Source organism: Lacerta agilis, chromosome 6, assembly GCF_009819535.1.
Source record: "Lacerta agilis isolate rLacAgi1 chromosome 6, rLacAgi1.pri, whole genome shotgun sequence".
Lineage (NCBI taxonomy): Eukaryota > Metazoa > Chordata > Lepidosauria > Squamata > Lacertidae > Lacerta > Lacerta agilis.
The window spans coordinates 62,394,074-62,527,624 of NC_046317.1; the positions used below are offsets into that span (position 1 = coordinate 62,394,074).

At 40.3% G+C, this 133,551-nt stretch overlaps 7 protein-coding genes across 13 annotated transcripts in view; 4 read left to right on the forward strand and 3 right to left on the reverse strand.

The window, feature by feature from the left end:
* The first annotated feature begins 15,249 nt into the window (after positions 1–15,249).
* LOC117048779 (bile acid receptor-like) lies at positions 15,250–31,971 on the forward strand. 2 transcript variants are annotated; one of them, XM_033153035.1, is made up of 11 exons: positions 15,250–15,546; positions 22,588–22,695; positions 24,171–24,533; positions 25,450–25,590; positions 26,843–26,970; positions 27,055–27,159; positions 27,907–28,006; positions 29,759–29,887; positions 30,139–30,240; positions 30,654–30,767; positions 31,652–31,971. In XM_033153035.1, exons 2-11 carry the CDS (start codon positions 22,605–22,607, stop codon positions 31,888–31,890), a joined length of 1,512 nt encoding a protein of 503 aa, XP_033008926.1. In that variant the 5' UTR covers positions 15,250–15,546; positions 22,588–22,604; the 3' UTR covers positions 31,891–31,971. The 2 variants fall into 2 exon arrangements, with proteins under 2 accessions (XP_033008926.1, XP_033008927.1); XM_033153036.1 differs by lacking the exon at positions 15,250–15,546 and having other exon boundaries at positions 22,104–22,695; positions 30,697–30,767; positions 31,652–31,663.
* Positions 31,972–44,024: 12,053 nt separating this feature from the next.
* LOC117049236 (synaptonemal complex protein 1-like) lies at positions 44,025–68,274 on the forward strand. Its single transcript, XM_033153976.1, has 15 exons — positions 44,025–44,189; positions 45,110–45,177; positions 46,075–46,148; positions 46,592–46,650; positions 48,343–48,412; positions 50,673–50,746; positions 52,520–52,628; positions 55,466–55,560; positions 55,670–55,854; positions 58,065–58,132; positions 59,638–59,699; positions 60,007–60,123; positions 60,906–61,009; positions 62,400–62,517; positions 68,167–68,274. The coding sequence occupies exons 1-15, from the start codon at positions 44,028–44,030 to the stop codon at positions 68,272–68,274; spliced, it is 1,473 nt and encodes a 490-aa protein (XP_033009867.1). The 5' UTR covers positions 44,025–44,027.
* Positions 68,275–70,409: 2,135 nt separating this feature from the next.
* Positions 70,410–82,896, forward strand: LOC117048780 (synaptonemal complex protein 1-like). Its single transcript, XM_033153037.1, has 13 exons — positions 70,410–70,479; positions 70,932–70,994; positions 71,591–71,653; positions 72,259–72,321; positions 73,524–73,640; positions 74,433–74,543; positions 77,787–77,879; positions 78,346–78,420; positions 79,077–79,136; positions 79,330–79,467; positions 80,807–80,950; positions 82,278–82,364; positions 82,453–82,896. The coding sequence occupies exons 1-13, from the start codon at positions 70,426–70,428 to the stop codon at positions 82,594–82,596; spliced, it is 1,212 nt and encodes a 403-aa protein (XP_033008928.1). The 5' UTR covers positions 70,410–70,425; the 3' UTR covers positions 82,597–82,896.
* A 223-nt stretch (positions 82,897–83,119) lies between these two features.
* On the reverse strand, positions 83,120–89,068 carry LOC117048781. Of its 2 annotated transcripts, XM_033153038.1 has the most exons (5): positions 88,716–89,068; positions 87,947–88,080; positions 85,103–85,600; positions 84,401–84,565; positions 83,120–83,570 (listed from the first exon to the last, which is right to left on the reverse strand). In XM_033153038.1, exons 3-5 carry the CDS (start codon positions 85,557–85,559, stop codon positions 83,335–83,337), a joined length of 858 nt encoding a protein of 285 aa, XP_033008929.1. In that variant the 5' UTR covers positions 85,560–85,600; positions 87,947–88,080; positions 88,716–89,068; the 3' UTR covers positions 83,120–83,334. The 2 variants fall into 2 exon arrangements, with proteins under 2 accessions (XP_033008929.1, XP_033008930.1); XM_033153039.1 differs by lacking the exon at positions 88,716–89,068 and having other exon boundaries at positions 87,947–88,560.
* Positions 89,069–92,410: 3,342 nt separating this feature from the next.
* TSHB (thyroid stimulating hormone subunit beta) lies at positions 92,411–99,455 on the forward strand. Of its 3 annotated transcripts, none has more exons than XM_033153044.1 (3): positions 92,411–92,779; positions 97,331–97,499; positions 99,151–99,447. In XM_033153044.1, the coding sequence occupies exons 1-3, from the start codon at positions 92,745–92,747 to the stop codon at positions 99,391–99,393; spliced, it is 447 nt and encodes a 148-aa protein (XP_033008935.1). In that variant the 5' UTR covers positions 92,411–92,744; the 3' UTR covers positions 99,394–99,447. The 3 variants fall into 3 exon arrangements, with proteins under 3 accessions (XP_033008935.1, XP_033008937.1, XP_033008936.1); XM_033153046.1 differs by lacking the exon at positions 92,411–92,779 and adding an exon at positions 95,312–95,915 and having other exon boundaries at positions 99,151–99,455; XM_033153045.1 differs by lacking the exon at positions 92,411–92,779 and adding an exon at positions 95,312–95,878 and having other exon boundaries at positions 99,151–99,455.
* Positions 99,456–100,440: 985 nt separating this feature from the next.
* On the reverse strand, positions 100,441–112,274 carry LOC117048782 (mitochondrial glutamate carrier 1-like). 3 transcript variants are annotated; one of them, XM_033153043.1, is made up of 10 exons: positions 112,196–112,274; positions 108,135–108,266; positions 106,994–107,119; positions 105,814–105,869; positions 105,211–105,301; positions 104,250–104,368; positions 102,805–103,006; positions 102,561–102,715; positions 102,191–102,266; positions 100,441–101,546 (listed from the first exon to the last, which is right to left on the reverse strand). In XM_033153043.1, the coding sequence occupies exons 2-10, from the start codon at positions 108,152–108,154 to the stop codon at positions 101,387–101,389; spliced, it is 1,005 nt and encodes a 334-aa protein (XP_033008934.1). In that variant the 5' UTR covers positions 108,155–108,266; positions 112,196–112,274; the 3' UTR covers positions 100,441–101,386. The 3 variants fall into 3 exon arrangements, with proteins under 3 accessions (XP_033008934.1, XP_033008932.1, XP_033008933.1); XM_033153041.1 differs by having other exon boundaries at positions 108,135–108,305; positions 112,196–112,270; XM_033153042.1 differs by lacking the exon at positions 112,196–112,274 and adding an exon at positions 112,012–112,157.
* Positions 112,275–120,947: 8,673 nt separating this feature from the next.
* Positions 120,948–133,551, reverse strand: part of TSPAN2 (tetraspanin 2) — a 62,269-nt gene continuing 49,665 nt past the window's right edge. The window contains exons 3-8 of the mRNA XM_033153047.1: positions 126,994–127,091; positions 126,350–126,424; positions 126,116–126,214; positions 124,845–124,919; positions 123,162–123,245; positions 120,948–121,732 (exon numbers count right to left, since the gene is read on the reverse strand). Coding sequence (XP_033008938.1) covers positions 121,667–121,732; positions 123,162–123,245; positions 124,845–124,919; positions 126,116–126,214; positions 126,350–126,424; positions 126,994–127,091 — 497 coding nt within the window. The 3' untranslated portion in view covers positions 120,948–121,666. The remainder of the gene's footprint in view (positions 121,733–123,161; positions 123,246–124,844; positions 124,920–126,115; positions 126,215–126,349; positions 126,425–126,993; positions 127,092–133,551) is intronic.

Consider the following 133,551-nt stretch of genomic DNA (forward strand, 5'->3'; position numbering starts at 1 on the left):
TTAGAGTAAAAACATATCCTATTAGCTGTGAGTTGTTTGCTTCTTATCCTCAAAACTTGTTTTGGAGCAGTTTTGTGTTAAGAAGGGGAGGTAACTCAAGGAAGGTTAGTTGTGATGTGAAAATCAGGAACTGGCTGAACAGTTGTGCATCCTGGAATTGCAACTAGGAAAGAGTTTTAGCTCAGTGGCAGAATGCTTGCTTTACACACAAAAAGGTCCAGGTTCAATCCCAGGTATATAGAGGGACCCCTGCATGGAACCCTGAAGAGCTGCTGCCAGTCAGTGTCAACTGTATTGCGCTAGATGGATATATAGTCTGCTTTCTTTAGTCATAGTTATGTTGACCATTGCAACAGCACCCAAGCTTGCTAAAAAAAAAAACACCTGAGTCTATTCATTCCTGCCCTAGTTCTCAAAGGATTGTGCCTCATTTTCTTGCTACACTGTAAATAGTTGGACTCGTATATTTGCATGGCACATGGATTCCTATCCTTGACCTGACAGGCCCTGGTTATCTATTTAAATACTGCCTTTAAAAGTGTTTAATGAATTCCAGGCTGAGATTTGTCAATATGTCGTCTTATCTAATATTCTTATTTGCTCCTTTTCACAGTAAACAGCCTCTATTCATGTTTTCTTTAAAAAAAAACAAAAACCAGACATTCTGTTACAGAAACTGGAGTCTTTGTTACTTATTTGCTAAGAGAAGGTACTCTTAGTGATAGCTGGTGTCCTTGATTCTTCATTTGACTTTGTTCAATGGAACATTTTTGTAATGACTCAGACCTACTGGCCTTTAAAAATAGTTTTACTGAAAAACATTTATTCAAAGCTTGCTCCAACTTTCTGCAATTAGGATCTTCAGGCTGTTTTTCCAAGAAAGTGTACAACACACCTTCATGATATTTAGTATTGCGATGTTTTTCTCTGATTTAAGGGGACTGAGTCTTAAGTGCTGCCCTTGCATTCAAGAAATGGCTTATGATGCAGAAAAGGCATCTGCTAATATAAGGGGAACCTGTGGCCTTCCAGGCCATGCAGCTATTCTTGGGCTCCAACTCCCATCATCCCTGACCACTTCTTATAGTGGCTGGGACTAATGGGAGTTGGGAGTCCAACATTTCGAGGGCCATAGGTTCCCTACCTCTGCACTAACAGCCCCATGCCAATCAGCTCCTGAGAGTTAGGGGGCCTTCCAGAACCAGTGGTGTCATGGGGAGCTACAAATGGAAGGATAAAAAGGCAAAAATCCCCTACTCCTCTGTGAGCAGATGCCTCCACTGGATCCCTTCTGTGAGTGTAAGAGTACCAGTTAAATCCCACCCACTAATGCTAAAAGTATGGTTTTTCACACCTTACTTTTAAAATCCACTATAGGTTATGAATTCCTGATGTGTAACACACACAGAGACAGAGAGAGCAAGAGAGCAAGCAGTAACTCACACACAATACTTTCGTTTCTCCCACTGCATAACATTGCTGCTTTGGTATTTTAAAAATATTCATGATATAATAGAGCAGCAAGTCTCTGATGCTTACTGGGAAGGTGAGGCAGCAGGCAGGGCAGTGTGGTGCAAAAGCACTATCAGGAGCACAGGATGGAAGTGAGAGCTGGACCATCAAGAAGACTGATCACCAAAGAATTGATGCTTTTGAATTATGGTGCTGGAGGAGACTCTTGAGAGTCCCATGGACTGCAAAAAGATCAAACTTATCCATCCTTAAAGAAATCAGCCCTGAGTTCTCACTGGAAGGACAGATCCTGAAGCTGAGGCTCCAGTACTTTGGCCACCTCATGAGAAGAGAAGACTCCCTAGAAAAGACCCTGATGTTGGGAAATTAATGATGGAGGGCACAAGGAGAAGGGGACGACAGAGGATGAGATAGTTGGACAGTGTTCTTGAAGCGACTAGCATGAGTTTGGCCAAACTGCGGGAGGCAGTGAAAGATAGGCGTGCCTGGTGTGCTCTAGTCCATGGGGTCACGAAGAGTCGGACACGACTGAACAACAAAAAAATGTCACCACCACCTCACCCTGGCAAGCAGCAGTGACTCACCTACTGGGAGGTTCACCCCACCATGTTGTCTGCTGCTGGTTCCCTGCTATGAAAAGTTTAATCTTCTGGTTTCTGCTAAAATCGTATGGAGACTCAATTTCTGCACAGGCAGGTCAGGATCCAGAGAGCTAGAGGTAGATGTGCCAATGGTTAAATTCCACAGCAAAAAGACAAAGCAGGATAAGTCTTTTCAGCAGCATTTCCCAATGGCAAGGTGTTTTTTTTTTTATAAGAATTTATTGGTTTTACAACAAACAACATACAAATATAACACCCACATTAACCCTCCCCCAACTAAAAATAAACAAATACACAAATACCAATAATTCTTCTTCTTATGCTGTAAAAAAAAAAAGTTCTTGGTCGAATCTTGGTACAGACTTCCCCTGCCTTTTCACCTACGGTTCCAATCCCAAATATTACTTTAATAACATCTTATACCATCTTAATCTTAAAAAATCCAAATATCTAAAAATTAAAATCAAAAGCTTCTTTTTAACAAATCTTGTTTCAAATAAACAATATTTTCCCATTCTCAACTTAACATAGGTCGGATCATGTTGTAACTTCATATTAATTCCACACAAGATTCTGGTTCTTATCCCCTTATTTTCAATATAAATCATAACAAATATCTTCATTCACTATAACTGCTGTTAATAACAAAAATTTAGAATACCTCTTTTCTTTCTCTAAAAACTTAAAGTCTTGACACACCGGTTTCAGGTTACTATAATACATTCTTTTCCTTTATACCTTAATATCGTTCACCCTATCCCCCTTCTGTCCATTTTCTTTGGTCGTCTTGCTCCAGAGCTGCTCGAAGTGTCCTTTTTCTTTACATGTCCACAGATCCAGACTAAGTCCACAGTGATCCTTGCATAGAACGTCAGGGTGCGCGCCTTTTCTCCCAGCCTCTCCGGTTCATCATCACATTCTTCTTTTATTTCTAAACATAAACATAAAGTTCTCACCTTCACTCCCAAGCTCTCACCTCGGGAGTTAGATATAACAATTTTCTCCGTCCTGGGTCTGCCACCCCCAAAAGACGATCCATTACTCCGGAGTAGCCATATCTTTTCATCCTGTTGTTCAATCAGCCCCTTCAGTTCTGTGCCAAGGCTCTCCTCCAATACAGCCATTTCCTGTACAGTCTCCTCTGTGGGATATAACTCTTTTAACATATGACAGTTCAGTATTTCCAATTTTCGATTGAGCAGTTCCAGTTTCAATAAAATAATCCTTTCTTCATGGGTCATTTCGCAGTTCATAACCAAGTCAAAAACAAAGCCGAGCATGGCAGAAGCGGGCATAGGTGTCAAATTGCAGTTTCGGTTCTCAGACTTCTCCATCTTGCCAGTAACTTTCCATTCAGTCAAAGTCTTTCACGGCCATTTTCCCTGAATCCAGGGCGCAAGAACCAAAAATTTTAAAAAGAGATACTGTCCACCAGTTTAATCCCCGAAGGGAAATCCATAAGTCTCACTTATCAGATTTTAAATACTTTGTAGCCATCGCTGTAACAGCAGTCTCTTAAGCTGGTTATTTTCTATCTCCCGAAGGGAAAGAGGCAGGCTCCCTTTCCAAATGTCCCCCAGGTCGTCAACAAGGCACAAAAACAGATCCAATCCAATACTCACGACACCGGGATTCTTAAACTCCAACTTTGACAGGTAGAACGTTAACGCACATCGCGGGGGCAACCGCCGCTTCGCGTCCCGGTTGGGGCTTGTCCCCTGAAGCCCGGCTCCGTTTTCCCTTCACCCCCACTCCCCCTTTACAGAGAGAAGGGTTCGGAGCCATAGTGGGCATAGCCGGGGAGCCCAGGGTGCGGGACGCTCTTCCCGCACCCCATCGGAGCCCCGCTTAGCGGTAGCGGGGCTCCAACCCCCGGGACGGGCTGGGTCGCCTCGCAGCCGAGGCAACCCACGACCGCTCCGCCATTGCGTCGCCGCCGGAAGTCCCCAATGGCAAGGTGTTGAATGGCAGGGATTTAGGGCATGGGGGGGGGGGGAGGTCCAGATGACAGTATTCAGTCCAGGACTGAAGCCTTAACTCATAATGCTGTTCCTGGTTTTTCAAGGAACCTTCTGGTGACAGAAGGCAACAAAGACTAGCTGCTGAAGGCCCTGGTTCAAATCAAAACACATCCTCACCCTCTTCCAGTGCATTACAGCCTTTCCCCTTGCATTTCTTTATTGTGTTTATACTACACCTTTTTGACAAGGAGCTCAAGGTGGTTCAACCCTGAGAGGTAGGTTAGGCTAAGAGGTATTGACTGGCTTGGGTTCAGTGTGTAGATTTTCTGTGCTTTTGACTTTCTTGCATGATGTCTGATGGGCCCCAGACTCAGTTACATTGAAGTACATCTCCACAATTGGAAGCTGATCTTTCCTTTTGCATTTTCACAAGACAAAATGTAAGCTGGGTGTCTGCACCAAACGTAGTACACATATTTGGATCTCCTGCGTGTATAAAGCTCACCTGGGAAGACAAGAAACCTTTATCTCAAGATTTGCAAATAAATGTGTTCACTTAAGATCAGGGATGTAGGTTGTATTCACCAAGCACAAAAGTCTTTGTTGTATTGGCATGGTAACATCTGTAAGAAAAGCAACAAGGTGGCAAAAGTAACTTTCACACAAACCAAGCCCTCTGCCTCCAATCCTGATACTGCTAAATTCACACTTGGCAAATATGCAGTGCATGATATTGTCCCCACATAAAGGAGTAGCCTTTCTGACAAAGGAATTGCCCAGCTGCAGAGGATCTGTTGTAGCTTAACACACACCCCATAGGGTTTTTATTTGTGGTTGCTCCAAAGTTTGCAGTGGGGAGGGGGGAATCAGCCTTGCCTGCTTTTCTAACAGCAGTTTGATGCACAGAAATTGGCCTTGACGTGGAAATAAACATTATTAGCTGCTAATGTCTCCATATCAAGCTACTGTTAAACACATACCTACAGTGATCAATTAAAATGTTGATACCCTAGGGCCCCAGTGTTGGAGAGGAGAAGCACATTGCCTTCAAAGGGTCAATAGAGATATTAAGAGGGAGAAAAATTATCAGTGTCAGGGAATTGCTGAGAGAAAGGAGCTTCCATTGCTTGTTTCTTTTAAAAGGCTCACCAGCATTCCTATGCTTAGGGCCCGTCCAGACTTCCCTTTCATTGTGCATTCATGGTGATTTGTGATCATGCTGCTGTCAGGGCAGGGTGGTCACTCACAATCCCACTTTCAATACTATTTGTTTCTGCAAAAGTTTTGGGATGGTCATACTGATTAATTTCCAACCACTGCATGTCCCAAAATGTCCTGCTGAAATTTATGCCCAATGGAAACTTGAGGAAAGACAGGTGGATCTTCTGCAAAAATGTAATGTGTGCATTTATTGAATGACACCATGCTAATCTTGAAGTGTAATTAAATACATATCAAGCAGCTATGCACTAAATTACAAGGGCAGGCGAGCCTAGTTATCACTGTGAAGGCAGCACATGAGGTGGGGGGTTGTTCATTCTTGCGGCTAGGAGCCAAAAGGAAAAAATGTCCCCATTTAACATCCCTAGTCCATTCTGATCTTGGTGGGGGAGTGAAGAGATAAGTCTTCTTTTGATGAATAATTGGGCTCCCCTACCCCTGTAATTATTTAAGGAAAAAACAAGATATGTAGTTGCATGCATAGTTTAGTGACATCTAGTTTGTCGCTTAGTATCTATTGAGAGACGTATCTTAATTTTTTCATCCAGAGCACGTTCTTTGTAAAAGCACCCACACTTTATCTGGCACCTTTGCAGGAAAAAACCAACACCTGTAATCTGTTATAAAAAGCAGCATAAACCCCTAAATTTGTCCATGCAGAATTACTTTATAATCCAAGCAGTCCTTCTAAAATTTGATCATAGTGGTAAAGGAGGCAAATGAAATGATGAGTGCCTTTCACATGGTGCTGTCTTCTTTCTAGTTCTTTTGGCTTCTTATCGTGCTGGCTTTGTGTAAACTGAAGGGAATGTATAAAGTTGACTTCTCCAAGTTTTCTGTGTTTAACTCCAGTTCAATTAAACACTTATGGATGTGTACAAAGTGAAAAATGGGGTTATGAGAGGTTAATGCTTTAATGCTTTTAATAGTTCTTTTAGCCACATGGCTGCATTTTGTCAAATAAAGCACAGAGCTGTCCCAACAGGAAAAGTACAGATAGGAACAAACTAACTGATGCTTCTCCCCCAAAGGGCAACTTGCTACATTTTGGGCAAAAATATGTTAGCTGGTAATGAGCTGAACATATTTAGGAAAGATTTGGTCTCCACATGATTTAAGCCAGGATGATGTTGGCCAGAGAATTTGTACCTTAGACTTCAGCAGGCAAACAGTGGTGCTTAGAAATATTCATGGAGAAAGCGCTATCCTTGGAAACAAATCCAGTCTGGCTTGTTCACACACAACAGTTAACTTCAATCGGGGTCAGGAACCTGTGGCTATTGTTGCAGCCAGACTACAACTCCCATCATCCCTGCCCATTGCCATGCTGTTTGGGGCTTATGGGGCGGTAGTGCAACAACAGGTCCTGAGGACCACAGGTCCCCCATCCCTGATCCAGATACGCCATTTTGCTCCAAAAGCATGCTTGCAAGAGCTTGTTGAGTTTGATGTTCGTTTTTTTAATGTTATCATGTGACTATGGACAGATATGAGATTAGGTATTGGCATTTTCATAGGGTGGTATCCAGCTAAGTTTTACTCTGAATAGACCCACTGAAATTAATAGCCATGTTCAACCATTTCAATAGGTCTGCTCTGAGTATAACTATGGGTGGTATGCAACTAAGTTTTACTCAGAATTGCACCTCCCCAGCATCTACTTTTACTACATCTTCTCTGTGATCCTGAAGGAATTTAATATCATCTAGAATTTTTTGTGTGAAAAGAAATATCCAGTGTTTAAACACAACTTTATATGCTCTCTTAAAAACAAATGAAAATGAAATTTGGCTGCATGTCTCAGCACAGTACCACTCAGGAGCTGGTTTACATCCCTCAGAAGACAGCTTGCATTCTCCTATTTTCCTGGTGTCCTTTGTCTACCCTTTACAACCCTTACAGGAAATCTTTTCTTTCTTAATTGGGGTGGGGAGGTGGGGTGGGAAAGCAGCATACTTATTCTGTAGTGTGAGTCCACCTCTGACCATCAAGACCTCCCACAAAGGGTGCCAGAACTAGAACTCAAATGTTTGTTGTTTTGAGATTTTCCCTACCGCTTTGCCAAGAGCCAAGTGCAATGTGTGGTTTATGGCTGCAGATGATAAATGTGTAAAGACAAAACCCCAGCCTAATTAAATTCTATTTGCTACAGCTAGCTCAGCTTAAGTACAAACACGCCAGCTAAAGTGGTTGCTGGATTAGAGTTGGAAGGCTTGGTTCTCTGCAGCAAAACAACCAAACCAAAGCAGGCCCCTGGATACTAATGTTGACTGAATGCTGCAAATATATAATTCCAGAGCAAACACATACTTAATAACCAGGGTTCCAGTAAGTCTTAAATAACACTCCTTCCCAAATGGCCAGTGAGCTGTATTAACTGTAGGAAGGTAGAGGGTCAAGCTGGTTGTTCTTTCAGCCTCAAGGTATTCTATCCACCTCCACATGGTGTTTCCAGGGGGTTCTTGGTTTGTAACTTGAATGTAAACACTATGCAGGCTAGAATGCTCTTTCGTGCCTCAAATGCTTCTGTTCTGCTACATTTTTCATTAGCAATGATAAGATGTTCCCATAAATAGCATGGCAGAGGAGCCAATGACATGTTATGCATGTTATGGAGCACAGATGCTATTTAAAAAAAAAGAAATGAGAAAAGAAAGTGAAATATACTTGGAGTCAAGTGTGAATTTCATGCTCTTTATTCAGCTCATAGTAGCAATGAATGGATCTTTCCTCAAAATGTCTGCTATATATACATTATTTACACAATGGGCCCCACGTGATTGGCTAATTCCAGGCTACTCCTGTAGGCCAATCAGGTTGCGGATTCACTTCCTCCAGGAGCCCGATTGGCTGCTCTTGCAGGCCAATCAGGTTGCTGATTCACTTCCACCTGGAGCTGGATTGGGTGGCTCCTGCGGACCAATCAGACTGCTGCATTCTGGATCCTATTGTTCTAGGATTCAGCTCAGTACATAACACTCCTCCCCTTTAAATTCCAGTCCTGCCCGGGAGGTTGCATTCATAGTCCACAAGGTACGCTGGCCGCCTACGTATGTGTTGCGGCCTGGGGTGTTCCTTGGTCAGGGGTTATGGTTCTGGCTCGTGTTCCGAGGCTGCTGGCTGTGATAGGGCTGTTTGGTCGGTGCAACCAGCTCACTCAGTCATGGCTCTGGTTCTGGTATCCTTTCGGCCTCAGGGGTCCCCTCTGTACTTACTGATTCTGCCTCCCCTGCCCACCCCTTCCTGCTCTACGGGCCTCACCGCCCCACTGTCCCCTTGAGACTCCTCTGTCCCATCCTCCTCCCAGTTTTCTCCTGGGAATCGTTGCCGTAGCTGGTTGCAGTGGTGGCGCCTGCATTGCCCCCCCCTCTGTTAGCACCTCATACGACACGGGGCCAGTCACCCTGGTGACTGTGGCGGGTACCCATGCCGGGCCTGCCCCAAAATTCTTTGTGTACACTGGGTCCTGGGCCATGAAGGTCCGGGGGTTCCTGCCTTCCCCCACCACTACCTCATTCTGAGCTCTGTCGGGGTGAAGGCGGTCCGATCTAGTTGTGAGGCGCCGGCCCATTATTAGTTCAGCTGGGCCTTGAGCCTGACAGGTCATATGGAGAGACTTTTGAGTGGAAAAGCAACAAGGGATAACACATACTCCTAGTCACCAAGGCAATTTGAGCCTCAAGGCAGGGGCATCAGCTCCTGGGGGCTGAGCCCTTTTGCCCCCCAAAAAATATTTTTTGGGTAGGGACCGGGCCCCCTCAATGTCTAAAAAGCATGGAGGCAAAGCACAGAGCAGCTCTAGTACCTGGCTCCTCCTGCTGCTGCTGCTGCCGCCGAAGGGAGGGGGGGGTTTGAAGCAGTCTCCCATTGGTGGCGGCCCCAGGAGAAGGTGGACGAGGAGCAACCATGTGGCTGCTGCATTTGGCTCCGCTCCCAGCTCCTTCTGACATTTTCCTGTTGTATACTGTATTATTATTTTCTTTAATTTTCCTCTTTTCTTTGTTAAATTTGCAAATAAAATAAGTAAATAAATAAATGGCAACACCACAAGCAATGAACACCATTGAATAGTGTACCAAACCAGTCAAACCACTCCTGGATTTTACTACCCAACGAGACAGTACTTCAAAGAAATAAAGTTAAACCAAGAATTTGGGTCTGTGGTTTAATTCTGATGCCACCTGCCTTTGACCGGGATACTTTTAAGCCTGCAACATTTGGGCAGCTGGCTTGGGTTTCCTTTTGGATGTCCACCAGGACAAAGTCCTTTCTCTAAGCAGCTTACTGTTTAAACAGAAAAACAGACTATCACATCTCTGGGAAATGACATTTCACAATAGCCAAATATTCCAACAGCTTCAGCCAACACTAGTGTACACATATTGCTCACCTAGTGAAAGTGCCAATTTTCTGAGCAGTCAGGATTTGAGTGTTGAAGAGAAGCACAGGTTTTGTGTGTAGGCAAATTAAAATAAATTCTGCAGTTCACAGTTCAGCAAAGATATCCTCAACAGCAGTAGTTATGCCTGGTAAGTGAGGAAAACCCACTGTGTGTGCAGGGTGAAGTGAAAATAAATGGAGAGTGGAGAGCAGTGGGATTTCCTGGCTCTTTATGCTCACCCCCACGCCCGTGTAAAGTTGTGATCACGTAAGCAAAGCAAGCACAAGTTGCAGGATTACTGTAATAGAAAACATAGTCTTTTGGTACTATGTGTGTGCTAATAAACCAAAGAGAGCAAGTAGGATGGGAGTAAGGTCTCTGCAGTACAGCAACTGTTGATTTACAAAGCTGAGTGTTTGAGGACTCTAGAATCAGCATCACTGCAACTATTTGTGCTTCAGCACTTGTTCTTATCTGCCATGTGCTTTGAAGAAATCCAGACATCAGTCCACAAAGAGCCAGGCAAGTTAACCTTGCAAGCCTGGGTCTCTGAATTTAGCGCAAGCCACTGAGTGGAAGAGAACAGTAACCAAGTGGCTCTGTATTCGCTACAGAATCGCAGCAGCAGCAGTTACAGTTCCAAAATACAAGTGTCAAGTGGTTAGGCGAGTCATCTTATTACTTGTACTGCTGCTCTGCAGAGATAATTCCATAACAGGACTGTTTAATATCAGAAGTCGTACCATCTTGAAGAAATAAAGTGGAACATAGGAAGCTCATCAGATAACTGGTCCAACATCTTCACTGATGTGACAGTGGCTCTGGGTGTTTCAGAAATTAATATTTCCCAGTCCTGCCTGAAGATCCTGGGAGTTTAACCTGGAAACTTTTGCAAGCAAATAACATGCTCTGCTACAAAGAGGTACAGCTGCTTCCCTAATGTTGAGATTGACATGCTCAGAGATGCTCCCTTTACATGTGTCACTGGAGAGAATGAGTAGGTTGGCTTTCTTGTGCACAAGGGTTGAATCCAAACTAGAAGTTCATCCTTCCCACTACAGAATTTAGGGATACTCTCTAGTAGCTCATTCAAGGAAGACTAATATGATTCATATCCACCACTGGCTTATTTCATTATTGATATTACTAGTCAAATTTCTCTAAAATACTTGACATAAAACAGAAGTCTCTTTAGGTTGTTACCTAACCAACTCTCTGAAGAAGAATGGCCAATCCTTAATGCTAGCCAGGAACTCCTGTCTAATTGCTGTTTGCTTGTGCTATAGAAACAAGCAACAGTTTTTCTGAAATCTGCAAACCCTATTTGAATGCTGCTGTTGAACAACATTTTTGTGGCAGAGGCCCAGCAGCAAGACTCCAGCATCCAGAGTTTGTCATTCTCATTCTGATTTAAGTGGATAGTATCAAAAGACAACATTCAAGTACCTATTAGGCTGTACTGCCTAAGGACCAGAAATCAGGCATTGCTAAATTAAGCATTAGTAGAAGAAGCTGGAGACTAAATGTGTCCATAGCAGTTACTGCTTAAGATGGAAGAGACAACCTATGTACAATGGCTACACAATCTCAGAACTTGCTACCCATTCAAGCTTTAAATTCTTAGGGGTTTGTTTTCTGATGCATGAATATAGCAGCCCCTTTACTGATATGGACTACCTATTTTATGGCTCCTGGAAAATCAGCCTGTGGGAGAGCTGCTTACTGCTTCTAAAGAAACAAGTGATGTGATTCTAAAGAAACAATGGATTGGAGACCCAGGTTCATTACAACCTCACTGTAAACGAAATTGCACTGGTTGGTGTTCTTTAGCCACATTACTTCCACCAAGTAAACAATGGAGCAGATATCCTGGGCCTCTAATGCACAGCATAGCCACCTCCACCACGCAGTTCACACGTGCCGAGAACTTGAACAAGTGTTCAATAGTGCTTTACATGTGCCTGTTCATCCACAGAAAAGCCGGGGTGATTGTAGGACAACCAACAATTTGTTTGACAGCAGTATTCAGCATATAAGAGAACCAGGGGTATTCAGGACTTTGGCAGTTTTCACAAAGGACACATTTGGGCCTCACTTGTTAAGAGTTTTGTTCATGCAGAATAAAAGGCTAAAGTGAATTTAGAATACATATAATGCTATGTTTGTTTTCCTTATAGACAAGTGTAAGCACAAACCAATTGAAGCCTGTATTCATTGGCTGATTGACTGCATTTATATTTAAATACCATATTTCTGCCAATGTAGTTCAGTTTAAAATACTACAACAAAACAGGGCATTACAAAAGATAAAACAGACTAGTTTCAGACTAAAGGTGGACTTTACACAAGCCAATGGCATAAGGTATCTAGCTTAGGCATCTCTTTTTATATACAAATGTTCTGTACCTTGACTGCTGAAACAAGTTTCAGCATGAGAGCTTGGTTCTGATAGGCAACAGTAAATTGCATGTCAACACATAGTGGTTGTTTCCTGCATAAGCATAACCAGCCCTCCCTCAAATCTGTAGTACTAGAATCAGAAAGAAAGGCCATCAGGGCAGACTTCAAGGAAACCTTAAGCCTCAGTTCCATTTTTTATTTGGAAATGAAACTGCAGGTTTCTTTAAGCAGCTAGCCCCACCCAATGAGTGAAGCCTCTACTCTTAAAAAGTTTTAGGAGTCATGGACTCTGACAACGCAAGGGAGGCTGTGATTCTACTGCAGCCTCCTAACCAGAGCCCAAAGATGGCAATGTGACCTTATAGGCTAGAGAGGCACCAGGACTGCAAGTTCCTCTGGTGCTGGATTTTTTGAGGAGGCAGGTATGTCACAGGCTGGGCCAGAGCACACATTCTTCTCCCAGTTGAACAAGAGGATGAGGAGTCAGAGGCCTGGGTCAGGACAATGTCTGGCCTAATGTTAAACTGTCAAACCGAGGCCCAGCTGGATCTAGGCAATTCACTTAGCTGCAGTTTCCTATCTGCAACGTAGGCATAATAATGACCTACTTTTCAGGATTGTTGTAAAGAGGAGTGAGGCAAGTGGCTATAATTAAACCCTAGTACTTACAGAATTACTCAGTTACACCAAATAAACAAATAAATCAAAACCAAAACACAACTCAAGTGGCAAACCCACAATATAGGTATGTAGCTGCAAGAAATGAGAGGTAGATGTCAGTGGAGGAACTTCTCCAGTGATCAAGATACAATGGGCTGAGTCCAATCTAATAGTGCAACCCTAGACATGCTTACTTAAAACCAAGCCTCCTTGTGTTTAATTGGATTTATTCCTAGATAAATATGTTTGGGTTACAATCTTAGTTGAACTTAAGTCCCATTGAAACCAATGGGACTTAAATTAAATTATGAATAACCTGTCCTATTAATTACAGCAGGACTCAAGTTCAACTGCCTTAGTCTGGATCCAACCCAATGTGTAATTTGTATATAAAACATTCATTGCTTTCAATAAGCAACCATTCCTTCTCAGCTGTAACGTATAAACCTAGATATACAATGGGGAAAATATACGTATGCTGTTTCAACCGCAACAGCCCCTATCAGTATCCTAGCTATCTAATTAGATCCCGCCCCACAACTCCAGCAGGGTGTCTTGCTAGGCCCCAACCGCAACACGTGCTCTCTAGGAAGGAGAACACGATTTTTGAGCGTAAAGCCAAAATCATATATAGTCAAAACATATTGGGTTCAATGGTGGGTGGGATTGCCAAAGTAATTTCCTCTGGAACCCCACCCCCCTTCTATTTATTTTTTTGCCAAGCGCATAAAGCTGAATGCACACAAGTTAGATGCACATAAATTGTGAGTTACCTGTACAGCACAGGAGTAGACAATGTGGTTACCTTGTGATGGCTGTTAGACTCCAGCTTCCATCATCCCAGCCAACATGGTCAATGATAAGGGATGATGGGAACTGTAGTCCAACAATGGGAGGGCACTATGTTGGTTATTCCTCAACATGAACTTTGTTCTCACTTCTATTATAGGAGGATGAGGAAGGGGATCTTCTAAGGAACTGTGCCTGCTTTGGGCTACATTCCTGCTTTTATAGTTAAATGATTTATAGTTAAGGAGTTAAAACATCAGTCTTCTACAGGGGGGGGGTAGTGGGAGGGAAGGGCGCAGCATAATTGCCCAAGCATTACTCTTCTAAATGTCAGATCACAGATGGATTTTTTGTGGGGCTAGCCAAGACCAATAGATTACTCCATAATTTAATTTTTTTAAAAATGAAAAACAACAACAAAGTGACCACCAGTAATCAGAGTCCCAGTAGCTATGAAAGAGCTGCTGCTTTGCTCAGATTTTGCCCTTGGTTTTCAATGTTTGACAAGAGCTTTATAAATGAATTGGAGAGGTGGTTTATGTTTCATTAATGAGGCCGATAGTGGTTAATTACCAAAGTGGTGTAAACAATCCACTACCAGATCAGGCAGACAGGGTCAGTTATGCGGAGATGATCCAGCTGGACTGACTGGATGCAGCTTTTTATTTAACTATTTGAATACCAAATTGAACAGACAATTCTCATATTGCTAAAAGCCCAGTGAATTTACTGGGTTTAAGGGATAGGGCCTGCTGTATGTGATACATAATATGTATATATGAGCAATTGAGAAACAGTCATCCTCTGCGCATCATATATGATGAGCAGCAGCAAGGAAATAAAATTTATGAAGATAGAAAATGTTGAGCGGAAATGGTCTGGGATCTGGCTGCCCCTGTGCAAATCTCCATAGTTAAATATTTCCTTATACAAGTGCAGTGATGAACAATTGCAGGAACATGGAGTACAGGTAAACACAATGAAGTTTGGGAGGTAGGGGGATTATCTTTATCAATGAGCTTTGAGCACCAGGTTCTTCTCTGGTTTCACTTAAGAACCTGAACTGAAATGTATCAGATCTCTGGGTGCTGGCAATCGGACTATAGTTGTTACACTCTGTGGGTCTAAGGTGGGCTTTTTGAGGCCTGCAAGCACCATTCCATCACAAGGATGTGTTTACCACAACTGTGAATCATTCAATCACCCCACTCTGGCTACCTTTAATAAGCCAGGATGGACAAGGATCTAATGAGCAGGTGGTTGGGGGTATCACTTCAAGTATCGTGTCCACTGCTTCAGGCTGTATCAATTGGAAACGATCCCACAACACTGGGCTCAACATTGCATTTGACACCTTGGCTGGTACTGTGCATCTAAATCAGGCTTCCTCAACCTCGGCCCTCCAGATGTTTTTGGCCTACAACTCCCATGATCCCTAGCTAGCAGGACCAGTGGGCAGGGATGCTGGGAACTGTAGTCTCAAAACATCAGGAGGGCCGAGATTGAGGAAGCCTGATCTAAATCACTGAGGAGCCAAGCAACAGTGTTTAACTATCTGGTTTCAGCTGGTTACCATGTGCTCAAGAAGTCCATCTCCCTGGTCCAGAGTTCAATACACTAACCACTTCACCATGTTTCACATTATAAAATGACTGCTGTTTTTCTTTCAATTAAGTGGTCCTTGCACTGTGAAGATTGTCAAATGTGAAGCAATCAAAATGAGGAAATGCCAGACTCTAACCAGGACAACAAAAAATATTTGCTAGAGAAGTGGGTAGAGAGGTTGCTGGGAAAATGTGACGTGTGGGTCCCAATGGCCTCTGTCCCTGATTATTCAGTTATTATTTGATTTATGTGGTCTTGCCGCTGCCCTTGCTTTGACCCTCAGAACGGCTGTGTGGGAAGTTTGTGTCTCTCAGATAGAGTGAAGCACTGCTCTGCAAAGTGTTTGGAGCCAATGTGAATGCAAAGAAACTGATAAATACAGAAAAGACTCTCTGTTCTCCAGATGCACCCCAAAGGGGAACTATAAGAAAACACCTCCTTGGAACTAGGCACTGTAAGTATTTTAATGTCTTTTGTCTTAGGATTGTCTGGTCTTGACATACTACTATACTTGAGAGATGTAATGATTATGTCAAGTTTGGTGTTGATTTTCTAAATGCAGTGCTAATTATAATGAAATATGCACATGAACAGTTAATTTTACTTTTTAACGCTTTATTTTCTATATGTTCTTTCCCCCTCCCACCACCGTAATGCTTTATTTTCTTGGTCTAAAATGCTGTGTCATTTACAGTATATATTATTCTACAAGCAGGACGTTTAACTGTCTGTAATGAGAGCAGAGCCTATTTTCTTTTAGCATGCACAGGTTGTTGGCACGTACTAGATTTATACCAACTAGAGGATATTACCTGCACAATGCATTTGAATCATTTTGATAGTTCAATAAAATTTTCATTTTACGTTAGAATTGGATTTTGCAACTTAGCTGATGTGTGATGAATTTTGAAATTATGAAGTTTTAGTATTAGTATTTTAAGAATGAGATATTTGGTAGTTAAATTTGTCATCTAAAATGGACAGGTGCTTATTGGGTTTTAACAAAATGAAATTAACATTATGGGGGGGGGGGAAGTGTTTGGCCAGTCCTGCAGTCTAGCCCCATTGGAAGTAGCTTGGTCTTTAATAAAGAGTACTGTATAGTCAGGGACTAAATTATTATGTATGCTAAGACTTCCCCCAAGGACTCTTCCCCCAAAGATCATCCTGTCAACAGGGAAATGTTATTACCTGCTAATTACTGCTGATCACAAAATTTACAGCGGCAATTTGAAAAGTTGCCCCCTAGGTTCATTTGCTCTGCAATATCCTGCCATGCACTAGTTTCTGAAGAAGTGAGTTACCACACCATAATAATTTCCTTTTTATTAAATACAGTGGAAGGAAAACTAGTGCATTTTAAGGAAAACTAACATTTTAAAAAGTATATATTGCACCTCAATAGCTCTTCCACCCATGAACCTAATAGTCCATTGGGCTAGGAGTAATCAACAGAGAATAAGTATAGTTGCCATGTGGATTGTGGGTGTCAGGCATGCTCAATCAGCATTATTGTCACAAGTAAAAAAGAACGGCAACCTGAAAGTACAATTAGATCATATAAAATGAGCGTATCAATGTATTCAGTATAGAACTAGTAGAGACACTGGCAGATATTCAGCTCTCTCATTCCATCAGCACAAGGATTTATGCTTATGCAACTGAAAATTCCGCCACCCTCTCCTTTCCCTGCACCTTCCTCAAGTCTACTCTGGAAAGTTGGCAAACCCCCAGAACAGATTTAAGGGTCCCACAAAGAAAGAAGTTCCTTTGTACAAATAGAAATCCTTGTGCTGTTGGAATGAGGGAGTTAGTGTTACACTGAATTGAAAAGGTAACTGGACAAAGTTTTACAAAATCCTTCTGTTACTGTGAATGCATCTCAGAATGCATTGTGGTTGTAGATGCCAATAATATAGAGCTTTGTTAAGAGTTGGGTCTCTGATCACAGGCACATTTACTTGGAAGTAAGGCCCAATGAGGATCATTTCAAACATGGCAAAATAGTACAATATTATCCATATGCAGCTAAGTGTTTTGTGTGATGCTAACACACAAATGTATTTTGATGTGTCTGTGTACCCACTAGTAGGCCACAATTGGCATTGTTTCCCACTACCCGTACACAAAAAAATGTGTATGTGATTGCCACACATGATGATCAATGCACAGGATTTATTCAATTTCCTAGAGGTATTTACTTGCATAAATTGAGTCTTGTTTGCAGGGAAAACCTAACAAAACAAAACAAAAACCCTTAACCGTTCCACTTGATATTTCTGTTGTGGCATTTTCTGTTAAGAAAGAACCAACCTTAGCTAGAAGCTTATTAAACTACAGGCACACTTCGAGTTATGGTTCCAGGCTTTTGAGAGTATGAATATTTCTCTGTACAATTAAGTATTTGAATTATAGCTTGATCTCTCTTCTGACAGCAGCAAAAAGTAACAAGAGTTAATGCATGCAAAAGCATGCATTATTTACTTAATATTGGCCCACCCATGATTTAGAGTTTCAGTATGTGGAGCTGAAGAAAAGGTTAGGACAGGATCCAAATCAAAGTTAAAATCTACTGCCTAAATCTAGTTGCCCTGCAACCTCATATTCTTTCCCAGGATATGAGTGCACTTCAGAAATGTGAGAAGACTTTCAGCTTGAATTCCTAAAATTCTCCCTGGTGAAGAAATTTCCCTTTTGACATAACTGTCAAAATATTTACGATAGATGTTAATATACTGTCGGTTCAAACATTCTGAGTACTCCCTGGAGGGTGTCGTGCAAGACCTATGCTCTATATGCTGTAATAGAGCAAGCACTGCATATTTTTTGCCATTAATAATACGCTAGCAGCTGAGCAGTGTCTTTGTTAGAACTGGTATTTTCTCCAAAGGGATTCCACTGAGATTTTGTGGCCATATGGTTAGATTTTACCTTTGAACACATATTAGTATTAACACTTGTATAGGATTTGATTTTACATTTTTTTGCACTATGGCTGTGAATTTGTTATTTCCCTGGAATTAGGGAAAGGTCAGGGATATGTCCTGTTGTACTCTGTAAAGTTCCTTAAACATTCCTGGTGTAGTAGTAGTAATTTGCACTGTGACAGACCAAGTCCTACTGACATATACTCAGATATAAGTTCTACTGGCCTGGGTCCAGAATAATCATTTCAGAAACAGAAAAATCAATCAGCATTCCATGACAGTTGAGCATACCCAGTCCTTACTGGGCTGTTTTTGGAGTTCCATGACAGGGAATGAAGGGGCCCTAATTTTCTTTTGTACTCTTGTACCAAATCTGTTTATACTTCCCTCTTGTGAATGGACAATGCCATTTTGACAATATATGCAATGGTACACTCCCTTGAAAATGGAAAAATACAAGGAATTATATCCATGGTACATTTGCCCACTCCACATTAAACATGCAACTAACCTGTGACACAGAATGCATGGGTTGTCAATTGGAACTTAGCTAATGCAGAACAAACTAACTATGCCAGTCTAGACACAGGTTTAGCTAATTTACTGACATTTTCAATCTAAATCAAAGGTGGGAAACCCTTTTTAGCCCAAAGGCTGAATCTCACAGAAGGGAATTTCCAGGGGCTGCATCCATCATTGTGTGACTGAATTAGTCCCTTGCTATCTCTTTTATTTTGTTCAGGAATTGGTTAAAGAAAGGGCAACATTTCCCTCAAAGTAAAATTAAGATGTAATTTAAATCACACAATGCTCCATTTAAAGTGCATATTTGCTGATTAAAACATGTAGACTTTGTACATGCTCAACTGATCCCACTGATAACAGCTGCACGATTCATCAAGGCACTTCTATTTTGAACAAACATTTACAAACAGAGATAGCAAGTGGCAGCATTCTTGCCATACTATACAGTTTCACCTTTTCCTGCTCTATGATGGAAGTGGGGTGGGATGTCTGGATGAGAAACATGTCAGAAAAATGTCTCTTTAGAAATCTGTAAATAAAATTGAACAGGCCATGAGACATTTTTTCTACCCTTCCAGCAATCCTCGCTGTACAAACCACATTAAAACTAGAGGTCTGGAGACAAAGTATTGGCTGATTAGAGAAACTCAACCCCCTCCCCCAATTTTCTTTTTGCTTCTGCCTTTTGCTACATCCTTAGAATTGCCAGAACACATAAAGTCTGCATTAAATAATGCCGCAATGAAGTCAAAATGGGCAGAATACATTCATCAGGATCTAACCCAGAGATGACTAAACTCCAGTTCAGGTGCCTGATCTATCCCCCATAATATTTTTCCTTCTCTGCTAAGACCCCATTAATTAGCACTGGCAAAACATAAAATAAAAAGGAAAGGAGATACAGTGATGGGCAGAGCAAAGCCCGATGCCCCCATGGAGAGGCATATTCCTGGTCATTAGACAGATCAAGTGGAGAAAGGCCAATAATGCCACTCCTCAGTTTATCTGCATGAATCAGCTGTGGAGGAGGGGCTGTGTGCCTGAGAGGTGTGGGGCATACTCACTGCATGCAGCCCCTGGAGCGCTGGCCAAGAGAGAAAGTGGCCTTTGGCTGTGTGTGTGTGTGTGTGTGAGAGAGAGAGAGAGAGAGAAAGAAAGAAAGAAAGAAAGAAAGAAAGAAAGAAAGAAAGCTGCCTGTTTTCCTCTTTGCCTTTTGTAGCTTATATTAGCACTGCCACGTTTCTCTGTCACTTCTCCCTTTTCCTCAGTTCCATCTCCTCTGATATTTTTCTTTAATAACCCTTTCTTCCTTCAGGTTCCTTTCTAAGTCCATTCTGAACTGCACCTTTCCTTTAGCCTCCATGCTTCTGAGCCTTCTGTCTCTAAGCTATCTCTTAGCTTCCACACACACCAGACCTCTCCCAACTCTTCAGTCTACTTTTTTATAAGGTTTAGTAGTTCCAAACTGACAACATTAGCTTCCCTCACAGGATCTTAACTGCAAACTCTTTCATGTCCAGAGCAACAGAACATTCTGAGCCTAAACATCAGTTCAATCAGTGTCAGAGGCTTCACTGTCAGAAGAGCAATAGACAAAGATGGTGAATTATAGTCTAGAAAGGGCCAATTGCAACCCAACTTTTTTATTCATTGAAGAATACTCATGAAGAATCCAAGTGACTCCCCACACTGGAATTAAAAATCCTTATAGATACTATCAAAAAGGATTGGAAAGATAGTCTCCTGTTCACAGTTTTTCTTGCAAAATTTTATTCTTGCAAAAAAACATTTCCCACATGATTTCACATCAGTAGTACCAGTCTCTCACTGAGGAAAAACAAATTTATATTATCAGCACTACCTCTCTAGTCTAGGTGACCCTGTGTTCTTATCTGTTTCCTTGGGATTTTATTGAACCGTTTTCATTGGCTTTTTACTTTGGAAAGTGCTTCTCCCCAGGAATATGCTTTGTGATTTTGCTTCAGGCACACATTGCACAAATCACTGTAAGGCATAACTTTCTTCCCTGTAAATGTATAAAAATGGCATTTAACCCATTTCCTAAAATGTATAAAATATGTATAGAAGTTATCCAGTTCAGTTCTTTAACAAGCACATTAACCCATGGAAACCTTTCATTCTGCCTCCTTAGCAAATGGGAAGATCTCACCTGTTTAATCTCAGATACTAATTTTGTTTTGTTTAAGTTTAATATTTATTTTTTATCTTTAATAACTAATCTAATAATATATACCAAAAACTCTTACTTGTGATCTTTTCAGGATATAGACACTATTTTGCACCATGTGCTATTTGAACTCTCTGACAAGTCACCCAGCTCAGCAGGAGAGGTCTCTGGTGGAGATTGTTGAGAAGTAGCTTTTTTTTTTTTTAATGGATCACTGTTGGAGCCAAGGGCAGCACTGGCAGGGAGGATGATCTTCCATTGCTCATTCCCATTCTAGACAATTGATTTCTTTATCTGTCTTCTCTTAGTTTTTTACATGTATGGCATATAAATTAGCCATTCTTACTACTTCTTTCTGGGCTTGCAGTAACTGGCATGTTCTCAGGGTACATATGAAAGGATGCAAATGTTAATGCTTCTTGGGCTTTGAAGGGATGATGGTGCTAGGGGTGAGCCTTTTTCAATTTACTAGTGGAAGCCACTTTGCTTGCTTTGATACCTAGATTCATAGAATCATAGAATCATAGAGTTGGAAGAGACCACAAGGGCCATCCAGCCCAACCCCCTGCCAAGCAGGAAACACCATCAAAGCATTCCTGCCAGATGGCTGTCAAGCCTCACAGATTCATTAGGCTAGGGATCATTTTAGACAGATCTTTCCACATACCGGTAGTTCTTAAGTTTTTAAAGGGGCTTCTACACATTTTTTTTTTTTTTGCAATTATCCCATTACTTTTCTTCATTTCACCTGTCCCACCCCCTCCTAATGCAGTAGATCCAAACAGCAGTGCTAAAAGCCCCAGGTGTGGATGTTTTTTTGCACAAATCTCATGAGATCTGCAATTTCAGGTTCTTGCAAGACTTTTCAGTGAGATTTGCAGAACCTTATCAATTGCTCCACCCACATGGTCCACCCTCAGTCAGGCCAGAGAGAGCTTTAAATATTGCACTCACAGTGTTCTTAGTAATGGCAGACAGAAACAAAATGGTTGAGGTATAATCAGCTGAGGAACAATTAGGAGAGAGAAGTAACATTGTAGAACAAACTTTCTACCTGATCTTTCAAGCAAGGTACACAAATACTGATAAAAAACCTTGCGTGGAAATTAAATAATTCTATACAGTACTAGGAAGATGTCAAAATAGGGAATAGATTTGCATAAAATGTGTATGTGCCATTTATAAACATAGATGCAAATTTAGACATAATTTATTTTTAAAAATGTATATCACCGTAATGGAGAAGATTGCACCCAGGTGATCCTAAAGTTAACTAAGATCAGTTAACTAAGTTGATGGGCAAGTTGAAGACTTCTGCTCTCCCACCTTATGAAACTGAATAGAGGGTATCTTCAAACACAGAGATGTCCTTAGGCTACCCTTCACATAGGGTGCTGTCCTCTTTTAGGTAGGACACATGGCTACCCTACTTACCTGACACTAAAAATACAGGTCTTGTAGATCTTCATTGATTGCAAAGGAAATAATAAAGGTAGAAAAATAATTTCCCAGCAACTGCATTCCTACTGAGAAATAATGACATTCTGAGGCCGTCAGGGTCCAGGCTAATAGCTGGAGTGAGAACTGAGAATATTTGAGGGTAAGTATTAATAGAAATGTGGATTCCCTTTAAAAGAAGTAAGATTAATGGAACAGTAGGTTCAACAGAATCAGATCCTTAGTAACTTTGTTATTTGTACTAGCACAACATAATATTTCTATTTCTATTGCACTCTGTAGAGTTTTTCTAACTATTTCTCCTTTTCCTCCAATAAATTGTTTCAGGAAATAATCTTACCTTTTGACAGCATCTTGGCTCTTCAGTTTAAAGTAACTAGCAGCTTTTTGAAAGCAGGTAACATCCCAAACTGAATGAAGCAGTGGGAGCTAGAGCAGACTATGGCAAATACCTTTGTGACAATACCTGATGGGTACTGCCTTAGTGATCCAATCCAGTATTATGGTGAGTTAAGCAAAAGGCAATTATCCACATGTCTCTCTGTGTATAAACGGAATTTCTACAGTTGTTAAATATATGTTTGATACATGAAGGACATTCAAAGCCATCCAGTGTGCCATTTCAGCGTTGAGGGGATCAAATAATTTCCTCAGGTGACATAAAGATATACAGTACAAGATCCAAAGACCTACTCCAGTGTGGATGCATTGAAGTTCACTTAAGCAGTGAATTTCATTCTCAGAAGATATATTCAAACAATTTAAGACCAGTTGTGGCCATTATATTATATCTTTAATAAAGTAAGATATATACCTGTACCTGATAAATTGCACAGAAATAGAACCTATATATATGCTGTATATAAAGGTTATATTTCTATATGCAAGGCTATATTTATAAAATACATGATGCATATTCCTTATGCATGTCTCTTCACCCCTTTAGCTTTCTTCCTTTCAGAATGTTGTTTCATAACCAGTCTAGTCTCTGATGTTGTGTCTCAAAATGCCACAGCACTTTGCAGAAATTATTTTAAAGTTTCTTTTGAAAACCTACAGCTCAATCTTATGTATGTTTATTCAGAAGTCTATCAGATTCAATAGGGCTTACTGCAAAATATACATTCATAGTATTGCAGCCTAAGGCTGCAGTGCTAAACGTACTCACCAGATAGTAGGCTGCTTTCAGATTGCTGCTATTTTATAGTGGGATTTAATCACAAACTGGCTAATTCAGATTGCACAATTAGATTTAGCACTCTTGTGCAACAAATGTGCTTCAAAGGAAAAAAAACTTTTGCAGTAAGGAAAGTGATGGTAAAATGCACTGGAAAGTGTGGAAAAATAACTCCTTGGTGCAATGTCATGAAACCTCACAAATCAGGATGAATGCTCAAAAAACATAGTCTGGAAGCAAATGTACTCCCATGGAATTTAGAGAGTTTTTTCTGAGTAAGTGTCTTTATGATTGGACTATAAATTTCACTGAGGTCCAGCACCAAGGGCCTTCTGGTGGATCCCTCACTGAGAGGAATGAGGTTACAGGGAATCAGGGCGCCCACCTTGTGAAACACCCTCCCATCAGATGTCAAGGAAATAAACAACTATCTGACCTTTAGAAGACATCTGAAGGCAGCCCTGTTTGGGGAAGTTTTTAATGTTTGAAGTTTTATTTTGTTTTTAGCATTCTGTTGGGAGCTGCCCAGAGTGGCTGGGGAAACCCAGCCAGATGGGTGGGGTATAAATAATTAAAGTATTATTATTATTATTATTATTATTATTATTATTATTATTATTATTACTACTACTACTATTACAGACATTTTTAAAACCCTCCAATCAAGGGTAATATTGTCAGCAGAACTGTATACACAGGGTACCCTTCTACAAACAATTCTGTTATACTATATTCTATAATTTAGAGATGTAAAATCCTAAACTAATCCACAGTTTTCTACGTGATTTTTCAAAACAATCTAGATGCCTTCCCAGAACACATCAGTTATCCACTGCAAGATCTTGACTTCCAAGCTGCTCCTTATTGCCAGTATTCAACCATTCAGTTCCCTGCAGCATTACAGACTCCATCTCCCCAAACACAGTACAGCACATACAACTTGGATTCTCAATACAGTGATGGGCAATACATCATCAGCAATTGTGAACTTAGTAAGCCCACCTGCATGGGTGCCCAGAATGATGGGGGAGGATATCTTGGACAGAAAAGACCCAGGCTTAGTCACTCTGCCTTGCGAATAAAGGGACAGGAAGAGCTCTGTGTGGTTTGTGGGGACAAGGCTTCAGGATATCATTACAATGCACTCACCTGTGAAGGCTGCAAAGGTAATGGGAAAATAATTTTGTGAATTAAATCAGAGAATGTCCACTGGTTAAAACTGGGGAGAAAAGTCTAGTGCAAAGTTAAAGTTGGGGAGAAAGGTTAAAGTTGGGGAGAAAGGTTAAAGTTGGGGAGAAAAGTCTAGTGCATAGGGCAGAGATAGAGAACCTATGGCCTTCCGTATGGTGTTGGACTCATTTCTGGTAGTAAGATAGACACCCAGCTTTGATACGGGCAGTAGCTCAGTAGCAGAGCATCTGCTTTGCATGCAGAAGGTCCCAAGTTCAATCTCCAGCATCTTGAAGTCAGCCTAGGAATTTCCTGTATTAGGCTTGCCATACATCAGGAAAATTCCTGTTATGTCCTGGTTATGGGGTGTAAAAATGGTGTCGGGGGGAATTTTTGCCAAATTGGCAAAATGTCAGGGAAAACCTGGATGTATGAAAATGTGATGGAAACATCAGTGGAAACAGCTCCAAAAGCGGGTGTCAATATGGCAACTCTATCCTGTATGAAATACTAGAGAATAGCTGCCACCCAACACAGGATATTGCGCTTGAGGGACTACTGATCTGACTCAGTATAAGGAAGCTGTCTATGTTCCTAAGGACAAGCAGCATGGGTTTTCATGGGGATAACCTGGACAGAAAAGTCCCAGGCTCTGGCTTACAAATGAAAGGCTAAGAGGAAGGATGTTTTGGTGGAATCTAGATGCTAATGGACTCCAACTCCCATCAGCCTCAGCCAGCATGGCCAATGGCCAGGGATGATGAGAGTGGTAGCCCATTTAACTGGCAGTTAAATCTTACTTCAACAATGGTGACAGGACAGCATCCTCTACTGCATGCAAGGGCAACAGACTGTGTTATCAGCTGTATCATTTCTCATTTTTATGCTCATTGTTCCAAATGTGTATGCTAGGATTTTTTCGACGTAGCATCACCAAAAACGCCATCTACAGATGCAAGAATGGTGGTCACTGTGAAATGGATATGTATATGAGGAGGAAGTGTCAGGAGTGTCGCCTAAAGAAATGTAAAGCTGTGGGAATGCTGGCTGAATGTGAGTGCCCAAATTACAACAAAAAAATCTGACATGCTGCTGAGTTAAGGAATTTTCCATTCCTGCCATGTTTAAAGGCAACTAATAGTATTCCTCCCTAAGTTGTGTGTGTGCATGTGGGGTGGGAGGAGTTCACTAAGAGAATAGTTTCCTAGTCTTTAGAGTACATCTGTATTTAATTCCACCTCTGATAGGTATCAGTACTTAGAAACATGTTTCTAAACTTGATCTCATGGTATAAAGGTATTCAACAACTCTGCTGAAGCTAATCAGGTCTGGGTTTATGCGCAGGGCTGGTTACAGTGGGAACTTCACAAAGTGTTCACTACCTCTGATAGCCTCCTTCCTATATGGGTGAACTCCAGAAGACTTACTTGGCGGCAGCCCTCTGTTTGATATGAGACAGCAGGCAGCTACTATTTATTCACATAGCTCCTGAGCCATGCTACACAGAGGGCTTTATTGAAAATTAAAAATTGTAGCTGCCAGACCTATTATTCTAGCACTGATTAGATTAAAACTAGGGCTGTCATCAGAAGTGGGGTCCTGTATAGGATCAGGCAGAAGTGGGTTGTTGGGGGTGCTATATGAGCCCCAACAGGGGTTTGCTGTTGGTTACCAGGAGAGAAAGAGGGATGAAGCAGTGGGCATGGAGCAAATGCACCAGTGGAGCCACTCCCGCTGGTGTGTTTGCACTTCACCAACCTCTCTGCAGCCTTACCCCTCAGAGTAAGCAATACTGACCCACTTACTCTGAAGCTCGCATTGTGGCTCCACCCCACCCATCAAGATGCTTCTGGAATCGGGCTGCATATTACTGAACAGTGACTTAAAATCAATTTACTTAAAAACTTGGCAAGTTATATGTTATTAGAAAGTGGAGCTGCTGTTCACCAAAGGGCCATAGCACAGTGGTAGAGCACATGCTTTGCATGCAAGCAGTCCCAGGTTCAATCCCTGGTATCTCTAAGTAAAACTGAAAAAGACTTGTCTGAAACCCTGGAGTTTTGGTATAAGGCAGCTTCCTATCATTTGAGGTGGTTTGCCTGCAACTGATAATCTCACAAGTAACAAATTTTAGGCTATAATCCTAACCCCTTCCCTGAGAGTAAACTCCACTGAATTCAGTAGGACTTACTTTGGAGTAGTCATGGCTAGGAATACACTGTTAAATGTTCTGCAAGGGAACATGCTTGAAATCAATGTCTTTCTGGAACTTGTTGTTTCCCCCTCTGGTTTACATTTCTTACAGGTCTACTAACAGAAGTCCAGTGTAAATCAAAGCGCCTCCGAAAGAAGAGTAGCTTCTTTTGTAGCATCAAAATGGAAGTTGAGGGAGTGGACAACAAGCATGTATCCTCTACAACAAAACCTTTAAAAGTAGGGTATTTTAAAAATAATTTTAACTGTTGTATTTTAACTGTTGTATTTTGCTTTAAAGACATGCACATCTTTCTTTCTAAGGTGCAGGAGCGAATGGAACTGACACCTGGAGAACACCAGCTCATTGACCATATTTTGACTGCCCATCAAAAATGCACAATTCCCTTGGAGGAAGCAAAGAAGTTTGTATGTGTTCATAAACAGCAATATAGCAAATGTGAATTTTGGACTGGGAATGCTTGGTTGCAGTAGTTCATGCCTTGGTTACTTCCAGATTGGATTACTGCAATATGCTCTATGTGGGGCCTCCATTGCACTTGATCCAGAAGATGCATTTAGTGCAGAAGGCTGCAGCACAATTGCTGACAGGAGTGAGGCCTTGTCAGCATACACTAGCAGCGCTCAAAGATCTGCACTGGTTACCAATTTGCTACTGGGTCAAGTTCAATGTGTTACTATTAATATATAAAGGCCGTAACAACTTGGGACCAGTTAACCTGTGGGATCACCTTATGCCATATATGCGCACTTGACTGCTTCTATCTGTAGAACTAGCACTCTTACAGGTGCCACATAAATACCTGTTCCGCATTTGTAAAAAAATCAATCTTTAAGTGTGGCAGCAGCTACACTTTGGAACTCCCTGCCTATTAACATTAGGCAGCAACCTTCCCTGTTCTCTTTTTGGTGCCTGCTAATGACATTTTTGTATACCTACCCAGATATGTAGAGTGTTGTGTGTTAATCTATTTTTAGTTTATTGCATTAAAAATGTTTTAAACATATTTAAACTGTTTTTACTGCTAATTTCATCATTTATTTTTGTAAACCACATTGAAATTTTTCACAATCAAGCAGTGTATAAATTTTATGATTTTTTTAAAAAAATCTAACTTTCTATTGGTTTATCTTGCAATACATGTTTTTAATTAGTTGCAGGAAACTGCCAACCCTGAAGAGAACTTCCTACATCTTTCAGAAACAGCTATGGTTCATGTCCAGGTACTAGTGGATTTTACAAAAAGACTTCCAGGTAATGCATTTTCTTGGGTTGCTTCCACACTATGCATTTAGCTGGAACTTCCATGCCACTCACATTTTATTGGGCAGGGTGTGTGAGCACATATCATCATCGTCCATTTGCAACCCTTTTGTTTTCCCAGTGCTTATTCCAGTTTTTTTCTTCTCAGAAAGTCCACTGCTGCTGCTGCTGTTGAAATAATTGAAGTGTAGTGCTATCTCCACAAATGTATATACCTTAGTGCGGGAGTTGCAATTAACAGCAATCAAGTGATATACAAATTTTATGAATAAATAAATATCATGGCACAGGTGACCCCACCAATACACCCTATGGTACCCACATAAGGTCTCTATATATCCCCTCAAGACTGTTTTTCCTGCTCTGCTCCTGTTTAATTGGTTCAGCCTCTCCTGCATTGAACATGCCCTTTCAGACATGCCCACATTGCACTGAATATCAACAACACCCACCCTCATTTCTGTTCTGAACAGAGAAGAGCTGCAAAGAGCTTTTATCTGTGACTGCAGAAATGGCTGATATAAGCACCTTTTCCCCATTTATGTGGAGAGGCTGATATCTGCAACCTTTTGTGGTCCTCTCTCTTTTTGTGTTCTTTTAGACATGGTAGCCATTTTGTGTTTTGCTATGCCTTCAAGGAAGCCATTTTGTGACTGGCACCCAAGGCATTTATCAACATTCCAAATATTTCCACTGGCCAAAATGGGTTGGTGTCTGGAGCCTTAGGGGATTTTTTCTGACTCTTTAAAGCTACATTGTTTTTATATACCCAGTGATGTATTGAGAAAGCAAACTTTATTACAGCTTGGCACACATTTACCATTGTAGTGGGCACCATTTTATAACCCCATTACAATGGTACCTCAGGTTACATACGCTTCAGGTTACAGACTCTGCTAACCCAGAAATAACGCTTCAGGTTAAGAACTTTGCTTCAGGATAAGAACAGAAATTGTGCTCTGGCGGCGCAGTGGCAGCGGGAGGCCCTGTTAGCTAAAGTGGTGCTTCAGGTTAAGAACAGTTTCAGGTTAAAAACGGACCTCCAGAATGAATTAAGTTCTTAACCCGAGGTACCACTGTATTACTTTTGTTAAACGGTATCTTTGAATTAATGCTAAAAAGCTTATAGATAGTACAGTGGTACCTCAGTTTACAGACGCTTCAGGTTAGACGCTTCAGGTTACAGACTCCGCTAACCCAGAAATAGTACCTCGGGTTAAGAACTTTGCTTCAGGATGAGAACAGAAATCGTGCAGCGGCAGTGGGAGGCTCCATTAGCTAAAGTGGTACTAGCGCCCCTCAGGTTAAGAACAGTTTCAGGTTAAGAACGGACCTCCAAAACAAATTAAGTTCTTAACCCGAGGTACCACTGTATTAGAAAAATACTGCTTAACTGAAAGAGTATGATATCACTGTGACATTAGAAGTCTAAGGACTTTTTTCCACAGTGAAGAGAAAAGCAGCATAAGATAGAGGATTTTTAGTGGGAAAATGGCCAGATCCAATAGAAGTTCCTACCTCACCTTTGCTAAAACTTGAAACATTTTGAATCAATGTATCATTATTAAAAGATATAATTGGGAGTGTCTGCAGCTGGACTTTTCAAACTTTAGATCTGATTATCAAAAAAGTGTTTTCTTTGCAAGATTAAAAAGCTTATTTAAGCGAAGAGCTGTCAAATTTCAGATATATGCCTACTATCAAAAATCAATGTAATTTGATTACCTATTCATTTCTCTATAGGATTCGAAAGTTTAGCCAGTGATGATCAGATTGCATTGCTGAAAGGCTCCACAATTGAAACAATGTTTTTACGTTCTGCCCAGATATACAATGAACAAGGGATTGAATGCCAGTCATCATTCCATGAAAGTAAGTTATGTTAGCATTAGATGAACTTAAAAATTCATGCATATCCATGCTTGCCATGATCACTTCACTATATGCATGTGATGGGGTAGCCTTTCCCAAATATGACCTTCCCTTGGGATAAATGGTTCTTTCTTCTCGCTTTATCAAATGATACAAATAACATTGTGACAAAAATTTAAAAATATGATAATCATAAGGTAACTTTAAAAGGGGAAATCTGCTCTTATAGACTTTCATTTCCCTTACTCTAGGTCAAGTAAAATTTTCTGCCAATGCTATATGCGCTCAAGATAAAAGTACTTACTTAGGACTGTCCCATACTGAAGAAAGCCCAACATCAACTACTACAACAGGTAACTGAGCTGTCCCACAAATATACTTTTAGTAAAATTTTAAATCATTGATTACTGGATTACTGAGTTTTTAATAGTGAGATACTTTTGATTTTCAGTCAGAATACCTCTTTGACTATCGATCTTGTTGATTAGTCACTTTAGACTGAATTTCTTGAATGTTCTAGATTCATCTCTCTGCACCCTGACCTCTGTGACTTCTTCCATGGATACATTTAAATGCCTGATAAAACTTAATTCTGCACCCTGGTATTTTCTTGCACATTAATATTTTATCTCCACACCCTTTCCTCTGAGTGGCTTGCATTGCTTAACCTAAGGTCTTATCTGTATTTTATATATGCTATCTAATCTTAAAAATAAGTCAATTATATGTTGTCTAGCTACCATTTGATATCTTCTGTTTTTTTCAGGTATCACTGAGGAGTTTATCACTGCACTATTTTATTTCTACAGGAGCATGGGAGAACTCAATGTGACAGAGAGAGAGTATGCATTGCTTGTTGCAACTACTGTGTTTTTTTCAGGTAAGGCAACTACATGCAGTGTTCTAAAACTGAATAGTGTCAAAGAAAATTTTATCAAAATATTTATAATTTCAAGGTTTAATATCTTGGTTGTAAGTCACATTGGTTGCAACTGAACTTAAAGGTAAAGGGACCCCTGACCATTAAATCCAGTCGCGGACGACTTTGGGGTTTCAGCGCTCATCTCACTTTACTGGCCGAGGGGCTGGCGTTTGTCCACAGACAGTCATGTGGTCAGCATGACTAAGCCACTTCTGGTGAATCAGAGCAGCGCATGGAAACGCCGTTTACCTTCCCACTGGAACGGTACCTATTTATCTACTTGCACTTTGATGTGCTTTTGAACTGCTAGGTTGGCAGGAGCAGGGACTGAGCAACGGGAGCTCACCCCGTCATGGGGCTTCAAACCGCTGACCTGATCGGCAAGCCCTAGGCTCTGTGGTTTAGACCACAGCACCACTTGTGTTAGTAAATCCGCACTGATCCGCTTAAGAGGATCCTGGGGGGGGGGCAGAGGGTTGCAGGTACAGAAGAAAGCACAATTTTGTTTCACAGGCAGTTGGATGGAGTTGGATACAACCTACTGAAATTAATGGAGTTTACCCCCAGGTAAATGGATATAGGATTGAAGCATTACCTAGAAATAAGCACTAATGAACTTGGAAGGACAATTCTGAATAGCGAAACAGAAGATTGTGCTAACAGATCCTGATTATTTTTAGTGCTAAAAATGAATTTTCACAGAAATATTTTACTAAGCGGAAGCTCATGGGGATCGGATATAACACAACACTCATTAATTTTATGGCATCATGATCACATTGGGAGAATATATATTTGAGTTCTGCATAGCATCCTGTAATTTTAATTTTCCTGTTTTTCAGATCGTCCACTCCTAAAAAACAAACAACATGTGGAGAATCTCCAGGAACCCTTTTTAGGAATTCTGTACAAGTATTCAAAGATATATCACCCTGAAGAACCACAACATTTTGCCCGTCTGATAGGGCGACTTACTGAACTCAGAACCCTCAATCACAACCACTCAGAGGTCCTAATAAGCTGGAGAACAAGGGATCCTAAGCGGATACCTGTACTTTGTGAAATATGGGACTTGCATTAAACAACCTGCCAATTACTTAAGTTGTTACACAGGACTGTTTTTTCCTCAAAATATGCTGTTTCCCAATTGTTGTGCTTGTATTAAAAAAAAAATCCCATTTATGTTAAATGGCTATAGATTCTTTTTTTAAAAAAAAATATACTGTGCTGCAAAGCTTTACATGTGCTGTTTCACACCTCTAGAAAGTATATCTTTCTTTGCCCAGGAAGGTTTTAAATGAGTGGGAGAACAGCTGACAGCAGAAAAATCCTTTATATAGGGCAGCACAGAGGAGACTATGGAAAGTTGAGCAGGGAACTGGATCTCTGCCCTGTCAAGCCTACACATGTGTATGCTCTGATGGTCCATAAGAAATCTATTATGGCTTAGATGGATACTGCAACTATTATGACCACATAACTTTCTCAGTGACTTGAAGTAGATCCTGGTGCTTCTGTTGTAAATATGTACCTGTACATGTCTCCAAACCACATTATTTACGTCACAACACTCACTGTCTTGTTTGTCAAAGTTGTAAGCAATTAAACATTAAAGTTAACTAATAACCATTAGAGAACAAAATAATGAAATGATCGGTTATGTAATTAGTATATCATACAATTTTGGAAAAGAGTAGTAAATTATAATCACCCAGGATAGTTGGTAACCCACAAACTGATTATAGTTAATTGATTATAGTTTAGACCAAAATTTTAATAATTTAGTAGTTATATATTTTTATTTACTTGCCAGTTCTAGTTGAGGAACAGCCAGAATAACCAGTACTAAGTCCATATGTCTGTCCTTGATTAAATTTTTCAGTAACAACAGTTACAGGATGCACTGGAAAGATAACTCACTATATCTGCTATTATTTTATGTATTTCCCCATTTAGATCAAGCAATGGTAATTTAGTTTGATGGATGTTCAATTAGTGAAACCCCATGCATGTTTGAATTCTTTGTTTACAATTTGCTACAATATATGGTTCAACATTATCATCTGTTTTTGTGGACATCTCTTCATAGCTTCAGTACTATTGCTAAATATAAACCATAATGGACCAGTTTTGCTTGAGTTTTCTTGAAATTTAAATAAGTTGCAGTATTTTTTTCTGAATGCTTCTGAACAAACCTTTAAAACTGTGAATTTGTTGGTGTACAGTGCCTTCGCTGCTATGGATCAAAATCAAAAGAACTGTGTGTAGATAAACCTTTATTGTGCAAGTAGAAATTTACTTACTTTCATACTAGAAGTGAGTTAATGCTACAAGCTGAAATGAAATGTTCACTGAATTTCCAAATGTAGTAGTAAACACTTGAAACAAATTTCAGCTATCAGTTTCAAAATATAAATTCCTGATATTAGAACAATATTTTAAAAAACATGGCTTAAAATCTCAGCATTTTTATATTATGTTATTTTTGCATTTTAAAATTATTTTTCATACCTAAAATATAATGTAAATAACTTATCTGAATATATAGTTAATATGTTAATACATGAAATATTTTGTATAGGTCTATATTTTTCAGATATATATTTAAGTGTAATAAATGCACTATTAATCTGGTCTTCTGCAGCAAGATAGTTGTTTTTTGTATGTATCATTAGTCATCCAACATGATGGTCCTTTGCTTTAAAGTCATATCATGCTTTGTTAAAAATACGAAGAGAAAGATACCAAAGAATTACAGAAATGAAACTGAAAAGAAAATTTAAGACCACAACCACGAACCAATTTTATCATATGACCTTTGCCATAAATAAATGTCTAATTAAGCCTGGATCTTATTCCAAGTACCCCATTTTCTCATTCATCCATCCAGATTCAAATATGCCATTTAAATGGGACCTATATGTTAGTCTACATGCAGCAAGCTTTAGGAATGTCAGTATTTTAGTCTGAAGGACAAATTGGACATGAAGGAGAGGCTTCAAGCCCTCTCTTTCAATTTTCTGCAAATAGTAGCCAAGCTAAGTCTGATCCAGATTACAACTCAATATAAAAAGGACTCAGCCACATTGGCAAATAAAAAGCACTTTATATACCGGTATGTTGTTTATGCATTCTAACACTGTGACACCATATGGCGGTGTGGAGTTCCATTTTTGCCAATCCGATTTCTCATACAAACTTTAAAAGGTGTTTAAATGAAACACTTCTTTAATGTGTCTAAATCCAGCCCAATAGTAATCCCCATGCCATTTTCTGCAAATAAAACACCTTTGTTGCTAACCCTGGTAAGAAACACATAAATGCACAAATCTTAATCCAGTTTGGCCCTTAACACAGATGATTGTGTTGCCTAGCATGGCTTGATTGAAATATGAGACTGTGGTCCTGTTTACTCTCCAGTTTAAGGATCAAATTATATGTGATATAGGAGAGCAGTAATTAGATTGCCTGGCTTTTTTAACGTTAAAACTATTTTTCTTAATTTCATGGGTGTCCCAATTTAAAATGGGGAAATGATGTGTTCCAATGAAATTAGAAGCTCCCTATCTCTGTTTTAAAGATGGGAGGGGTCGGGGAATAAACAGTCCAATTATGATCTTTTGTGCCTTTGTGCAGGCTGTGAAATCTGCTAATCTTACATTCCTCCTTGCATTAAGAAGCTGCTGTGTGGAAAAGTTTTAATAAAAGATGCAACGTGCATGTTTTTGGATGTCACAATTGGTTGATTCCTTGTCATGTCAACCCTCCTAAATCTTGATCCCCGGCCCCAAATGTTTTGGATTAAAAACCCCAGCAGCCCTAGCCACTGGTTGTGGCTGAGAAGAGTTGTGGTCCCTAACATTTGGAGGACACCAGTTTAAGAAAGGCTGAAATAAGGCCTTTGTCATTGACATATTAGTTCAGAGCAGACAAATCAGTATCCAACAATGTAGACATTCCACCGAGCATGGTATGTAAACATATCAATAGTTACAGTTGTTTATGATGAACACTAAAAAAATGAGAACAGTAAAGGGAAATAATTAATTTTCACCTTTTTGTCCACTACATTCTGGATGTGAAAGTGAGCTGAATCTTAAAGGTGTTTTAAAGTGACAGCCTTGCATATTAGGAACATGCCAAATGGGTGGGGTATTAAATAATAAAAACATTATTATTAATAACATAGGATGCTGCCTTTTTGTGAGCCAAGCTATTGGTCCATGTAGTTCACATTGCCAACAGCCAGGGATGAGGAATCTGTGGCTCTAGAGATGTTGCTGGACTCTCCATCTCCCATTACCACTGATCACTGGCCACGCTGACCAGTGTGAACTGAAAGTCCAGCAAGCTCTGGAAGGCACAGGTTCCCCATCCCTGGCCTAAACTGACTGACAGCAGCTTTCTAGGGTGGCTGCATGTGTAGTAACAAGAAAGAGTGCAAAAGGTGATGCAGATGTGCATTAAAATCTGCAGCTGCCTATTTATATTTTATAAAAAATAGTTATTAAATTTAAATAGAAATACAATGCATCTCACCATAATAGGGGTGATAGTTACCAGATGAAACCACTTTGAGGTTGTTTGTTGCTTCTTCTTTTTTTACAATCAATTGGTATATAAATTGTAACAACCAACCAACCAAACAAGCAAACAAAATAACTCAGTCTGCTGTCCAGGTGCTTAACTCTTCATGGAGAATTTCAAGGCCTTTGTTTTCCTTTATGGTTCTTTTACTTTAAACTTAACTTTGTGAGGACAACCCTTCAAACAGAGGGCTGTCCAATGTAAGGCAAGACACACGGCTACTCTAGGTTGTATTCAGCATTAGTCCTCCTACTCAGAGAATACAATGCAAATAATGGGTCTGTTAGTCATGCCCATTCATTTCAACAGGTCTTAATGTCAGTAGGACTAACACTAGGTGCAAGCAACCCTCCGTGCAAGCCCATATTCTGACACTCACTTTCCCCCCGCCATTCAATTTGCCATCGATTTCATTGTGCAAACAGGGTCTTTGGAGAAGTCCCTCTCTGACCTGGGATATGGCCTTGTTCACTGTGCTCAGCTGAAAGCCGACTCCTCCAGGCATGATGAATGCCGCGGTCCTCTATGCACTAGGGTAGGAACTTACTTCTGGGCATAGCTGTCTAGGATTGCGCTGAGAGCCTTATTCGAAGCAGTGCTGAAGGAAAAAAAAATAGTGCAGTCATTCGCTTCGGTGTGGTCAGTGCCGGATTTACATATAAGCTAAACAAGCTATAGTTTAGGGCCCCACTCTCTTGGGGGCCCCCCAAAAAAAATTAAAGGGGAAAAACCCTGGGTGTACATTTCCAAAACATAAGATAAAAAACAAATAAAATAAAACCTACTTTCAGCAACAGTGTTTTGTGTTGTATAGGCTCCTATGGTGTAAGTAATGGCCCCCCAATCATTTTAAGTTAGATCTTAATAATTATTTCACTATTAATATTTTTTCTTCTTCATTGTATTTCACTATTAACATACTTCTTCTTAATTGTATTTCAGTTCAACAATTACTTTGATAAAATACATATTTTGTTACCTGCAAATGGCTTTAGATACCTATTACAGTAGGTCCATAAGTTAACATATCATATAGCATATATTCAACACAAAAAAACAGCGACAATTTGTTGTTTGCAAAGGACAGCTGGACATATAAAGGGCTCCATTACCTTAAGTAGCTTAGGGCCTCATCAAACCTAAATCCGGCTCTGGATATGGTCAAATGAAAGCGGTGGCGGGCACGTGAAAGGGCAGCCCACGTGGTTCCCCTTCCCGAGGGGACGAAATCACCGCGGAGTTTATCCCGCTCCTCCTCCCCCCCCCCCCTCGCCCACTGAAGAGGACAGCTCCCGCCGTGGAATCCTGATGGAGACCCCTCGAGGGAGAGGAGAGGACACGTTAAAGTAAACCGCCGACCCGCGAGCTCGCTCCTTTGCACACGGCCTGCTACCGGTCTCTTTTCCCGCCTTTCCTTTTCCTTTGTACTGTATATTCCTACAGCCCTTTGAGGCGTTAAGGTATATACACACACCCATATACATGTAAGTATGTATATATATATATCTGTCCTTCACTTCGTTTTCTGAGCCTATAGCAGTCTCGCTCCTACAGGCTCGCTTACCCGCAGTCTTAGCAGCCACATTCGCGTCAGTTGGTGCGTCTGAAGTGAGAGGGTAACACCTCTTAGATCTGCGCGCCTGACTCGCATTTTCAGGCAGCAAAACGTGAGGCGGTCAGCACTGCTGTCGTTTTTACAAAATGCAAAAAAAAAAGGGGGGGGGGCCGAAGCGTCTGCACTATTTGTGTGCAAGCGTGAATGCTGGTAGCGGGGTGGTAGGAAGAATTGTGAAATGTATCTAATATTAGCCACTGTAGTTTACACATGTGAAATGCAAGAAAGTGCATTGTGTGGGAAAGTGCTGCTTCATATGACTGTGTTACATATTTGAATGTTTTTTCTTTCTTTTTTCGCATTTCTTGCAACAGTAATTGGAATATAAAACTTTAACATTGAGTCTGATTTCATCAGCAAGATTCACAAGTCACATATAATTGCTGTAGAAGCATCTCATGGCTTATCACTGTCCATGTACATGTTGCTTCACAAACTAGATAACAAAAGGGAGACCAAAGAATGGAGTGATGGAGACTGGTAAACTGAAAATATGGTAGGCTATGGAGTTCTTTAAGAGATATTTAGGCTACAACATTATGTGGGGACCAAGAGGTTATATGCAAAAAGTTTGATGGAAAAGATGAATGGGAGTTCATGGAAAAGGTGACTTTCACAGAGGTTTGAAGCACTTCCACCATAAAAGTTCAAAAGTTTCAGACTCACTATTTTCTGGTAGGATTCAATCACTTACTTGCAAATTCACATCACACAATTAGCGTTGATTGGGAGGTCTTGCACAGTAAACCTACTTCCCACAAATATTTGTTTTTTGTGCTAAGGAAAATCATAGGCAAATGTACTGAAAAGTGTGGGATGACACTTGATTTGACAATGTTCTAACCTAGTGGCACAAACTTAGGATGAATGCTCAACAAATAGGTTGTTTGGAAGCAGCCATATTTTTAACTTTTCAACTGTTTGGTTCAGATAGAGGTACTATGGCAAAATATTATTATGCCAAACTGTATTCATATTTCAGTTCATCATTAAAGTATTCACAAGGAATGCATTTTAAATGTTCATATATAGTGTAATAGTGCTGGATTATTTGTTGCATAGGGCTGTACATTGAATTCAGTAGATCTACAATATTCTAATAGAGAATGATGAACACTATCAATTGTTACCACTTGTCACAATAAAAAGTTTATAAGTATTACAAAAGGCTTGTTTTCCAAATACAAAGTATATAATTTTACAAAAAGTAAACGTAGTTATGTTGGCCTACAAGAAAATTTCCAAAATCCAAATTAGGGAAACACCTTGATTAGCCCAATCAAAATGTCACAAAATAGTGTGCATTACAAGCTTTTGAGTTCCCCAGAACTATTAATTATTTACACAATTAAACAAATCTATGGCATTTTAATCTGTATTGGTTTTGTTTATTACAGTATGTATTTTTGTGTTTTTATATTGTAAACTACCCTGTGATAGTTTTGGATCAGGGGTGCCAATTTGAACAAAATATTGGGGGTGGGGGAGGCAAGCCCCACCCTGCATAATCAGTCACATGAAGAGGTGAATGTACACCTTGTGAATGGCAATGCTGTTCAACTGGGGGCCCCCTCAAAAATGGGGGGGGGAGTAAAGTTGTATTGGCCCCTAGGAGTTGGCTCCTATGCCTCAGATGGTGGTATAAATTTTTTATAAATATTTACAACTATAAATAAACCAACATAGTAAAGCGGAGTGGGTGGGAGAAAAAAAGTTGGCTGTTGAAGTGATTGAGTTTGCATCTCCATCAGTCTTCAGATGGAATGTGTGGGAGGAGTTAGGAAACATTCAAGTGAGGCTCCTTAAGCACTATACGTGATGTGGGTGGCACTGTGCGTTAAACCACTGAGCCTAGGGCTTGCCGATCAGAAGGTCAGCGGTTCGAATCCCCGCAACAGGGTGAACTCCCGGTGCTCGGTCCCAGCTCCTGCCAACCTAGCAGTTTGAAAGCACGTCAAAGTGTAAGTGCAACTAGGTACTGTTCCAGCGGGAAGGTAAACGGCATTTCCGTGTGCTGCTCTGGTTTCGCCAGAAGCAGCTTAGTCATGCTGGCCACATGACCCGGAAGCTGTATGTCAGCTCCCTCGGCCAGTAAAGCGAGATGAGCGCTGCAACCCCAGAGTCGTCCGTGACTGGACCTAATGGTCAGGGGTCCCTTTACCTTTAAGCACTATACAGGTTTCAGGTTGCACCAAGGGCTACAGGAAAGAAGGAACATACAATAAATACTTCAGGAGAATTTGAAAACTTATACACTATTTTGTGACATTTTGTTTGGTGTTGGCCTAATAATGCACAAATGACAACATTGGAATTATTTTTCTGTTATTTTCTGTTTAACTTGGGAAATCCAATAAATCAATAATTCTCCATTTTCAATATTGCAATAATAGTCTACTTGACAGGGCTACTGTAAGGATTAATAGCATGATAAATTACATTGTTCTGCAGAACATAGAAAGGGATTGAAAATAACGGAATAATGGAATATACTGAGTACATTTTATCATGAATTTAGTATTGCTAGTGTTATTTTGAGAGTTTAATTCTTGTGTCTTTTAGACAGAAAATGGAACAGGAGAAATCTTTTAAATTGTTTGTACCACCAATACTGAATAATACCCAAGTATCTGCAGTCAAACCACAAACAAGCAAACGAGATGGACGATGTTTTCAGGTAAATAAAAACTGTTACTTTAAAATATATATAGTAAGTTTTCAAAAGCTGACCAATGTTTTAAAAATTAAATGGTATTTCCATTTATCTACACTTAAACACTGATAACTCAAAATGCAATATTACAAAGTTTTGAAATCTGAAACTACAAAACCAAAGGAAAATGCCATTCATATTAAAATTAAAAGTAGACACTCAACTCTTTCTAGACCAGTGTTTTTCAGCCACTGTTCCGCGGCACACTAGTGTGCCGCGAGATGTTGCCTGGTGTGCCGTGGGAAAAATGGAAATCAGCTTTGTGTTCAGCCAAACAGACCCAGGTTGCGCACTGAATAACGTATTTTATAATTTTTCATATTTCTGTTTACTTACTATTTCATAATAAAGTAATTATAAAATACTTTCTTTGTGTTTATTTGATTCCTATTCAAGAGAATTACTTTATATATAGTCAATATAGGCACAGAGTTAATTTTTTTAACATTTTCTAATGGTGGTGTGCCTCGTGATTTTTTTCATGAAACAAGTGTGCCTTTGCCCAAAAAAGGTTGAAAAACACTGTTCTAGACAATGTTGGGCTACATGGACAAATAATCTGACACTTATAATACGGCTTCCTGTGTTCATTCGTGTCTATAAAGACGTCTGCCTCTTGGGAGAAAAGCAATGACAAACCTAGACAGCATCTTAAAAAGCAGAGACATCACCTTGCTGACAAAGGTCTGTATAGTTAAAGCTATGGTTTTCACAGTAGTGATGTATGCAAGTGAGAGCTGGACCATAAAGAAGGCTGATCGCCGAAGAATTGATGCTTTTGAATTATGGTGCTGGAGGAGACTCTTGAGCAGGGGTCAGCAACCTTTTTCAGCCGTGGACCGGTCCACCATCCCTCAGACATATTTTTTTGGGGGGGGAATGAATGAATTCCTATGCCCCACAAATAACCCAGAGATGCATTTTAAATATAAAAGGACACATTCTACTAATGTAAAAACACGCTGATTCCCGGACTGTCCATGGGCCGGATTGAGAAGGCAAATGGGCCGCATCCGGCCCATGGTCCTTGGGTTGCCTACCCCTGCTCTTGAGAGTCCCATGGACTGCAAGAAGATCAAACCTATCCATTCTTAAGGAAATCAGCCATGAGTGCTCACTGGAAGGACAGATCTTGAAGTTGAGATGCCAATACTTTGGCCACCTCATGAGAAGAGAAGGCTCCCTGGAAAAGAACCTGATGTTGGGAAAGATTGAGGGCACAAGGAGAAGGGGACAACAGAGGACGAGATGGTTGGACAGTGTTCTCGAAGCTACCAACATGAGTCTGACCAAACTGTGGGAGGCAGTGGAAGACAGGAGTGCCTGGTGTGCTCTGGTCCATGGGGTCACGGAGAGTCGGACATGACTAAATGACTAAACAACAACAAACATGTGTTTATGATCCTATATCCTAGTATGTTCTGTTTGTACTTACAGTTTGCCCCAGAGTGACTGGGGCAACCCAGTCAGATGGGCGGGGTACAAATAATAAAATTATTATTTTTAATTCCTAGTTTCTTGTATGTTCTACTTCCTCATTAAAACATCTGAGTTGATCTTTGCCCACATCTACATAACCTACTCTTAGCCTTTTGGAATGGAGCTATTGAAGTTATGAAATTGCCCATTATGAATATATTTTCTAAGACCGTAATACCCCTAAATTAGAATTAGTTTTAATGACAGCTTAACCTGATTTCATAACTTGGTAGTAAGTCTTATTGATTTTATCATATTGCATTTCCAAGTAATCTGTTTATGATTGCAGATGAGCATGTCCATTAAAAGGTATTATTATTTCTATAATGTTTGATTTTTCCAGGATTTTAGCAAGGGAACTGAAGATGATTATAATTTGCCTTTTGGAATGAAACGTATGTCAAAACATATAGAAGTCATAGGTAAGATTAAAACATAAAAATAAATATTAAAAAGATGGAAAGGTAGACCTTGAAAAGTGAAGTTACCATTAGAACTAGAGCCAGTTTCTGCTGGAGTCATCTCTGAGAACTTCTGCAGTATTTAAAGTTGTGTTGCTTGTATTAAAATTGTACTTTGTTATATATGTCGTTCATTTGCTTTCTGGTTTTTTTTTTTTTTTTGGTAAGTCAGAATCCAATATATTATGTATTGCATTTGTAGCCTATGATGTTTGTATGGACATACACATATTAATAAGACTAACACATAGCAATTTAGGAATTAATACTGTTATTCAGTTGTATTGTTATTGTAATGTTTGTAACTTATAATTATGCATATTTATTGTTAAATAATCAGACGTTAAATGTTGTATTTCCAGAACCTATAAAACCTGTGCCTGAACTGGAGGTGAGTTAAATATACTGTAGCATGCCACCCATATCTCTGAGTGGTGCAAGATTCCAGGGGTTCCAGGTGCTCACCCAGGGTCAGAGTTTCCATTTTGAAATGAGACACAGCAGAGACTGTGGTGTCTTTAGGGTATATGGTTTATTTACACACATATACCACCTGAGCCTATGATGGAGGGGTTCACAGCATCAACACCCTAAGAGGCTCTTGTTTCTCCCATAGCTGCAGCCTTGGATTCAAACAGAAATCAAACATTGTGCTCTGACCCTCTCTACAACTTGTTGCCTTTACCAGCCTGCAACATTATTTCCTCTAGGTTACATCATAGCCAACTCTCAACTCTGGCCTTTTTTCTTCTATCTAACTCTGAGTTGAGGGTGGGCCTCACCCATTTGCTGTCTGGCACAGAGCCCCCTCTGCTTAGTTTTTAAAATGACCTTTCCTTTGTTCTCTTAATGGCCCATCTCTCAGGTGATTTCCTGACCACGGGAAGCTGGGTCCAGGGATTAAGAATCTGGCATTCAGTTTAACCCCCCAAAACTTGATTAAATTCTAACGCCTTCCTTTAGGGGAGCCTGGCACTCACAAACTAATAACACTAAATTTTGTGTAGTGTACAAGAAAAATAATCTATTATTAGCATTATCTGAATGTATTTGGATCCCATTAGTTTCATTTCTCAACTTTTCACCTATGTTCTTTCACCACGCTGACACCTAGTCTCTCAATTTAGGACAGGCACTGTCAAAAGAAACTGATTATATAGATCCATTTCATTTGGGGTTTAGGCCCAGTTCTGGCACAGAAACTGCCTTGGTTACCCTGTATGATGACTTCTGTTGGGTGAGAGAGACAGGGGAAATGTGTCCTTGTTAATTCTCCTTGAACTTTCAATGGCTTTTGATACCACTAAATATGGTATCCTTCTGGAGTGGCTGTCCAAGTTAGGGGTGGGTGTTACTGCTTTGCAGTGGTTCTGGTCCTACTTAGATGTACATTTCCAAAGGATTATGTTTGGGGTGTACTTTTCAGTCCCATGGAACCTCAGGGTTAAATTTTATCCTCTATGTTGTTTAACATCTAAACATGCTAAAAATATTCCTGTTCACAGAGGCCTTTGCTGGTTCTTAAAGGTAAAGGTAAAGGGACCCCTGACATTAGGTCCAGTCGCGGATGACTCCGGGGTTGCGACGCTCATCTCTCTCTATAGGCCAAGGGAGCTGGCGTTTGTCCGCAGACAGTTTCCGGGTCATGTGGCTAGCATGTCTAAACCACTTCTGGCGAACCAGAGCAGCGCATGGAAACACTGTTTACCTTCCCGCCGGAGTGGTACCTATTTATATACTTGCACTTTGACGTGCTTTCGAACTGCTAGGTGGGCAGGAGCAGGGACCAAACAATGGGAGCTCACCCCGTCATGGGGATTCGAAATTAGTTATTGATTAAGTTTAGAAATAAGATTAAAATAGTTAAATTGGTGTGTTCCTGTTGTAGGGGTATTGTCAGGTAATGTATTTGTCTTTCTTTGTTTGTATTTTGTATTTTTTATTGTAGTTTGTATGTATTCTTGTAGTATGTGTGTATTTGGTTTTGGTTGGTTATTTGTATAAATACCAATAAATTTTTCATAAAAAAAAAGAAATTAGTTATTGATACCAGCTAATTGTCATAACTTTTTAGTTCATTTTGTGCTGACTTGATTTATTTTTATCGTATTTTTAAGGGACTTTATTCTAAACTGACTTAAGATGTTTTCATAAAAGGCAATGTAGAAATGTTTTAAATAAATAAAATTTCAGTCACTGTCACATTACTAAATTGTGTATTTCATACTGTCCTTGGTATACACAAGGAAGAGTTTTAATTTAATGGCTATTGTGGGTATCAAAATTTAAATGAAAAGGCATTTCATTAAAAACCTTTTAATTAATCATTATTTAATAAATTATTAAACCTGCCTTTATAGAACATGGAGACAATGAATGAGCTTTATTCAAGGCTTTACAAAGAAGCTGAAAAGATCAAGAGATGGAAAGTCACTATAGAATATGAATTAAAGGAAAAGGAAAGAAAATTGCAAGAAAAAAGAAAGATAGTAGAAGCACAACGTAAAGCTATTCAAGAGTTACAGGCAAGTGTTTATAACATTTTGAAATATATAATTTTAAGTTAAGAATAAAATGCTTAAAAAAAATTTCGGGCACAGTCCATCCCAGCATGGGTGCAATGCCTGCACATGGAGGGATTGTCATAGCCTACTACACTCTCCAGCCTCGAGCTGGTGCAGGGATCAGACTCAATTGTCCTGCCCACCAGTCCGCTGTGGTTGATGTGAGTGGCCAGGCTGTAAATGTGATTGTGGCTCCACCATTCTGCAAAGCCCTGTGGGTGGGGGTTAGGATTGTAAATGTGTGCTGTGATTGTCCAGCCCTCCTCCCTCCTCCCCCACTGCCTGTCATGAGCTGAGGGAAAGGTGGTTGTACATTCTCTGGCATCGGGGTGGGGTGGGGTGGAGAGCAGGCGGGGGTGTGGCTGGCGTGCATCCTGGGTGTGTGGCATGCTGCCTGTGGGGGTGTGGCACCCACTGTGGGTGGGGAGACAGCCGCGATGGCACCCCACTGGGATCGTGCTGCTTGGGGTGGTGCGCTCCCCCGCCCCCTTCTTCCTCTGCCAGTGTGTACATGATTTTGCAGGAAGAAAAAGTGGAGTCCATTTGTACAGTATCCTATTGTATGTATTATTGAGGATGATCTACTTGCTGACAGATTACTTCTTGCTTGGGTATTAAAGACTGGTAAAATTAAAATATGTATTGTACAGATTACGTATGTAAATCATGGGAGGGATCTTGCCGGAATTTTGAGACTTTCCAGCTTACTTTCATTTCAAGCTTTTACAAATGCACATGTAATTTGTGATGTAATAAATGCAATAAAACCCAAGTCTGATAAATATGTAAGTTGGGAAACTGACATTTTTTCATTTGATAATAATAATTAGTTCATCCAGACAAGAGCATGCTTTTTATATCTTTATGTTTTATAAATTTAGTTTGAAAATGAAAAACTAAGCTTAAAACTGGAAGATGTAATACATGAAAATAAAGATCTTCTAAAAGAGTAAGTAATGTTAGGATAATAATTTTGTAATCATTGGTTTATGCTATAGTATGAGGCAGTTAATAACCCCTTCTAATTACACTCATTATAATGAGAGATCTGTAAGATAAACCTTTATCTTTTATAAAAGGAGAACTAGTCCTATTTAGGACTCACGAGTTTTTCACGTTCTTCTGTCCTTGGTACCACACTGGCGCATAAAGTCACAAAAGTAATCAAAACCTGCATGTTTTTGCCATACTTTGTTTGCTTTTTTTACTATTCTTCTGTATCTTCTTTAGTGTCCTGCTGTGGCGGAAGGTAAAAGGCGTTTATGTGCGCTCTGGCTTCCCTCACAGTGTTCCGTTGCACCAGAAGTGGTTTAGTCATGCTGGCCACATGACCTGGAAAGCTGTCTGGAGAAACGCCAGCTCCCTTGGCCTGAAGCGAGATGAACGCCACATTAAATTCTCCTTTCTATATATTTTATTTTTCCTTGCCAGCAACAAATATTGCTCCACTTTCCCTTGTTCTAGCAAACTGCTGGCTTTACTTATAAAGACAGTGCTGCATATGCATTGAACACAGTGTTACATAAATTACATGGAGGCAGTGTTTTGTAGCACAATTTGAACCCTTGTCCTACTTGCTAGGGCACCACTGGTTTCTCCAGGCAAGCAACCCATCTGCAGCCTCATGACAACTTGTGCATAAGGAAATGTTGTGGTTTCTTTGTAGCTGTTTGTCTGTTGGGTGTGTCTGCTGGGTGACATCTTGGGTTTTTCCCCCCCCCTCCCCCTATTAGCCTGGGTGATACAGATTTCACAGGATTTCAGATTTTCATTACTTTTTTTTCTGTAAAGCATAATGGACACAATGCTAGGGATATAATGCTGATGTAACTGTTTTTCTCCCCAGAAACAGTGCTACAAGACATTTGTGCAATTTGCTCAAAGAAAAGTGCATGCAATTGATGGAGACATATAACAAATGTAAATATCTCTTTAACAGTGTTTGCATTTCCCCCCTAAATATTCTCATAGACTGTTTATAACCTCCTTTCCCATGTTAGCCTTACACTGGAAACTGCTTTGCTAGTCAGTTCTGCAGGAAAAGCAACAGCTTATAGTCTTACAAACAAGAGTTCAAGGTGCTGATTTTTAAACTCCAGATGTTCCTTTGCATCCTTAAAAACAAGTAGGAGAGCATTATTTTGTTGGGATGAACTGAAGAGCAATTCCATATGATGGAAGTACTAGAAAGGCATTCTGAGTTGTGACTCCTTTGTTGCAAAACATCCTGTCTCTAAAGACTCACTAGAGTTCAGGAATTTTAGTAGAATAACAGGTCATTGCTATTCTTATTACTTTATCTCTGATTTTTTTTTTTTACATATTAAGATAAATAATCTTTTATATTGTTAATTTTGTTTTAGATGAACGTGAACAAGAGGAAACCAGACAGGAGTATGTGGATCATAATAATAACACGGAGGTAATAATGCGGGTGGCTTTGTGGTTTGGTCCCTGCTCCTGCCAACCTAGCAGTTTGAAAGCATGTCAAAGTGCAAGTAGATAAATAGGTACCGCTCCAGCGGGAAGGTAAACCGTGTTTCCGTGAGCAGCTCTGGTTCACCAGAAGCAGCTTAGTCATGCTGGCCACATGACCCGGAAACTGTACGCCAGTTCCCTCGGCCAATAAAGCAAGATGAGCGCCACAACCCCAGAGTCATCCGCGACTGGACCTAATGGTCAGGGGTCCCTTTACCTTTTAATGAAGACACATATTTTATACTAACATTATACACACACACAGAGCACCCTGGTGTCCTCTGTGATGGTGCACACCTGCTTTCAGTTCCTTTTTGCTCCAAACTCTTGCCTCTCATAGTTTAATTTTCCTTTGAAAAAATGAAATATAGAAAAAACACCTTTTAAAAAGGAGAGGTGTTAGCCCAGAATTCAACTGATAGCATCCTTCAAGGATTTGATCTTCGGTTTACAGATGTTATATTGCACTGTGTCAGGGAACTGGCCTCGGCAGGGCGGGAGGTCTTGTCGATGTACCGAGAGCCCCGACACCTCCTCAATAGTGAAACCTCTTCAAGCGGGAAAAGCAGCACCTCCTCCAGCGGGGAGGGGCAAGCTGCAAACAGCCAGGCGAGGCAAGAGCTTGGAGATGCTGCTGAGAGCCCCAGCATGCCTCATGAGTTTCGCTCTGAGGGGAGCATGCCACTTCCGTTGCCCCAGTTGCGCAGAGGGGTCAAAAGGAGACTGGGGAGGCGGCGCTTTGGGGTGCCTAAATTCTTATGTTGTGGTCACAGCTGGAAACCGGCACTGCTGGATTCTGCAAGTGACTAGGACGGTCAAGTTTTCACGTTCTCTGCACTGTAAATAGTCTGCACCAATAAACTGTTAAAAGACAGTTGAGACTCATGCCTGGTTACTCGTGAGCAACCACAACGCAGATCTGACAGCCTGTTTTTTAAGATCCATGTTTAGTTGCTGAGAGCAATTTTCCATAGGTTTGAATTACTTATTATCAATAAGATAATGATGTCCAACTGTTTATTTCATTAACTCAGGGCTGAATTAAATATTCATGTACTCTTTAATGTCTTAATAAAAAATATATCAAGGGGTTGTTCTAACCTTTGAGTAAATAACTATTGGTGTCAGGGGCTCCATTGGGGTGGGGGGCTTTGACCCCCACAAATTTTCAAAGAGGGGGCCAGGCTCCCTCAAAATTCTGTGGCATCTGGATGTGCAGTGGCTACCACTGCTAACAGAAGGCCCGCCAGGCTGCTGGTGCAAAGCCTCACAAGCCACTGCTAATGCCATAAGGACTGCTGGGCTACTAACAGACCTGCTAGGACACCAATACCAATGCAGAAGTGCAGCCGCAGTGGTCTGCGGTGGCTCCTCCTCCTGTTGCTGCAGAGGGGAAGCAGCCCCTGGGCCATGGTAGCAGCAGCAGGAGGAGGAGCTGCTAGCCCTGCTGGCCATGGAAAACAAGCTGCTGTGGAATGCCTGGACATGACATCATGATGTCACATGCAACATCACCCCCTCCCCCATTTCCTACCTGATTGGTGTGGATTTTAAATATTTTAAAAATAAATTCAGCATATATTCACTAGCATACTAGGAAGTTTGTTGTTACTAATTGTTTATTTACATCTGTTAGAGAATGATACATGCCTTTGAGGAACTCCGTGTACAAGCAGAAAACTCCAGATTGGAAATGGTTTTTAAATGTGAGAATCTTTTTTAAATTTATGGCATTTGTGTAATGATTTGAGAGAAGAAATGGTTACTGGTGGGAGAAGCCTGGGATAAGGGTAGAGCTTGGATGAAATCAGCAGTAGCTACCGGTAGTAAGGCAGCACGGGTGAGACACAGTTGCTGTCCTGGCTTCCCAACATGGAAGGTTGAGAGAGAGGGAGAGAGGGAGAGAGAGAGAGAAAGAGAGAGAGAGAGAGAGGGGAGATGTGTGGTACAGGGAGCTTGGCACACAACAACACTGCCACACACTGTACCAAGCTCCCTGCACCTCACCCCTCACCCTTCCCTCAGTAAACACCAGTGATCCACTGTTTTGGGAAGCCTGGAGAGCAGTGGTGCCCCATACGCAGCTCCTCACAGGCTGGTTGAAGCTCAGTGGTACAGTAACTTCTCTGCATACAGAAGATCCCTCTGCATACAGAAGATCCTTGGCATTTCCTGGTAGGGCTGGGAAATACTTCTGTATGAATCCCTGGAGAGCTGCTGCTGTCAAGCACTGTAGAGAAAATTGAACTAGATGAACCTAAAGTGGCGAATACCAGAGCCTTTTTGCAGGTCCAAAACCAGACCATGTCACGTTACATCGAAATCCATTGTTACACAGTAGAAAAAGGCTATTTAGGGATTGTGGAATTACACCAATATGTGGTGATGGCCACTGACTTAGCTTCAAAATGGAATTTGACATATTTATCACTGGTTAGTAGTCATGATTACTAGTTACTAGTTAAATGCTACCTCTAAGAGGCAGAGTGTCTCTGTACGCCCATTACCCAATACATTTTGCTTATGGACTTCTCATAGGCACCTAGTTGTGTACTGTGGGAAACAGGATGCTAAGCTAGACAGGGCTTTGATCTGGTGTTGCAGGAATTTTATGTTCAAAAGGGTTGAGAAAATGATATAAATGAAATTTTTACCTGTTTTCTTATTTCATCCTATACAACTGCCATGTTTGTAAGCCACCTTAAATAATTGAATGAGAGAGGTAAAAATGTATTAAATAAGTTTTAAAGAATCAGTTTAAGACTTCCAATTATGATACCCTGTTTGGTTTTCTATTTATTATGAAAACACAAGAAGCAAACTCAGTGGAAATGCTTGTGTTTCATACTTAGTTGCGGATAATAATAGCATTTTTTGTAACATGAAATTCATAGTGGGGAGCATTATGCATGCCAAAACAATGTGCTGTGTCAGGAATTATTCCTTCCTGCCATATTGTTTTGGAATGCAGGCACACCAGACACCCAAGTTTTCTTGTTCTTGTCAGCTCCAGTGTTCAAGTACTCTTCAGTCAAAGGAATTAGAAAAGAGTGGCTGTCAAGTTGCTCAACTTTTTGTGTTTTGAGTTTATTGAATGTGCCTTCTTCTATGTTTTTATTTCTGAACTGGACTGGTTTGTTTGTTATTTTTTCCTTTCCCCTGTTCTTTTATGGCCAGAACAATCCTAATCCCTGGAATTAGGAAGTGTTATTCCATCTACCTCTGCTAAACTTTACCAGACTCTGCAAGTGCAGACCTCAAAGTGGGCTGTTTCTGGGGTGGGGAGTCAGCAGGGCTGAGCTGAGCATGATGTGCACAAGCCAGAATTATCTGCAGCAATCTTGCACTTACATACTCACACTACTTATGTACCCCCTACCCTGCATCATCTGAAACAACAAACTGTGGTTAACATTAATTATGGTTTGTTTAAAACAAAGCAACCTCAAGCCAAGGAGAGCGCACCAGCTAGATTCATGCTGCAACTCATTCTGGGTTATGCACATGGTGCTAAACTATAATTTAGCATAGGGGTGAGAAACCTCAGGCATTGTAGCCAAATGGTAGTAGTTCATATCTCTCTATCTGGCCCTTGGTTGACCAACATCCCTCCTGAGCCACACTCTCCCACTGACCCTGCTTTATACCCTCCTTGTGTGTTTTGAGCCTAGCTGACCTCTGATAATGCTTCTTGATTGGAAGATAGAGAGGGGTGAGTGAATCTGTGTAGAAACAGCCTACTGTACAAAGCAAAAAATAAAATAAAATTCACTTCTGGCCCATCAGCCACTGGTATGTGATTCCTGAAAAGTTGCCATGAGTGAATGTAGCTTTGAGGCTGAAACAGTTCTCCATAATTGGTTTATTGACATATGAATGAGTGATATATGTGTGAATCATCTTCCTCTTTTAGTTTGTTTATTGTCATGTAGTTACTAAAAATATCAATGATTTTTATTTTGGAAGTAAAAGAAGAAGCAGAAAAAACAGGACAACTTGAAAAAGTTCACAAAAGAGAGATGGATGCAATGGAAAAACAGGTTTGTTTTATTGTTACTGAGATTAATAACATCATGTTAGTTATTAACAAGACCCCACATGAACCAACCAGGACTCTGTGTTCATAATCCAAGGCCCTTTTTCATGTGCCTTAGGGCCTTCTTAGTGGTGGCTTCCCACTTATTGAATGCTTTTTGTGGGGAGGCACACCTGGTGGCCCTCATTGTCTATCTTTAGGTGCCAGGCCAGAACATTTTGTTTTTGCCAGGCTGTTGGCTTTTAATTAGCTGTGGCCTTAAACAGTCGGTGGGATGTCTTAATCCTGCCTTTTTATAAGTATGAATGTGTTTGTTAGTCACATGAGTTATTTTTTGTAAAAAATATAACTAATAAGTAAAAATAAAAAGTGGAACATGCAGCAAAATATTGCCATTTCACATCTGGTGCAGTTTTACACCTAGTTTCACATCTCTCACCCCCCCCCCCCCCTGCCACAACAGTTATTCAGTATTCATCAGTCTTCACTGAGCTATTTGGGGGTTCTTCTACTCTAATGGTGTGAGTGTGACCATGCCACATTCTTGAATATGTACACACACACACACTCACTCAACCTTCTCAGCTAATCCATGTAGCTCAACCTCCTCAGCTAATCCATGTAGATCAACTGATGGTAGGGGTTTTAATGCCCTCCTCCATCAAATGATCAATCTGAGAACAAGGAAAGGCCAATTTGTATCTGCTTCAGGGTGCTGGACTTTGCCCACCTCAGCGCTGTCTTCTTTACATTTTCCTCTTTTTACCAATCGGTGGGGTCTTGGGAGCCAGATTAGACCTCTGAATGGGGTGTTAGCCATCACTGGTTTAAACTAACCACAGATCCCAGTTCAGATGACACATCACTGTGGTTAATTATTGATAAAGGCATGTAAAATTTTGCATGGTAGAAAAAGTGTATAGAGAGACATTTTTCTCCAACTCTCATAACACTAGAATCTGGAGTCATTCAATGAATGTTAGAAGATTCAGAACAGCAAAAGAATGCACTTCTTCGCATAGTACATACTTAAACTATGGAATGCACTGGCACAAGATTTAATAATGACCACCAGTTTGGATTACTTTATAAAAGAATTAGACCAATGCATGGAGGAAAAGGCTATCATTGATTGTTAGTCATGGTGGCTGTGTAATGCCTTGAATCTGAATTGCAGCTAATTTTAACTATGGTTTGTTGCAACAAACTGATTTCAAACTAAATAAAAAAATCATTCCAGTAGCATCTTAGAGACCAACTAAGTTTGTTATTGGTATGAGCTTTCATGTGCATGCAATAACAAACTTAGTTGGTCTCTAAGGTGCTACTGGAAGGATTTTTTAAATTTTGTTTAGACTATGGCAGACTAACATGGCTACCTACCTGTAACTGATTTCAAATTATAATTTATGAGACTAGCTTGCTTTAAGTAATCATGATTAACATTAAACACAGTTTAGGGTTTGAAATAAATGCTAAATTGTGATTAATCTAAAACAGAAGTAGAAGCTTCTGATCTCTTTATGGCTGTGCAGGAGGAGGCGCATGCAAGCCCAATGTGAAATTCATAATTCATAATTCTAAACCATGGCTTAGTCATTTGTATGAATGCAGTAATGTAAGATTATGTTGTAGGATGACTGTTCTCATATCCTGTAACTGATAATGGTTTTTATATCTAAAAAGGCAAATATTAAACCATGTGCATAACACAGAAATGTGAAACTGAAATGGCAAGCATGGCTATTTCTATGCATAAGTTCTTTTTTTTAATTAGGTTTCAGACTTGGCAGTGCAAAATGGTGAAAAAGATAATAAAATAAAACACATAAACCTACAGTTACAAGAATCAAGAAAGTTCATTGCTGAGTTAAAAGAAATAAAAAGTAAGCATTTTTATAATTTTATTCCAAATAGCATTATTAGAAGTAGTGGTACAGCATACTGAATCAACTGGTTGCCCTCAGATTTTTTTAAAAAATGATTTTATTTATAAACACTAATAACAAACAAAAAATTGCTAATGTTGTAAACTGATGATTATACAGATAACTACCATCTTTGATATACCAGTGGTATTGATACAGAGATTTTTTTAAGCTACCCAAATTTGTCTCATTGATGCAGACAGACAAATTTGTGCATTGGGACCTGTAGTATTTGCAAATGAAATGAAATGGCTATTGTCCACATATTCTTACCAGAGTATGATTTGCAAGTTCTTTATGTCTTTCCATTTTTGTGTCCTTGAAATAATAGCTGCAGCTAACATCCATGTTACTAAATCCTTTAGTTATTTATTATTTATTTAATTTCATAAAATGTATATACCGCTTGATTGCAGAAAACCTCAAAGCAGTTTACAAAAAGTTATAAAGTACCCACATGTCCATCCCATAAATTCAACAAAGCAAGTTCAGGAGACATATAAGTTTTACAAATTTTAGACATTTATTTATGGATAAAACTTAGAGATCATTGGGTTTCCCGCCAGAAATGGTAGAAGGTACCTTTACCTCCACCTCCATGGCAACAATTTGTTGAGATGTCATTTGGTAAAGCCTCACTGGCATACAGTGCCACCTATGGGTGACTTTTAATGTACACTCCCTTACGTATGCTCACAGTCTAGATCAGGGCAGTCCAACCTCACAAACCAAGTGGGCTGCAAAAGACTTTGACACAGAACCCACAGGCCACACACTGAATTAAATTTCCATATCACTAAGTAAAGTGTTTGCAATCAGGGCCGTCTTAAGCTTATCTGGCGCCGTGGTGCAAGGATCCCTCCGGCGCCCCCCACCCCCAGGCGTGGCGGCACGGCATGACGGAGGCAGACAAGGGCAAAGTACAGGGAAGTTAAGAAATGGCATGAGCCACAATGTATTGAGATTCATGTATCTTTGGGCATTAGCCCAAAGGACACCTCCATCTGCACACCCCCATACAGCATAACCCAACAAAGCCCACCCAGCAATCGAGGTTTTCTTAAGGTAGCCTTGGCTTTGGAGCTATTGGCAAAAGTACACCGTGTTCCTTGGGTCTGCACAGCCAGGTGCAACCTAGTGCCAACCGCCTGCCCCCCCCCAATCCTACCCACATTGTTGCGTCCATATAAAGGTACAACAGTGGTGTCAGAAGCCAATGCACTGGTAAAGAAACCGGCAGAAAAAGTAAGAGAAAAAGGAAAGCGGTATTACTGGCAGTTTTCCAGTGGAAGCAGATCACATGGTTTTGATCTCGGGTCCATGGGGGGGGGTCAGCAGTCTGAGGGTACACCTGAGTGAAATAGGTAGCTGGGACTGGGAGAGCTCGCATCTGGGGGTTGCCGAGGTTGGAGACCACCAGTTCTGCAGAAGTGATCACAGGCATGACTCTCTTTTGCTGCTGGGGGGGGGTGTCCAAGAGCAGAGGGGGCCCGTCCAGGGGCAGGAAGCCCAACTTTGGGGATTCTCAACATGGCTGAGCCTTCTCCAAAGGGCCACAAAGCAGAGCTTCAAAAACAAGTGATGGTGGCAATAACTGTTCTTATTTTGAGAGATCCTGAGAGGTAGCTTGGAAAATGTACACTTAGCCATTTAAAAAAAAACTGCCAATGGCTTGCTTCCCAGGGGTCAAGCCCCAATGCAACATAAAAAAACAACACAAATCAATCCTTCAAAGAAAAAGAAACCTGGAAGAAACGGCTTGCAATACTGACTTTTGGTATTGGAGGAATGGCTCATGCAGACCCCGATTTCTCTCTTTTCATCAAAGTCTGTTTCCAGAACCTTTCTTTGCTAGGGGAGCGAGCCACAGGGCATCCAAGCAGGCTCCCCCCCCCCAACACTTCCTCCTCCTCCAAACCGATGAATGACCCCAGCTCTCGGCTTCAAAAATAAATAAATAAATAAATAAATAAATAAATGATGCACGCTTAGCGCGGAGAATAATAATAAAAAAGACACACCAACTTTGCACTAGCCCTCTTTCCAAAAACATAAAAGTAAAGTGTTATAAGAATTTATGGGAATATTACCCATTAAAGGGGTCCGATTCCGGGTGGAATCCTGAACCTCAGCAGGATGTTGTTTGTGAACCCCTGCTGCTGTGGGAATAAAAGCCGCCTGACAGGATTTTATACTGGGGCTGAGCAAGAGCCACGCTCGCCGGCGGAGGACTCCCTGCGCCCCCAGTGGCAGCTTCGGGCACTGCAGGGCTCTTTCCGAGCTCTGTTCAGCTCGGCTCTTCCCTGGAGTCCCGGTCTACTCGAACGCAGCCCGGACTCCCAACCAGGCGCCCTCCGGAGCTTGGCGCCCTGGCGCAATGCGCCACTTGCGCCACAGGATAGAGACGGGTCTGTTTGCAATATTGTTAATGCTATTTAATAAACACAATGAATATATTCAATTAAATATATATAACTAAACACACAATTAATAGCTTTAATTTTTAGTAAACAAATCTAATACACCGAGTCAGGGTGAGTCCCTGACAGATAGATATCCACAAAGCATGGATATGCCGAAGGATCTGGGATCGGAGTATGTGTGTGTGTGACCCCTAAAATCCTGCCCAGGGAAGATCCAAGCACATGGAATGCGAGTCAAAGTGATTTCAAACAGGAGCCTGAGTTTGCTCTTCATGCCAGGCAGGTTTTTCACACAACTGAAATCTACCTACTGTGATTGCCCCAAACCTCAGAAATGGCTGAAAATGTGTCGTCTTTTACTTTTAAATTTAGAACAACATGATGAAGAGTTTAAAAAAGCACAGACTAAACAAAATGACTTATTGACTGAACTGGAAGAAACTAAAAGTTTTTTGCAAAAGGCAGAGGTATGGACTTGCAATTTTTTTGTACAATACACATACAATAGTACAGAATAGAATTGAATTTTTTTTAAATTGTATCTTAATTTCAATATATATTATTTATTCTGTTTAGAATACTTGTAAGGGTTTAGAAACTGAGTTGCAAACTGCAGTAAAAACATTAATTCAAGTAACGGAACAAAAGGAAGCAACAATAGAAGAATTTAAAGAATTTAAAGGAACAAGTGCATCAGTTATTGATGATCTCCAGACTAAAGTTTCCAGTTTGAAGGAACTGCTAGAAAAAGAAGAAATGAGGTAAAAATGACCTTACAGGCATACATAAGAAAGAATAGCACTATTGGTGATAACAGGGTTTCACAGAATGACAAGAACATTGAGAATCTGTCACTTAATCACAAGCTTTGCCCAAGTGAAACCCTCTTTGAAAAGGAGTATTTGTTCAGGTGTATAGTGAGGACAAAATAAATACTCCCCACTCCCAAATAGCTTTCAGATATGATTATTTGTTCTCTAAGGGTTAAAGTACATGTTACAAAGAAACACTATCCCCACGGTTTGTGTTTCTTTAAATAGCAACCATGCATAGGAGGTGGGGATCACAATCTGGACCATGGAACATGGGAGGGAAAACCTAGCAGTTTCCCTTATAAGGGTGAATAATAGTTTTGGTGTGAATAATGAGGAAGGTTTTCCAAAAAAATTAGGGTAATATGCACAGGAAAATTTGCCAATGCCCTAGACCAGTGGGTCCCAATTGGTGGTCTGTGGACCTCAGGGGGTCCGTGGCAACATTCACATAAAACTACCATAGAAGTATCAACATTTTCAAAAGTAGGGGCTTAAGTCCACAGTACTTAGCTAATTGGGAACCACTGCCCTAGATTCATAGAGAGTGATCTAATTTAGCATATTTATTTTACTTCTGTTTAGTAAACAAAGTTAAAAAGATTTACTGCTAGGTTGGCCTAATATATTTGCAGTTGATATCCACTCATTGTTACTCATGACTTTACAAAACTCAAAAAAATTGCTGTTTTTGAATTTTTTGTGGGGGGGGGGTTGTTCTTAGGACAATCTTAGGTTAACCCCTTCTCTCCATGCATTGTGGTACTCATCCTGATCAGCTCCCACTATATCATCTGTTTAAAAACAAACCCAGAATGGGATCAAGGGCAGGAAGTGTGCATGGAACATCCATTTGAGAGCCAGTGTGGTGTAGTGGTTAAAAGCGGTAGACTCATAATCTGGTGAACTGGGTTCGCGTCTCCCCTCCTCCACATGCAGCTGCTGGGTGACCTTGGGCTAGTCACACTTCTTTGAAGTCTCTCAGCCCCACTCACCTCACAGAGTGTTTGTTGTGGGGGAGGAAGGGAAAGGAGAATGTTAGCTGCTTTGAGACTCCTTCGGGTAGTGATAAAGTAGGATATCAAATCCAAACTCTTCGTCTCTTGTATTTGTATATAACTTTTATACATGATGTATGTATTATAATTGAGGATATGAAAATGGAAAAATATGGTATTTGACTGGATTTAACATATTACTTTAGAACAGGGTTTCCCAATCTTGGGTCTGCAGCTGTTGTTTAACTACAACTTCCATCATTCCTAGCTAGCAGGACCAGTGATCAGGGATAATGGTTATTGTAGTCCAAAAACATCTGCAAACCCAAGTTTGGGAAACCCTTCTTTAGGGCCAAAGCACATTGTGTTGGGAGATCCATGACTGACTTCCAATTGTTTTTGATTTTTTTTTAACTAAATGTGGTAAGAGTGGGGGAACTGCTAATTTGATCAAGGAAGTGATGCAGTGACTGGAAGCAGTTAACCCTCGCAACTCCATTTAGCCAGTTTAATTTGCTTCAAGATGTTATTTTCTCTGTGTACAAATGTAGAAGTAAGTGCCTGTAGAATCTGACAAGGGTCCTTTAAATCAGCACACCCAGCTCTTCAAGAGGTCAAGGCCAATTGCAGAATAAGCTTTGTCTGCCTACACAAGTCTTCACAAGATCTCAGCTCTTTGTTCTAAAGCTCATTCAGCAGGGTTACTGAGAACTGCCCAGGGTCCTCACCTTTTCTGGAGCCATTTCTTGTGTCAAAGTCCCAAGTCCCAGCAGAATATGATACCAAAAACTTCACACATAGTAATACTGTTTAAGGAATTCCAATGATACCTTTTGTTTTTATAAAATTATTTAAACGATCTCTACTTTTCTGTTTGTTTGTTGACCAAGAGAAAGGAAAGATGGAGCAAAGTCGGCTGAGGATGGGAAAGAAAAAATAGGTCTGTTACTCAACCTGCCACTCAGGTTTAATGCATCTTTACAGCCATGTTTCTATAGACATTTTACCATTAATAGGCACTTCAAGTAGTAAATATATGTCTCTTAACAGTTATACAAATATGTTTCTCTCCCAAGTTCATAGCTATATGGTTTGCTGATTTAATCAATTTTTTAATCTCTTATTCAATCATACACTGAATGTTTTCTATGAATTTAATAGACAGAAGGAACTCAGGGATGATTCAGATATATTGGTTTTGGAACTCCAAAAGAAATCAGCTGAATTAGGTATGTTGTGTACAAGGAAATGGAGATACTGTGTTTTTAAACTAATTATTATTATTAGCAGTTGATAGTTCTGTTATATGAATATTAATCTAAGTCTTGTGTTCAGTATGGTAATTCAGTAGTGCAGTTATTGTTTCCATTGTTAGGCAAGAAAGAAGGAGCCAGTTGTTTAGAACCAACAATGTTGGTTCTCAAATTGTTTTCTGCTAATCCTTCTCTTTCCCTTAGGTAGGAAGTTTTAATCTTCTCTCTTTTCAATACACAGTGATTTCTTTCCAGGGAAATTTGAGTAATTCTGTCTTTCATTCTTGAGTATCAGTGGCTATGTGTTGTGGCCAAACATGATGCTAAATGCAGCATTGGTAACCACATTGGTTGGGGTTGGGGGGAGTAAATAGATGGTTCTGGGGAACTGATTTTTGTCTTGATTTCAGCATGCAGGGAGGGGAAGTTTAATTATTTCCTCCCCCACCATGCACCATTGAAAAATCCACTCACACACTTGCTATTAGCTCTAGGAGGGAAGTCTTTGTTAGCAAATAGAATTTTATCTGCTAGGACTAGAAGCAGGAGGGAGACAGTTTCATTTAAGGCATGAAGGGAAAGACAGGGCACAGAATCACAGACTTGTAAAGTTGGAGGGGACCACAGAGGTATTTTAGTCCAACCCCCTGCAATGAAGGAATCTTTCACCCAATGTGGGGCAGGAACCCATGACCCTGAGATTAAGAGTCTCATGCTGTAACAACATCTCTGCACATTGTGGTCCTGATGAAAACTGCCCCTCAGAGGGGCCTGATACAGCTGAACTTCAGGCTTGGATAGTCTGAGGCACAAACAAAATTGATGGAGTAGGGAATGAGGCCCTAAAATTTGGTATATATACCCTCTTTGTGCAGATTGATATCATCTTTATTCTGCAGGTAGATTTAGGTTCATGTTAGCAGATATGGATCAAAGTAAATATCAGGGTGTTGTTGTTTTTTAATCCAACTATATAATGTCAGTCTGTAAGCTTGATTTGGAGCCACTTTCCCCTGCAGATCCTGACTCATTGGTGCTTGTACTTTTATTTTTGAGTGTACATGTAAAACATTTTTAAAATACAAAGGGTGCTCTTAAAGGGTCAGCTCCACCTATCATTCGATATTGCCCAATACTTACTATTTTATTTATATAAAAGCATTTCTAAACTACTTAATATTTAAAATGTGTGAGCAGTTTGCAAAAATACAACATAAAAATAATAAAACAGTATAATAAAAATAGATACAGATATGTAAACACAGTAAAGCAGTATCAGGCATGGGTCAAGAAGGCACACGATCAAGTGTATAGTTGCCAGTACTCTTTCCACAGCATCTGTTGTATTAACAAACTGATCCCACAACACATTTGGGATAACTTCAATAACTTGCTAAGTTGAACTTAAAAGCAAATAATATATGCTACTTCTTAACAAAGAATGCATTATTTTGTATTATTTGCATTTATATTTGTTGCAGAAGTGATGGTCAAACTGAAAAATGATAAAGAAAAACAACTTGAAGAAAAGGAAATAGCCTTGGTAAGGGACCTCTAATTTACACCACTTCACCAGGTAGTCTTATTAAAAGTTCCATTTCCTTCATTATACTTTGGATTAATTCTTCAGACCTCTACCAGTTTATTTTAATTACCAAAATACACATAGCAAAGCATACTTATCCTATGTTCAGCTCTGCATTGGATTGTGATCCAAGTATATATTGCCTACAATTTTATAGTCTCAGGCCATTATCCAAGTTCACAATCTTTGTTGTCTTCTTTGTTTTAAACATAATTGGTATTTAAAATATATTATAATATGGTTTTCAAATATCTGTATTATTCAGGAAAGTTCAATCAAAGATCAAAAAGATTTGAAGAACCAGTTGGAGTATGCACAGTCAGAAAAAAATCAATTAATAAAGGAAAAGGAATCTAGAACTGCTGATGACTCTACTATTCAGGTTAGCTTGTTTAATTTTCTTTGTTGTTGTTTGATGCAGCAAACCCACTTAACAAAAAGTCAGACAAAAGGAAAGTGATGGGAAATGCATGAGAAAGTGTGGGATAATGATCAATTGATGGGGAGTCATATAACCTCAGTTATGACTGAAGTTGCTAGATCATGTGACCACTTTGAAAGGGGTTTGGAATAGGTGTTAAGTCTCTTCATGCCCTGCTATATCCTGGAATGCCCCTTTTTGTGGAACTACACCACAACTGAGCTGTGGTAAAGAACTTATGCTGGTGTATCTCTGGCTCAGCCAGGGTTAGGGACTTAAGCCGACATAGCTTGGCTGAATCAAGAAAGCTCCAGACCCGCCAAATTCAAACTCTTTCATCCTGGTATGTTTGGGATTTGGATTGCACTGTTTCGCTGGATCATGCTCTGAACATAAAACTCATACAGAGCACCATGGGGCTTGCAGAGCCCTGTTTCCTGTTCTTAGCATGTGCACACATGGTAGTGGCCAGGGCAACCCAGAGAATGGGAGATCTGTGTGCTCAATCTAACTCACTGTCAAGTTACTTGAGCTCCAAACTACTAGTATCTTGACCATGTATAGGGGGAGAAATGAATGGAGATTTCATTCCATCTACATTTTAAGCAGGTATCCTTCAGTTTTCACACTTTTCTAAACTGCCTGTCTGCTGTGGGAGAACTTCAACTAATATAACACAACCTGTTTCATTGAAGTTGTTGGACACAGTAGTGCAAATTCTTTAATACTTTTTTTATCTGCAGAAAAAAATGCATGACTTGGAAATGGAGTTATCTAGAGCATTTGAAAATGAACAAAATTGCTTAGTGCAGCTTACAGCAGTGACAGCAGAGCTCGAAAAAGAAAAGTATGTGCTTATAATACATAAAAACTAGCAAAATGTTGCTTATGAAAGGCTATTTCATTTCATTTTTTGTTTTTAGTGATCTATGACTTTTAATACCCTAACAAAATTGTTTTATTTTTATTATAACAATTTATTATTTCAGTTTGTCACATAATAAAAAGTTCTCTTGGAAACTTGCAGTTTAAAAAAAACAAACCATCACATTTGACCATGTAAAATCAAAACACCATCTCATGCATATGTACAGAAACTGCAGTAAGGAAGATAATCATATCCCCTTAGAATTCTCTGAGAAGAGGTACATTTAAACATAGCTCTGAAAGGATGTTAATGTTGGTGCCAGGTTGACCTTGTTGGGTAAAGCATTCCATAGATATGGACCACATCCAAAAAGGCCCCTTCCCTTGTCACCACCCTCTGAACCTTTTTCAGAAGAGGCACATGGAGAAGGACTCAGGTGATGAACACAGGGTCCTAATATGTTCATGTTGCAGTCAGTGAAGATGTGCCAGAGCTGGTATTATATGCTTATTCTGCATTGTTCCTGTTAACTCTCTTGCTGCTGCATTCTGCATCAGCTGTGGTTTCCAAGTTGTCTTTAAATGCAGCCCCACATATAGTGCATTGCATTAATTTAATCTATAGGTCACTTGAGCTGAGATTACTGAAGCCAGGTATCCTATCCAGATAGGGACTTAGCTGGGCCACCGGACAAAGATGGTAGAAAGCCACTGAAGTGTGCCTCCACTGACAGTAGTAGATCCAGGAGCTCTGTCCCCAAGCAGACAATATTGCAGATGCAAAACCTACATTGACTTCACTACACATTAAATTTCTTATATACATTCCAGCTCACATTAATACTATTTTTATTTATATACCAATAATGTATAAATAAAAATAAAATGTTCACATTATTCTATCTGATGCAAACTAAAAACAGACAGTGGGACACAATCAAGCCTACTGATTTCACCAGATGGTAGCATTGTATAAACCTCTCTCTATGAAACTATTTAACTGTAGGTGGTATCTGATGAAGTGCTTCTGCTAGCACAAGTACCGGGTACTTTGGGCTATGTAATGGAACCTCCCATCCCTTCTGCCCACACACCCTCTACACCTGTTTTGGGTTTTCCTCCAACTTTCTAGAGCAGCTTTGGACAGGACATACAGGTGATATTCTAATTTTTCGAGTATCACCTGTAGGAGTTGGGGTGGGGGAGAGGAGAGGAGAGGCAGGAGAAGTTCCATTGCACAAGTGGAAATCATTGAACTAGAAGAAGCACTTTGTTGGATACCACCCAATGTATGGATTGTGTCTATAATCACACACTTGAGAAGTATATATAAAATCATTATTTTTAATATTTCTTCATTATTCTAATAGATTAAAGAATGAGCAACTAAGCCTGGATTTGAGTAGACTTTTATTGGACAAGGAATGCATTGCAACAGAGAAAAATAATATAGTAATTGATTTTAAAAAGCTTCAAGGAGATCTTAAGGCAAGTTTCCCTTATTTTCATTGTAATAAAGAAATATGGTTATGATTTATTTTTATATTGTTTAATGCCAAAATTGACTTATAAACAACTTATATAATATAAAAAATGATTCCACAAATGTTGAAATGTAGACAACCATAATTAAAATAATTATAATAAAACAACACCATTAAACAATATTGCAGTTAACTTGGTTCCATTTGTTGACAGTTTTACTAGGCAATATAGGAGATGTTGGTATTTCACTAATGTGATTCAGAGTTTAGGGCTTTATATGTAAGTAACAAGAAAAGAAAGATCTGGATGGATAACAGCTAGCTAGCCAGAACAGAGATGGCTGGCCAACAGGTAGCCAGAGCATATCCCTTAGGCCTACTGTGATATGTTTCTAGCAAGAGACACAACACACAATGCTGGGCCACCCCAATTGCTTCAAATAGTTGTTAAATAACATTAGGCATATAACAGTGCCTTTTGGCACCCTGTTACTGAGTTGTCAGGGTATAGGCACATAGCCCCTGTGCTATCATCGGAGATTGGCTATGCAAGAAGGAATGGAGCTACGTGGAACAATGCTCCTAACCACCAATTCACAAAAATTATTCAGGAGGATACCATGATCAATTATACTAAAAGCTGCTGAGAGATTCAGCAGAAACAATATGGTTGCACTGGGTCTGTTCCTCCTCTGGAGATTGTCATTTGTCCAGGTGACCAAAGCTGATTCTCTGCCAAACCAGGCCTAAACCCAGATTGCAATGGTCCATATAATCAATTTCTTCCAAAAAAGGTCTGTAGTTGAACTGGCACCACTCTCTTGAGCAATCCCCGCCCCCCCGGTATAAGTAACTGGGCAGTAGTTATCAATTACCTCAGGGTCCTGGAAGGTTTTTTTCCAGGTAGTGAACACACCATTGCCTCCTTCAAGGTGGTGAGGACTGCCCAACATAAGAATGCTTTAACCACCCACTGAATCCACCTTGTCTCACTCACCAAATTTTCACGAACAAGCCAGGATGGGCAAGGACTGAAACAGTAAGAAATGGGATGGAAGGACAAAAGTACACTGTCCACATCAGGCCTCAATAACTGGAAATGATAATATAGAATTGAATAAAGCAGCATGCTGGGTACCTGACCAGAGACTATATTATCACTGGCATCAAGATCAGCATGAAGATGATAGATTTTGTCCTCAAAGTGCCTAGCAAAATGACCACAGCAAAGGCTTTGACTGTTTCAGTGTCCCATTAAGAGGGACAGGTGATACCAACTTTTTTACCACACAAAAGAGCTCTGTTGAGTGACTACTTGAGGACATGGAGGCAGCAATGGTTCTTTTTTGCTGACAACTGCTACATGGTAGAGGCGGTTATTTGCTCTAACCAGAGTTTTATTGGCTTCACACTGAATCTTACATCACTTCCTCTCTAGCCCTCATCCAACCTGTTTCATTGCTCACCACTCAGAAGAAAACCAAGGAGCACAATGAGCTACCCAGTGTTGGAGTGGGGCAGTCCAGAATTATCATGCCAATAGCCCTCCTCATCTCACTGTACCAAAATGATGCAAGGATTTTCACAGGATCATCAACTGTTGTTACTGGAATATTTATCAGATTCCTCAAATCTCCAGGGATGAACCATCCAAATAAATCTCCTACCTGTACATAAAGGGCTGGTGTCCTAAGTCCAAACTTTATCAGAGAGAGGTATAGTCATAACAAATGGGTCAGCTCCATTCTTCCACTATCCAAATTATTCTTAACTTGCCCTGAAGTAAATAGTATATCAAGCATGTACTGTGTATTGGCCCAAGACAACTTGAAACAGCTCCATAGATGTCATGGAGGCCTTGAAGTATTGAGCTGGTCCAAGCAAGGCAACCTCTGTGTGAATGTTGAAGTCATCCAGAACCACTGTCTGCACCACGGTTGAGACTACTGCCAGCTCAATCAGGGATAACAACGCAAACAACATAACAGGCTGTATGTTATGTAATAACTATATAATTTTTTTTCAAGTGCAGTTCAACATATCATATCAAAATATATGGTTCTATAGACCAACTTACCATATAAACAAAACATATTATGAGAAATTAAAGTCCAGCAGATTGACCAGGAAATACAATCTATTCAGTTCTTATATTAGCAATATCCACGATGTGGAATTCTTATATCAGTCTTGTAGTGTTCCACATGAAGATGCTTTTAAGAATTCTAGCGTTCATTGTATGCAGGTATCAGACGAAGAACTTGGAAGAATGGCATATGCAGAAAATAAGACAAGGATTCCAGGATAATGAGACTTCCGGTTGGGCACCATAGCGATCAGTCAGGGGAATTTCACTCCGAGATTCCCCGACGCAGCAAGGGGGAGGGGAACCCACAACCGCGCTGCAGACCCCTGAAGAACCCCAGGAAGGGGGGGGCATGGTGATCCGGCGGGTGCTCATTACGTCTCCCCTGCTCCCCGGTAAGCTCTAATAAGAGGCGCCAAGAGCGAACGAGGCGGGAGACGGAGCACTGTGGATCCAGTGGCTACCCTTGCTGCGTGAAGCTGTGACTGCTGATTGCCAGGAGCGCTCAATTTCTCCATTAAATTTGGACTGGAACAATTCGAACTGTGAGTAAAAAAAAGCAATTGAAACCAATTTGGAAGAAGTATGGGATTTAAAATTACGGAGGTCGGTCCCTTACGGTTGAAACAGAAGGAACAGTGTAATAGTGTAACCAAGGCTGTTGCCAAAAATTGTGGAAAAGAAGAAAAACTTCTGTGACTGTCTCCTCAAAGAGGGGGGGAAGAAAGCTAAGATTTAATTGCTGCAAATTTGGATTTGGAAAAGAGTTACCCTTTTTTCCCGAGGTCTTGAAAGATTTAGCAAGAAATCTGGACATTATGGTGATTGGTGTTACAGTGTAACAGATTGTTTTGACTACAAAGTTGTTTTTTGACCTTGAAAATGACAAAGGAAAGATGGTCTGATGCTTTTAAAAAAAAAAGACTTTGGAATTGCTACAAGAGATGGAACAGACTATGAGAGCCTCGAATCGGACTTTGGAGATGGCAGTGCCAGCCCCAGAGGAACCTAAGGAATTGGAGGGAAAAGTGAAAGAAATAAAACCAGCCATAGACTTTTCGTTAAGCGGAGTACAACAAATAACAGGAAGGAGTGGTGTGGCATCTAACCCAGAAGGACTGTTTTGCAAAGATGAAGACACAGAGGAAGGAATCTGTAAAGATGAGGATGTAAAGAACAGCATATTGCAAAAGGGAAGAGAATTGCAAACAGTTTGGATTGTATCAAGTAAAGATGATGATCTGAGAAACAGCATACTGCAAAAGAAGAGAAGAAAACGGCAAGCAGCATTGACTGATTCTCGGGTTCGGGAACTTGTGAGCGTTGGAGTGGGATAAAAACAATATACTCTGATTGTTTCCCCCTCTATATGTGGTTAATATGGTTGGATCTGGATTTTGGTGTTAATGAAGTGTGTTAAAAAATTAGGATAGAGGTGGGAAGAATAGCTTAAAAAATTGAGACCGGAGGAAGGGAAGGGTGCAAAAAGAAGAAATTTAGGAGTATAAAATTAGGTTGGAGTTGTTATGAAAACCTCCCGCGGGGGCAGGCTGAGAGACTGACCCCAAGGCGGATGAAGCCTCTGTGCCCTCTGGCTTCTGGAGTCCAGGGGCACGTTTGTAATATGCGATTGTTTCCCAGCTTGAAAAACAACACGCATCAGCCAGTAAGGCTAAAACCTACTTTATTGTAGATAAAGAGCAGAATGTCTCTGCGTAGCCAGCTCATTATTTCAGAGCTGTCTATTAAAGCGTCCTGCAAAACAGAAAGTAAGGAATACAACAGTAAATTACAATGACATCACATGTGTGGGAGCTGGTATGCCCAGTGTATTTCACACAGAGTGGAAACATGACTCTTGAGTCTTGTGACCTTGCTGCAGCGTTCGCAGCTCGTCATGTCATAATATCACAACAGGAGTAAGGGAAATTGATAAGGATTTAGGAAAGTTTCAGAAGAAGCTAGGAGCCAAGGTATAGAAAATAAAAGGAGTTAGTTTAATGGAAATAGGATTGGTAAAATAAGGAGGAAAATGATTTTAGTGTTATATTATTTTGTTAAAAAAGGTAAGTAAATGGAAAGAAAATTGTAATGTTGGGGTAAAAATAGATATGTCTATGAATTTGGAAAACTGTAAAGAGGATAGATAATTAATTCAATGGGGGGGACCTGAGGAAGTCAACTGGAAAATGAATTTGAGGAAAGGAAGAATATCTGGCCTATAGAATTGGGCCAGGCCTAAGCAATGATATTAAGTATGTTAATCATAGTTAAATGCGAAATGTTTATTGTCTTTCCTGGTGAGAGAGGGGAGTGAAAATTTGCTTCCCCCAGTGGGGGGGGGGAGGATGAAAATTTAATGATATTGTAAAGTGCTTAAAATTGTAAAATCAATAAAAAAAATTGGGGGGAAAAGGATTCCAGGATAATTTCTTGTTTCACCCAACTGGGCCTCATCAGTCGTGCATACTCTGGACTATATAAACAAACATAATGTGGTGTAGTTTTATACAAAAACAAGTAATATAACACACGTACTAAACAATAAATCTACATATCGTATTCTTGCATATCAGAGACATGGAACATGGAACATAATGGATTCAGTCATAATGACCATTAACCTGATGAGAGCCAGTGTCGTGTAGTGGTTAAGAGCGGTAGACTTGTAATCTGGGGAACCGGGTTCGTGTCTCCACTCCTCCATGTGCAGCTGCTGGGTGACCTTGGGCTAGTCACACTTCTCTGAAGTCTCTCAGCCCCACTCACCTCACAGAATGTTTGTTGTGGGGGAGGAAGGGAAAGGAGAATGTTAGCCGCTTTGAGACTCCTTCGGTTAGTGATAAAGCAGGATATCAAATCCAAACTCCTCCTCCTCCTCCTCCTCCTCCTCCTCTTCTTCTTCTTCTTTATATAGAGAGAGACAGTATTAACTACAACCACAGGTGGCTATAATTTCCGTAAATGCTTCTTAAATAGACCATATTTTAACTATATACCATAAATTAATTTTTAAAGAAATTGATAATATTCTTTTAAGATGTTAACCACGTAATAACTCATTAAAAATAGCTGTATGTGGTTACTCCACCATATGCCACTGTGCTCATTATGTGCTTCCCAACAGTCAAAATGCAATATTTGCAACCAATCTGGCATTTCAGTGGTAACATACATCATTATCTATCTACCCAGGTTATCCAAGAGTGTAAACAGGAACAGCTCATCAAAGTTCTTACCAAAGTTGTTCTTCCCCATGGCATTCCCCTGGGCATCTATAATCTGAATTGGAAACACATTGTGACTTCTGTCTCTCACTCAGTAGCAACCCATTCTCTTCAGAATATCAGAAGATGGCGCTCACCCCCTTGTTGCTTTCTGTATTGCATATTCTATATTGCATTCACATTTTTACTACTATTTTTACTATGTTTGCATATTATATTGTGAAATTTATTTGTGGCAGTGGGATATCCAAGGTAGATTTATGGCCATGTTTATATTAGTATATAAAGTTCCATGCATATCACACCTATTTTCAGTAATTTTGTTTTTAATTTTGTTCAGGACAATAAAAGGATTGGAGAAAAAGCTGAAAAGCAAATACAAAACCTAAAAGAAACAAACATCCGGTTAAGGCAAGAAAAAAATGAGAATCTTTTCACTATATTATAGAATGTTTTATTATAGAATATTTTCAGTTTATATTATAATTTCACAGTATTAGGTTTTTACTGCAATCCTAACCCTACTAACCTGGGAGTAAACCCCCTTGAATTCAGCAGGCCTTACATTGGTTAGGATTGCTTTGTAAGATAGTTCAAGTCCTATTGAAACTGATGGATCCAGTTAGTCATGACTTAAGGCCCATTAACTTCCTTAGGAACTAAGTGCAACTAAGGGCTTATCCATACTTAACCTTTGCCTCACTCTTTCCAAGCACAGGTCCATGACTAAAAGCTCCGTGTCTGAATGTTGTTGGGTTTTTTTGCCTGGAGCTTTCCCTGTAAAAATCGTCTCTTCAGTGCTCGATCAGAGCAAACATCAATTTGGGTTTTCCACAGATTGCCATTTGCTTCAACTGAGCTTTAAAGTGCAGGTTAAGTCTGGACGCAGCCCATTGTTTTTATTCTTGTATACTAATGCCTATTTTGTCAAACTTAACTGACATAGATCAGTTTGAAATTAGTACATTATTCAGAATCAGTTCTTAGCTGTTACTAAAAGTTTTAAAAATTTCAAATCAATTTAATTTACCCTCACATTTAAAATGTGGAAATGAAATAGTTGTAATGATTAATGATATCTTATTAAATAATGGGCCTTGACCAGTTGAACCCTTGTATCCATCACTGGACACTATATTTCTTCACCAAAAATGAATCAAATTATTATCAAAACAATTTGTTCCTTGTCTGAGACATTGAAAATAAGACCACCTCCCTAAAACATTGGCTTACTTTCAAAGGCTGTTCCACAAAAAACACCCTGCTGCTAGAGGGAAAAGCCTACCTCACTGGGGGACCCCCTTGTCTCAGTTCTTCAATGCAGAATGTAGCAAAATGAAAAGAGACTTTTTCGTAGGTTGACGAGGGGTTAACTGGGTTGGGCTCTAGTCTGATTACATCATTGCCTTGCTAGGTTCCTTGTCTTTTAATAGTTGGCCTAGGGAAAACTGAGGCTGTGTATATACCGTATTTTCCGGTGTATAAGACGACTGGGCATATAAGACGACCCCCAACTTTTCCAGTTAAAATATAGAGTTTGAGATATACTTGACCGCAGATTCTCCACCCGGCGTATAAGACGACCCCCGACTTTTGAGATTATTATCCTGGATTAAAAAGTAGTCTTATATGCCAGAATATACAGTTGTTGTTGTATATCTTTAAACACACCTGAAGCACATTCTTTCCTTCAAAGAATTCTGAGCATTTGTTAAGGCTGGCTATTATAATTCTGTAAGTAGTAAACTACACTATCTTTAATTCTTTGAGGGAAACAATGTGTTTGTGGTTTAAAGGTATGTTAGGTACACAGTCTAAATTTACTGGGCAAAATTCCACCCACCCTTTCTGGGGTAAAAGGGTTCCCTGTGGACTTTTACCCCACCTCCCCATGATGTTCTCCAAGATCAGATCTACAAAGAAGGAGTCAGTCAGGAAGCCTTCTGGCTCAGATTTTGATCTGAGTCAGACAAGAATTTAGAGGTTTCTAATACTTGCTTCTCCTTTGAAGTGAGCATTAGGGGAACCTTTAGCTCTGCAGACGTTGATGAACTACAACTTCCATCAGTCACAGCAAGCATGGGCAATGGCCAGGGATGATGGGAGTTGCAGGTCAGCAATATCTGGAGGGCCAAAATTCCCAACACCAAACATAGCCAAACACTGGGGGGGGGGGCAAAGTTCAAAAAACTAATAGGTGGGACGGGGACAGAACGTATGGAAAGAACTTGCCATACAAAAGGATGTCCATATAGGAAGGAAAGTAGAATCATAAAATAACAGAATTGTACAGTTGGAAGGAACCATGAGGGTCATGTAGTCCAATCCCCTGCAATGCAGGAATCCCAATGAAAGTGTTCACGACTCTGCTTTAAAACCAACAATGAAGTGTCCATCATATTCTATTGTCTGTTCTATTGTCAATCAGCTCTTATTGTCAGAAAGTTCTTCAAACTTTCACAGGATCATACCTCAATAACATTGGACTTAAATAAAGCCACTTTTCTGTTCTATATATTTAGTCAGCTATTTGTTAACTGTAATAACCCTTTCTGTTAATTTGACACGTAGCAATGAAATAAAGTGCCTAAAAGAAGAGATGAAAAAGAAAAATGAAGAGGCAAAAAGCAAACTTGATGAAAGCGAAGACAATGTATGATATTGGTCCTTCTCATGTAAATATTTTAATTGTAAACTGATGAGCTACAAAATAATTTATTTATTATAAAACTTACAATGTAGGAACATTAATTAATTATAACAATGTAAGAAATAAATGTTCCTATAATCTTACTTGGCAAGAACAGGAGGGTTGGGATAAGCCCCTTACTATCTACATCAGGGATGGCTAACTCAAGATTAACCCCCAGTTCATATGTGTGTGTGTTACGTGTGATTGTTCTTGATCATAAATTAATGCAATTCAGGAATCTTGTTTATACCTTTTTCAAGAATTGTGATTACTTTCTATATAGATAAAGTATTATATTGAAAGCTGGACGTGAGGTTTTTTTGTATGCTAAAAGACAGTAAAAGGCAGAATTTTAAATTATGAAAATATTATCAATGCAAAAATATTTGTCAGATTTTACAATATAATTTCAGATTAGAAACATTGAAAATGAAATTTCTAAAAAGGAAAAACAACTGAAAACATTTGAAAGCAAGGTATGAAAATATAATTTACTTCGTGTTTGTTCAGTGCTTTATTCCACAATGTTTCAGTTTTTCAGAAACAATACATAGAAAAAAGCATATGCATAACTGAAATGCTTGTTGCAATCATTACTGGTTTATCGTTTCATTTTTAATGATTTCATAGTTTAATGATCATTAAGATAACTTATAGATGTACATGTTTCAGAAAGTAGTTGCAGGTAAGCAAATTATTTTATGCACATACTTAAATACTAATTAAAATAATCTTAGCACAACTACTCTGGGTTACAATCCTGCCTATATATGCCATGTTTACTTCAGTGGGTTTATATAGAGATAACTGTTCACAACAGCAAGCTTAGCAAGCTCATGAGTAAATTCTAGAATTTGTTCCAACAAAATAATTACAACTAAAATTAATATTGTAATATCTACCTGCATTTTCTTAAAAAAACATTTTATTGAAGTTATTGGGACAAAGCAGAAACAAAGAAACAGAACATCAGTAGGGTACATGTTTGTCAGATGTTTTAACAAAAGTAAAGTGCTCATTAAGTACTCATTTGGTATCTTATTGTTTGAAATATATTTTTATCAATTTTTAGATTAACAGTTTAAAGAAACAAATTGAAACAAAATCCAGGAATATTGAAGAATTGCAGCAAGACGTAAGTACTGTTTTAGAGTTATAAAAATATAGATATAGAATTATATCTTTTATAAAATGTTATTGTATCCCAGTGTACCAGGAAGGATCCTCAAACAACTTCTGGTAGCATAGAGTAGAACTGCTGTCCTTTTATAGTCATATGTGTTTGGCTGCCCACAGTCTTTATGAATTTTCTCAGAAGGCAGTACAGTGGTACCTTGGTTTGCATACGTTTTGGATTACAAATACATCAAACCCAGAAGTGTGTGTCCTTGTTTGCGATTTTTATTATTATTACAACCCCCCCCCCCTTTTTGGATTACAAACAATTTTTTTTTGAGGCCCCATTGGTGAAAGCATGCCTTGGGTTACAACCTGTTTTGGTTTACAAACAGACCTCCGGAATGGATTATGGTTGTAAACCAAGGTACCACTGTACACCAATATTTGTGTGTGTGTGTGTGCTCATACTGTTGAATGCTCTATATTGTTGGGAAAAAATAAAGAAAAAATAATTGAATATCTTTTACTAGCCCAATTTGCTTATTATGTATCATAGCTTTAGTTGCAGAAAATCACAATATAACTTTAATTTCGTAAATATAAAACCTCACTTGTTAACAGAACAAGGCTTTACGAAAGAAAGTTGCAACAGAGAGCAAGCAATCCAGTATTATGGAAGAAAAAGTAAGATGTTTGATTTCTATGTCATTTGAATAATAGTTGCAGAGAAAAGAAATACAAAATTTGCGAAATTAAGACCTACAAGATGTTCACTATTGTGAATGAAATAGTCAGTGGCTAGGGAAACCCAGCCAGATGGGTGGGGTATAAATAAATAAAATAATAATAATAATAATAATAATAATAATAATAATAATAGTAGTAGTAGTAGTAGTAGTTATTATTATAGTCCATTTCAAGTTCTAGTTTTGTTCTTCTGGAATGTCTTCGATACTTGTTTGCATAGTCATCAGAGCACCAAGATCATTCAACAAACATGTAAGTTGCCCTGATAAGATATTCCAATAGAACTGGGATATGGAGCAGTTCAATTACAAGTACATGCTTGGCTCTGAAAAGTAGAGATACAATTTGTTATCTTTAAAAGAGCAACCAGAGACATAGGAAGCTGCCTTATACTGAGTCAGACCATTGGTCCATCTAGTTCTGTATTATCTATATGAACTGAAGGTGGCTCTCCAGGATTTTAGACAGGAGTATCTCCCACTCCTACCTAGAGACAGTGGTGGAGGAGGCTGCTCGGGAGTCTGGGGCAGCGTGCCCAGGGGCGGGGCATGCTGCCCATGGGGCGGGCACACCGTGGGGCCTCCAGAGTCTGCCTGCCTCCTCCCACTCAGCTGCCCTACAGCTGGGCGGTGGGCAGACCGTTTGGACAGCACCTCCCTTCCTCTGCCCCTGCCTAGAGATGCCTGGTACTGAACCTAGAGATGCTTGGGAATGAAGCTGTGCTTTATGTCTTCCTTGGCACTCCACCACTTTCATAGGAATATGGCAGGAGATCTGATTCTGCATACAGTGTGGGTCCACTGCTACTAATTCTAATTCTCTAAAACTCTGCTGATATATGCTTTCAGTACAGAAAAAGAGCTCTTTGAATATAACATACAGTACTTCATCTAATAACAGAATAAGAGCTACTTTCCTTTTTGAAGGTTACACTGGTTGCTGTCTCCTTACTGCTGCTTCAATTGCAGTTTCTTCAAAAGTCCATTTGGGAATACTTTCCTTCTCCTTTGGATCACTGCAAGGGAAAACCCAAAAAGGACAGGGGTGTTCACAGTATGCTAAAATATATCCAGCAGATTAGAGGTTGCATAGGCCAGTCTTGTGACTTTTGTGATTGAGTCAAACATTTTTATTTACAGGTGAATAAATTACAATTGGAGTTGGAAAGTATGAAGAAATTGCATAAAGAAACAACTGACAACTATAAAAATGAAATAGAGAAGGCTAGAGCAGTGGAAGAAAAACTTTTCAAAGAGGTAAGAGTTCAAGTTTTTTTTACATTTTTGTAAACTAATTTGCGTAAGGTAAACTCATTTTTATTTACATGATTGGGATTTATCAATCTGCTTATCAGTTCCTAGCAGTCTCTGTTGATCATACTCTGATCTGTCTTACTCATAATGTACCCCACATGTTATGGTTCGTGATGAGGACAGGAAGCATCAAATGCAGGTTTCAGGCAGAGAGCTTAAAAGCTACTTTCACACTGGGAAAATCAGTGTGATGCAAAAAGAGCTTTAAGCTCTCTGCCTTGGCCAGCCAATCTTGAGCTTTGGGTGTTTGATTTCTGAGATGAGAGAAATGAAACTTGGCTTAATGAGGGATCTCTCCTGCGTCCCAAAGTACTGAGAGTTCCTTTCACAAGTATAAAAGATACTAAGGCTAAATCCATAGAATAAGTGCTACCCTCCTAGACTGTGTTAAAGACACAGTAGTATTATACCATGCTCAGGAACTTTGTTATGACTTGCCAGTGCATTATAACTGTTCATTCAAAGCTTGCTGTTTGATCCACCAACTAGAACTAGGGGGGTTGGATTAATTACTTCGTTAGAATCTACAACTTTTTATAATAAAAAAAAGATTTGGATTTTTTGTTAAAATTTAGTCTTTATTGTTACTTTAAAAATGATTTATTTTTATCCATATTGGTTCAGATGGTCTGTTCCATTTGTTCAGCCACTGATTTAACCCATAGGTTCCACATAGAATTATTGAATATCAATATTATTTCATTAAACTATTTCATTCACATATGATATTAATAGGCAGAGAGCATGAAATCTGTAGCTGATGAAGCAGTAGCAAAGCAGAAAGAAATCGACATTCAGTGTCAGCACAAAATAACTGAAATGGTAGCACTTATGGAAAAGCATAAGGTAAACACAACTTATTTTTATACATACAGGCTACAATCAAGAGAAGGGCCATGTGGGATGGAGCTGGAGCTTGCTATATTTGCTGCATTGGTTATCATTTTCCAACATACAAGCTATTATTTATATTATATATATTAAAAGGTACTTTTAAATAGTGAGATCTGCTGCAGCAAAAAAAGTTAGTGGAGCTCCAGTTGCAGCAATTTAAACATTTGAACTCTCATGAGGTATATAATTCCCACCTACCTTTGGTGTGTCAGTGATTTATTTATTTATAACAAAAAAACCCTGGGGGTGTCTGAAATCATGGCTGTGTGTATTATCTGATGGGGGTGTAGGTATTATATTGATTTATTTCATAAAAATTGTACACTGCTTGATTGTAAAAAAAAAAAACCTATCGAAAGGTAAAACAATAAAATCAAGAAAAAAATAAATCATACTTAAAAACATATCCAAATTAAAATACTAAACAGATTAAAATTACCTCGATATATGTGCCGTTAATCTTTCAACATTTATTTATTTATTTATTTTCTATATTGCCCTATACCTGGAGGTCTCAGGGCAGTTCACATAAAATATCAAATACATAAAATCAAAACAAAAACAACAACCCAATAAAAAAACCCCAAAGAGCCAGCATTTTTAAAAGGATATGTAGATCAAGTCAGGCAAAGGCCTGGTTAAAAAGGAACATTTTTGCCTGGCACCTAAAGGTGTATAGTGAAGGCGCCATGGGAAGAGCATTCCACAGATGGGGAGCCACTGCAGAGAAGGCCCATTCTCGTGTTGCCACCCTCCTGACCTCTCGAGGAGGAGGCACACGAAGAAGGGCCTCAAAAGATGATCTCGGGGTTCGGGTAGGTTCATATGGGAAGATGCGGTCTTGAGGTATTGTGGTCCTGAGCCATTTAAGGCTTTATAGGTCAAAACCAGCACTTTGAGTTGGCCCCATAAACTAATTGATAGCTAGTGCAGTTGGACCAGGATTGGTGTAATATGCTCAAACCGTCTTGCTCTGGTGAGCAGCCTAGCTGCTGAATTCTGCACCAGCTGACGTTTTCAAACCATCTTCAGAGGCAGCCCTGCATATAATGCATTGCAGTAATCTAACCTTGAGGTTACCAGAGCATAGACAACAGTAGTTAGGCTATCTCTGTTCAGATAGGGGTGTAGCTGGGCCACCAGCCAAAGTTGATGGAAGGCACTCTGGGCCACTGAGGCAACCTGAGCCTCAAGTGGCAGGAAAGGATCCAAGAGTACCCCCAAGCTATGAACCTGCTCCTTCAGGGGCAGCGTAACCCTATCCAGAGCAGGCGACCTCCCAGCCATCAGGTCTGAGGAACCACCCACTAACAGTGCCTCAGTCTTATATAGATTAAGCTTCAGTTTGTTGGCTTTCATCCAGTCCATTACTGAGGCAAGACACTGATTCCAGTGCGACTCCTGGTAGTTTGGGCTGACTTGGGGTCTCCGCCTACCTCAGTTAACTGCCCAATCCCACCTGGGGAGGCATTGCCAGGGGATTGGCCAGGTAAGGGGAGGGACCATCCAGCCCACACAATAGAAGATGTAGCCTACCTGGGAAGTGGCAGTTGCGCTCCGGCGGGAAGGTAAACGGTGTTTCCGTGCACTGCTCTGGTTTTGGTGTTCCATTGTGTCCACTCCCAGTTCGGAGAGTCGCTCCAGAAGGATACCATGGTTGATGGTATCGAAAGCCGCTGAGAGGCCGAGAAGAATTAACAGGGACATGTTTCCCTTGTCTCTCTCTCAACAGAGGTCATCGTATAGGGTGACCAAGGCAGTTTCTGTGCCAAAACCAGGCCTAAACCTCGATTGAAATGGATCAAGAAAATAAGCTTCTTCCAGAACCTTGCCCAAGAAAGGGAGAATAGCAACAGGCCAGTAATTTGTTAGGTTTTCTGAATCCAGGGAAGGTTTTTAAACGAGTGGTTTTACCACTGCCTTTTTCAAACAGGCAGGGACCACCCCCTCTCATAAAGAGGCATTGATCACCTCCTTGGCCCAGCCAGCTTTCCTCCCTGCTGGATTTTATCAGCCAAGAACGACAAGGGTCTAGAGCGCAAGTGGTCGCCTTGACTGATCTGAGCACCTTGTCCAACTGAAACTCATCCAACGCAACAGGACTAGACTGTGCTCTAGACACCCCATGAGATTCATCTGCTATTACAGCAGAGTCCACGTTTTGGTGGATGCAAGAAATTTTATCCTCAAAATGCTTTGCAAAACAAGTCACAGTGAGCTACTGTTGGTTCTATCACCTCCTTTGGGCCAGCCTGTAAAAGGCCCAATACAACCCGGAAAACCTCTGCTGGACAACATGATGAGGATGCAATGGAGGCAGCAAAGTATGCCTTCTTTGCTGCCTTCACTGCCACTAGGGAGGCTTGATAATAAGTCCTTACCAGTGTTCGGTTGCATTCATTCAGATATTTCCTCCACTTGCGTTCACTTGTATAGTTAATATTTTGTGGCTAGGGTTTTGTTTTGTTTTTTCCCATCGTGAAATTAGTGCTTTTATTCATACAAATAAATATAAAGGTAAAGGTAAAGGGACCCCTGACCATTAGGTCCAGTCGCGGATGACTCTGGGGTTGCTTTATTGGCCAAGGGAGCCGGCGTACAGCTTCTGGGTCATGTGGCCAGCATGACTAAGCCACTTCTGGCGAACCAGAGCAGTGCACGGAAATGCCATTTACCTTCCCGCTGGAGCGGTACCTATTTATCTACTTGCACTTTGAATGCTTTTGAACTGCTAGGTTGGCAGGAGCAGGGACCTAGCAACGGGAGCTCACCCTGTTGTGGGCATTAAAACCACCGACCTTCTGATCAGCAAGCCCTAGGCTCTGTGGTTTAGACCACAGCACCACCCACGTCTCTATATACATGTATAGTATACTAAAGTGGAGGGGAGGAATCAGACAAAATCTACACCCATCTGGAAGCACCCATAGTAGTTCTTTTAGGCTAGGATTATATACCCACTTACCTCAGAATAAGCCTGATTGAATTCCATTAGGACTTGTGTATAAACATATATTATGCTGCTAATTATCAGCTGAAATGAAAACAGTTCAGGGAGAGGGGAAGCAACTGCAGCTGGTCTCTCAGCAGAGCTAATGGACTGGTGCTACTTACCACCTTCCTCTGCTGCAACCAGGCAGAATAAGCAGTTAAATATTATATGTTAATTAACATATGACCATCTCCTCTATGCAGCATCAATATGATAAGACAGTTGAAGAAAAAGATGCAGTATTAGAATGCTATAAGACAAAAGAACAAGAGGTATCATCAACAATAGGATCTTTGGTAAGAATACCTCCTAAGCTATTTTCAGCCATGGTGTGGCTAGAGGTTATCTGTTACTGTCCCATCAGTACCTATTTCTATATTTTATTAAGATTCACTGCCATTTCTTTAATCCAATGGAGGAATTTTTATGGGGGAACTAGAAGTCACTGTCCAATTTTGAGTCAAAATGAAACCAACAACTTTCTTAAATGTAGACAAATGTTATAACTATTTACAGTACTCCTGTACATCTATAGAAAACATGAGGGACAAACCGAAATGAAAATAAAGGAGACAAGGAGTACTGATAAAGATATATATTAATGGTGAATTGAATTCAATAATGTGACTTTTACTGTAGCTGTCAGATCACTATCCCCCATGCAAATTTATGCAAAGCTCTTTTTCTGAAAAAGTTGAGCATGTGAACGAGTTTTTAAATAGAGTCTGAGCTACTAAGTTTTTACCTAATTATCATTCTCAGAAAAGTGAACTTTCCAATAAGAAAAAGGAACTCTCCTCCCTTCAGGAGCAGCTTAAAATAGAAATGGAAGAGAAGGTATATCTTCTGGGTTTTTTTTAATTTTATGCACACAATTCTGTGAAAATAATGTGGGTTACTTTATGTCTCCCTTATGTCCAGGAGTTGTTTTTTTTTTAACTTTTTAAATAGCCCTAAAGAAGAGTGAATGACACCTAGTGGCAATATGCTTCTGAGGAATAATGAAGATTTTGCCTTTTTAAGACAACCATTGTCTGACTTACAAAAAAATGCTTTTTAAGCAAATGCTTGTTAAACGCCTGAAGGAAAAGAGAGGGAATGAAAATAGGAGTTGTCTTTTAGAATAAAAGCGCAAAAGCTTCATTAACAGTACTATTCAGTAAATTGTTCAAACTGTTGACATAAAAGCATACTGTTTTGAGTTTTTTTGAGGAGTGGGGGAGTATTAGGCTGCAATTCCTGGAATATACAGCAGCTTTGGTGGTGGGGTAAGCACATTCTTCCCACAGTGCATGAACCTAATCCAGTTGGGGTGTAGGGGGTCCTTCATAGCTGATTTTAACTCTTAAAAAACAACTGTGGTAGAGCTGATAATGGTTTTCTGAGCTTCTCACTTAACTGCTCCCTTATTGTCTTGTGCTAATAAAAGAAGTATATTTAAACAGAAAACTTCAAAAGTTTTTTTTTAAGTTGTACTATTTCCCTCTGTCTAGGAAAAGCTAGCAAGAGAGACAAATAAAGGTGACATTTCTAAAAAAGAAAAAAGGCATCAGGTGACCATTACTTCTGTTTTTCAAAATTATTATGCTTTGCTACAATATAGCATTCAACTTTTATTGCATAAGTCACTGATACATGCATTGTGAAGTAGTAAAATTTTCTAGTAAAATTTGTTGTTATGATAGTTGTGTTCTTCTCATACTTACTCCATATTTTTATGCTTTCTGTAATTCCCGGTAATTGTAGAAAACACAAACATCCTTTTTGGAAACACATAAAACCAGTAGTCTAGATTCTCCATCTCTTCATTCCAAAAAGAAAATGTCCCAAAATTTTACACCTGCTAATGTGAACAAAGAGAAGTCTTCTTGGACACCTGCCAGGGTTTGTTTCTTATTATATTACATTTCAATTTTATGTACTTGTTTGTTATCTACTTCTTTATCTATATTTGTTCAGAGTTTGATTTAAGATTATCATTTCTAAATTTTGTATGAAAAAGTATATTTTCTTTCTTTCCATTCTTTAAATCATTATTTAGAAAGTAATATTTAGCTTAAAGTTTCTATTCTCCAAACTTCACTGTTGCCCTGCCTCATCTGGTAAGTGGCAACAGTGTTACTGTCAGGAGGGCAGTGGCATGGTATTGCTCCACTGCACTGGCTGCTTGTAGATCCATGGCTTTGTTGTCTTGTGTTACCTTTATTTCCAGATTTCTGATTATTTTATTTTTTGTGTTGTGTATTTACCACTTTATGTAGTTAATGAGTCATCACTCCTTCACTTTATTGTGATTTGATGGCTCCATTAGCCTCAGCTAACCAGTAATGTAGCTTGTCACTTTTAAATGCTGTAAGTAAGCAATATAGATCAGAAGCTCCATTCACTGACATTGACTTGTTTAGCCCCCGTCATTTAATACCGATAAGATAGCTGGGTTGCAGAGTTACGTACTGGGGAAGATCACTTGCCACTCTTGTTGTTGTTACTTCATAATTGCCTTCCACATATATATCTTAAGGCAATATACACACAGAGAGAAAAAACACTCATCACTGAAACCAGCCAAGAGGTGTCTGTAATACATACACAGAAGCAGCTCACTCCGTGGTGCAGAGCTGCAATGCTACCTTGCCAGCAGCAGCACTGCCACTTACTCAGAGGAAGTGCAGTGCAGGCTGGAAAACTAGCCTTGCATTTCCATCCACTAGGCAAGTTGCTTATGCAGTGCTAGCTGAGAAAAAAAGTTGGAATCCACTTCAACCACATGCATTTATTTCACAACAAGTTTTTATTTTGGATTTTGGGAAAGCCTAAGACAGTTTGTAAGGACCACTCCTTTACAATCTACATATATCTTTTTGGGATTAATATTTTCCTTTCTCATTAATCTAAATGTTTTTCACCTTGACCAATCAAGACCAACAAATTTCCTAACAAATCAAGCCTTCTGTGCACAACAAATGTTACATATGTAGTTGAATCTCCATATTTTGGGGCTGCATTCATGGTTTCTTATATTGGAACAGGTCTCACATGCCCAGAAATAACAGGGCATAAGGAGCTGCCTGATGGTACTTTCTATCTGTACATAGCATAATGCTGAAGAAAAGGATCTGTGAACAAGGGCTTCTAGGTTTAAAAGGGTCTCTTTAAAAAAAAAAAAGGTTAAAGTTGAGTTAGCATCATGGATTTTAAAAAATATGTCTTTTATTTCATATAGACTTACACTGTGAAAACACCTCCAAAATCTAAATTGCTAAGAGAAAGCACCAGCCTACTTTCAGAAGAAGTAACAAAGAAAAAAAGAAAAGTTCTTTTGGAACTGGATACTCAGTCAGATACCTCTGAGAACAATGACCTCCTGGTATTAGTTTGAAAATAAGAAATATATATGTGTGTTTGTAAAGAGGCATTTGAAATGCTTTTTGTCTATAACTATCCTATCACATGCCATTCCTTTTGCTTTACAACATAAAAATATGCCCCCCTCCTAGCCATATAAATGATTCCATGGATTATCTTCCTCCCCCAAAAAAGTAACTGCTTTTCTCACCAGAACAGATGATTAATACTCCTTGATCAGAGAAGTAACAACTAACCTAGCCAGATAATTCCCCCCTGAAGGTTCACATATGTCTGAACAAAAAAAAAACAAAACCCTAGAGGCATATATTATGTTTGGTAAATTTCTACGATACCCCCCCTTGGATTGGACCCTCCCCCCACAGATGTTGGACTCCTATCATTACTGACTGTTGGCCATGCTGACTGGGTGTTATGAGAGCTGAAGTCCAACAACATCTGGAGGATTACATTTCCCTGATTTAGAGCTTCCCAAAGATCTTTCTAATTGTTATCAGAAATTCTTCTTAATTTGAAATGTCATAGAGTAATATAACTAACCAAATTATGTTTTGGTGTGTAATGAAAGTCATGTCTATCCAGTCTTCTGTAGTTTCCATTACATACTTATATGAAACGTAATATTGTTTTTAGATTGCATAATATTGTTATGTGTTCCCCAGTTTTCTGAACAGTGAGATGGTCTAGAGATGGTCTAGAAGCAGGGTTTCATTTCCTTAATGAGAGAGCCAGAGATTCATGGTATTATTGTAATAATTGTTTCTTTGTTTTTCACCTATATACATACAAGAAGCAAGTAGTCTCCTAAAAGCAGACAGAAAACAGCTTATACAGCCCCAGCCTTATGGCTGCACCTCAGTTCTTAGCTATTCCCAGCTAAGCCCTCTCAGTGTTCTTCTCTTTGTGTGGTGTCCAACTAAGTTTTAATCAGGGCAGACCAAATGAAATTAGTAAACATGGCTAAGTTAGGTCTACTGATTTCAATAGGTCTGCTTTGACTGAAGCTCAGTGGAATACCGCACTTTGTTTCCTTCTTGGTTCTGGACCAACATGCATAGTAATAACATAAAGTATAAGGAGCTGCCTTATATCAAGTTAGACCAATAGTCCATCTAGCATAGTACTGTTTATATGTGCCTAGCATAATGCTGCACACAAAGATCTGTGAACTAGGGCCTCTAGGTTTAAAAAAGTCATAGGATGTTTCTCCTTATTCTTAAACTGAATGTGTGTAATGAAATAATTTTTCCATGGTGTATATTGAAAAATGAAAGGAAAGACTCTAGATGTTACTATGCGTTTATTTAAAAAAACAATTTCTTTTCAAGAGCATCGTGTCAGAGGAAGAAATGTTTAAAAAGCTGTATAAAGATTATCCACAAACTTCTCGCCTATGTGTCTTAACACCAAAAAAGGTATCTTCACAATTTTACTAAAAGCAAAAACATATATCACAATTGCCGTGTTAATAAAATTAAGTGAAGTTTTCAATTTTGTGTACAGGTTCACATGCCACCAACTTTGAAAACTCCTGGATCTGTGGTTAAGGTTGCAGCTTTAAGAAAGATGCGAGATGCTGGATGGACTGCTATCTCCAAAGTGGATAGAAAGGAAAAAATGAAAGAAGCTGAAAAACTTTTTGCATAAGTGAAACTTACTGTAATGTTGAACTAATTGTTTAGTTTACCATATTTGAATACTCTGCCTTCATTACATTTTTGTTCCAGTAACTTTTTTTTTAAAAAAAGATAGTGTGTCCCGAGTCTGTTAAAAGGGCCGGAAGTGTTGGAGTAATTTAAATATTATAAGTTTCCCCAAGATCTTATGTTCTGATCTATCTCCTGTAGGTACAGGTGCATGTGTGGAAAAGAATCAATGTAGGGCTCAGTAGAGTCCTTTCTTCCCATCACTCCCTTGCTGGATCTAGGGTACTTTTGCACAGGGCCATTAGGAAAAATGGTTGGCTGGATGCATACATGGTAGGCTGATCAGGGTTGTAGTAACAACCAATGTACAGCATTCTATGCTCAGCTAAGGACCAGCAAGGGGCAGAAGAAGGAAATAGTGCTCCACTAAGTCCTCTGCCAATCCTCTCCTGCATGCTCATTTGCATATATAGGTTTACATAAACAGATTAGAAATGTAAGGTTAGTGAAAGAATGAATCAGAAAAGGCTCATGTTATTTAATTAAGCACAATATTACCAATGAAATTGAACGTCATTTGTTGTCACTGAGTAGCAGATAACTGTATTCCACTGCTGGAAATGTTCCTTGTTTTCAAATAAATATACTTTATTAATTTTATTTTCTTATTTTTATTGAGCTGGATAGAAGTTCAAATATTTATTGAAGCCACTTTAAAAGAGTTCCTGTGTTCCAAAAATTATATGCCTCCTGGTGGTATCTGAAATGTTCCCTCATAAGTTGAAGAAAAGTTCACTTCTTTTTCACCAGGCAGAAACTCCAGTCTGTATTGTCCAGGTTGAGCACTAAATGGTAACTGATCAATTTGAAGCTCATCATCGTCATACACTGTCATGTTGGAATTAGAAATTCTTGGTGCATCATATAAGCCTCCAGATATTACAAGTGTGTCATCTGGAGTAGCATATCTGTCCACTGTAAACAGTTAAAAAAAAAAATTACTGGGAAATGATAGTCAATCCAAAAAGCTAAAGACTTAAAATCTTCCTTGTGCAATGATACAATTTAAATAGTATCCATAGAAAATTGCCAGTATCCAGTTCAGATGTACAACATATCCAGTGTGGATAGAAATATGTTGGCATGGATCCAAAGCAGCACATGTGAATGTTCTAGTTCCTCTTTTCAAAGGCAGCCCCTTACACTGGTCAAAAGGGTCATTTGCCTTTTGCAGCAACACCTCAAGAGGCTCAGGGGGCTTTGATATGAGCACAAATAATTTTTTTGCATGTGTGCACCCAGTACTCTGTGTGCCCCAGGCCCTTGGCTATAAACATTATTCCTTTACATATTTTTTTTAAACAGAAATATTTGTAAAAGTTAAACTTTGATACTCAAAAACTTAAAAAACTTCCATGTTAACCACCATACTCTCTCATACATTTATGTCTCCTTTTCTCTCATGCATGCATTTAGACTGTATCCCTTCCCTACAGGAAACTGTCACATTGTCTGGTAAACCCAATGTTTCCTGCTGCTGAAACGCCACTTCCATTTCAGACTCTACACTCCACACAACAGCTAATTTTACCACTAGACTGAGAAACAGCAGTAGTACCTCTTGGAACTGTTTTAAATTGTTGCCATTTGCTGTGCCATTCCATTACTTAGCATGTAGTGGTTGGTAAGTGGCTAAGGGGAGACAGCTACTAGGAATGAAAATAAAAAAGCTGAGTATTGCCCCTTCTCATCATTACTCACTAGTTTTGTACATGATATTGGTATTTGATTTATAATATACTGACCTGTTTCAAAAGAGGCATCATAGAGTGGATGATGGGAAAATTGGTCTCTTCGTTTTCGATATTTATTGAAAATATATATAATGAATCCGAGAATTGTCAGTGCGAGAACAATGGCAAAAAATATGGTTAGGATGATATCTGAATTGCTCAAACCAGCTCCTTCTGCTGTAATGAAATAATATAGAAAGCCTACTAATACTTAGTTTGAAAAAGCTAAGTAAAACTTAGTTTGAAAAAGCTTAGTGTGCTGCTGACTGCAAATCAGTGTGCATGTTTATTCAGACATTTGTCCAATCGATGATAATGGGACTTTTGGATAAGTATATTTAGGGTCTTGGGGGGGGGGGGTCACTACTAAAATATTCTAGTTATTGCTACAGATGCTTTCATCATGTGTCATTTTTAATATCAAACAATTTAAGAGTGACTCCTCTAATAGTGCATATAAGGAAGGTAAGCATTGTTTCAATATGTCCTTGTAGTCTGATGGAATACCTTTTCCTAAGAACAAGCATGATTTTTGGAACCCATAGGGGGAAAGCTAGGTGTGGGAACAGTGATTTGGAGCAGATAAACAGGAGGCATTCCTCCTGCCACTTCTCTACTCTTAACATAGCTTTTCACTATAAAACAACATCACAGCATCTGTTCTCAGTTTACATGTGTTTGCCTGTAACTTTATATTTTGTCCATCAAACCTACCTGGAAACTGAATTGCTGAAACTGAAAGGTAGCCCTTGCTGCTGATCAGTGGTGCAGTTCTAGAAGGCTGGACTGTCGGTTTTAATGTGGTAGCTGAAGTTGTGACATTGAAATCTTCAACTGTGGCGTGATGTGTAGAATTAGTAGAGAATGACTCTGTTGGAAATGTCATCTCAGTTTTGGCTTCAGCAGTGATAGCCGATGTTTCTGTATTAGGAGAATGGGTGCTTTGTAGAGGCATAGGAAAGTTGGTAATATTCACTGTTGTTGCAAATGTACTCAAGCTGGCACTTCCATTCTGCAATATAGTGATGTTGGCTGCTTCTGTACTGGAAACAGTCAGCCTTTCAGTCCTAGATGTGGCATTTATCGCTGGAATGTAGTCTTTAGTCTGAAGTGAAACTGCCTTCAGTATGATGGAGACAACAAGGCAAACATATGTTCTTTTGTCCATCATAGCTTTCTGTTTTTTCTTGTCAATTATGTTAGATTTTTCTCCTGTGGAAACATGTTTAAAACAACAACAACAATAACAGAGTTAGGGGTATAAATTAAAATTGCTTCTGCTAGGTTCTCTGCAAAAGCACTTAGAGGTGTAAAAGAGCAGAAGGCATTAAACTTTATCTTCTCAATTAATAGTTCTTTCATATAAGGCATACACCTCTCTGGTCTGAGAGAGACACTGAGAGAGACAAGCAGGGTTAGAAACACACATCCCCTGTAATTACCAATCGGGTCTGCCCCTTGAGAGGTAAGAGACAAACATGGATGCTCTGAGTAGAGTCAGCAGAAGGCTTTACCGCCAAACCAAGTATTTCAATGCTTCATTGTCAATTCCATGGCTTATTGAAGGCACGTACCTCAGCAGAAATACATAAATGGAGCCTTAGCATTTCACAACTGTGATAGCATGTTTTCCTTGGACTTGGGTTAACTTTGATTTATGCTAGATTCAGCCCTGAGCAATTAATTTACTGAGTCTTAGATTCCTATCAGTAACATGTGAAAGATAGTGTCAGACCTCACAGGGCAAATAGGATCAAGATGATTGATGCAGTTTGTAATCATGAGCTGTGAATGTGGAACAATAATAATTGGCCTTTGGCATACTGAAAACTTGTAACCTTTGCCTCCATTGGAGCTTATCAACACTGTACTCTGCTAGGGTATGAATACCCTGTGTTAATGTAAAGGGCTTAACAGTTTTATTAGCACTACCAGAACCAGGTATTTAAAAGAACTACGCTGGTAAGTTATAAGAATTTTCAGAGGCAAAATAAAACAGAAATACAGGGAAAGGATTCCAAGGTGGCCAATATGTTTTATCCAGAGCATGTAGGTTTCTATTTCTTATTACTTCTAAGAGGAATTTAGCCACGGTCAGGGTAGTATCATTTGACATATCTCCAAGGAGTTACTTAAGGTAAAAGGTTTCAGATTTTCCAGTTAAGTTTACCAATAAGGGTTTAATTAATTGATCACTGGCTTGTCTGAACTGCTCACATTGTAGTAGGATATCCTTCATAGAGTCGAAACCCTGAGAACATAAGCAGAGCCTATTCTGATAGGGTATGCCAGACAGTATGCTGTTTAGTACTTCTGATGGAAATACATTTAGTCTGGCTTTGGTGGATAATCAACGATAGAGACAGACAGATTCATGAAATACGATGGTAACTGAAAATCATGGCCATAGTGGATTCCATATGCAAACAGTCCACAGGTTACACAAGATCTAGAGCGAAGATCGCTGTATGAAATATCCCATAACCTCTGCCTCAGGGATTTAAGGGCAATATCATAACCCAGATGATGTAAAAAGGATGGTGAAAGATCAATCGAGGAGGCTTTTCAGGCCATAGTTTTCAACCATGAGCTGATAGACCCCACATTGGTTAGATGTAAAAGTAATCCCTTTCCCAGCCAAATACCCAGCCAGTATTTCAAGGCATTCCACTATGCTTTGGTGGAGAATGAACATTCACCGGTTTCCAAAAATAGAATTGAATTAGGGACACAGTTTGGGACCTGAAGAAGGGACCAAAGGAGGTAAGTTATACAAACAGTCCAAAGCACTGAATTTGTGAATCTGGTTGATAATATTTGGTTAATAGGTTGTTAACTTGTAGTTGACCTTTATCTTTGAATCTACTGCTGAATCAGGAGACAAGGAAACATCTTTTTCTCCATCTCCTGCTTGCTGGAAAGAGCAGGACTTGAATTATGAATATAAAGATATGGATCAGGGCCAGCCCAAGACATTTAGGCACCTGAGGTGGACCCCAAATGGCTCTGTCCTCCCCACCAGGAAAGAAAAGGTGAGGAAAGATATACAGCAGGAATGGGGGGGGCGGCGGCAAGAGATGAACATTGGGAAAATGACAAGAAGTTGTAGCAAGTACTGGTAGATTTTTTATTTACATTATTTATGTGCTTGTCCACACTTTCTCTTGTCCCATGCCTAGAAAGCTCAGGACCAAGGGGTTTTCCACTTCTCCTGTGCTTTCTAGGCACGGGTCTGAGTGGTTTTCTGTTTGTCCCATGGCTTTTTCTAGGAAAACTTGCTTTCTACCGCTGAATCACAAATCCATGGAAGACCCGATTGACATTTCTCTGATTCAGCAGTATGGACTGGGTTTTCCTGGGGGAAAGTGGTGAGACAAGCAGAAGTGTAGACAAACCCTTACTTATGTAACTCCTGCTTCTCAGACTGGCCCAGAATCCCTCCAAAGGATTCTTCTTCAGCTTGAGATTTGCGATTCATCCAAAGCAATACACTCCCCTAACACACACACACACACACACACACACACACAAAATCCAAATAAATCTCTTGAAACTCACCAAAGATGATGACGGCAGCAACGGTCCGAGTAACAGATACTTAGCCTTAGCGTGTTTCTGTTTGTTTAATTACTTGGGATATGTTCACTGCAGGGCTGGGCAAAGCCCATAGAGATCTCTATGGTAACGGAAAACTATAAAAGAATTCTAAGATTAGTCATGCAGAACAATTATTGGCTGGGCTGGCCTGGCCTGTCATTTGAATATAGCTGAGAAACTTAACAGGAAATAATATGTATGTACCATAAGATTGTGTTTCAGCACAACATGAATCGACAGGTGTATCAACAAAACAGTTTCTACAACTATCCCCATGAAATTTTCTTTCCCAATTCTTAAAAGGAACACTTTAACAAGCAGTTTCCTTCTCAAGAGTAAGAAGAGTATTAAAGCCACTGTGCTTTTGATCATAGCCCTACCTATTCTTCAGAAACAAGAGAGAGAGAAACTCAAGTCACATGATAGTTGCATCATAGAGACATTCCAAATCAGAACAAAGTTGGATACATGATCTGCATAGAAAGAGGGCTACAAACAAGAAGGTGAAAAGAATTCAGTGCAAATAACTAGCATGTGGGTGGCTAATGGGTGGCACTCCAGAGCCTGTTGAACTGTACTCCAACCACATCTGGAGAGCTACCCATTAACAGAGGCTGTTTTAGGGGACACAGATAACCTTCTGGAATTTCTCACCAGTTTGTTTTCTGATGAGTACAGAAATAGTTTTAGGAAAGATGTAGTAATTAACCAACAATGTAGTCTGGTTTACCTTGGGCTGCAGAGATATGACCAGAACATTCTAGATGACCCTTCCCAGATTTGCCACAGCCTTGTAAATCTGCCAGTAAACCAAAACAGCATAAACAGAAGACTAATTCATTAGGAAACAGAAGCGAAGTCTTGAAAAATGAATCTTGTTTGACAAAGCAAGCTGCTCTTGTGTTTGCTGGTTATTTTCCTCAGACTAGAAACTAAGCCAATCTTTCACATATGAAAAAAAGTAACAACCATACTTAGAGTTCTGAAGTCACTGCCACAAATCCAGTGCCGCACCATTAATATTTTCTAGTACCCATCCCTCAGAAACCAGCCACATCTGCTCCAAGATTCTGGGAACAGAACTTTACCTTACATATAAGCAGGAAGTGAATGTACTCAAATTGTTAACCAGTTAGGCCTGCGAAAACAGTTTAATGATTCATACTGCAAGTGAATGATTAACCAGTGACTAGTGCTGGCAAGAATTAAATCAATCCATCTTTTTCATACAAAAGGTCACAGAAAAACAATAACTCGGTGTCAAACCCAAAAGCAAAACACGGATAACAGCAGTCCAGTTCTAGGAAATATCATTTACCATGTGTTGATCTTCTAATCCAGTCTAAGTCATGCTTGAGTTTTGCTTCTGCATTGGACGCATTCAGATGCTAATGAGAAGAGTGTACTTTTCCAGGAGTGGGTACTGGTCCATGGTGATAATGGAGGTGAATGCTCTTACATCAGTATACCCACATATGGAAGTGTCAATCTAGAATCAAAACCTACCAATGTCTGGCAAATCCCTGTTCTAGTTCAGGAACAAATTCTCCCTAATTGGACATTCAAAATCTTGTCTGTAATCTGTATGCTCATTTCAGAAGCACATACTGCTGTTGCTTCCTCGCTGCCGTTTTTTCCTCCCCAACCCATGCTATGCCTATTGTGATGCATTCCTAGAATTGTAGAATTGCAGAGTTGGGAGCAACCCTGAGGATCATCTAGTCCAGGCATGTCCATCCGGTCGATCATGATCAACCAGTCAATCGTGGGGCATTCCTGGTCATTCCTGGTCGATCGCGTGATCCTGATCGATTGGCAAAAAAATAAAACCAAAATCGAAAATCCCTGCCAGTTTTTTTTTTATAGTGGGAGTAGATCACAGTCTCTTGGCAGTTGGATGTGCCTGTCTAGTCCAACCCCCTGAAATGCAGGCATAGTTAATTAGATTTATTTTATTCTACTTATTTTGATTTATTGTATAATTTTATAATAAAAAGTGCAATAACAGAAGAACACAATTTGTACTTTGAAACTTATAAATGAAGGTGTAAGCCATTGCAGCTTCTAGACTTTGAAAACAGGAGACAACATTTATCTGTTCCTACTTGGGCAATATAATGTGGCAGCTAATGCTGGAGATGGGGTGATTGCAATTATTTATGAGAGATCATTATGAATGCACATTAAGGACACTTGGAGAGACCCTAAAGCCAGTTTTGTGACAACTTAGGAACTATCTAGATTTTTTTTAAACTGTACACTCCTGATGATTTGTGCTGCTTCTATGCAATCCCAATTTCGATAGTGTTTGTGCCTGCAAAAGTTTCAGGGCATGGAGTTTTATGAAGATGAATTTGCATAATATGGAGGTTGGCCAATTTTTTTTAAATGGTATTGATACGATTTATTCTGAGCAAAAAGCTAAAATCATTGTTAATAATGTGGTTTCAGATGAATTTAGAATTGAAAAAGGAACCAGGCAAGGGTGCCCGCTTCCCCCCCTGTTGTTTATTTCAGTCCTGGAAGTACTCTTGAATATGATAAGGAATAATGAGGAGGTAAAAGGTATTATGGTAGGGTCAGAACAATATAAGCTAAAAGCCTTTGCGGATGATTTGGTGCTGACAATTCAGGATCCGGAAAACAGTGCAAGCAAAGCACTGGATTTGATACAAGAGTTTGGTCAGTTTGCAGGCCTGAAATTGAATAAGAGTAAAACCAAAGTTTTGTGTAAGAATCTTACAACAGATGAGATAGCCAAATTAGAGGTCACCATTGGTTTGAGCTTTGGCAAAAAGGTGAAGTACTTGGGTGGGAATTTAACATCAAAAAACCTGAATTTGTACAAGGATAATTATGAAAAGATATGGAATGAAATTAAGAGAGATTTGGAGATATGGTCAAATTCAAAGTTATCATTGTTGGGCCGAATTTCTGCAGTCAAGATGAATGTGTTGCCAAAGATGTTGTTTATGTTTCTGGTACTGCCTATCATTGATAATATGAAGTGTTTCCAGGAATGGCAAAAGGTATTGTCTAGGTTTATCTGGCAGGGGGAAAAAACCGAGAATTAAGTTTAAATTACTAATGGATGTTAAAGGAAGAGGTGGCTTCTCACTACCAGATTTAAAGTTATACTTTGAGGCAGCAGCATTCTGCTGGCTTGGAGATTGGTTTATGCTGGAAGATACTGATTTGCTAGACTTGGAAGGCTTCGACAATGTTTTTGGTTGGCATGCATATTTATGGTATGATAAGATAAAGGCCCACAGAGGATTTAAGAATCATATAATTAGAAAAGCATTGTTTAATGTTTGGATCAGATATAAAGATTTGTTAGCTAGGAAAACACCTAGGTGGATTTCACCTTTGGAAGCTAAGGCCTTGAAGAAGCTAAACATGGAAACTAAATGGTTGAAATATAGTGACTTATTGTTGGAAGTTGATAATCAATATAAATTAAAGCCATATGACCAACTTAAAGATAAACTAAGTGATTGGCTGCAATACCATCAGATCAATTAATTGTTTAAAGCTGATAACAAATATACAGGTTTTCAGACTGATAAATCCAGATTGGAGACGGAATTGCTGGACACAAAGAGTAAGAATCTTTCCAGAATGTATAATTTATTGCTGGAGTGGCATATGAAAGACAAACAAGTGAAATCTGTAATGATTGATTGGGCTAAGGATGTGGGGCAGAATATTATGATTGAATACTGGGAGAGGTTGTGGAAGAAAGGTTGCAAGTTTACTGCATGTACTGCTCTGAGAGAAAATATGATGAAAATGATGTACAGGTGGTACTTAACCCCAGTAAAACTTGCTAGAATGTATCATACATCAGATAACAAATGCTGGAAATGTAAAGAGAAAGAAGGAACCTTCTACCATATGTGGTGGACGTGCCCCAAAATAAAGGACTTCTGGAAAAGGATTTATAATGAAATGAAAAAGGTGTTAAAAGACACCTTCTTAAAGAAACCAGAAGCGAGACTACGTGACCAAGGAGAGGAAATGGTGCAGGAAGATTGGAAGAAATTTAAAATTTATTTGAAAAAACATTGCAATGTTTAAATCTTAGAGTCCCTAGGGAAGTAGTTATAGGTTTTAGGTAGCAAGTAGGGTATAAGTGATATATAATTTAAAATGTATTAGGTAAATAATAATGGATAATGAGTTAACAAGTAAATGAATAATAATGGATATTTGGTTAATCTATGAATCTGTCAATGAAGAACAGAAATGAAATTCAGTAAGGAGAGATCGGGGGAAGTCGCCCCAAGATGTTAGAGGGAAAACGTGATGATTATATAAGAATTAATTGTGTTGTGTTTGTTTTAGTATTTGTCTTGTTTGTTTTTTCTTATAAAATGAATAAAAATATTTATAAAAAAGCAAAAGTTTCGGGGCGGGCATACTGTTTCATTTCCCATTGTGACTTCCTTCTGAAATCCTAACTTTTCATTCCACAAATCTTCCAGGCTTTGTTTTGTTTCGTTGTCCCTCCGTTGTGTGCTGTAGCAGAATAATTAGGTCTACATCCCTTAACAATCTTTTCAGAATACTGGCACATTTTTACAACAAATGTGACATCATTGTCTTGTCTGCTTTTAAATATTCATCTTTTGCATTTTCTGTAGCATTGCTTATCATTGAGGCACATCCAGTGCCCTGATATTTGGGTTCCTAGGATTACTCATCTGACGGCAACACGGCAGCGGTATCTTCTGTTTCATGAAAGTGCGACTCGTTGATGTCAGTGAGAAGGATGTTTTGCTTAGGAGAAAGGTTAGAGATGAATGATTAATACTTAAACTGGCCGTCATTGGATGGAGATCCTAGAGTTTAAGTGGCACATGGACAAGTCATATAACCAGCTGGGAAGCAAGTGCGCCTTAGATAAATCAGAAATGGAGCTGGACTACCACAGTATAGTAGATCCTGAAGAAGTCTCTTAATGAGGGGAATTGTGGAAAGATTTGGTACATAACAGAGGAGTGTATTCAGAAAAAGGCATAATTACAACCCAGTGCAAGGGACCTTTACTATATGGAGTCTCTTGCCTCATTGTCTTGTCAGAATCTTCAGCTGAGGAGCTGTGAAGCTGGTCTGGTATTTAAGACATCTAAATATTTTATTTGTTCTAACACAAATAATAAATAATAATATTTTTATATTAAAATATTTACAACCCACCTCTCATGATGGTCTGCACAAACCCTGCCAGTCTAGACACTGAGTATGTCTAGAGCCAATGTAGTGTAGTGGTTAGAGTGTTGGACTAGGACCTGGGAGATCAGGGTTCAAATCCCTACCCGGCCAAGAAGCTCACCGTGTGTCTATTGGGCCAGCCACTATCTCTCAGTCTAACCTGCCTCAAAGGTTGTTGTGAGAATTGAGTGGGGCAGAGAGAGAGAATCTTGGAGAAAAAGGTGATGTTGCTGTGCTACAGCTCCCATCATCTTTGACTACCGGCCATGCTAACCAAAGCTGATAGGAGTTGCAACAATTTTTGGAAGGTTCATCTACTGGCTTTAAAAGTACATTTTACCTACTTCTAAGTATTGCTGATTTTTCTGTTCCATACTAGTCTCTCTCTCCTTCCTTCCTTCCTTGGAATAAATTTTGCTGAAGGGTGCAATAAAAATGTTTTAAATAAATAAAATAATGTCCCACCAGTGTTTCAAAACTGAACAAAAGAAGAAATAGAACCTGCTCATGTAAACCCATTGTTTACCATGGTGATGATTGCTGCACTCAATCCAATGCACCATTATCTTGCTAAAATTGTGGACTCTTGCACAATTTATTTCCTGCAGAAATCCAGTGTCCACCCATCTGCTGTGGGCCCCCATTTCTGAATTAGGGCCACATGGGAAAGATTATATAACATTGAGATAATAACAAACTCATGTCCATGTGGCTCTGGGCAGCAGGAAAAAATTGACCATGCCCTTCTTCATTGCCAATATTATACAGACATCCGAACTAGGTTTATCCAACCCATATTGTATACAGGTGAAATTCAAAAAATTAGAATATCGTGGAAAAGTCCATTTATGTACCGGTAAGCAATTGTTTTCATTAGCTACTGGAGTTTAATATATGAGATAGACTCATGACATGCAAAGCAAGATATGTCAAGCCTTTGTTTGTTATAATTGTGATGACTATGGTGTACAGCTGATGAAAACCCCAAAGCTGAGATTGTTAATTAGGGGTTCTCATCAGCTGTACGCCATAATCATCACAATTATAACAAATAAAGGCTTGACATATCTCGCTTTGCATGTCATGAGTCTATCTCATATATTAGTTTCACCTTTTAAGTTGAATTACTGAAAGAAATGAACCTTTCCACGATATTCTATTTTTTTGAGTTTCACCTGTAAGTTTCCTGGGTGTTCAGAACAACACTACTACTACAGGACAAGAGCCCAGAAATCACATATTCAGTTGCCAGATTTTGTGCTGCCATGATAGATAGTTGACGAAGAATGGTCTATGCTACAATTCAGTCCTAAACTGAAGGCCCATATTGTTAGATCTGCACTTCTGAAGTCCACCCCATATAGCTGTGTTAACCAATCTTTTAATTTTTCTTATAAATTTTTACTCACCCATTATCTATGCTTAATTAAGTATTCTATGTATATGTTTGGTTCTTGCTCCTAATTATTTAATTATTTAATAATTATTTGCTTAGATACATACTGTTATGCTATTTATTTATATGTTTTGCTTATGCTGGTCTACGACCAAAATAAAGTACTTGACTCATCATAGCATATGTTTGAGAGATTTACAGTATTATAGAAAGTCAAATTAATTAGTGTTGCTCTTGGACACTTAAGCCCCTTTTGCCATGATGTAGATCTATTTTTAGAGACCTTGAGAAGAGAGGAGAAACAATAATGTTCCATGGACTGAATAATGAAAATGACTTCTGGCATTGCGGTCAAATAAACCAGTCACCAGCCCAATGCAGTCAGTCACATGATCCACACTTCAGCTGAGGCCACATACATGCCATACCTTTAAAAAAAGGGAAAGGTAAAGATCACTGGACGGTTAAGTCGAGTCAAAGGTGACTTGGGGTTGCGGCGCTCATCTTGCTTTCAGGCCGAGGGACCCGGTGTTTTTCCACAGACAGCTTTCCTGGTCATGTGGCCAGCATGACTAAACTGCTTCTGGCACAGAAGAACACTGTGACAGAAACCAGAGCACATGGAAACGGTTGGCAGGAGCTGGGATAGAGCAACGGGAGCTCACGCCATCATGGGGAGTGTCCAGTGTCCGGTGTCCCCACCTTTTCCTATACCTTTAAGGCACATATGAAGCACATTCTTTCTCTCAAATAATTCTGGCCACTGTAGTTTGTTAAGGGTTGCTGAGAATTTCACATATAGATCTCTCTGTTCTTCCATCACCATTCAAATCTATCGTAAGACCCCCTGATCTGCCAACTGGGTCTGCTTCTCTTCCATGGCAGTTCTTTCCTGACAATTACCAATGTCAACAAAGGCTTTCCTAAATCCATATATATGTATTTTCATGTTGTGGTAAGTGAAGAATGAATATTAAATTAATTAGCTTTGCCATCCAGCTGCTAGGCGGAGATGTTATAGTTCTCCGTATCTCAATTACATTTCCTGAATGGACAAGTATGAATCTTCAGTAGATATTACTGAGATTAGAAGTAGCAATTAATGCAATTACATAAACAGGTAGATCAGCCAGGAATTAACCAGAAGAGTATAAAATGCACTCAGAGTTTGTGCTGGACTTATTGCGTCTGAAGCAGAATCAATGAAGAATCTGGTTCCTGTGTGAAGGAAAGAGCCGGTTGACGGTCTTTCCAGTTTGGCATCACTTCACAGCTGATAGGTGGGTGTCTGGCCAGTGTTCCAGGTTTTGTCTCTATGTAAGTATGTGGGGAATTCAGGAATGACTGCATATTTGTAGATGCTGGCAACTTGTGCCCTACTGTCAGGGTGCCTCCAGAATCCACACTGTCACCATTTTGCAGGAGGGATTTAAGTGTATATCATAAATTTAGACTTGTGCAATTAAGTTGCTTGCTCACCCTAGTACAACAAATCTACTTTTTTAAAGACAGAATGCTTGCAGTAAGGAAAGTCACAGGAAATGTATTGAAAAGCATGGAATGAATTAATGAGTTGCAGGAAGATGTATGGACACTGCACAAGCAAATCAGGATGGATGATCATTAAAGACCAGACATGGGCTTGTATCCATTCTAGCACTAAGTAAATGTATGCACAATGCAAGGATTTCTGCTTGCACAATAGAATTCACCTTTCTCCTCCCTTGTGCCCTGCTAAATCTGTTCTGGCAGTTCTCCAAACTATCCAAAGCAGATTTGGTGAGGCTGCAGAGTGTGCACGCAGGGAGAAGAGGAGGGAAAATCCCGTCAGCACAAGTAGGTATCCTTGTGCTGACGGGATGAGGAAAATGGATACTGCTCAGTGTCTAACCTCTGTATAAGCTTTCTGCAAGCAAATCAGAATGAATGTTCAATGAATAGGTCATCTGGAGCAGCCCTCAGAAAAAGAACTTTTCCTAGGGAGCATTCTGTGGCATCAGCCACAGGTTTGCCATTCTGTCATTGCTTTGTTCATTCAACCTGATACTCCTAGCAAAAGGAGCTCTATTTTCTCAAGCGATGACTATAATACTAGCTTATGGCTTACAAATCCTGAGCATTACGTTTGACCTCTTTTTACTGTATCATTAACTTTGGTTTTACTGGGGCTGTTCTTAGTTTGCACAGAGGTTTTAGACTGAGGCAACCATGTACTGAATGTTATGTGTTTCTCTGCTCAGCCTAAAGAAAAGGAAGCTCAAAAACCTTCCATTGCTTCTTTATTCCAACATTTAAGAATGCTTGCTACTGTATGATTGGCAGAACATAGTCATTATTGTCCAAGTTATATGTGCATGCACCCTGAAGCTCAGGGGTACTTTTTAAGCATTGCTGATCCTTAGATATGCAAGGCATGGGAATGACAGGAGGAAGAGAAGGGCAAGGTAGCCTTGATGCAGAGATTCTCTGTGTCAGGATAATTGTCTTTCTTCAAGATACTCCTTGTCTTTGCAGGTGTACATATTATAGTTTAACTAGGAATTACCCTCCCTCAATCTAGCTAGGGCACAAATAGCTTACTAGTTATTCTTTATGTTTATGTACACAGAGAACCCATGTACCTGATTGCACAGAAAAAAGAGACTGGGAAAGTCCCTTATATTTTGTTAATAAGCTACTCCTGACTTCACAATGTCTAATGTGATTTTGCCTTGCTTTGTTTTTGCATGCAGCATGAATCCTGCCCCTTTCACCTCTCTCTTCCTTGTCTTTGCCATGACTTTGGGGCAGAGCATGTCCCTTTGTGTCCCCGTTGAGTACATCATCCACGTGGAGAAGAGAGAATGTGCCTTCTGTCTGGCCATCAACACCACGATCTGTGAAGGATACTGCATGACACGGGTATGTTCTTACAACACACTATTGACTCCCTTCTTGGTTGGTTAGGGGAAAAAAAAGAGTTTTAATAAGTAGCTTAGGACCTATGGAGTAAATAGCAAAGGATTATTAGACAACAGAAAAGATGAATGAGGTGATATAACGGTTTGAGACATTGTACTGAATGTGGAGGTGAAATGGAAGACATTGGGGTAGTTGAGGCTTTGAATCAATGGACTTTTCAGAGATATGGAGGTGATCAAGGACAGTTATCTGTCGCAAGCTATCATCTTGTTCCTACTATGACATTTTCTTAATTTTTAAGGAAATGATTTTCCTTGAGCACATTCAAGAATTATTTTTTGCTTTTTTATTCTCATGAAATTTGGGTTAGTCATTTGGGTTATAGGGCACTAAAGGAAGTGGAGAATGTGACTTCACCCCACCAGCACACAGCAGGCCCTCACTCATTAGGGAGCTTAGGGAGCTGGGTATGTTTAGCCTGGAGAAGAGAAGGTTAAGGGGTGATATGATAGCCATGTTCAAATATATAAAAGGATGTCATATAGAGGAGGGAGAAAGGTTGTTTTTTGCTGCTCCAGAGAAGCGGACACAGGGCAATGGATTCAAACTACAAGAAGGAAGATTCCACCTAAACATTAGGAAGAACTTCCTGACAGTAAGAGGTGTTCGACAGTGGAATTTGCTGCCAAGGAGTGTGGTGGAGTCTCCTTCTTTGGAGGTCTTTAAGTGGAGGCTTGACAGCCATCTGTCAGGAATGCTTTGATGGTGTTTCCTGCTTGGCAGGGGGTTGGACTGGATGGCCCTTGTGGTCTCTTCCAACTCTATGATTCATTATGTGATGCTGGCTTAGGGTTGGTGTTGTAGTAGCTCTTCCTCATGGTCTTCAGTAATGGTTGCCTGTGCAGTGCCAGGAGTGGGGGTAGAGAGGTGTGGAATCAATATGACACTCATAAATATCAACCAAAACAAAAGAACAGTGATGAAGGGCTGTAGGTGAGAAGAATGTGGCCGGGGTGTGTGTGGAATTGCAGTTATTATGATGACCATCAATAACTGATGGGTGGAAACTAAGAGCAGTATGTGTTGGCAACAAATTGGATCTGAAAAATTAAAGGGCATGGCGAAAATTGCACTCAAAAGGGTTCCTAAGCAACAGGTTGAAAAGCAGGGTTAGCAAAATTCCACCAGTTTAATTAAAGTAAATGTTGAAAGAATGAGCAGATGTTCAGGAAACAAATGGCCACTAGAAAAGTGGAGGGCCAATTCAGAAAGTGAAAAAACCAAGATATATAATTTCAGATTAACTATTAAAGTATTGGTACAAACCAAAAGAGGGCCAAGAGGTCACAACCGATTTGTGCATATTTAGGAATTTGATCCTACTCAGCAACCCTTCCCCAAATTATCATACCAAGGAACCACACAAGGAACCAAGCTCGAACCACAAATTCAACATTATGGTGGGACTGTGCATGTGTCATAGCTTGAAAACCACTCACAAGGATGAAATGGCCTTTCTTGCTTCAGCAGCACAGTTACAAAAATGTGACCGTTGGGGAGGGATGAGATGGAGAGATTTCTGTCTGAGCACAACATAAATTATCTGGGTAGGATTAAGCAAAAAGCAATAACCACTGGCATTCTCTTACAGGACAGCAATGGTAAGAAGCTGCTGCCCCAGAGCGCCCTGTCCCAGGAAGTGTGCACATACAAGGACATAGTGTACAAGACCGCGATGATCCCTGGCTGTCAACACCATGTCGTCTCCTACTATTCCTATCCTGTGGCCGTGAGCTGCAAGTGTGGGAAATGCAACACTGACTATAGCGACTGTGTGCATGAGGCAAGCAGCACCGATTATTGCACTACACCTCAGAAGCTACATAACCTATGAGGCCCCTTCTTTTTCTCTCTCTCTCGCACAAAGACACACTATCCCTCATGTCACATGGCAAGTTTTGGGCATCCAAGAATAAATAGAATGGTTAGCATATACAACACTTGTTATGTAAATTTTTTTAGACAATTTTTTAAAAAAATAATCAGCTGCTGTGTTTTCCATTTTACCTAGGACTCACAGACACAAAAATAATTTCCAGCAGTGTTACAAAGGTGCCTCTGACCATGTGATTGTACAAACAGACACAAGGAATCCACATTTCTTTGTTGGATTCATTCTCCTTCCTGAGGAAAAGCAAAACAAGCCAGCCCTTTCCATTCATGCCTTGACATAGGGGGGAAGTTGTATGTTCTGCCAGAATTGCTATGCTGTTCTCAGCACTGACAGCTACACCAATATTCCATTAGCTCCTGTGATTTGCTTGTCAGTCTTTGCCATTGCTGCGTCAAGTATTAATAACCATGGAGATCAAGACCCCTGTGGCACTCCAAAGGCTATCTTACTATGTCACAAATAATTGTAGACAGCATCTGTCATGGATGCTTTAGCTGGGATTCCTGCATTGCAGGGGGTTGGACTAGATGACCCTTGGGTCTCTTCCAACTCTATGATTCTGAGAAATTTCATGCTCTAATAAACTAGGTCATCTTAAGGTACCACAGGACTCTTGGTTTTCTTTGGACTAGAGTGCCAGTTGTGTTAATTGTAACATTGTTAATTAGCCATATAAAATAGTAATGTGTATAATGAAGGTAGACAACTGCGGGGGGGGGGGCAGGCAGGGTATAGCTAGAAACTGAATAGTGACAGGTGGTTGCCTAGTGAGCTATATGGATAAAGCAGGTCTTTCAGAAGACTGGGGTCATTTCAATTCATCTAGAAAATTGGCAAGGCTTACACAAATGTATTCATAAGAATGTGTGACAATAGAAGAATAAGCGATTTAGGAAAAATAGAAACAGTTCCACCCAAGTTGTGAGTAACACATGTAAATATCAAAGGGTACTTAGTAAAGTCACAGGAAAGACAACACACACAGAACTGGTCTGAACCATTTTATTGTGCTAGGATAAGAGCAAAGAAAAATGATAATTCTTGCACTGCCAACACATTATTCATGGTATGTCTAGAGACCATCTTATAATTCATTAGAAAAACACACACCTTTGATACAGAACTTTTGTAGTTAATTATGAACAGTAAAACCTACAATATAGCTTCACAAAAACATAGCTGCAACAGCCCAAGAAAAACTGCTTAGCAGTTTATTTGCACAACATGTAGCTTACAGAGATTGCTAGTCCCTATAACTAGGTTCCAGAGAGCATTTCTGAAAACCTTTAGGTTGATAGCCTATCTTGCTTCCTTCACCTGTTAACCCTTGTATTGTATTACATTGCTCTGTATTTAGCAGTCACCACAGGAACCAAATTCTTTACTCTGTGTAAAGTAATGTTATAAAAGACAGATATAAAAAATTCACAAAATTTGTTCCCATTTTTAAAATCTTTGCTAACAGCAGATAAGTTTACCATGTTTGGAACGATTGCAAGTGCCCTCCCCCAATAATTTTGTTTAAAGTTTCTTTTTCTGTTCCACTCATAAAAAATGTTTTCTGATACATCCTCCCATAGCCAGGCTTAATAAAAAGTAGCCATTGCCATTCCATTACCAGAGGTTTCAGTCTTATAACTCCCAGAATGCATGCTGCATTCTACATATTCAGATGACTGTCCTACTATGTCACAACTCTTGGCTTTTTACTTCATAAGAAAAAGAGACACATCAGCATTAGAGAACTATGTGCCTAGTCAGTCTGGCTCCAAAGCCTGATAACATTTAATGAGCTCAGGTGGACTTGGCTTTGAGTCTAAGTTTTGACAGAAGAAACACTGATAATTCAATCTGAAATTTCACTGTTTTCTTGTGTCTTGCCTGGTGATTCTTGTGGATTCATTCCAGTAGGTCCAAAGAACAAGGAGGAAGTCTAGGGAGAAAGTCTTCCATACTGGTATAGCTCAATAAGAAATTCTCCAACACCAATAAAGTAAATACCTTGAGCTATACCAAAAAGAGGTGCAATGACCAGGGCTCGGCAACCAGCCCCTTTAAGGAAGGCTAAGGGACCCTCCTTCATCCAAAGTTTCCTGAAAGAGAAAACAATACCAGATATATACTTGGCTACTAAATTCTGAACGTATCATTTCACAACTCCAGTGTCCAGATCTGAACATTCACCCAAAAATCTCTCTGTGTTCTCCTGCCAAAAGCTTGAAGACCTGATTCCCTCCTACAGCTGTAATTCATCTCTCACCCTATAAAAAGAAGTCTTAAAAGAGAAAGGAACACACCAGAAATTGGCATGATTCCTACAAGTTTATGGTCAACTCAAAGGGTATAGCTTCCATATGGAAGCTACTGAAAACCATTTCTGTATGGCTATACTTCAAGCAATGGTTGTGATATTTGACAGCTGGTTCTTCAGCACATATTCCAGGATAAATCATGTTGGAAGTACTGTAGCCATGTGCTTAGGGTCAATCAGTTACTCCTACTTTTATCAGATTGACAGCTGCCTTCTGACTGCAGAGGTTACAGTGGCAAATTAGGGGAAACTGCCTTCATATGTCTGAATATCAGCTTAAAAGGCCTAGTATGAATGCATATAAGTACTTTTCATGTATTCTTAAACAACAAACCTCTTCCACATTTAACATACTGTTTAACATTATAAACATTTGCTTACACTCTGGCTGAACAGTCAGTTATTCATAGTGCTTTTATTACTTACCGTGCACAATCAATAATTCCATTATAACTCTCTTCGTTTCTTCCCTTGCCCATTGACTGAAGACGAGTTTTTATTACTGCAAAATAAAAATATTGTTTGCCAGGTTAGAAGACTAATGCAGGCAAGCCTGAGAACATTGTGACTACAGCATATTAAAATTCATTCTTTTCTACCTTTATTAAAGCACTGTGTTATTCTGAAGACAACAAGCTTCCCTACACAGAAAGCCCTAACAGATGGAAGGGTAGCTTCCAGAGATTCACAAAGAAATCCACTTTTCCCAATATTTCCCTATAACTACTGTATGGAGAAGCATTAAATACATGAAACACAGAAACACAAAAGAGATGAGATATAAATTTTCTCTTACCATCACAGGGATTGACAGACACAGCTGCCACTGAACCGGCCATGCAACCAGCAAGAAAAGAACGAAAGAAAGGGGCTTTCTCTTCCAGGGAATTGTGTCCTGCTCTGTTCAGATGGGCAAACAGTGGGAAATAGATGACCGAGAATGGGACATCCCTAGAACACAAGAGTTATTGCATTTTTATAAAGCCACATACTGTAAAAACTGGGCTGGGAATGGGAAGGACAAGATGTTCCATCCTTACCTCAGCAAGGTGGCTCCAAGACCCTTGTAAAGTCCTTTAATGCCCTGGGTATGCAGAAGCTCGACTGCTATCTGTGTGGCAGATATCCTCCTTGGAAAGGTAATTGGTCCTACATTATATGCTCTGGCTAGAACAGGGCTGACAGCTACAAGCTTGCACCCAGGAGATGAACAAGGAACTCTGCTCACAAGCTGCTGAGATGCTGAAAGCACAATTAAAAAATATGTCAGGCTCATTGGTCTCCTGAAATTTTATGATTTCACCCTGAACATAAACAAGTCTGAGATGCATTCTAAATCTGAATACCTGAAGGTCTGATCCCTGGAAATCCCTTCAATTCCTGTATCAAAATCTATAAGCAGCTCTGTGATAGTGAAACATAAGCACTATTTGGACATTCTAAGGGCTTATCCACTCTTACCTTTCCTCCACACTTTCCAGGTGTGTCCTGTGCTTTACAGCTCTGTATACAAGTACAGTCAAACCTCGGATCTTGAACGTAATCCGTTCTGGAAGCCTGTTTGGCTTCCGAAATATTTGACAACCGAGGTGCGGCTTCTGATTGGTTGCAGGAGCTTCTTGCACTCAAGCGGAAGACATGTTGGACGTTCGGTTTCTGAAAAATCTTGGAATACCAGAGCATTTACCTTTGCGTTTTCAGCTTTTGGGAGCCAAAACGTTCCAAAATGGAGGTGTTTGGGAACCAAGATTTGAGTGTACTTTCTTTGCTGCTCTGGAGCTTTCACTGTGAAAACCTGCTCTTTATCACTGAATAGGAGCTAACAACAATCTGTTGAGAACCCAAATTGCCATTCATTGTGCTTCAGCTTTAAATAGTGGGTTTCTTGCAAAAAAGTTTTGGTGGTGGTGGTGGGGGGGAAGCATTTGGACACAGAGCTTTAAAGTGCAGACCTGTGCCTGGAAAGCATGGGGCAAAAGCCATCTATAAGCTGAGGAAGGTCTGAAGAAGGGAGTCTGTTATATGCACATAGGTTCCTCCTGTAATCTGAAATTCTGATTGCACAGCAGGGAGCTCTAGCTTATGTGCTGACCTCTGGTGTCTTGCCTTGCTCTTTAACAGTGTTCCATATTTCTGGGTCATAAATTGCCTATTTTGCTCCTATACAGATAACACAGTACAGATACTCAAATTTTCACTTTTCTGGCTCGATAACTTAGAAGCATTACTGAGTTCTGGAACTGATTAAAGCACTGTTGTGCCTTAGACTACCATTTCTTTTCAATTAGGCAATACATTCAAATGATGCCTTATGGTACATAACTTTCTGCAGCCAGCATCCATTGCAGGATGAGATAAAATACCAGACACTTATATATAGCCTGAAAGTGGAGATGAGCACTGCACCCCATAGTCAAATTTGACTGGACCTAACCATCCAGGGGTCCATTACTTTAGCTTTGTGTGAACATGCAAGAACTGTTACCTAGTCGTCCTGCATCTTGAAGTTGGATTTTCAGCATCTCCATTGGAGTGGTGATAATAACTTGGCAGGTTCCAGCACCACAACCGGCCATCATCTCCTTAGATAAAGAAAGGGCTACCCTGTAATAAAAGGAATATTTATTAAACATATTATTTACACTAAAATATTATTTTAAACACTAAAATATACAAGCATACAATATCCAAGAAAAGGAAAAGGCGGTATAAAGGAAACACATAGTTTATCTTCAGACTAGCAAGGGGCTTTGAGAATCAAACCCAATGAAAAATGACACAATAGCTTCTTGCAGTCAATATCCCATCAGGACATAGGATTATAATATTTATGTTTACAATCAAAGTCACAAGATTTTGTCAGTCCATATAGAGTTGCATATTGGAATGTCAATGCTCTGTGTTAGATCTTCCCTCCCTTTCCCTGCCCATCCTGCAGCAAGTTATTGAAATCATGAAGTTTTGCAAAGATGTGCTTAATACATACATATTATCCTCCTTGCAGTATCTGGATTTTCACAAAGTTCAGCAAAATAACTTTGGAGGTAGCAATGATCAAGGAAACGAGGAAGGAGTGGCTTGGCATAGAAATGCACAAATGATTGTGCATTGCAGAAGTCATGAGAACAAGATAGATTATGTGCATCACAAAGATGACCTATTCTTCCAGCCCTTTGGCCCTTCAAAGTAGTCTATCCAGCACACAGTTAAGTTTTGCTTTCTGTTTTCAATAATTTCTTGTCTTCTGCTTGTTCAGAAGATTCATAATATTGCATGCCTTGCTATAAACATATTATTGTTCATTCTGCTCTCGAAGGTGATCAAAAGACTGTTTAATGAGCCTTGCACAATTTGTCACATTCACCGGTAATGGAGTCCGCAACGAACACAGACTTAACTTATTTATGGTACAAATGAGACAGCTCTAGTATCTCAAGTTAACATACCCATCCTTGGCAAGAAGGTGCCTAAAATAGTCATTAGCAGCCAGTTTGATAGCCTTCTCGGGTGTTACAAGGGTCAGATTCACTGCTGCACCTAAAAATAAATACACACTTAAGCTTAATTGAAATTAGGAGATTTTCTTTGTTTTAAAATATATTTTTATTATAGGTATCCCACATTGTTTATTGTGACAGGGACTCAAATTCCCATTTTCAAAGTTATTGGAAATAGTCCAGAAACTTCAAATCAGCTACAGTACTGGAGTTATACAGTCATTTACAAAACTCCAATCTTAAAAGCAATAGCAGCTTGTGGCAGAAGGAGAACAAATGGAAATCCTGTTGTGTGAGCAGACTGCATCTCATTTTGCGCATCTTTGTTTCAAATGTCTGAGCATAGCTCTATGCATGTTTACTTAAAAGTAAACTCCAGAAACAATGCAGCCAACTCACTAGTAAATACTGTACACTGAGATCTCCAATTCTGACCTCTCAAGATGAGTCCCTAATCATAATGGATGAGACCCCAATGAATAAGTCCCCAATTATCATAAAGTAGTATAACTGTTAGTTATAGCCAGTTACAAAAACAAGGAAAAGACTTACCTCTGTACATTCCAAAATAGCCTTCTGAACGCAGTGTTTTCATTAGACAATCCAACCTGATCAAGACACAACACTATAGTCAGAGATTACCTGTCACTAAGACACACTTGTCATATTTAATATTAGAGCTTAGCAGCAGTGACCAATGTAATATACACTACAAAAATATGTCATATCAAGCCTTGCTAATATGTATTTTATGAAGAAAAATAAAGTAATTCCTCATTATAGCTATTTAAATACAACATATACCATATTTTTCGCTCCATAGGGCGCACTGGACCATAGGGCGCACCTCGTTTTTAGAGGAGGAAACAAGAAAAAAAAATATTTTCTGGTTTTCCTCCTCTAAAAGCCCTGTTGTTGTTTTTTTGAGGATCAGCTAAACGTTTTGGAGCTTTTTTTGCAAAGGGAAAAGCCCTGTTTTTTTGAGGATCAGCTAAAAGTTTTGCAGCTTTTTTGCAAAGGGGGAAAAGCAAAGCTCCTTTTGCAAAAGGGGAAAAGCAAAGAGGAAAAGTCCTGTTTTATGGGGTTCAACTCACATTTCTGAAAAATCTTAAGGAAAGGGAGCCGCTTCTACTGTTTCCAGACAGATAATCTAATCAGCCAGTCACATGTCGCTGGGGAAATAAACAACCTCCCTCTGCAGCACATTCAACAAAGGAGGCCTGGGCAAGGGGGCGGGGCCAAAAGGGAGCCGGGACTCTCTCTCCCGATCTCTTGCTGATCAGCTGCTGAGCGGGGTCCTTTCAACACCCCCTTTTCTCTTTGTAAAATAAAAAGCACAATCTGGTTTTGGCCCCTGGGCAATTCAGCTCCAGGGACCACCATTCGCTCCATAAGACACACAGATATTTCCCCTTACTTTTTAGGAGGAAAAAAGTGCATCTCATGGAGTGAAAAATACGGTAGTTGCTTATTTATAATCCTTATTGTTCCATAGTATCCAAAATGAGGCTAATTTTTTCATTTTCTATTTACCTTATTTCATTCACCGGTACATTATTCTTTATTTTATACATACAAATAAAGACCCATGCTTGATGGAATCATTCCATTAATAATTGTGGATCTCTACTTTCCCAACACCTACATCTATCCGTAGGTACTTGCAAATGGTGAAAGAGCTGCTCAAATATTAAGTCAATCTAGATGCAATACATTTCCAGTGATCACTTACATGCTTTTGTATACTTGCTGTCCACTTCTCTGATTCTGTAGCCTGGTTTTAACCAGGTCAATTGGAAATACACAAGTAACGCCAATGATCCCTGCAGCTCCTCCATTAATAAGTTTAGCGGGCAAACTGAACAAGAGAAAACAGAATTCCATTGTATGCAATTGAATCACGAATTTCCAAAACTAGGGGCTGGAGAAGAGTTATACTGCATATTTATTTGATTTATATCTAACTCAGCTCTGTGATGCACAAATTTTAACTTCCTTGAGACTGGCCACAGACTATATGTTGCTTTCAGCATTGCTACAATGAAGCTTTTAGAGCACTTCATATGCAACAATGGTACACATCTGTGACATACAAGAAAAAATACAGGGTTGTAGCCAAAGCTGCTGTTCCACTCACACAATGAAACTTCCTCCTCCTCTCCTTTCCTCTGCAGTCCACTCACTCTCAAAATCTGTTCCAGAGTCTTGGGGACCTTCTACAGCATATTTTTTGGACTGTGCAGGGAGAAGTCCAGTTGTACAAACAGAAGTCCACTCATGCAGTGTTGGATACAGTCCATAACATGCAGTGTTTCTAAATATGTGTTTAATGTATGTACATCCCTCAAAGCGCTTCTTATGTGCTCAGTATGAACATATCATACCAAGACTCTTGCATGTTAGGGCTGCATCATATGCACAGCATTGCATTGCATTTATGACTCTCTGCCACAACAACATCTCTTTTCTTGTCTCCCTTACTCTATTTCATGTCAAATCAAGCTGGTTCCTTTGGGTATCTCATTCCACCTTGTCTAGAGAGACAAGAGAGACTATTTATGGAACGGAGAGAGCTGCCCTGGTACATTTCAGACCACATGCAGTTATTCTTCAGGAGTATATATACTTCTAGCTATTATGAGATATGTAAAAATAACCATTATAACTGCTCTTAAATACATGTTGCAATTTAACCTCAAATATTTTCAAAAACAAGTATTTGAAATTTATTATAAAACTATTGTTCAAATAAATAAAAAACAACCATTTTACAGCATTTGTTGTCATGTTCATTCTGTAAATCAATTGCCCTGTTTCTACAATGCCTGCATTGAGGCTCACTATATTTCTAAAAACTTGGGAAGGACACATACCTAATCTGTTTCTCAGCCATCTTCTTTGGGATTACAAAGGAAAAAGTGCTCCAAGATCTTTTTGGTCAGTAAGTAATACAAGCTGCCGATGGTGAGAAGTTGGTTCCTCAAAGAGACAATTCTGTCTAATATCTGCAGAGTGAATTGAAGCTTTAAAATCCACCAGTGGTTCTATAAATAATCCAAAATTATCTCATTGGCTGTTTCACCATACAGGCATTTCAAACAGCTCACAGCATCTCAAATTCAGTGTGACAAATCAGAATACCCTCTAACCACTACTGTTACACCAAGTGTCATCATCCATTATTAATACCTAGGTGATTAATTAATACCATAAGAGATGCAACTGAAATATATTACCAGTATATTTATGTAGGAATGACTGAAGAACTGTGACATTATAGGGAAGATGGTACCTTTAGTGACACAGGGTTGAGGGTGAGAAGTCATGCACAAAACAATTTTAAATCATAATTTATTATTAGCACAAATGAAAAAATAGTAACTTATGCTGCAATCCAAAAACACTTACTAGGGAGGAAGTGCCACTAAACTCAATGGGAGTAAACCAATTTTTGCATAAACATACACAGGATTGCATTGCATGACTTCAAGGAATGGGCATATCTGTGAAGAGGAAGAAAATACTAATAATATTTCCTAGGGCACTTATGGAAAGTATCCCTCGAAGGCCATGCTGAAATGTGTCAGAGCAATGGCATTACCACATGGGCAGCCAGGTTAGTAATTGGGATTCCCCATCCCCATGATGAGACAACGTACCAGTGCTGCCATGGAAGACCATGCTAAAATGTGTCAGAGCAATGCCACTTTTACATGGGCAGCCAAGTTAGTAATTGGGATTCCCAGTGCCCACCGGGGGTGTCATGCAATAAAGAGCAAATGACCAAGAAGCAATGACCAGCCTAGAGGTAGAGTTTCCATTGCTAGCGTCAGAGAAGAGTACATTGCACAAAAAGTGAGATATTATTAGCCTACTATCTGATCATCTGATATGCATAGTCTGTAAGGCCCACAGGGAAATTTCAGTTATGGCATTAAAATGTCTCCAGTTTCAAAAAGACTCTTTAATTTTGTACAACAGCAGAGAAACAGAGTGACAGTTTTGATTTATCCTCTCCTGACTGCTCAAGGCAGGTGTAATTATATAATTGCTCTTGCCTAAGAAAAACAATGAAAAGTGATCTCTGCTTTGCTCATCCCATATTTCTTTTGTCAATTCTTCTTGCATCAAATTCCCACAATGGTGCAATTTAGCAAAGCAATACTAAAAAAACATGCATTACAAATAATTAAATAAATAAAACACATAGCAAAATATTTTTTGAAATGCAATGATTTGGATATGTGAGACCCTGAAACCCGCTAATTCACATTCCACTGCTCCTGAAACTCTTTCTCAACTTCCAAGGCAGGTAAGATATGAAATTCACTCTCTCTGTCTGTGTAGTGTGCTTTAGCTCAGGGGTGGGAACCTTCAGGCTTGCATGGCCTTTTTAAAAAAAAATAAAAACAAAACAAAACCCTGAAGTCTACCAACTGGAGCCAGTTGCAAAATAGCAGTGGTTGGAGGGCAGAAGCAGAAACAATATACCACATGAGCAGGGTGGGGAATCTTACACACAGAGGCTGAATGCAGCCCCCCTACCCCCGCTTCTTTACCTAGCCTCTAAAGTTCGCCCTTGGCCACACCCCTCAGTGGCCCTGCATCTCCCCTGGAGTGCTTTTGCCTGGCTGGAACTCCAATAAAGACTCTTGCTTCTCTGGATGGAGGAGGATTTGAGACCCATCTGCTATCCTCACCTGGTTTAGCCGGGCCAGTCAAAGCTGTTCCTGGGGTGTGGCTGTTGTTGCATTCTGACAGCTTCTAGGAGCTGCAGGTAAGAGATGAGTGCAGGGTGGGGACCAAAGCTGGACAAACTACCCACCAGAAGTACTATCCCTCCCCTAACACTCCATACACCCCAGAGCAGGTACAATACACAAAAATTGGGTGCTGACAGCCCCCGCCCCCTTGCTCCGCCCCTGCCAAGGCTCAATTCTGGGCCATTACCAATTTGGGCGGGGAGAGACACACCAAACACTTATATGCATGAAATTTCACTCCTTCCATCAGCAGGAGGCAGATGTAGGAAGTAGTTGGAACAACAGTAGTTGGTTCAGAATTGGTTAGCACTTTCTAGTCAAGTCTATTTTTCTGAAGCATTTTGCCAGCAGACAGGGTTGCAAGCAATGAGCCCAGCAATGATAGCTTATTCCAGCCCTGTCCACAGCTGTTTCCTTCAAATTCACCCAACGATGGTCTGCAAGTACTGGCTCTCTCAACCTGCATCCTACAAAACGCTCCTGGTAATTCTAGTCCATATACTCTGCATGCTGTTCTAAGATTACAGCCTTTTTCTGGCAGGTCTCCTGAACCTTTCAACAGCTACATGCCCTGGCAACAGTTATACACATAAAGCACTCTCCATCACTAAACCTTCATGACAGGCTGCATTTGTTACATTTCTGTGTCCTTTTCTTCTTGGCAAAAGTTGAAACTTTCTACATAATCCAGGCTTTCTCATGCTTTTTAAAGCTGGATTTAAAGGGGAGGCATTTAAATTGCAGTCCTGTACTCACTTACTTTGGAGCAAGTCCCACAGTAGGGTCTTAATTGTGCTTAACTGCTTTTATTATTTTACTAATCCACCTGGTTTTATGCAAACCATTCTGGGAACCTCAAATAACTAAAGGCATGCAGGGGAAAGCAATGGCAGGGTGTTTGTGTTGTCAACTTTAATACTGTTTGTAAGAAACAAAAACAAAAACAAAAAAACCGTACCAGTCCCACTACCCTTTTGTGGTTGATTCCTCATTTTGCCAAGCACAGAGGTGGTTATGTTGCTTCTCCCCACTTTTCTCATCCCCTGGCGGTGGGGTGGGGAAGAGTGCCATTTCACAAACACCATGCCTCTGATGAACTACCGTATACCCCACAAAAACTTAAGCCATAATAAATGAGGTGGCTTTAAGGTGGCACCCCTTCGTTATTTTTGCTGCCAACAGACTTAGCCACCCACATAATTTCCAAGGGGGGGAGCTGTTCTATGACCCTCTTGCTGATAAACAGATAAGAGGCTTCAAAAAAGGGTGCTATATCCCCCACTCTTTTCACAGCTGCACAGCAGACATAAAAATTGAGTTAAGTGCAGCTTTATCAATGCAGCATTAGGAACATCTGTTTTTCCGCCTGTCAGCCAGCAGTTCAGCGAGACACAGGAGCTCTAGAAAAGGGCATTTTAACACAGATACACATACCCATCTCCAGTGCCGGATTTATGTATAAGCTAAACAAGCTATAACTTAGGTCCCACTCTCTTGCCCCCCCCAAAAAAAGAAATTAAAGAAAAAAACCTGGATGTACATTTCCAAAACATAAGATAAAAAACAATTAAAATAGATTGAGTCTTTGTAAATTGTGTTTCTAAAGGAACTTTTGTTCTTTCCAAATGCCAATGTGTTTGCATTATTAAGTTTGTTATGAATAAAAATCATTTTAAGTTAAGAGCTTAATAATTATTTCACTATTAATATCCTTCTTAATTGCATTTCACTATTAATATACTTCTTAATTGTATTTCAGTTCAACAATTACTTTGATAAAATATATATTTTGTTATGTGCAAATGGCTTTAGATACCTATTAGGTCCATAAATTACCATACTGTATAGCATATATTCAACACAAAAACAGCGACAATTTGTTGTTGACAAAGGACAGCTGGACATATAAAGGGCCCCATTACCTTCAGTAGTTTAGGGCCTCATCAAACTTAAATCCGGCCCAGCCCATATCCCTGCCCCTCAGTACCGTTTATCTCAAGGAGCCACCCTTGGCCATGAATATTATTAGCCCTTATATGCCATGCCAAGGAGGGGTCGGTATTTGAAATCAAATGGCAATGGAGCGGTGACCAGGCAACACGAGCTGTCCCTCCCCTCGGCTCAACTGACGGCCAACGGCTCTCGGTTTCAAATGCTATGCATTTACTCACCCAGCCGCCGCGAGAAGAGCCGCCGCTCCATTGACAGGCAGGTAGGAAAGAATCGCCGCCGCTCAACCGGCTGTACGTCTCCCGCCTCCACAGAAGGCGCGCTGCGATTGGCCAGAGCTGCCGCCACCCACCCAATGATAGGAAGAGGCTGGGCTCGCTCGCTCCCTTCCGCCCCCCTCAGTCGCCGGCTGTAAAGGCGCGCTGCTCAAAATACTCTCTATGGGAGACATTGGCAGCCCGTTCACCGTTAATCTCCTTCCTTTCAGCACCCCACTCTTTCCTATCTTCCCTCTGCACTCGCAGCTCCGCTCTTCCAGGTCCCCATGTTTAAAGGCGCAGCTTGTGTGTGTTGTCAATCAATCAATCAAAACAAAAGCTTCATTCTGCAGATGGCTGGCAACAAGGCTAGCTGCCATGATCTCAGAACCAACAGAGCCATTTGAACGGGCTGCTACAAGTCCACATGAATTCCTGCTTTCTTGTGCACTCCTTTGTCCAATGTTGCTGCAATGTACCTGCCAATATTTTGGGAATACTGTAGTTTCTGCTGAAGGTATTGGCTGGGTTAAAAATGTAAGATGAGAAGGCACCCCACTTGAGCCAGTGCAACGATGCAGGCAAGAATTTATATAGGCTACCTGGTATAGGGTGGTAGGTATAAATTCAATTCAATTCAATTCATTAAATACATACATACATACATACATACATAAGAGTTTCATGGATGGAGCTTAAAGCAAGATTTGTGTGTGTGTGTCTGTTGGGGTCGGTGGAGCCCTGCTCCCCCCCCCACCTTGTCTGTTTAGAACATGTGAGGGGAACTTTTGACCTTCCTGATTTTGCTGAACCACACCTCCCGTCATCCTCGGCCCTTGGCCATGCTTGCTGGGACTGATGAGAGGTGCGGTTTTCAACATCTGGAGGACCAAAGGCTCCCCAAACCTGCTTTAGAACCACTGATACCTGCTTGCTGTATCTTGGCAGCAGAGAAAGCTACCGGTATAGGGCTCTCAAGGAGAAGTAATGTGAAACTTCTCAGGAACTTGGTTTGTGGGACAGGCAGTTGCTCATCTCAGCACAAGCCCAGATACCTCAGTGCAAGACCAGCTTCAGTTCAGCGTTATGTGATACTCTGTACTGCCCGAGGGAGAGATGAGAAAGGGATGGCTTACATATAATGTTCCGTTTTTCCCTGGCTTGATCCCCTTTCCCCAGCCCCTGTTGGGGCTCTTGTACCTTTAGCAGCAGTGCTAAAAGGCACATCGTTTTCAATTACTGTATGCCTCTACAGTATTCCAGGAAAATCTGCAGAGGTGAGAGAGTGAAAGGTGCAATATGGACTATGTCCAGCAATGGATAAGTTAATGCTCCACAACAACAGAAATCCTAAAACAATTTGCCTTATGCCAAAATATTTTTTTATATTGTAGGTTTTACTGGACTATTTGGATCTATTTGTTTTATTGCTGTTATTAAAGAAAATGCGAGCCAATTTGCTCCATCTTCCATCCAGGCAAGCAAGAGGCATTATCAGTGTTCAGTGATACATTCTGGCCAGAAGTAAGGTGTGGCTGGGGGGAGAGAGGGTGGTGCTGAGAAGCAGGTTACAAGGGGAAGAGTTCAGAGGGCCAAATGGAGAGATTCCTCACCTTTTGTTTATGCCTTCTTTTTTGCAGCTTGCTGGGGCTGATGAGAGTTGTTTAGTGAGGTTCCTCACACCTGATTTAAACACTGTAAGAGCTTGGAAATACCTCTTCTTGGTATCTGTGCTCTTGAGGCTCATACTAGCTGATTTGATACAGTTTTGGACTACATCTCTCACAGCCAAGCCACTTAATTCACAGGTAAGTAACACACATACAAATAAATACTTTTAATTCAGGTGGGATCCTCCACCCACCTCTTCTGTCTAGTGGTTCCAATCCAGCCCATCCTCTCCTTCTCCACCAGTGGAGGCTGGCATGGCTGTCCAATGAACATGGAGCACTTTAGGCTGCAATCCTATACCCACTTACATGAGAGTAGGTTCCACTGCACTCAGTGGGACTAACTTATGAGTAAGCATGTGTAAGATTGCAATATTAAACAGGTAAAAAACCACCAGCAGCCATTTTGACACCTATATAAACATGTACCACAGCTATCTCAAACTGTTTTCCTTACATTTTCCTTGCTCTGCAAGTGCAGGTATATTTGTAATATCATATACCACGACATACCAGTCATCTGAAAAAGGACTTTGTAAGAAACAAGTGGCAGCTAGCTTGGCTTCCTGAAGAACTTGTTCCATGATATGGGTTTTTTGGGGAAAACCTTCCCTAACTGATACAGTGTACTAAGAAAATGGGTAGTCAGTGAAGCAAAACTACACAGTCATTTAAGTCTGCAGCACAAAGATAAAAGCAGTAACCCTCCACCACAGCCAAAATGAAATAATGCTGCATTACAAGGAAGAGCCACAGGTTGTCTATGTATTTTGGATTTGCAGGAGTGCAACCAAATATTGAAATGGCAAAATAAGAGTAAAAGCACAATCCTATGCACGTCTACTTGGATATGCTATTAAGTTCATTGGGGCTTGTATACAGAACTACAGCTTGAATGAGGTGCAATGCACAGGATCAAAACATGCCATGCTCATCATTCACATGGCTCAACATGCTACTAGTATATATCCTAGCAGCAGTGCTTTTTTTCTGGGGGTACGCAGGGTTACGCATACCCCTAAACATTTTGCGAATCTAAGTTTGGCCTCATTGAGGGGCAGTATTTCAATATGAGTAGGAAAATGAGAGTACCCCTAAACATTTTTTTTTAAGAAAAAAAGCACTGCTGAGCACACATTCATTGCATTGTTAGTGCAGATGTTTTTTGGAGCCATAGACTTTCCCCCTCCACATCCCAAACCAGTCTGTTCCATGCACAACATTGTTGTTGTTGTTCAGTCGTTCAGGCATGTCCGACTCTTCGTGACCCCATGGACCAGAGCACGCCAGGCACGCCTATCCTTCACTGCCTCTCGCAGTTTGGCCAAACTCAGGTTATGCACAACATACCATCCGAGATATATCTGAGAAAGGAAGCTAATACATGTAATTTGCATTGAAATGTTGGTCAGCAAAAAGAGAAAACCACTACTTTCATTTCAGATTATTATTTTTATTAGATTTCTGCATCAACTTCAGTAGAGAAAGGCCGATAAAAAATGCATTCAGAAAGCAGGCCAAACTAAAACACGTTTCATTAACAGAACAAGGGCTAATAACATTTACAGCCAGAGGGAATGGCTAGACGGTGAACATATTTGCTTTCCGATGATAGGAACTTGATGCACTGATGCTGTCAGATATCAACCACGCTGTGAAGGAGGGCTATGTTTATTTACCAGTATATTTCTACTAACATTTGAAGAGTTAATGAAGTCTCTTATACAAACTTTAACACATAGGTTTTAAAAGGTGGAAATAAAAACAGTTTTTCACATCCATTTCACTAGAAACTGGGCACATGTTTCCAGTGGGGGTATCAGCAAAGGAGGCACGGCTATTTTGCAGCTCTGTGTCTTCAGGCCTTGCTTTGATCCCTGCAAGTTCCCAGGAGTGGCCAGGTGCTACTCTTCAATAGACACTTTGACACACCACTTACCAAAGGTCCAAACTCAGTGTAAAAAGTCATTCCCATGGCTAGTGAGAATGCCCATATTTACATTAGGCAGAAGGACAGAGCATCTATTAGATGCATAATGTACCCAAGGCTCCACAAGGGACAAAGGTTAGAAAAGCTTCCCCTCCAAGTAAGGGCTTATTCAATGTATTTTAATGGGCTCTCAAATTGTTCTTTCACCCTCCCTTGCTTAAAGCAGCATGGCATCGCTTGGTGAGTCTGCAGAGTCCTAGTGCTGAGGTAAACCACATGTGCTGTGTTTGGTAGCTTGGGGAGTGTTGCTTGCTCAGCAGCAGTGATATCCTGAAGACGTCTGGGAGAATCTGACCACACTAGCTCCAAGGTGTCCTCTATCTGCTGTCTGGTGTTCCTGCTGGATCCCTACATTTTTCACATTAATCCCTCTTAGGAAAGACACTGCATTCCTTATCAGAGCTTGGAAATAGAAAGATAATATTATCATGCTTCAGGCACAGAAGTAGCAGCACACTGAAATGGGGAAATTCCCCACAGGAACCCAAGGTGGCACCTGTGTGCCACAGCAAGGACCACCAATAGGCACAGCTCTCGTTCACGGTAAGCATTATTGAAGGTCTACTAAATGTGAAGGAGAAACCGTCTCATGATTCTTTGTGCTACTCTCATCAAGGCCTGGCATGGTCATCTGAGTGTGCCAAGCTGCCAACTTGGTTGAAACAATGTCTGTAGCCTGGGCAATGGTTTGGAACATGCATTTCCAAAAACAGACTGACAGCATGCTCCCTGACTGCATATCATTGGTAAATACCTTAGAAAAATACAAAGGTTAAGAAAGTGATAGAACTAAATAATAATTCACCAGTATTTGCCGATATATCCTTCAGTATGCAATTGTAAATAATTTCTGACATGGTGAGGTGGGAAGGCTACAGCTGTGAACTTTTTAAAGGCACCAATAGACTTAATATATGCTGCTTTCTGGGTCACAAAAATAATCCAGGAAAATAGGCACCAGGTGCCACTACATTTCCTCTGATCTAAAATTACAAACTAATCATTTTATTATTTCTGGAAAGCAGCTGAGGACAGGTATAACAATTTCATGCATAGAAAGATATGCAGGGAAGTGAAAATTCACCAGAAAGCAATAAAGTTCAAGTCTGACTTTCATTTTTTTTTAAAGACAGGTCTACTTGCAGAACTGGCTCTCAGCCCTGTTTCCAAGAAGGCACTTAGAGGTAAAAAAAAAAAAAGCAACCAAGCAACAGATGGCATTTGGGAAACAAGACTGATTTCTCCAAGCTTGGCAACTCTGAAGTTGGTGATGAAAGAGACAAAAGCCAGAATGTCATTGCTGCTCTGAGACTGAACAAGCAGTGCCCATTAATTCAAAATAATGACATGTGTGTGCATGTGTATGTCCCTGCTGCTCTACTTTCACAGCACTGCCCAATCGTCTCTCTGTGTGTGGATACCACATCCCCACCCTTGGCTTGCAACCCACAGCTCAGTTATCAGCACTATTCAGCACCCTGACAAGGGTGAGGTCTGCACAGGACAGAGCCATTCCAAAGAAATGACAAAAGTGGAGAAGTTGCCAGCTTGGAGTCTTTTCTGAACTGGTGCCATCCCAGACTTTGCTCTGGTATTCATAGTTTCCATTTAGCAGAGGGAGTAGGTATAGTTCCCTCTGCCAATAAGGAATGCAACTGCCAGAATGAAGCAGAGTAGAACTCTTCCTTCAAGCTGCATTTAGGTTAATGGCTCACTTGTCTCATAAGCATAAGGCAGGTATGCAAATGAAAATAGGGCTCAGGTAAATGGTGCTTCCTGGGTTGATCCTGAAGCATAAAAGTGGGAGGGCAACGGATTTCCCAAAGTGGATGGTAGCTGACAAGGATCAGCACAACTGTGAAAACACTGTAGAAAGTTGTATTACAGGGTCTGGGACAACACTCCTAGTCCTGAAGTGGGATCCAAATGCCCTGAGTTGTCAGGGACAAAATAAAAGGTCAGGATTGGAAAATGGAGGAGGCAGGGACAAAAGCGGAGCTCACAGATGGAAGGATAGGGTAGTCTATGGAACGGCCCAGAAGTTCTTGTTCTCTAGTGACTGTTCCAGATTTGGCTTCATTTGAGAATTTGTGGGCATTTACTGGAGAAGATGACCTGACTTCTAAGGGAAATACTAATTATTCAAATAGAAGAGCAAAGTAGAAATGCTTATAAATAAATAAAAGGACACATATACCACTCGCAGTTACAGTGGGCTTTACTCTCCCTGCCAAACTCTAATGTTTCACATGGAAAATTGGCAGAAATTCCTGAAGTCTTCATTTTAAAATATTTTAATCTAGATGACAATTGTGGAGCAATGATGCACACCCTCTCCACACACAGACTACGGTATACCCAGCTATTTCTGACCCCCCCCCCCCACCTGAAAATCTCAGATAAAAATGATGTGCAATGCAGACAATTCTGCTTCACTGACAAAACACGGACCTTGTTGAGCCTCTCAGGATCTTGGAAGTGTCTTTCATAAATTGGGAACTGGGCTGGGGTGCTAGGAGCATGTGCGGCCTGCAGCAAATGACCTCTTGTGTGAGTGGGGAGAATTGTGCACATGATGCATGCATTCCTGAGACTGTGCCTAGCCCCCAACTTGTGAAAGGCATTACCATGTGTCCAGATGTCTGAACTGGGCCAAGCAGTAGAGACTGATAAAGTGGTTTAACTGAAATCTAGGGGAAATGGGGTGCACATGAACTTATGTTTGCGGAAATGGGAAGAAAAGGCTACACACAACTTGGTGTTTCTCTCTCTTTCTCTGACACATATGCACACATACACACTTGGGTGCACACTACACTTTCCCTAAGTTCTTAAACCTTTGAAGAAGTTTTGATGGTTCAAAGGCTCATGGGGTACATAGCATTTTAGAAAACACGTGCTCTTTCACTAACCTGTTCTTTTTGAAGGCCTACTCTCACATGAAACAAAACAAAATAACTGAATAATAAAAAGGACAAAATAAAAAAGAGTTCTGACTCCTAAAATGGCAGCTTGCCAGAAATGGGCTCCATATATATAAATATTCCAAGGATGCAGCTCAAGGCCCCAGCGATTGTGATGAATCAAGACTGCACCATAAAATATTTCCCACCGACTGGCTGGTTTAATTCCATCAGATTATTTTTCTCCATGAAACATTTTTAGTAGAAATAAATAGAAACAATGTAAAACACAGAGGCAAATAGTAAACTAACTCCTGAGGTATTTCAATCATACAGTGTTCTTTTTCACCCACAATGCATCTTGGACAATAATAGCATGACTTGGTCACATGTAGGAGGAGGACCTAACTGAAATGCCCTGCTGGAAGCCAGCCTCAGATTCTCAGAAATAATTGATGGAAATAAAGGGTAATGCTACTTCTCTCGTTCCAAAATCATGACCCCCCCCCACTTGGTTAGCCAGAACCCCAGGGACAGGATTTCCAGAAAGGTCAGTGCATATTAGCCAGAGAAGCTAGCTTTTTCACTGACATCAGCTTTATAAGGTGGATCCTATGCAAACATAGTCTCAGGAGACTGAGCAGCCTCTGTTCAAGCAATAAGTCTGGGTCAACTACCTTCATTCCTAAAACAGGGATAAGGCAAAGATAGACCATTTGACATTTACTTTAAAAACTAATCTCTAAAGGCTAGTTTGGCAGCTACATCTTACTGTGCTACGGATGACATGGAAGGATGCTCAAAGCACGGTGTACTTTAACCACCCAGAGTTTCTCATTTTTGTCTCTAGTCCTTTCCAAACAATCAATTTTATTAAGCAAAATAAATGCCCAGGCTTGGATTCACTGGAGTGCTAAGTAAGTATCCTGGCAACACAAGGATTCTCACATGAGCAATGGGACTCTCCCCTTTTCCTCCTACCTCCTACCCTTAAGCCTGTTCTGGGGGTTCCCCAACTGCCCAACTGGAGCAGATTTGGGGAAGACATGGGACACACATGGGGCGGGAAGGGGGAAGTCCCATTGTGCAAGCAAGAATCCTTTTGCCACAATTATTACCGGTTTGTTGCACAGAGTTCAAACAACTTCCCTGTAGCTTCTCAGCATAACTGCTTCATGGAACCAATTGATTGTTGTCTGAGATCTCATTAATGCCGAGTGACCCAATGCCCACCTGTTCCTCTCCATGTCTGCAAAATATTGGGAACATTTATTTTAAATGTACTGTATTTTTCCCTGTATAAGACTAGGGTTTATTTTACCAAAAAAATAGGTTTAAAATTGGGGCTCGTCTTATACACGGGTAGTGCTGAGGGGTGTTTTCTTAATTTGGAGTCCCCCAAAATAGGGAGCATCTTATACATGGGGGTGTCTTATACATGAAAAAATACGGTAATTTAAAAAAAATTGTTCAGTGTCCTCAGCAACTGTGCAACTACAATACTGCAGTGCTCTTTCAGTGCTTGTTTAGTGCTGTTTTTTTTTAACTGTTTCTGTGCTAAGCCAGTGCAGAAATGCTCATGCAGCAAACAAAAAGTTGTGAACAGCAGCATGATTATACCCTGCAGCAAATCTATGATCCTTATTCATGAAAGCTGCAGTCATATGGAACAGAGAGACACATAATGTCTGAATAAATGTGTTTAGGACTGTGTGGCATGGGTGTGACAGAATATGGAAATATTAGTGCACAGTTGTGAAAGGCACAGTTTTTATAGCCAAAAGTAGGAAGGTGTGATATAAATGTTAAAGAAACATGTGTGATTATGATGCTAGGTACCCAATGTAGTTGGGGGCACAGCTTTTTGATTGTTTAGAAAGGACCTTTCCTTTTGCAGATATTAAAAATAATTAAATCAAAAGGCACAAAGCGGTGTTTATTAGAGAAAACAGCAACAGTCAGGAAGCCCAGTGCATATAGAACAAGGTTAAGCTTCCCATCAAGGACAACCTGAGTTTTGGAAAAAGAAAAAAGAGAGAGGTCCTTTTCAAAAACATTGCTGCACAGTTCTCACAAAAAGTTCCCTCGTTCCTAGTTAATTCCATTTTACACTTATTAATTGATTTGACTGGATTCTGCCACCTTTTAAGAAAAACCTCTACTTTCTTTTGTGCAGGTCAGAGTGTTCCCCATGGAGCCTTCAGGGATTAAAGACAATTCTGCATGTGACAAAGAAAGCTACCGAAACTCTCCAAGGTGAGATGTCCAGGATCATTTACTTGCAATCCAATTGGTTAAATGTAGTCACCTTTGGACACTGTTGGATAAAAACGAGATGGCTTATCAGCAATGAGGAGGCCACTTGGAAAGGGCTTTAGCCTGGGTATGCACCCAAGTGTATATATACTGCAGGAATGTGCATGCAAATACAGACATCCACGAAACATACAATCATATGGAGTACCATATATACAGATATCTGTGTAGCTGCACCACATGCATCTGTGTGCCTACAAACAAACACACATGTACTTGAACATGAGATATAGGCACTGATCACCTGCACACATGTGCAAAGTCATGTTTCAAATAAATTTTAGTTTCTAATGCTGCCACTGCATTGAAGAAGACATTGTTACGCCCATCCTATTTGTTTGCTTCAGATTTCCTTGTCTTAATTGAAATGTAAAACTCTCACGCTCACCAAACATCTCTCTCTCATTCTCTCTCTCTCTCTCTGTCAGTTGGTTAACGCCACTAATTAAAATGGTTACAGTTGTTAAGCTGAGCGGACAAGTGCACTTGCAGATTCATCCAGAAGTCCTCCAGTCTCTGGTCCCTAGGGTGAAGATAATGCTACGAAGCAAGAGTTCTAGAGCATGTCTCTTGTGTTCCGGATTGCGCAGCAGAGGACCATGCTGAAGACCATGCCAAAGATCTGCAACACAAGGAACGTATTTTAAAGGATGCCCAGGAAATGCGGGGAGATTTTTGTCACTATGTCTGGCAGCTCAGAAAACTTTACTGATTGCTCTCAGGCAGATGTGGAGAGTCGAGTCATCAGAGAGGAACATAATCCTTAATAGGAAGCAGGGCATGGCTGATATTGCTTGGAGCAATCCTCACATATCCAAATTTCTATTCATTTGATTTGTGTTTCTGCCCATTTGATGACTTAGAGCCAAACTAAAATGCAATGCTAGTTGCATGAAAGCATTTAAGATGCACATTTAAAGAATGCAAATAGCTGCTGGGTGGTGGGGGTTAAACCATGCTAGGTAGGTGGGTCTTAATATTGTCATTTATACCACAATCCTGATGAAACTATCCCATTCCTTGAGCTGCTATTAGTCCTGTGAGGGAAACCTCTGTTGGCTTCCCTCTGAGGCATGGCAGTAGCTTTGGGGGAGAGGAAGTTTCATATAAATTGTGGTGTAGGGGAAGGGGTTAAACCACACTTTTCAATCTGCCATGTCTCAATCCTACTCAGGCTCTCCCTCTATTGCCTTTTTACATTTGAAAAACATCATGCACATTGCTTCCTTTTATGCAATTAAGGCCACATTTATTCTGGCCCAGAGGATCAGCTACAACTGTCAGTCTTGTATATAATTATTATCACTTATTTCATTTATGAATTGCTTTCTATGAGGCATCCTGAAGCAATTTTCAAATATGCACACACACACAGAGAGAGAAAGAGTTCAAAACAACAGTACAGACATAAAATCAATTCAAATTGATATAATGCTGACACCTAGAGGCTACATGGTACAATTTGCTAAGTAGCCAGCTTCAGAGCAGGGAAAACAATGTTCTCAGCAGAATGCATTGAGTCAGGCCAAACTAGACATGAACAGGGCATCCATTTTGTTGTTCATATGACTGCCCCACTCATGTACAAAATGGGGTGTGTACAAGTGGCTTGGGGATCTAATTTTAATAGGAGTTACTTCCAACATCAGAGCTGACCCAGGGAGAAAGGCGCCTGAAGCAGAAGACTATGAAGACATGTGAATAATCAGGGCTGCCTCTGTCATGTTTTCCGTGGACTGCCATTTGCTCCGATTTAACTCCAAAGAGCGTGTTTTCTGGAAGAAAGAAGCAGTGCAAAGGCAAAACTGCTTGGACCCATGCCAAGAAAGAGCAGGTCAAGTGGAAGACCACTTGGACCCATACTTTCAAGGCACAGGACAAGCAGAAGTGAGGACAAGCCCTAAGTTTCACACATGGGACATCTACATTCATACTCTGTGCTCCCTTCAACCTAATTTCCACTGGCTTGGAAGGACCCGGGGGATTCGTAAACACATGGCTAGCAACAACAGAAGCAGCAGTACCAGTATTGTCACCAGATAATTACTCACTGTGATCCCAGCAATTCCAATCCCAACAATGCCAACTAAACGAAGATTTGTGTCAATGAGAGTCTCGATTTCAGTCAGACAACTCTGTTAGAGACATGAAGGTGTTGACAACGCTTTAAACATCAAAGCAATCTTGAAGAGCCCTTCTGGTTTCTACCAAGGACCAGTTGACACAGTTGACACATTCTTGGCAGCAACCAGGGGGAAAATCCACCTTAGTAAACCCCTTTCCTCTTCACAACGTCTGCCCCTGACTGTCCTGTTTGGTGCAGGAATTGCCTTCCCACATTTGCTTTCTCTGAGCTACGCTTGAGAAAAGTGGCTTGAGGAGCTTCCTGACAGCAGCAGCAGTTCTCACCCATACCTCACCAGCTTTGTCTCTCTGTTCCATCTTGCCTTCCTTGCCTTTGCTGTGGTTGGGATTCTGGTCTTTGAGGCAACCCAGCACAGCACTACAGAAGCAATGGCTTGAACCAGCATAATCTCCTAAATGTTTAATATTTGTGTTTATTATAAGCCCAACTGGACCTCACATCACCATTCTAGCATGCCCGAGCCCTGATGACATTTATTAAAACTATACTCTTAATTTAAGATCATACACATATTCAATCAAGTCCTACTCAGAGTAGACCCACTGAAATTAATGAGCCTAAGTTAGCAATGTCCATCAACTTCAATAGGTCATCTCTGAGTAGGAATAGCATTGAATAGCACCCATTTTGATTTTGATGATGCTGTTCTTATAATTTGCTTGGTGGAACCTGTAAACAAGGAAAAATTTGCTGCTGCTTCCTTCTGACAGGTACAACCATGCAAGAAGCACTCTTGGGCATACCAGGTACTTTTGTTCTCTCCTTTTCTTATTGCAGCTTCTCCTAGTTGTTTCCTGTTTGGTTTTCTCACAAAGTTGTGTGGCATTTGTGTGCCAGGAATTGAAGCAGTGAGAGGAACAGTGCAGAGGAAGGGAGTCGGTGTGTCACATTTGCATAATCTGAATCTACACCACAACGGCAAATGCTACGAATAAGGTATGCTCAATTTCACCTAATACAGAATTAAGACCTCCAAGAGGATTACCTAGGTGGAACCTGCTATGAAAGTTTGGGGACCTTTATTTAATTCAGCCAGGTTCCATCAGATTCTGCTAGGCCTCTTGTTTGTCAAGAGACCTTTAAGGACTGCACTGCACGGGTTTACCCTTCCCTGCAATGCCGTGATCCTAGGGAAAGTCACCTCTCCCACAAAGCTGCCATTTACCCTGGGAAGAAGCACAGATAAAAACAGATAAATTTATTTCATCTGTTGCCTATTTTTGCCTTGTTTCTTGGTGTGACATGGAGCAGGGATACATGTGAATCAGCAAGCAAATATCAAGGATAAGGGAAGCAAGCAGGCTGCCAATGAATTTGCTTTCCCTTCGTTAAGTATCGCTTGTAATTTGCAGTGGTATTGTTCAGATCCATAAAGATGCCCAGAGTTAGCAGGGTTGACAGCTGCTGGAAAGTCAGTCCTACTGGCATACTCAGTAGCATCTCAAATGACTAATGGAAAGAAGAAAGACCAGTGCCAAATGGCCCTTGTCCAGAGCATTTCATCTGGCTTCCCACCAGCTTCTTTGACTTACATGTCTTATCACATCCCAGGGCTATTTTTTGCAACATGTCCATCAGAGACACTTACTCTGGGCTGTTCAATGTCTTTTGGACAGGTGGGCTTCACTGCAGCATCATTTCCTCCTCTCCCACAGCACTGAAGCTGGAAGGACAGAGATAACATGTTAAAAAAACAACAACCAAACACCAGACAGATTTTTTTAAATAAAGAAATCCCTCTCATAAATAAGAAATCTCTTTATTATATTTATGAGTCAGTCCATAACAGTGTTCTCTCATCAACCTGTAAATTCACATTAGACTCTTGTTCCAGGCTGAAGTTTCATATGCTCCAAAATATACTTGCACCAATAATATTGCCCAGAGTCTATCCTTTTACTACTGTTTTTTCTGTTCGTTGTGCATCTTTTTGATGGAGTACTACCTCCTGCACTCTTGGTTTAGTGCAACCAACAGTGGGGAAACCTTCATCTGAGCACAGCTGTAGGCTGGACATGATGATAGTTTAAAGAGATTTGAAACTGGCCTGATGTGTCCATATCTCCCTGTGATGCTTCCTCACTGGCTTCTGTAGCACTGAAAATGCAGGCAATATTAGTTCCTAACAACATCCTTAGTTGGTACAGCAGTAACAGAGGTTAGGCCAAAGGTAGTGACTCCAACAGGCTCCTTAATTTCATAGTTAATTGGACTTCTAAGCAGACATGTTTAGCATATTCTTGTTAAAAAAAAATTTTTTTTACAGTATTGCGGGGGAGGGGGGGAGAAGTGCTGAAAATCTGCTGAACCTGACAATTTGAATGGATTTCATTAAGCTCGATTTTCAGCAAAGTCAATTAAGCTAAGTGAATTCAAGCACAACCATGAAAACTAAAGGACTTATTGAAGTCAGGGTTCACATCCTATTTCAATCTGTATGCAAATAGAAATATCTGCTTGATTAGGCCATTTTTATCTAGCTTTCAGCATTGGCTTATGGCAGATCCTTACCTAACTCACAGGGTTATTGTGAGGAATTTTTAAAAAAAGGAAATTACGCACCCCATCCTGAACTAGTTGAGAAAAGGGCAGGATAACAGCATAATAAATAAATGTAAATAAATAGACCGAAGGTCTTTATTGTTAAAGGTGTTTAAGCCAGATGTCGTAGGGAATCTTGCCCACTTCCTGTGGAATGGGAAATTCAGGTACTTTAAGTAAGGAGACCACCAGGTCAGAGCAGTGAAGATGAAGCAAGCCTTAACCTCCATTCCAGTATGCCTGAACTTAAAGCCTTCTTTTGAAACTTCATAAAGGCAGCCTTGATAAGCAAAAGATCTGAATTCAGAAGTTACTCACTGCTTCATGGTACTGGATCAGAGTTTTGTTGCTTGTCCCCACATTATTCACAAAGTCTTCGTAAGCTTCCTCATAGATGTGCTGGACCTCTTCAACAGCCTGCAGTAAACCAGACAGACAACCTCAATGAGATCATGATGGTGACAACTGGAGGGACTATTATGCAGTTTCTTGGCTTCCCTCCAAGCATGAGAATCTGGGGGTGGGGTGGTGCACAGCAAACCTCTAACTCACCGCTTTCTTCCCAAGAAAAGCAAAAACTCCTGCAGTGACTTCAGCAGCAAAAATCACCAGCAAACAGGTAAAGAACTGCAAAAGGATGGAGACAGGATTACAGGCTTAGGTCGTACGGTCTTCTCCTGACGATCTGCAATAAATATATTACGCAGGCCACAGGGTAAAGGGGAAGGGCTGTGACATCTGCTTTAAATACAGAAGGCCCCAGGTTCAATTCCCATCACCTCCAGGGAGGGCTAGGAAGGACTGCTGCTTAAGAGCCATTGCTAGTGTAGAAAATATTGTGCATTATGGACCAATGGTCTGACTCAGTATAAGATAGCATCCCATGTATGTCCAAAACAGGGAAATCCTGTTTAATGTTGGTTTATTACGGAGGATCTTAAATCATAGTTTGATATTGGTTTAAGATTCTAGTTAGTAAACTGACATTAATATAGATCCTCCCTTTTCAGATGTAACAGGGAACTCGGGTTTTAAGAAATCTAGGATGGAAGTGTCAAAGCTGGAGTGTGAAGGGAAGGGGAGAAGAGAGGACCTCACACTTGCTAGGTGTTTTGGTTCTGCCACAAGGTGAAAGGGGTATTATGTCTGAAAAGCCCTAATTTCACACCCAAGTTGTGCATAAGTTCATTACTTACTGCTCCAAGCAGGCACTGAGATTCTCGCGCAGCTCCACAGCACCCAAAAAACCCCACGGTCATCATCAGCACGCCTGCTCCTATTAGCACATAGAGTCCTATGGGGAAGACAGAATCATCAGAGAAAGAATTTCCCCCATGTCATTTCCTACCTGTGCGTTAGGGTGGTTCTCATCTGCCTCCCCTCTCTCCCCAAATGGGACTGTTCCATGCAATCCATTTTTTGGCACCAAGTAGGCTAATGATGTGCTGGGTTACTAGAGCTGCACCAAGCATCTTCATTATATGGTTTCTGTTGTTTGTTTGCTGAAGACACACTTCTTTATCCTAGCCTTTGATAATTACAAGACCTCTATTTGTTTGATTTAAATTGTTTTATTGGATTTCAATACTGCATGATTATATGATTATCACCTGTTCTGGGGCTCTGTGATGAAAGGCAGGTTCTCTTAAAATAGAATGGACAGGCCCTTTCCTTGGCCTAAAGGATGAACTCAGAAGTTTCACTTCTGCTTTAGACTAACTGCAGTCTGAAACCCTGACACATTGTGATTAGTCTCAACTATAGTCATTGAAATGAGCTTAGCTTATGAAGTTGGCTTGTGTTTTTTTTTTTTTTAACATAGTTAAAATTAGCCACAGTTTAGGAATTGGATGCAACATTAAACTGTGGTTAATAAAAAGTGGAACTGGAAACTTTTAATCACCTCTTTGGAGCTATGCTGGAGAAGAGAGAAGCAGCAGCTGCGCATGAGCCCAATGCTCTGACATGTGATAATAAACGAATATTTATTGTTGTGTTTGAACAGGGTGTATAGGTCCATCCTGTCTAGCATTTTGTTCCCACAGTGGCAGCCAAACACTTATGGAAAACATACAATCAGGACAGTTAATTATTTTATTATGAATATTTATAACTCGCCCTTTGTCAATACAGATATCTGGGTGGGGTACAAGATAAAGGTGTTCAGAACAGAAAGACAAACAGAACATGAAGGCAACAGCCCTTCACAATAAAGTTCTTCCTAGCATCTGTTGCGTTTTCTTCCTCTATCATTTCCTGTATCACAATCGTATCTGTGTTCATTTGAGCCTCATTCCATATGGTGGCTGCTTCATAACAGTAATGCAAATTAACCCACTGTATGCACATTAGCTTATTTGCATTCTTCTTCTTCTTAAAGAATTGAGGAGCTTTGCTGTGGAACTCCAGAATCTTGCCTTGAATGTGGACTCTGAAAGGGCATCTTACAAGGAAGAAGGGCATCTACAGGGAAGTTTGGGTTTGCTAGTTTAAGGATTCCATGCAAGGTATCAATGAAACTTCTACAAGGTATCAATGAAGCTTCTCCAGGTGTCACAGATAGGGACAGTTGCTATGGTCCTTTTGCAAAGAATTCCATATGGCAAATGCAAATGTCCTTGAAACAGTCCAATTTCCTTAAAAGTCAGCATTCTCCAACCTGGTGCTCTCGAAGCAGCCCCAGCAGTACACTTCATTGGCTGGGACTGCTGAGAGTTGCAATCTAAGTTCAGAGAAGTCTATGGAGGTTTGAGAAATACCTCTATTTAGGATAGAACTTTTCCTGTGGATGAGCAACTGGAACTCTGTGCCCATAGTCAAGAGAAGCACCAGCTGTTATCTCCAACAAAAGAGGTAGGACAGGGAGGAACTTGGAAGATGACAGTGTGTTCTGCCACACACCACCATGCCGTTGAGACCGCCTAGGAAAAGGTGCTATTGTTTGCCAGCATTGTTCACTTTCAGCTATAGTCAATTCCAGAAGTGTAATAATGCTCTTCTCTGCCACCCTCCCTGCAAAATATGACTTACTATGAAGCCATTGGGTGGATTCATGCTATTTCCCTGGATCAGGCCAGGTAAAGGTTGTAGCTCCACAACTGATATTCACCCTCTGAGAAGTGTGTGGCTGCACAGACAGGACCTTCCGAGTGCTGAGATGCAAAGCCAAAGCTGTTCCACCAGAGGGCAGCAGAAGCACCCATTAGGCTCCACTTGATGCTGCCCATTAAGGCACTATTTCCAAGGCTTTTGATAAAAAAATGTTTTATGTTTCTTTAGTTAAAACCCAAAAATGTTGTTTTAGAAATAAAGCACACCATGTTTTCTGTTTCTCCAGAAGCACGCGTAGTATATATCGGGGACCTGATGTATACTATGTGTCCAAATGGTCTACCTCCCCTGTTTTTTCAAACTTCAGCTGCTTTTTGAAATTTTAGACAAAAGTTTCCCCAAGCGAAGAAGTTGCTTGAACCTGAACCTTCAAGATATATTCTCTAGCACCGAGACGGATACCTTTCTGAGAACACTGCAGTTTCCAAACCGTTCCAGGAATGTGATTTCTGCAGGATCATCGCATTCACGATTTGGGCTAGTCCCCTCTTTTCTCCCTCTCCACAGATGTTAGATGCCTTTTCTCTCCTAATACCACTCCTATGTCAGTATTAGACGTAGTGCCACCCTGTGCAAATGTGCAACATATTTTCAGAAGTGCGTCTGTGGTGGGGCAGAGTCATTGGCATCACTGCAGGTTGCCTGGATGGGGCAGGGTGGCAGTGATGTCATGGTTGTGCAGACACACCAGTGTGAGCACTGGATTGCCACCACTGGTGCACCCACACAGGCCCCCAGGCTCACTGTCCTATTACCCTGCCCTATCCCCATCCAGGTAAATGCCAGGGAGAAGGATGTGCTCCCTTCTTCTGTAGTCTAAATGCCAGAGTGATGATTTCATAAAATAACACCCTAAGCCAGTGGTGTCCAAACTTTTTTCAAAGAGGGCCAGATTTGATGAAGTGAAGGGCCATGGGGGCTGACCAAAGGGCCCCCACAGGGGCTGGGTTAAACCAACCGGCGGGCTGGATTAGGCCCCTGAAACGGACTTTGGACATGCCTGCCCTAAACCATTGTGACCACCACAAACTCAATAAACCCACTTATTACACAGATTGTGCTTGTATTGGGCCCTGTTTCTGTGACTGTAAGTTGTTTTAACTGTAATTTGTTCAATTTTAAATTGTCGCAACCCACCTTGGAACCTGCTGGTGAAGACTGTGAAGAAATAGTAATAATAATAATAATAATATTGAAAGAGGGAGGCTAATTCATATGGTTGACTCATGAGTACTTCAGGCATGGGGTTTAATGTGGCCCTCCAAGCCTCTCTGTCTGGGCCTCAGGACTTTCCTCAAGTCACCCCTTTGCTCCCCAAGCTGCAAACCCCACTGCTCCACCCTCCGAATCTTTTTGTCTGGTTGGAATGTATCCTAGAACTCTGATATGCTTCTTACTTAGCTGAATGGAGGATGCAGAGAGGTTGTGAGCTTGTGTAGAAACTAGCCCCTGCTGAGGGATGCCATGCCTGAGTTACACCAACCCCTAAGTTAGCTACCTCTGGTTGGGTGAATAATGCATGTACCCAAGAGTGTCCTGTGCCTCCCTTCCCAAGTTTGATACTTGATTCCCAGGGTGTTTGATCATCTTGCCTGCTCTCTCTTTTGCCTGCAATGTTCCTTCTTGTAGTGACCAAAATGAATCCATTGGTGGCCACCATCCCATAGGGTACCACTCTCTGCCTGCTCAGTACAGAATAGGCAGGGGGAGAAAACCATGCCAAGGTCAATGCTGATTGCACAAAGGTAAAACTGACACTGATGCTCTGCCCACTTTTGCTTCTAGCCCCTGCCCAACATGGGCATGTGGCCCTCAGATGTCTGCCCAGAAGGAAACATGGCCCCCATGCAAAAAAAAAATCAAAAAAAATCCCCAGTCCTGGCCTAGCCCTTGGGAAAATGCTGGAGTTGGCCATCCATGGCCTAACATGCTATGAATTATAAAACCAGCCGTGAACCAAAATGACCTTATCTTGCTTGAGTAATGTTGAGTGGATATGTATGTCAATGAGGGCTTTTAAATCTCTCTCATTCATATTTTCCAGCTGGTCAGCATGGGGTGGGGATGTACCAGGCTCTGCTAGATCTTTGCAAGGCAAAGGTCAAGCCCTCTTAAAGAGAAATGTGAGAAGTTTTTTCATTTTCCACCCTTGTCCAGGGAAGCCCTTCAAAGGGCAGGCAACACATTCTTTTCCGCAAGGGAGTCTATTCAGTGAGTAAGGTTAGAGGTGCTTCCCCTGAACATGCCTTAAAAGGGAAGCTTTGCTTAAAGATGACAGTTCAGCCAAGTGAGTCACACAAAGTGAAGCACTAAAAGCCACTGAAGCGAGGGCAAATTGCCCAGCAATTAGGGTGCTGTGGAGTGGCCAGGGTCTGGCATCCTGCCTCAAGGCATCATAGCTTATTGAGATAAAGAAAGCAGCCGACTGTGTAGTAAAGCTCCAGGCTCAGACATTTGTGGGCACAGAAGTGAATCAAGAAGCAAGCAAGAGACAACCTTTGGGAGGTAGCAAGGCCTACAACTTTATGAACTATTGAACAGGATCTGCAGGGAGCAACAACTTTGCTAGCTTATTTACAGTGTGAGAATTTCCATTAAGGGACAACCTGTTCTGAGTAAGCTCTATCTTGGCTCTGAACCAAGGGACAGGGCATGCACCAAGCTGCTTGCTTGGTAACTTTTTGATGGCCTCCTCCAATTAGATTTGAACACCTGTAGCCATCTGGCTGACCTGCTGAGAGCCTGAGGGCCCTGCTCTGCCTCTCTCCACCTGGCCTAAGGTGGGGCCTGACAGGCTCTTAAGGACTGTTGCTGCCACCCAGGAGGACCGGGGTATTTGGGGGGAGGTTTTGTTGGGAGTTTTTGCTGCTGTTACTGATATTATTATTTTTTGTATCTTTATTTTTATGTGGAAATTGTTCGGTTTGGTTATGTAGTTTTTGATGTGTTTTATTTATTTTTATGACTACTTTGCTATGTTTGTAATTATGTAAATCCTTTCCTATTGTAAGCCGCCTTGAGCAATGTTTAAACTGTGGAAAGGCGGCATACAAATAAAATGATGGTGATGATGGCTGCCATTGGCACTTCGTCCCACCTGCTTGTCAACATGCCATCACTCCTTCGCTATGCGATGGTTGGGGGCAGGAGCATCCTTGGTAAATCCTCCAGGGTCAAATGAAATTGCTTCAAGGGCACCAGTTTTCCACCTCTGGTTTAGACCATGCAAAAGACACTTCAAGGAGTTTGCCAGGGATCCGCCTGCTTAGTTCTGCCTCCTATGAGGCAGCTGTTCTTTTGCCTCCATTTTGCTCTGAGCAATAAGAGAGCTCCCTCTGAGCCTGGTGGTGGTGGAGGTGACAGCAGCAGCCTCACAACATGGCTTAGCACCTAGTAACAAGGGTGGGGGAGGGCTTTTTGTGTGTGCGATGACCATGAATGAACAGGGTCTTTGTCTCAAGTGGTGAATGCAGAATTCCATCTCTCTGCGTTGCTTATGGGCAGAGAGGACTTTGCAGCTGCAACTTGGATGGGGGTGTTGTGTGCGCTGAGGACACAAACTGGCTCTCTTCCAGGCAGACAAGCTGTACATTGCTTGTTCCTTCTCCGCTTCGGGGTCCTGTCTCTAAGGTGACATGCAAACCTTCAGCAAGTGTTCTGCAACATAATTAACCTCAGAGGAAGTTTACTTGTTTATGCAGCCAGCGTGAAACGCACTTGAAACCCCAAAGCACCAATAACACCCTGCCTAATGATGTAACTCCTTTCCATAACAGTCCGTGACTGCTACCATTGTAAAAGAGCCCAAGTTGGGAACAGACAATTCTTTGCTAGACAGGGAGCTTATGGTGGTTTGTGTTCAGGCTGATTTTGAAAATATCTACTGTATCATCATTATGTAAGTTTGGAGGGAAACATCCACAGAAACTTTTAATGAAGCTTAGTTTCCATCTACACAACACAAATTAGACTTGGGAGTAAGTAAAAACAAAAACAAAACACTTGTAAATTTTATAAGTTTAAATGTGCTCATGGTCATTCTGTTAATTGTGTGCTACCTTTGAGTTGTGTAGCTCCAAGTACCTCGGTTTATGAACTTAATTCGTTCCGGAAGTCCGTTCTTAAACCGAAACCGTTCTTAAACCGAGGCTTTCCCTAATGAGGCTCCCACCACCGGTGCCCTTCCAATGTTTGGATTCCGTTCTTAGACCGAGGTAAAGTTTGCAAACCGGGACACTACTTCTGGTTTTGAGGAGTTCATAAACCGAATTGTTCGTAAACAGGACTTTTCTTAAACCGAGGTATCACTGTACTTCATTCTGTCAGCTCAAGGATTCCGCTCATGCAACTGAGCTCTACCTCTTCCCCCTGTGTACCCCTTAAATCTGTTCTGACTTCCCCCCCCAACCCCATTAGGCACCTGGAAGCATGAGAAATATAGTTCCACCTCCTTGCCAATGGGGCTTTGCAGAGTAATGGGGTGACACTCACAGCCCTTCCACTCATGGTGGTCACAGTGGAATGTGGGATGGGGCAGTCCAGATTCAACTGCTGTATCAGCTTCTGGTTGGCACAGTGATCAGGCCCAATGCCACTGCCATAGTGAGACATCTTAAGATTTAGTGTCAGGAGTATAATGTATT

Coding starts and splice junctions, on each gene's coding strand:
- LOC117048779 (XM_033153035.1), top strand. CDS start 22,605: ATGAAGCAGTGGGAGCTAGAGCAGACTATGGCAAATACCTTTGTGACA. Junction 24,534..25,449: donor CACCTGTGAAGGCTGCAAAG/GTAATGGGAAAA, acceptor TGTGTATGCTAG/GATTTTTTCGACGTAGCATC. Junction 29,888..30,138: donor CCAGTCATCATTCCATGAAA/GTAAGTTATGTT, acceptor CCCTTACTCTAG/GTCAAGTAAAATTTTCTGCC.
- LOC117049236 (XM_033153976.1), top strand. CDS start 44,028: ATGGAGACAATGAATGAGCTTTATTCAAGGCTTTACAAAGAAGCTGAA. Junction 46,149..46,591: donor GATGGAGACATATAACAAAT/GTAAATATCTCT, acceptor ATTTTGTTTTAG/ATGAACGTGAACAAGAGGAA. Junction 61,010..62,399: donor GCAGAGCTCGAAAAAGAAAA/GTATGTGCTTAT, acceptor TTATTCTAATAG/ATTAAAGAATGAGCAACTAA.
- LOC117048780 (XM_033153037.1), top strand. CDS start 70,426: ATGAAAAAGAAAAATGAAGAGGCAAAAAGCAAACTTGATGAAAGCGAA. Junction 70,995..71,590: donor TGAAAACATTTGAAAGCAAG/GTATGAAAATAT, acceptor ATCAATTTTTAG/ATTAACAGTTTAAAGAAACA. Junction 77,880..78,345: donor CATCAACAATAGGATCTTTG/GTAAGAATACCT, acceptor TATCATTCTCAG/AAAAGTGAACTTTCCAATAA.
- LOC117048781 (XM_033153038.1), bottom strand. CDS start 85,559: ATGATGGACAAAAGAACATATGTTTGCCTTGTTGTCTCCATCATACTG. Junction 84,566..85,102: donor TTCAGCAATTCAGTTTCCAG/GTAGGTTTGATG, acceptor ATTTCATTACAG/CAGAAGGAGCTGGTTTGAGC. Junction 83,571..84,400: donor TGATGCCTCTTTTGAAACAG/GTCAGTATATTA, acceptor AACTGTTTACAG/TGGACAGATATGCTACTCCA.
- TSHB (XM_033153044.1), top strand. CDS start 92,745: ATGTCAGTGAGAAGGATGTTTTGCTTAGGAGAAAG. Junction 92,780..97,330: donor ATGTTTTGCTTAGGAGAAAG/GTTAGAGATGAA, acceptor TTTTGCATGCAG/CATGAATCCTGCCCCTTTCA. Junction 97,500..99,150: donor AAGGATACTGCATGACACGG/GTATGTTCTTAC, acceptor ATTCTCTTACAG/GACAGCAATGGTAAGAAGCT.
- LOC117048782 (XM_033153043.1), bottom strand. CDS start 108,154: ATGGCTGAGAAACAGATTAG. Junction 105,302..105,813: donor CTATTTTGGAATGTACAGAG/GTAAGTCTTTTC, acceptor ATTTATTTTTAG/GTGCAGCAGTGAATCTGACC. Junction 102,267..102,560: donor GTCTGTCAATCCCTGTGATG/GTAAGAGAAAAT, acceptor TTTATTTTGCAG/TAATAAAAACTCGTCTTCAG.